We start from the raw sequence: 144,179 nt of genomic DNA on the forward strand, positions 1-144,179 counted from the left end.
TTTACCTGATGGAAAGAGATATCTTATTTTTGCGGTAGACTACTTTTCTAAGTGGATGTATTATAAATTTGTGGATGCCCCAAATTCAGATAATACTATCTCATTTTTAGAAAGAGTGTTTTTGCTGGAAGCGGCCCCTCAGGTGATGGTAACGGATAACGGTACGCATTTTGTATCTGACAAGATGTGTACATTTCTGGAGTTACATGATATCAAACAACTTAAGGTGGCGCTTTATTCCCCTTCCTCCAATGTTTTGGTGGAACGTGGGAATAAGATATTGAAGGAAGGTATTCAAACTGTGATAGCTTCAGGGGTAGATGTGAGTAAATTTCTTGAAAAAAAAAGTTTGGAATTATAATACTTCTTCACATTGTACAACTCAAGTTACACCCTTTGAATTGTTAAGAGGCAGGAAAGAACACTCTTCTTTATTTCCTTCTTGGCTTAGTAAAAAAAATTCTAATCCGAAAGGGTGTGGTTCAGAGGAACTTAATTTTTAGCTAGGCAGAAACAGGAGGTAATGAAGAAAAATTTTGATAGAATGTGAAGGATGTACAAATATTTGTTGGTGACTGGGTTATGATTAAAAAACCTTTTAGAGTTTCCAAGGGAAATTACATTTTTACAAATCCTGTTCAAGTGATTAAAGTTAGTAAAGGTGCAGTGTTCTTGGGGGAGAAGGGATGGTGGAATGTTAGGCAGCTGGTAAAGTTGTCTGAGGATCAAGCTGCTCTTATTTGTAAGAAGAAAAGTAATGTAATCCAAGAAGAATGTGATTGGATGCATTGGTTACAACAGGATGTTAAGGTCAATGCTCATTCTCATGATAATGTGGATACTTTGTCTTATAGTGTTGATAAGGCTTCCATTCCTTCTTGCAGTCGTAGCGGTAGAGTCAGAAAAGCTCCCACAAGATACAGTGAATTTATTTCATATTAATGTTTATTCTTTGTTTTTGTAAAAGGGGGGAGGTGATGTAGTGGTTAAGTAATTGGTATTCAGTATGTATATGTCATGTATTGTAGAAGGTTTCAGAATGTATGTATGTCATGTGTTGTAGAATGTATTCCTTTGATTGTATGGAGTCTTCTGATGTCGGGGGTTTGATGAGCTTCTTCAGTTGCTTGTCGGACTCTGGGCTGATGAGGCACTCCTCCTGTGGTTGGAACGGATATTAAATATATCTTAATCTACACCTTTGGTTCCTTTGGATTATTGCGACCTATTGTCTTCTACAGACAACATTAACGTTTTGAACTAAAAAAATCATCAAAATTCACCAGTTATAGTTAGAAGAGCGAACTATAACTTGAGACCCTGCCATTCATTGCTTATGACCTCACATATTACATCACTCCTGACATGTCTATGACATTGTTGATGACATCTCAAATGGCATGGTGGATCCTTGGGCACCCCAAAAAAAAATTTGGGGCCAATTTCTTGCCCAGGTGTCGTCCCTCACACACTACTCCATCAGTCTCAGGGGTCAGACTCTTTTTACATTTTATTTCCCTCTCTGGGAACTGTGTCCCAATCCACAAAATGGTAGATGCAACTTTTTCCTCAGATTGCTTTAGGCCCATGAGGGCATTGCTAGTGGCACATGGATCCGTGTCTCTAGCTATACGTAAATCTTTTTTCTTTAATAACTCCAAAACTACAGAACAGATTGAAACCAAATTACAAAAACACTCTTTCTGGACCAAGATCTAATTGTTTTGCATAATTTGCTGTAATTCCGTTCAGCGGTTCTGACTGTACTCGTGTCTAAAATCCCTATGGGAAATTGCATAGGGAAAATGTGTTTTGGGACCCCCCTTCCTCTCAGTCCCCACTTGACGAATTACCCTGAAACTTCGAGTCAGCAGCGGGAAATGAGTGGCAAACTAGTTTTGACATTTTCGTGAAGAATCATCGAATTGCGCCAAACTTAATAGCAAAACAAAAAACGCTATTCCTATTGAACTTTTCTATAAGTATCTACCGCCAGCAGAATGGAGATGGATATATATCCATATATGTACACATATATATGTATACACAAATAATATATATATATATATATATATATATATATATATATATACATATATATATATATATATATATATATTACCTACTGGCGGTCGCCAGTAGGTATATATAGTTAGGATTTTTTCCCTATGGGATTTTTGAAAATTCTATGTCTAATAACTTTGGCGTTTGTGGACGGAATTGGCTGAAATTTTCAGGAAAATGGAACATTTTGTTTCTGAGCAGCCCCTGGAAATTTGGGGGGGGTTCGTCAAGGGGGGGCCGAGAAAAAAGGGGGGTCCCAAAACGTGTTTTTCCCATGTTAATTTCCATAGGGCGGTTGGCCTCACTTTTAGGCCGAACGGCTGAATGGATTTGCACGAAACTTGTCAAAATTGTAGGGACTGTTAGCCCGATGTGCCTTTGCTAGGTCTCAATATATGTGCTCCAGTGGATTTTGAGAAATTAACGTTCAAAAAAAGATATATATCTGTAAGCGCGCTCCGGGCAGCGCTCCGGTTCGCGTACTTGACGCGTAACGGAACTTCGCGTAGCGAAGCTGATTGGCTCTCTGGTGTCTGTCAACATTCTAAACAGTCCGGAGCGGCCGCCATCTTGTCTCTCGGTAGGATCGAGAGACAAGAGGAGGCCAAAACAAAGGGGGAAATGACCATAAGGGGGCATAGTAGATCCTCCCTGACCCCCTAGGTTTGATGTGGAGGCTTTAAAAGGGCCCCGCAGTGCAAAAAAAAAAAATGTTTTTTGTTTTTTTGCGTGGGGAGCGCCCGGTCCGCGAACCGGGAAGCGTTCTGGGGAGCGTACTATAAGGAAAAAAGAATGATAGACTTTTAAAATACTGTATGTTAATTGATTGTTGGTTTTGTTGATTATTTTTTAATTTCTTTATTTTTTAAGCAATTATTTATTATTGTGATTGTGTTTCAAAATTTAATAACATTTCTAACATTTCACTGTCTGAAATGTCGTCATTTTCATTGAACATAGCTTGTAATCTCTGAGTGTGTAAAATGTCCTCATTTTGAAGGAGGTCATCTACTGCTTGCACACATTGCAGTAGTTCTTGGTCCCAAGTTTCATCCATAAATTCTATATAATTTGGATCAATTAATTCTTGGCTGCTCTCTTGCAGGACAATTTGAAATGAAACTTTCTGTTCGCCTTCCATGTTGCCTGAAATTTGGATACAAAAAATATATATTAGTAGAGATAGGGCACTGTTGGGATTAATTTTAGATAGGCAGTTTTTATCAGTGAATTTATCTTTGGGCAGTGTATAGTATCAGAGTGGAAGTAGGAATATAAAAAAGTGTATGTGATTTAACGTAAGTAAATTCATAATTATACAAGAGAAACCTAACTCCATCCATAACTATAACAGAGAAGTCTATCTAAATCTATAACTACTACAGAGGGATAGTATATAACTATCAGAAAAAGTTTACCATATTAACTGATAGTGCACAATATACTTCAGTTTTTAAAATAACAACTTACCTTTACAAAGAAGTTGAAGTGATTAGTGAAAATCCAATTGAAATGTACACCAGGAAGTAGTAGTCAAAATGGCTGTGTTTCCTTCTCTTCCTTTATATATATTCAGGTATATAACCAATCAAATGTCAGGTAAAAAAAGTAGAAAATGAAAGTAACATTTTCATTGGTTGTCAATTCCAACACTTCAGATGTGTTTTGTGAAGTAATTTACCTCACGGTATTTAGAGAGGTCTACAGGCTAAATGGCTAAATGGAATTTCAATCAAATTTGTGAAAATGATAGGGATTGGTATGTAGTATGAGCTAATCTATATTTGGTGAAAGTGTCTCCAGTCGTTTTTCTGTAAATTACTTTCCCACCTTTTTTGATGGAGCGCTTCCCGGGGAGCGCCCCGGTACGCGAACTGGCGAGCGCCCCGGTACGCGAACCTGAAGCGTTACGGGAGTCCACCATTTTGTGTTTCGGTCGAATTAAGATACAAGATGGAGGGCAACTAATGTTCAGAATGGGTAGAAGGGGGCACGGTAGACTTATCTTGACCCCCTAGGTTTTCTGAGGGTGGCTGAGGAGGCCCATATGTGCGGAAAAAAAAACATTTTTTTTAAAAATTTCGCGAGGTTAGCTTCCGGTCCGCGTACCGGGTAGCGCCCCGGGGAGCGTACTTTGTTGAAAATTAGTGAAAAAAGTTAGAGTAAAATAATAATTGTGAGTGATCAGATGTAGGGTAGCTCTGAGAAGAGCTTTTGGGTTTATGGTACATTTAGGTACTTATAAGTAGGTACCAATGCACAGTCTTAAATTCAGAATGAAAATTCTGTTGCCCTCATCTGAGAAGTGAACTCCATCTCCTCTGTAGATATCTTGCATGTAGTAACGCAAGTTATTGTTGTACACGGAGCCCATTCCATGGTCTCTCATGTAAGCTGAAACAGATTTGTTTACATGCTTCCTCGACTTCTCAATTTGTGGACAAAATTGGTTCGACCACCTCCATTTCTGTCTTTGGCATATATTTGAATATACCAAGGCAGTCTGAGGAAAAAGTGCCATTAATTGCTCAAAGGTGTCCTTTAAAAGCATTTCCAGACCTACCCCAGTCAAAGTGCCCAAGTCATTACCTCCACAGTGCACAATTAACAGGTCAGGTTTTGGCAAATGCATAAAGGTTTTCACCAATGGTATCAATTGGTGACATTTTAATCCTCTGTGGCCAAACCACTTAATTTCCACATCTTGTAAATTGAGGTTAGGTAAATTTCTGTTATCAGCATACCTCTGAGCCCAGTAGATGTAACTATGTCCAAAAATCCAGACAGAAAACATGGTGAGAGAAGGTTCTGCTGCAGTCAGATGAAGTGTGGCAATGAAATGGCAGTTGAAAAAATAAGAGTTTAAAATGAAAAAAACTGTGGAGTTTCTGTGTTAATGAAGCAGTAACAGTGATTGGTGGATTTTGATTGCTGAAAACAGAAAGTTAGGGTGCATGGATGAGTTCTTTGAAAGATGTATTTTGAATGGTCAAGAAAAAATCATTAAATGAAAGATTGCACTGGATATGCAGGTGCACTGAGAGTTCAGAGTTCAATTGAAACATTGTTGTGTGAACTTGCAAACACCAGAGGTCTTCCAAGAGGTGGTTGCTATGCAAAAAAGGCAGAGAGGGCAGAGGGGGAAGGGTTTTGATTTGAAAAAAGTGAGGGAAGAGTTTTGATTGGGTGACATGAGAGATATGTGTGAAGAATTACAGCATTTCTGTGCTTTTGATAGCTGCAGACTCTGGAGTGCATACCTTTTGCTCTGCTAAAGACAAAGTGGTGTGTTTCTGAGACTGTTTTGAAACTCATAAAGTATTTGCTAAGGTGAGAAAAGATTTATTTAATTTAGATAGAGAATAGTGTGCTTTAAGGAGAAAATTATGAAGAAAGTTGTGTTTTTAAAATGTTGCTTTGCCTCAAGTGTTTTACAAATAGATTTTGTTTCTTTGAGAAATTGTAATTGGAGAAAATGTGAAGTATTAGTACTGACAGGGTGTTTTTGTGCATAGGAGCTGTGCAGTGTTTTCAAATTATGACTTGAAAATCGTTTTTGAGGAAAAGGAATGCTTTTAACATTTATGACAAGGACATAATGGCGTATGCTTCTTTATAAGGCATTTGAGTGTCTCTGATGTTATTTTTCCCATTTTAATGTAAGACCTTTCCCCGTGGTGCAAATTCCTTGTAAATATGCTCCCACCTGTGCTTGGCAAATTTAGATTTTGAATGTTTGAGTTACATAGCCATGTTAAAAGTGACCCTAAAATGCTGCAAAGGCAATCAAAAAACGCTTCCATGTGTCTTAAGGACATTTTCAGTCATTTCCCCATGTGCAGTGTTTTCAAATTATGACTTGAAAATCGTTTTTGAGGTAAAGGAATGCTTTTAACATTTATGACAAGGACATAATGGTGTCTGCTTCTTTATAAGGCATTGGAGTGTCTCTGATGTTATTTTTCCCATTTTAATGTAAGACCTTTCCCCGTGGTGCAAATTCCTTGTAAACATGCTCCCACCTGTGCTTGGCAAATTTAGATTTTGAATGTTTGAGTTACATAGCCATGTTAAAAGTGACCCTAAAATGCTGCAAAGGCAATCCAAAAAAAGTTTACATGTGTCTTAAGGACATTTTAAGTCATTTCCCCATGTGCAGTGTTTTCAAATTATGACTTGAAAATCGTTTTTGAGGTAAAGGAATGCTTTTAACATTTATGACAAGGACATAATGGTGTCTGCTTCTTTATAAGGCATTTGAGTGTCTCTGATGTTATTTTTCCCATTTTAATGTAAGACCTTTCCCTGTGGTGCAAATTCCTTGTAAATATGCTCCCACCTGTGCTTGGCAAATTTACATTTTGATAGTTTGAGTTACATAGCCATGTTAAAAGTGACCCAAAAATGCTGCAAAGGCAATCAAAAAACGCTTTCATGTGTCTTAAGGACATTTTAAGTCATTTCCCTATGTGCAGTGTTTTCAAATTAAGACTTGAAAATCGTTTTTGAGGAAAAGGAATGCTGTTAACATTGATGACAAGGACATAATGGTGTATGCTTCTTTATAAGGCATTTGAGTGTCTCTGATGTTGTTTTTCCATTTTAATGTAAGACCTTTCCCCGTGGTGCAAATTCCTTGTAAATATGCTCCCACCTGTGCTTGGCAAATTTACATTTTGATAGTTTGAGTTACATAGCCATGTTAAAAGTGACCCAAAAATGCTGCAAAGGCAATCAAAAAACGCTTTCATGTGTCTTAAGGACATTTTAAGTCATTTCCCCATGTGCAGTGTTTTCAAATTAAGACTTGAAAATCGTTTTTGAGGAAAAGGAATGCTTTTAACATTTATGACAAGGACATAATGGTGTATGCTTCTTTATAAGGCATTTGAGTGTCTCTGATGTCATTTTTCCATTTTAATGTAAGACCTTTCCCCGTGGTGCAAATTCCTTGTAAATATGCTCTCACCTGTGCTTGGCAAATTTAGATTTTGATTGTTTAAGTTACATAGCCATGTTAAAAGTGACCCAAAAATGCTGCAAAGGCTTTTAAAAAACGCTTTCATGTGTCTTAAGGACATTTTAATTCATTTCCCCATGAATGTAGGTAGGCCTCACCTTAAACAAACCTCTGGATAGGCCACACCTTATCGTCATCCTGAATTAATCATTTAAAATGCTAGGGACAGATTTATGATAGGTGTATGCCTCTTTTGCGCCACTGTGCGTCACTTTTGTGACGCAGTGGCGGTGCAAAAGATTTGCTATGTGGCGACAAAATTACAAATTGATGCATCTAGGCAGATGTGTCATGCTGTAAAAAAACTGTGCCACATGAAACCGATGCAGCAGTGATGCAAAAGATGCACCATGTTGCAAGACAGGCCTCACTTCATCTCCAACAAGATAAGAAGCTTAGGGATAGATTTATGATGACTGGTGCATCCCCAGGGATGTGCCAGTCATCCTGCGCCGCTGTTCCGCCACCCATGGTGCGCTGCATTTACAATGCGGCGCACCATGGGGCAAAAACAGCACAGATGCGTGACGCATCTGTGCCGTAAAGGTGGCGCATTGCTGGAGCTGCATCGCAAGTGCCATGCAGCTCCAGCAAGGCTCAGGGGTGCCCCATCTCCATTTAATCTGCAACCCTGAGTAGGCCTCACCTTAAACAAACCTCTGGATAGGCCACACCTTATCGTCATCCTGAATCAATCATTTAACATGTTAGGGACAGATTTATGATAGCCGTGTGCCTCTTTTGTGCCGCTGTGCGTCACTTTTGTGACGCAGCGGCGGTGCAAAAGATTTGCTATGTGGCGACATATTTAAAAATTGATGCATCTAGGCAGATGTGTCATGCTGTAAAGTCCTGTGCCACATGAAACCTGCGTCAGTTTTCATATAGGTGTTTTGTTGCAAGGTATGCATTAATTTGCAAGAAAGCCCTGTAAAACTAACACAGTGAAATTTAGAAGATTTCACTGACTCAGCTTTATAGCATTGCTGAATCAAATCATTACGCCTGTTTGAAACAGGCATAAGGAGTGATGCACCATGCAATGTGTGGCTTGCTCCTGTGCATTGCAGTAGACATGTTGCGCTTACGACGTGATTCCTGCAATGTGCTGCTTTTGCGGCACAGATGCGTGACGCATCTGTTCTGTTTTCACTCAATGGTGCTCCACATTGTAAATGCGGCACACCATGGGTGGCAGAGCAGCGGTGCACATTAACTGGTGCATCCCTGGGAATGCGTCAGTTAACATAAATCTGCCACTTTACATTTAAGTATGAGCAGGGGACACAGAGTTGGTGAGGCTTATCCAAGGTTAAGAAGAGATGAGTCCTGTTCACTGAAAACTTGGACATAGGCCTTACCTCCTCAGCATCGCTGGTCATGGCTAAATAATAGCTGCAAAATGTTACTCTTGTTAAACAATTTTACTATTATAGTCTCTGAGTTTTGTGCCTTACTCTGCAACATCTCATTGTTGTTCTCTTTCTTTAAAGATAACGACAACATCAACATGAGCGACAATCAGCAATCAGTTGATCTCGACCTCATAAATGAACTCGTAATTGAAACATCAGTGGAAGTAGATCCCTTGGATGATTTAAATCCTGAGGATGAAGAAGAACATGATGAGGATGCAGATTTGTCAGAATTGTATGACATAGGGTGGGAAGCTGACGTGCTTGAGCCTATGGAACTATAAACATTTATTTTAAAAAAATTATAATAAATGAAAAGTAAAAATGTAAACCGTTTCATTTAAAAATAAAGACACCTTCAAAAACAGGTTATGTGTAGTGTCTTCAATAAAATATTAAAATATGCTCATAAAATTAGATCAGATTCACATATAAAACAGCACAGGTAAAATGAATATGAATTCCATTTCTTTTCTGCTATTTCTGTATTCTAAATTTGCCAAGCACTAAAAATGTCAAGTAGTGTGTTAAGTTTTTGATGACTGTTATTGATTTACTGTTTGGTAATAGTGGTTAATAACATTTTTTATTATATTTTACCACAGATTCAACTGCAGATCATTTCAAGATTTCAGCATGCCAACTAAAGAAAGACTTAGAAAGGCTGCAAAACGTCAAAGACAGCAGGTACATGATATAATGCAGCAGTCCTCTAACAAAAAAACGTGTCAAGTCACCAAGAAAGCACCGGGTAAGAGCACAAAAACATTTATAAGAAATATTTGTAGTAAAAAAAATATTACTACAGAAAATGTTTCAGTCCAGAAAAAGAGAAGCATTTTAAACGGAAAGGAAAGGCCAATCAAAAATGTTACTGCTAGAGCAAGAGATAACTCTGTGCATGATAGTAGAAGGAAACAACAGTTTAGGGACATTCGTAAACGAATGTTCCGCAACAGGATAATTGGCAATTTGTTAAAAAATACTAAGAAAGGTCAACAGAAAGTGGTTTTTTATAAGAGAAAAAAAAAAGTTGAGAAAGTTATTGATCAGGCATTTGAAATTAAACGTAAGTTATTTATTTTGATAATCAATAGAATTAGGAAGCTAAACAAGGCAATTTATGATTTCAAAAGAAATAGTAGATGGAAGAGAATAGTTAATCGTAGTAATTTTTGTGAAGTTTTTTCCGGAGAATGGATGCATAGTTCAAGTTGTGAGGCATTTTTTAATGAGGAGAGTTATTTCCAGGATAATGATTTGGTGCATGCAGTTGACACCAGTGGTCGAGCTTATGAAGTGAAAGATGGTTGTCCAGTTGAAAAAGAAAAACTTGTGACAACAGAGACAGAAGAGGTGTTAGGTAATGAGGTTTTAGGAAGACGTCCTAAGGGTCCTGTGTACACCTGGAAGTGTAGTAGTATTTGCAGTGAGCGACAGGATTCCATCAATTTGCTTTGTGATTTTGTACGGACATTTAATAAGAAAAGTTTGAAGCAGAAAATGAAGTTGTTGCAAGAATTAGATCCTTGCAGAGTGAGAGAAGTGACAGGTTTGCATGGTCATTCACTGGCTTGTCTTTCCAGGAGAGTATGCCAGAGTGTTTTTCATCATTTCAGGATGCTAGCAGTGCATCATAATAAAGTGAGGAAATTAGTTAGAATGTTGTATTATGCTAAGAGTCCAGCAATTATGCTTAAACAATTATGCGCTGCTCTTTTGCATGGTTCTGAAATAGATGTGAAGAATATTTGTGCAGAAATTGAGTTTTGTTACTTTGGAAGTAAAGAGGAGAATGTTGAAATTGACCAAGAAGAAGAGGGTAATGTGGAAGATAGTGTACAGGTTTCCAGTACAGATAATTTTCAGAGGGAAATTGCGACGTTTCAGGTGAAATCAAGTGAGAGGCCTAATTTCACTTGTGTGTGTTGTCGACGCACTTATTATAAGAATCAGACTAAGTTAGTGGATTTATATGCAAAAAGTGAAAGGGAAAATAATAGTGAATGGAAGGATTTCACAACATATTTGATGGTAGAACATTTTTTGATTTGGGATCGGATCAACGTGTGTGTACTTATTGTTGTAGCAAATTAAATCAAAACCAGATGCCTGCTAGAGCAGTTCATAATAATCTGGAATTGGTTGAGATTCCTTCTGAATTGAAGGATTTATATACTTATGAATCTATTTTGATTCAAAGTATCCATCCCTTTCAGGCTATTGTAAGAATGGAGCCAAAGACAGGGAAATTGTCTCCATCAGATTTACAGAGAGGATTAAAGGGAAGAGTTGTTTATTTGCCTCTAGATTTGAAGAAAAACATTAACACAATTGGAGTAGAAAAAGTGGAAGAGGACCCTCTGGTTATCTTAGTTAATGGGGTTCCGACAAAGAATAAGAAAAGATGGCAAGATTTAGTGAATGTTAGGAAAGTCAAAAAGGCAACATTGTACTTGAAAAAAAATAATAAGTACTATAAGAATATATATGTTGCAGAAGAGGAAGTAAGTGAGGAAGAGGATAGCGATTTGTGTGCTGGTCAAATTGAGAAAGTAGAACCCTCTACTAGTGAAGAAATATATGAACATTATAGTGTTCATCCTTTGCATTCCAAGGAAGTCATGGGGAATGCTATTGAGTTGTTTCAAATGAAACAAGCCAAAGGGAGTCCCATTAGTGTTTGGGAGGAAAGTTTGGAAGCTCGGTGTTTCCCACAGCTTTTTCCAACAGGTCAGGGAGGAAGATATGATGAGCGACCTCATCAAATTCCTGCTTCTGAATACCGGACTTTGCGATTGTATGCAGGAGATGCTAGGTTTCGACAATGTATTTCCTATTTGTTTCATCTCCTGTTTGAAAGCGATCTGTCTGGACTGTCATATGCAGTGAACCACATCTTGAAAAGTGGTATACACATGCAAAACATCTCGGCAAGTGACTTTATTGATAAAGTCAATGTCCAAGACAGTATTTTGGATTCTCACCTCATTAATCTCATGGCGTGTCAGCGTGGTACTAATGAGTACTGGTACCGTCGTCATGGTGATTTAAAATGTATGCTGAGGAACTTAGGAACTCCCACATGGTTCCTCACTCTGAGCTGTGCCGAGTATGGCTGGGAAGACTTACTTGAATTTCTACGAGAGGCAAATGGAAACATCGAAAACATCGAATTCAAGACACCCGGAGAACTGTGCTCTTTGGATCCAGTCAATGTATGCCGGTACTTCAATCATAGATTTGAAGCTATGATGTCTTTCATCATGAATAAGAAGAATCCACCTCTTGGAGAGGTGTTGGATTTCTTCTGGAGAAAGGAGTACCAAGCAAGAGGTGCTCCTCACATACATATGCTGTTGTGGATCAAGGATGCACCTAAATTTGGAACAGATCCAGAAGACTCAGTGATGAGTTTCATACAACAGTATTCTACGTGTGCTGTTCCAAACGCAAAGGAGAAGAAAAGCCTAAGAGAAAAAGTTCTACGTTTCCAAAGCCATCGTTGTGGAAAGTACTGTCGTCGTAAATTCCGAAACAAGGACAAGTTCTACACCAAATGTCGTTTCGGCTTTCCACGACCGGTGATTTCTAAAGGAAGAGTAAACAGTTTGATGTCTTCGCTGCGACATAATGTGATGAAGAAATCACCTAAAAACACATACAATTTGAAGAGGAACGAAGAGTCCAAGTACATCAACGACTACAACCCGGTGATTTTGTCCATGTGGAATGCTAACATGGATATACAGTTTGTGGCTGATAACTGTATGGCTGTGGCTCGGTATGTGACATCTTACATCACCAAAAAAGAGAAGACAGAATTGAAGGATATGTGGGAGGACATTTCCCATGAAAAGAGCCTCAGTAAGAAGTTGTACAGTTTCAGTCTGAAGATGTTGTCGCATCGAGAAATCGGAGCTTACGAATGTTCTGACCGGTTGTCTTCAGCAAGTCTCTATGCCAAATCTAGGAGTATCGTTTGGGCGAGTCTTGGTCTTGCTGCAACGCGTAATCGAGTTCTGAAACCTGTGCGGGAAATTGAGTATTTGGCGGAAAAGGAGCCAAACAGTACCGACATTTTGAAGAGCAACATGTTGGATACATATTATCCAAATCGAAGCAGTCACCTCGAGAATGTTTGTCTGTATGAGGTTCTTCAAAATTACATATTCAAGAGGAACATCAAAGAAGATACTGAGAAAGGAGTGTATGCTGTAATTGGAAGTGAGGGATGTCTGGTCAAGCAAAGAAAATGCCACTTGGTAAACCATCGAAAATTGAGTGGCGAATCTCCTGAAAAAAAGGAGTTTTTCTATTTAGCACTTTTGCAACTTTTCAAGCCTTGGCGTGCAGAAGAGGAACTGCTTGGAGATTTCCTCTGTTACGAAGACTCTTTCACTGCCGCCAAGGAGACCATAGAATGTCCTGCTTTTCCCAAATATGTAGAAATGTTTTATGAGGAAATCGAGCAGGAAGCAACGATTGCAGCCGAGATTGCCAGAGACAGTTCTCAGGACAGTCAGAGTTCTGCTTCATTGAGTCAGGATCCACTAGGAGGACCTGTTATCGAAAATTAAGCTGCCACTGCTATGAATGAAGTGGAAAGAGCCATGGCACATGCTCAGGAGGATGCGGTTAACTTAGAAGAGTTGGAAAGACAACTCAACGTTGAGCAGAGGAAAATATATGATGAAGTTACCATGCAAATTGATCATGGATTAAGTCATGAGAAGAAAGAGTGCTCATGTACGTCGTTGAAGCCTGTCCGACTCTACGTGAGTGGAGAAGCGGGAACTGGAAAAAGTTTCCTTATTAAAGCAATTTCATGTTATTTGCAGGAAAGGACTGAGTCATCGCTGTCTTGTGTTGTCACCGCTCCAACTGGACTGGCAGCACATAACATTAAAGGGATTACTTTACATCGTTTACTGATGCTGCCAGTGGAGCATGACAACAAATTACAATATCACAAGCTATCTGGAGATGCTTGTTGTGAAGTTTCAAGAATCTTGAGAAAAATGAAGCTTCTTATCATTGACGAAGTAAGCATGGTTTCCAATGTCATGCTTGCCTTTGTGCATTTGAGAATGCAAGAAGTTCTCAAAGCAGAGTATGATGTGTTATTTGGTGGCAAACACATCATTGTTTTCGGAGATCTTCTGCAGCTGACACCAGTGAAAGGGCAACCTGTGTTCAAAATGCTCACGCATGAAGATACCAGGAAGTGCCTAGGGAGCATTGGCAACGTCAATATATGGTTAAACTTCAATTATGCTGAACTGCATGAAAATATGCGTCAGGCGAAGGATGAAGTTTACAAGAATATTCTACAAGATGTTAGAATAGGAAAAGTGACCGAGCATGGGAAAGAAGCTTTACATGCACGATTACTGTCAAATTTATATCCAGAACAAGATGTTGTGCCTGAGAATATTTTTCAGAAAATTACTGAGAAGAAATCTGGAATATGTTTGATGCCAACTCTTGCAGAATGTGCCATCTTCAACAACAAAATGTTGAATTTAGAAAAGCAAGAGATTGTGAAACTGGAAGCTATTGACAGAGTAGAGCATATGGGATCAACAATTATTTTGTCTGAGAATTTGAAATCAAAATTGGATTCATTAGAGAAGACTATATCTAAAACTGCAGGTTTTGAAAAGAGTCTGAATGTGTGCTTGAACTGCCGTATAATTTTAAGAAGGAATTTACATGTTGAAAGAGGTCTGGTAAATGGATCAATGGGTAATGTTGTTGATTTTGTGAAATACAGAAATAGAGATGGAATTGAATTTTTAAAAATTAAATTTGATGGCATTGAGGAAGTACAGCTAATTGGTCGTTGTTCTGCTAGATTTTTGCTTGTAAAAGACTTATATGTTCGCCGTAAGCAGTTTCCTGTTTGCTTGGCATATGCGGTGACAATCCATAAATCGCAAGGTTTAAGTGTAGACAGTGCATTGGTGAATATTGGCAGTTCTGTGTTTAAGGAGGGTATGGCATATGTGGCATTGTCAAGAGTTAGAACTTTATCGGGATTGTACTTGATTGAGTGTGATGTCACAAACATTTGTGCGGATCTAGATTGTGTTAAGGAATACAATAGGTTGAGAAGAGAGTATGCGCCACATTTGCCTCAATATCCTTTGTTTGAGAAACGTGTGGTAGGCCGGAAACGAAGAAATGTGACCAATACTGGGGAGGTTGTAGCAAAAAGACGAAAAGTCGATGAACCTGAAATTATAAGCAGAAACAAAAAGGATTCTGTTGAAGATGTTGTTGGTTTTCAATTTGAAAACACTTCTGGTGTCAACTGCTATGCTAATGTAGTGGTTAATGTTTTGTTTTCTCTAGAAAATGTAAAAGAAGAGATTGTGGTCAATTCTGATCAAAGATTATGCAGTTTGTTAAATTCTGTGTTAGAGAAATGTAGCACTGATAGAACAAAAATAGAAAGTGTGTCTGAAATTCGAAATCTGTTAGACAGATGTTCAGGCCAAACACAATTCTCTCAAAATATTCAGCAAGATTGTCAGGAGTTTTTAATGTATATGCTTGATGTATTGCAAGCTGAAGGTGTAGATGTAGATCACCTGTTTGGGCTTTCTTATCAATGGCAGCATGACTGCGAGAACTGTAGGGTATCAAGTACTACTAGTGTAGACTCAGAAAGATTTATATATTTAACTTTGCCAGACAGTAAATCAGTCTCCTTTAATAAGCTAGTAAAAGCAGCTGATCACAACATGGAATGTAGCCAATGTAAATCTGAAATGATGTCAACATTATTTATACGAACATATGGCCAGTATGTCATTTTAATGTTCCAACGATGTAGGCCTGATGGAACAAAATTGACAACTTTAAAAATGTTGTGGCTTCACAGTTGTCAATATCAGGAAGGACTTTTGTAACTGTAGCAATTATATATCATGACGGTCCTTCAATAACATCAGGACATTACACAGCTTATTTAAAGTCTAGAAATGGCTGGTCATTCTGCAACGATTCTGTTTTAATTTTCACAAAAAAAATGCCGTATGACCTTAAAAATTCTTACCTGGTGTTTTTAAAACCAAAATTTTAGGGAAAGAATCTCGGGATGTGCTCTGAGGAATTTCAAGAAGTTCTAATGGCTCATACACGATTTGGCCTTGAGGATAAGTGTAGTACAGAGACATAACTTCTTACCATAACACTGGACGTCATGGAAAAATAAGTGCACTTTGAATGAGTTCAGAAAAACTATTTCTTTTTATAAGCTAATTCAAGCAGCCAATCAAAACATGGAGTAGAGGGAATGTAAGTCTGCAATGCTGTCTACTGTTTTATATTGCTTTGTGATTAAAAGTGATGTAGAGAATTAAATAATTGTAGTAGTCATAGAGGTAGTGTAAGTCTGCTTCATAGTAAGCAGTATCAGTGTCATAGGAAATGTAGAACATGAGTGAGCAAGAAGGGTAAGATATTAGTAGTCCAGGATTGTGAAAATGATCTTCAACATTTTAATTCTGAAAGTTGCGGAAATACAACATGACGGGATTGGCTTACAAGAATTCCAAGAGTTATAAATGGCTCTGACATGATTTGGCCTTGTGGAAACGTGTGGTAGAGAGCGAGAAGTCATTTATTGTATGTAACATATTTTTCAAAACGATGGAGGTTTTCTTTCAGAAAGTGGCGGGCTGAAAGTAATAACAGCACAACAGAGTGTAAGCTGTTCATAGGACATCCTTCGACGTCATGGAAAGTAAGTTAACTTTAAGGAGTTCTGAATTCTGATTTGTTATGTTGTATGGGTTTTTTAAACACAATCATTTTGATTGTGTTTTTTTTTCCCCGCTGTTATATGATGAATACCTTCAAGTCACTGTTTTTAGTGAAATTTGATACATTCTGAGAACAGCAAAAATAAACCATTTAACATGTATAATTAATTCTGTACTGTTTGCATTTATGATGTACATGTAGAACTGTGTAGGAGGCATGGAGAAGGTGAGGCTTCTGTAAGTGTCAAAGTTGTTGCATACAGTGCTCATATTCTACGTAGTCTTTCATATGATAGACTACATTTCCACAATGAGATACCTAAGCAAAGGAAACACAGGTGATATAATTGTGGAGTGAGCAAAAAAAATTGCAAATTTTTCAATTATATTACCTGTGTTTCCTAACATTACACATCACATTGTGTAGATGAGGTTTAGGCCTGTTCCTGGAGACAGAGGAGGTCTGACATTTGTTCAAGAGTGCAGTGGACATGACTCACTTCGTTGGTAGGCCTGCACATGTATTATCTCCTCTGTATTCTTCAACAAACCTAAATTTCATCTGCAACTCTGAGTAGGACTTACCTGAAACAAATCTGTGGATAGGTTACACCTTATCGGCATCTTGAAACAATCATTTAAAATGTTAGGGTCAGATTTATGATGGCCGTGCGCCTCTTTTGCTCCGCTGTGGGTCACTTTTGTGTAAAAGATGCACCATGTTGCAAGATAGGTTTCAGTTCATCTCCAGCAAGATACCATCAGTTTAAAATGTATATAATTAGCACTGTGTAGGGGGCATGCAGAAGCTGAAGCTTTTGTAAGTGTCAAAGTTGTTGCATGCAGTGCTGCACTTCTGGGTACTGTTTCATATGCTGGACTACATCTGCACTATGAGATACCTAAGCAAAGGCAACACAGGTGATGTGATTGTGAAATGAGGAAAAGAAACTCCACATTTTTCAATTACATCACCTGTGTTTCCTAAGTTTACGAATGACATTGTGCAGATGAAGTTTAGGTCTGTCCACGGACACAGAAGAGGTCTGGCCTTTGTTCAAGAGTGAAGTGGACATGACTTACTTCATTGGTAGGCCTTCACATGTATTATCTCCTCTGTATTCTTCAACAAACATAAATTTGATATGCAATCCTGAGTAGGCCTCACCTTAAACAAACCTCTGGAGAGGCCACACCTTATCGTCATCCTGAATCAATCATTTCAAATGTTAGGGAGAGATTTATGATAGGTGTATGCCTCTTTTGCGCCACTGTGCGTCACTTTTGTGATGCAGCGGCGGTGCAAAAGATTTGCTATGAGGCGACAAAATTACAAATTGATGCATCTAGGCAGATGTGTCATGCTGTAAAAAACCCGTGCCACATGAAACCGATGCAGCAGTGATGCAAAAGATGCACCATGTTGCAAGACAGGCCTGACTTCATCTCCAACAAGATAAGAAGCTAAGTCTTCTGTAAATGTCAAAATTGTTGTATATACTGCTCAACTTCTATGTACTCTTTGATATGCTAGACTCCATCTGCACTATGAGATACCTAACCAAAGGCACCACAGGTGATGTGATTGTGAAATGAGGAAAAGAAACTCCACATTTTTCAATTACATCACCAGTGTTTCCTAAGTTTACGAATGACATTGTGCAGATGAACTTTAGGTCTGTCCACGGACACAGAAGAGGTCTGGCCTTTGTTCAAGAGTGAAGTGGACATGACTTACTTCATTGGTAGGCCTTCACATGTATTATGTCCTCTGTTCTCTTCAACAACTCGAAATTTCATTTGGAACCCTGAGTAGGCCTCACCTCAAACAAACCTCTGGATAGGACACATCTTATTGGCATCCTGAAACAATCATTTAAAATGTTAGTGTCTTGCGACACTTTTGTGAGACAACAGCAGTGCAAAAGATGCACCATGTTTTAAGATAGGCCTCACTTCATCTGCATCAAGATACTGTTAGTTTAAAATGTATATCTTTAGGACTGTGTAGGGGGTCTGGAGAAGCAGAAGCTTCTGTAAGTGTCAAAGTTGTTGAAAAACTGTTTGTCCTTCAATCTTTTCCCTTGTCTTTTCTAATTTTTAAATACATGTTTTAATATTTTTCAAATGTTTGTTCTCTCTTTCACAGATTGAAAGTATAAAAATAAAAAGTGAGTAAGTTAACGACAATTATAAGGTAAATGTTTTGTACTCTTTTCGTTACATTTCTATCACATTCACCTACTATTAGTTCCACAGCTTCATTTCTTTAACCCTCAGTTTCCTGCCTTTGCTACTTTCCTCATTCCTTTCTCTATTACCTACTTACTCAACTCCTTCCACTCTTTTTCTCAGTCCCTCTCTTCTCATAGTTCCTCACTCTTGTTCACTCACTCCGTCTCTATTACTCTTAGTGTCTTTGACTGATCACTCTTTCACTACTTGTTCATAATGCTTTCTCTGTGTAGTTGAAGCACACTAAGGGGCATATTATGAACACAGCCAATAAAATTATTGCTGTTTTTATTGGCAGAAAACTGCTGCAAAAGTGGTTTTAGCGGCAGTTTTCTGCCGCAAAAGCGGCTTTAGCGACACATTTCTGCCGATAAAAGCTGCAAAACTTTTATTGGCTATGTTGATGATATGGCTCTATGTTATTTACATTTCTTTGCTGTTTCAATTAATCTTTTTCTGTTATTTTTTCTTTTCTGTTTTCTGTTTTTTCTCTCTGTTATTCCACATGTTTTAATCTTATTTTGAACATTCACTCACATTCTCCAAGAAACTCTTCTTTGGTATTGTTCTACTCTCTTTTTTTTCTTTCACTTCCTTTTTTATTTTGTTTTTCACAATTATACCCTCTTCCATCTTTTCTTCGGTAAATAGATCTATTAAACAGTATCTCTGGTTTACTCCCTATAGCTGTCTTTCTTTTAACATTACTCTCTGTTTACTTCCCTTATACTAACTCTTCTTTTTTTTTTTTGGTTCGCTCCCGGTTCGCGAACCGGGAAGCTAACGGGGAAGCGAACCAAAAGAAATAGAGCTTGCCAGAGTGCTAAACATTCTAGCAATTTTTTTTGAAAGGGTAGGTAGTTCTGAAAAGAACTTTTTTTTAAATGTTTTTGTTGTTTTATATTTTTTTTTATTTTTCTGAACATTTTTTGTTTTTTTTGTATTTTTTGAACAGTTTTATGGTTTTTTTTTGTTTTTGATGGAGGGGAAACAACAAAAAACAGGCATTGGAAACGGCTCAACAGGAGCAAAAAAAAAAATTACTGTCTGGGGCGTTTAGGGCAATTGTGATTTTCATAAGCTCGGTTGATTAAGGTAATACTCATATTGCCACAAGACAGTAATGCACCACAATACAAGCAGGTAAACTTTATATGGACAAAGTTGTCCTGAATGTTTGGCACGGTTTCCCGTGCCTCTGCTGCTGTCAAAGATATCTGTGATGATGACCTGGCCACAGGAGTTGTTGGGTTGTCCTGCTGGTCACGCATCTCTGCCCGGCTGTAGTTTAATGGATGCCACCTGCTCATATGACGATGCATGGTGTAGTTACCGAAGCTGTATTTTTTTAAGGTGCCTCTAGATAACGTCTCCTTACATATGAGGCAGGTGACATATCTGGCATTTACTTTCTTCTGCCCTTCAGGGATCGAAAAAAACTGCCAAATAAAACTGGTTTTCCGATGAGAAACCCGGGGCTGCTCTTCTAAAAACTGTGGTCCTTCTGTCTCCTCTTCCTCTTGCTCATCCTCTTCCTCCTCTGTGTTGCTGATGAACTGGGGAGGTGGTCCTCTCTTCCCATGAGGAGGTGGTGGTGGTGGTGGGGGTCCACCAGCTGAAGCTACCAATGAAGCCATTGCTGAACTATCAAAAAAGGTCTTCCTCTCACAAAGATGAAAGTCAGAGTGAGGAAAGAAGGAGGGGTTTTCATCATTTGGGAAAAACAATAGTTCTAAACCAATGAAAAGTGTTATTTTTAGGTCACCTGACCTAGCCTTACATCATTATGAAACCAAAAGTGAAATGAACCAATGAAAAGTTTTATTAACAAGTCACATGACCTGTTACGCTTATGTTACGCGCTGCGGAACGCGCCTCGGATCGCTTCCGGGTTGCTGCGCTTCGCGCTCCGGAGCACTTCCGGGTGCGCTAACGCGGCACGTCATAAGACGCATTACGCGGCAACGCGATATGTCGCGCTTTTTGCGACGCGCCCCTGATCGCTTCCGGGGAGCTGCGCTTCGCGTCTCAGTTCGCGTATCGGAGCACTTCCGGGTGCGCTAACGCGGCGCGTCATAAGACGCATTACGCGACAACGTGATACGTCGCGCTTCCGCGACGCGTCACGATGTTGATTTCTAACGCGGCAGTTGCGCAAACGGAACGTTTACCGGTTCGCGGACCGGGTCGCGGCATCAAATTGAGCTAACGGGAAGCTTCCCGGTTCGCGAACCGGGAGCGAAGAAAAAAAAATATTTTAAAAAAAATTATTAATAAACATATAACATATATTTTTGGATTTAAAGAAGAATACATTTTACAGCTACAGATATTAGCTTTTAAAAAACCAATGAAATTCACTGAAAAAACCATAGGTTATAGACCATATATAGTTAGGAATTAGCATTTACAAAACCTTGAAAATTCACTGAAAAAACCATAGGTTATAGACCATATATAGTTAGGAATTAGCATTTCAAAAACCTTATTTTACTCACACAAAACCATTGAAATTCCATATATAGTTAGTTGTACTAACTATATATCGCGCACCCGCAATCCACTGCTGATCATGTTACATATTACATCATTCATGACATGGTCAGTGACATCACTGATGACATCACTGATGACATCTCAAATGACATCACTGATGACATCACTAATGACATCTCAAATGACATCACTGATGACATCACTGATGTCATCTCAAATGACATCACTGATGACATCACTGATGACATCTCAAATGACATCTCAAATGACATCACTAATGACATCACTGATGACATCACTGATGACATCTCAAATGACATCTCAAATGACATCACTTATGACATCACTGATGACATCTCAAATGACATCAATGATGACATCACTGATGACATCTCATTTGACATTACTGATCACATCACTGATGACATCATTCATGTGATATTATGATGAACCTCTTCAGACTCTTATATAATCTTAGATACACTCAGTATAAACATACACTCACAGACTGTCACTCATCCATGGAGTTACTCACACACCTAGTCAGTCATGCAAAGAATCAATCACACCTCCATTTCCTCAACTATACAGTTATACACACCTTACTTATTCAAACATATACTAAAACATATTTACTCACTTATACAATCCTGGATACAAGTTCACAATGATCCATACAGCCACTCACACATTCACTGGCTCTTATGCACAGTTATTTATATATGTCAACTCTCACATGTACTGTATTTTACATATGTACATACTTTGACATGTAACACTGAGATATCCATTCACTCACCAATACACTCATGCACACAGTCAACCGCCCATACAGCTGTTTCCACATGCACTTTTGAACCCATACATCTAGTGAATCAACTGCTCACACATCTATGCAGAGAGTCATACACCTCCCAGCCACCCACACACACACTAAGTCTCCCATACAAATGCTTGGGTAACCAATCAATAACCCATATAGTTAATCATATAGCTACTGATCAACACATGCAGCAGTTTACAGAACAACAGACACAATGATACACAAATTAAGACAGTTTAGTCACTAACCCATGCACTCAGTGAGACACATTTAATCAGTCACTCATACAGTCAGTCATGCCCCTACTAAATCCTTCATCAAGACACTTATACATCCACTCATTCTTCAATATGTAAGACATATTTTAACTTTACAGAAAAATACAGTCACTGGATGTTGTCATCAGTGATGTCATTTGAGATGTCATCAGTGATGTCATCAGTGATGTCATTTGAGATGTCATCAGTGATGTCATCAGTGATGTCACTGACCATGTCATGAATGATGTAATATGTGACATGATCAGCAGTGGATTGCGGGTGCGCGATATATAGTTAGTACAACTAACTATATATGGAATTTCAATGGTTTTGTGTGAGTAAAATAAGGTTTTTTAACTGCTAATTCCTAACTATATATGGTCTATAACCTATGGTTTTTTCAGTGAATATATATATATATATATATACACATCCACATACTATATACAGTTGCTTCTACTGCCCTTCTCTCGCCCGCGGCAGTTGGAGCGTTGTGTTTGTGTATTAACATGAAAAAATGACAGCACAAATTTTTCCCACCTTCCTCTTGTGTGTGGAAAGTTACTGCTGTTGTGGAAAATAATTGTTATTTCGTGTCTCTATTGTAACACGTTCTAGATCAATGAAGTTAGCCACTAAACCTTGCCCATTGTTTGTTTTCCTAGTGTCTCATAACCCTGAATGGTATACCAGAGTCAGTGTGTATACCTAAGTAGTAAAGCTTAGAAGGCAGGCTCTGTGCGAATGTCTTTGTAGGCGTGGGCTGATGGGACCGAATCCTGTCTGACCCTATTGACTGACAAAATACTTTCTAACGCACGTCTTCGTTTCTATCCCCGAGCTTGGAGACCGCCGTCCAGAGACGTGTAGCAGCCAGACCTGAGTGGACGGGTGTCGGAAGAGGTCGCACGCGTGTTCCGACCCGTAAAACTCCTCCCAAACCTCCCACCCCCTCCCAATCCGGACCTCCTTACCTCTGGGACACGCATTGCAATCATGTCACAGGGTGTATGATCTAACAACATTAGTTTGAATCTCTCAGGTACTATACCATCAAAATATGGGACTTGAGCATGAAGATTATACCACTTGGATCTTTAATGATAACAAAGTGCAAGCAAATGCTATTCTTTGTATGTTAGAATGTAGCATAACAAAATGGCCGAACTGCCAAGCCATATCTTCCCTGGACCGGAAACAAGCATCCTGGGACTAGTTTCGGGCTAACAGCCCTCATCAGCCAGGCTAGCTTGAATCCATTGGCAAAGTGAGCAAGGGACCCACGACTGGGCATACCCTTTCAACTTAGGGCGAACAAAGCAAATACAAGGAGATGATGAACGGAGCGCTGAAACTTTTCAAACACTCACCCCCAGTCACAGATCTGGGTTGAATCCATCATCGTTCATTAGCCCACTTCGCCACCCCAGTTCAGACACAGCTATATGCAAATCAGTCTTGACCCTGTGCCTCATGGGAACAGTCCCGCCCGAACTGCCTGTCCGGGCTGGACTGTTCCCATTGGGTGCAGGGGCAAGACTGATTTGCATATGGTTGGGTCCAAATGGAATGGCATGGTGAGCAAAAAAATGATGGATTCAGGCTCAGATCTCTGTACTGGGGTGAAGGTATGACATTGTCCTGCATTCTGTCCATCAGTTGTTCTTTTTGCATTTGTCACCCCGAGTGGGACGGGTATGCACAGACATGGATCCCGGGCTCTCCATGCCACTGGAATCATGCTATCCTGGCTGATGAGGGCTGAAAGCTCGAAACCGGTCCTAGGGTGCTTGTTTCCAGTCCAGGGAGGACCTGGCCTGGCAGTTTGGGCTTGACTGCTCCCATTGAGCACAGGGTCAAGACTGGTTTGCACATGGCTGAGTCCAAACTGGAATGGTATGGTGAGCAATAATACGATGGATTCAGGCCCAGATCTCTGTACTGGGGTGAATGTATAACATTGTTCTGCATGCTGTCCATCAATTGTTCTTTTTGCATAGAACAGAACATGTCATAAGTGATGTCATATGTCGAAAGCTGGCTCTCTATATAGTGAACTGAGAGTCCAGTGGATCCCTTACTGGTATACAGAGGCAAAAGTAGATAAAACGAACGCTCTTTTTGTGGTAGAGTGGGCGAGCAGTTAGGCTTCTCAGAGGGCTGTGCTAAGCATTTGTTGTACTCACAGAGGCAATAAATGACATTCACACTCAAGAATAAATCTGAGACCAATTTATAAAAGTTGTTATATAATTTTTCAAATCAAGAACTTCTTTCTAAGATAAGCACCTTTTAAGTTATGATTTTTCAAAGTTCACAAAATAAATCACTGTCACACACAATTGCGCACAATAGAAGTCAATGGGAGAAAATAAGAAAAATCATATAAAATCACACAAGGTGGCCTCCAGGTTCACCTTCTAAATTTAAGTAAGCAGCAGGAAAGGTCCAGTGTTCCAGTAGATCAAGTGTCCCGGATTCGGCCAGGAGCGGAGAGCTGAAGTAATTGGTAGATGGCACACATGGAAAAGGGGGCAACCTGAAAACACGTTGCACAGAGGGCCTTAAAAGTAAGCCCAAGGTGTCCTAGTCAAGGGAGCAAGTTGCAAAGGCCTACAGACCAGGGGAGCACAGCTGGTTCACCATTATCCAGGCCGGGCGGGCTGGGTGCAGAGCAGATAGAGCAGCCAAGCGTTGCATGTCTAGATGGTCCTCGCAGTCAGGGGCAGGCAGGATGAAGGGACAATTACGGGACAGCTGGACCACTCACAGCATGTGTCTCAGGGATCTTGAAGTCCCTCAAAGGGTGTCTGTGTCCTGGGAAGTTGGAGTCTGAATTTGACTGTTTCTCCTCAGTCTTTAGTGTAAGGAGGTCGGTACGCCAGATATTGGCACAGCTCCGTTAGGTCCTGGTGTCCTCTCACTTGGTGGGGGAACGGATCGGACCCTTTGGAGCTGATGTACCTCTTTTGGCTCAGGTGCTTCGTCAGAGTCGCTTGGGAACAGCACATCGGTAAACAGGGCTTCGCGGTTCCGTGCCTGCAGGCTGCGGGGGAGTAGCTCCTCTACTCGAAAGGAGGTTCTCAGCAATTGGTTGAAGGCTGGTGGTGCTCCGGGGTTCTTGGAGGCCTCACAGTTGCAGGATGAGACAACACACAATGATTGTTGAGTACTAGAAGCAGCTGGCTAGGTTTGGTGCCAATTTTCTGCAGCAGGTCTTCGGTTCTTGGGTCAGCAGCTCATCTTTATCCGTTGCTCTTCTTAGGTCCATCTAATCTAAGTTCAGGGTCTGGTGATGCCACCTAAATATTAAATTTAGGGACGTTAAAGGGACGTTGAAGGGGTGACAGGTAGTAGCCAATGGGCAACCTACATTTAGGGTGTCTACACCCTCTATGTGGCTACTTCCTGTGGCAAGGGGCACTACCCTAGCCCTGATAGCTTGATTTCCTACCATCACAAGATGGAGGAATTGGAAAAGAAGTGTCCACATTGCCTGCCCCACCTTAGTGGTGGTGCTGGCTGAATGTGAGCACACCTCCTAATATAACTAATTTTGCCACCTGTCCCCACAACAAAAGGGGAGCAGGAAAGAGGGGTTGGCATTCCTCACTATTGGGAGATGCCTGGATTGCATTTCAAAGGCAGCATCGCTTTTGAAGCTTTCTGCCCTTGCAGGCCCTCCCGGCCTGGAGGAAGTGTGAAGCACCTCCGCCCAGAGCAGTGGTATTCCTGACCTCAGAGAGCACTGGCTCTCATCCCATGAGGTCAGAAACATGGCTGGTGGCAGGCTGGCTAAGACTAGTCGGAGAACACAACAGTGCTTGGTAGGTATTCTAAAAAGGTCTCCTGTCTGCATTTATTAATAAATCCAACTCTGACATCAGCAAGGATTCATTAAGACAAGATGTTTGGTACCAAACATCTTACAGTACAGTGAAGCCATCATAGAGCTAGGAAACTCATAATGACAAGAATCCAGCCCATATACTCTCTGTGGCTTCTCTGTACACTTACAGTATTCAAGAATAGACTTAGATATTGTACAGTCATATCTGTTCATGCATTTATTCCACATATGGGATATAGTACACCCTGCCTTAGGGTTGCAAGGCCTACAGTGGGGTGACTTACATATACCTCATGCAGTGTATGTGGCCATGGCACACATGGCTTTGTTCCATGTCGACTCTTTGGTTTTCTCTGCACCAAGACACGCAGCAGGCAATGGCAGTGTGCATGATCTTGGCGAGGGGTCCCTAGGTTGCACAATTTGTGCTGCAGGTAATAGACCCATTTCAGTTTCAATGTCCTAGGTACCAAGGGTATCATTTGCAAGGGACTTACAGGTGTTGCTGAAGTTATACCAGTGTTTTTAGGGAAAGAACACTGTTACTGGGTACCTGGATAGCAGGGACCCAGTACACCTCTGTCAATGTTGCATCAAAAAACAGGCAAAAAGTGTGTGGGGAGGTACTTCAACAAAAACCAAGCTTCCTACATAATATGTGAGGTTATAAGCAGTGCGTGCCAAGGGCACATGTTATAGTTAGTGCTGCTAACTATAACTGGTGAATTTCGGTGTTTCTTTTCATTCAAAACATTAATGATGTCATTGACAAACTTACTTGACTATAACTTTACTTTAACCTTTTTTGTGTGAATTGCTAAGGGTTTTTTCAACTGACAACAGATCTTTTCATCCCACCTATCTTTAAAGCACTTTAAGCTTTGGTATTCCAGTGAATAGATATATTACCTATTGGCGGTCGCCAGTAGTTAGTTATAGGCTGAATCTAGTTTCAATAGGAAGAGTGTTTTTAGACTTGGCTATATCTTTGGCGCTGTTTGATGAATCTTCATGAAATGTTCTGAACTAAGTGTGCCAGTGAGTCTTATTGTGCATGGAATGTTTCAGGGTGATCTGTCAAGCGGGGGTCGAGAAAAAGGGGGGGGCAAAAAAGTGCATTTACCATGTTAATTCTCAGACACACACCCAGTCACAGACACACTCAGCCAGTCATGTAACTACTCACAGACCCAATCCGACACTTATGCATCCACTCATAGACCCACAGAGACACTCATACATCCACTCCCAGACCCCACTCAGACACTCACACACCCAAAGTCCCAATGACACTCTTTCACCCTCTTACAGACCCACTCAGAGACTCAAGCAACCACTCATAGCCCCAATCAGACACTCACACAACTACTCAGAGACCCACTTAGGGACTCATACACACACTCACTGACCCACTCAGACACTCACATACCCACTCACAGACCCACTCAAACACTCATGCAACTACTCACAGACCCAATGAGATACTCATGCAACTATTCACAGACCCACTGAGAGACTCATGCACCCACTCATACACTCACGGACCCACTCACAAACCCACTTAGAAACACATACATTCACAGACCAAGAGACTCGTGCACACACTCCCTTACCCACTCAGAGACTCACGCACACAGTCACAGACTGGCTCAGACACTCATGCAATCACTCACAGACTAAGGCACACACACATCCACTCACAGACACACTCAGACTCACACACCTAATCGCAGATCAGCTCAGACACGTATGCACCCAGTCATAGACCCACTCAGACACTCATGCACCCACTCACATACCCACTCATCCACTCAGACACCCAGTCACAGACACACTCAGACACTCATGCAACTGCTCACAGCCCAATCAGACACTCATGCACCCACTCACAGACCCACTTAGTGACTCACACACATACTCACAGACCCATACAGCCACTCATGCACCCATTCACCGACCTGTACAGCCAATCACACACTCACTCACAAAGGTTAGTAAGGAAATAACAAAAAAAATGTAACCTTTGAATTTGACTAAAAAAATATTTTTACAGGGACGTTATAGTTAGGAACTAACATTTAAAAACATAGAAATGTACTGAAAAACCAAAGGTTATAGGTGTGTTGTAGTTAGGCTCAGATTTCACTCATACAAAACTAGTGATATTCAGCAGTTATAGTTACCTGAGCTAACTATAACTTACACCCCCACAATGCAGTGCGTATGACCTCACATATTACATGACTTATGATATGGTCAGTGACATCAATGATGACATCATCCACAGAACCCCTATACAACCTCTTATACGCCCACTCATACAACCAGTCACATAACCATTCACAGAGTGTTAGAAATGGAGATCTCTAGCTGGCAGGTTGTTACCCTGTCCAAGTAGGGAACCTTCTTCCTAGTCAGAATTAGGGAGGTACACTTCTAAAATAACTCCTGCTCACCCCTTGGTAGCTTGGCACGAGCAGTTAGGCTTATCTCAAAGGCAGAGTGTAAAGCATTTGCACATAACAAACAGTATTACAGTGAAAACACTACAAAAGGACACCACACCAGTTTTACAAAAATATCCAATAACTATCTGTGTGTACAAGACCTGAAACTATAAAAATCGGCCATACACTTCTTAGAACTAACAATAAGCAAAAAAATAGACTTAAAATACAGATCCGTGAAGTTGATAGCTTCATCCGGAGCTATCACAGCACCATGAACAACAAATCCAAACAGTTCTGGCATCGTGGGCCAGCAAGGTGTCAGGAAGACCCGAAATACAGTACCTTTAGAAACACAGGGTGTGAGGACCTCGCAGTGAGCTTAAAGGGCCGGCGATGGTTCAGGAGGTCAGTGCAGGAGTCGTTCAACCCTTGAAGTCACACGCGTTGCAGATCGAACTCCGTGCGGTTGAAATCAGGAGCGTCGGTGGGTGTGAGGGCTACGGTGCAAGGTGTAGCGGTGCCCTCAGGACGTGTTGCAGGTAGCAGCTTGGTGACGGCTGTCCAGAAATGTTGGTGAGACCAGGGTTGCGGCACATTGGTAGGTCAAGGCTGCGGTGTGGGTTGGGGCGATGCGGTGCGTCATGTATCTTACGAGCGGTACCCTCAAACTACGCAGCAGGCAGCAGCATCGATGCCAGAGTGGAGCAGTGGCGTCGGGGATACCAGGGCGGCGGTGTGAAGCGATGCAATGCAAAATTCAGTGCCTTTAGGTCACGGTGCAAGCAGTGGCTTGGTGATGGCAGCGTCGCCGGTGAGACCAGGGTTTAGGTGCGAAGTGCGGCAGGGCCCTCTGCGATGCTTTCAGGACATGGAGCCAGCAGCAGCATTGTTGCTTTTTCTTTTGTTGCAGCACAAAACACACAGATCCCAGTGCTGGTAGGAGATGAACTTGAAGTCTTTGCTGTTCCTGAGACTTCTTGAACAGAGGGCAAGCTCTGCCGCAAGGCCTTGGAGAAAGTCATATCAACACAGAAAGGTGCAGGGAAGTATCCTAGTGCCTAGAGGGTTTGAGAGGTAATCTCAACCGGAGTATATCCTCCCTAAGTAGTACACTAGTCACAAAAAAAGTCCAGGACCGTTATGGCCACTTAGGACTGAAACATGTCGGCACCAGGGACTTAGTACGATAATACTCCAACAAGATCCGATTTTTAGATATTTTATTTACCCAGACAGACCCAAGAATAAAGGGAAACCAGGGATCTGCCTGAGGTATTTTATCTGTAAACCCCCTGGTCTATCTAAGAGCTCCCAACACTGTGGTTGAGCCCATCCCGGCTTCTAGGGGTCGGGTGACCCGATGAAGCATGACACCACTAGGGTGTGTGAGGATAATTAAAACAAAACAAGTTTTCCCCACATTCATGGTTGGGTTAGGTACAACCTTTCACTAGAGAGATCTCTCCCCCCCACATCCTTCTTTTGTCCCCTTCCTCGGGCATAGTTAGTAAACAAGCACCACTGACCACTAAGTGGTCAATTGGAGTATTTTTTGTGATTAGTGTACTACTTGGAGAAACTCAAAGAAGTTGCAGAACGTTCAGTCCAGTTCTTTCCCTGCCCAAGACAAAAGCAGCTACTGCAGGCCAACAATTCAAAGCACACGGCAAAGCGGTAGTTCCTCCTCACAGCTTCTCCAGTTCTTCTTCTTTGCAGATGTCTTGATCCAAAAGAATTCTAAAGTCCTGGGGTCAGGGCCCCAATATTTATACCATGTGTACTCTTTGCTCTCTTTGTGGCATGGGTCTCTGAGCACAGTCAAAACCAGTTCTGCCCTCTCTGGCCCAACTTCACTACAGGATGTGGGGACAGCCTTGTGCAGAGGAGACACTTCCTATTAAGGAGCTAGTCAAAACTCATCCCACCACTCTAAATGCAGGTCAGGATTATTCAGGCCAACTATGAGTCGTGGAGTAGTGTTGGCTCACTGGTTAAAGGCGGCAGACCCGGGAGCAGAAGTCGGCCCGGAACCAGGGTTCAATTCCCGACGCGGCAGGGTCGTGGACTTGGGTCAGCGGACTCGATAATTCTCGCTTCGGTGCTTACTCTAATCAGGGGTTCCACTCGGCAACTCTGGGCATTAGCTTGCCTAATCTCCACAACGGCCCCATCAATTCCGGGGATGCCTGGCTCCACCTTGGGGACTCCCAGCAGGGACCATCCCACAGGGAAAGCCAGGACGGGTTCCCCAGAGTTATACAGCGCCAGGAAACCTACGGACGGGTAGCAGTGCGCTTTACAAGCTCAATTACATTTACACATACACATTTACATGAGTCACCCAAGAAAGGCAGGACACACCTCGACCCCTCTTGTGGCTGTCTACAGTGAATGCGCATCTCCAGCCTCTGTCACTCCAAAACCAGACAGTCAATACTCAAACCAGCAGAGGCACACAGAATGGTTGGGCAAGAAAATACCCACTTTCTAAAGTGTCATTTTCACACACTTAATATGAAAACCATCTTTACTAAAAGATTGAGTTTTTAAATCCATTCCTGAGTTCAGGCAAACTAAACTCTATTTCTCTATCTTGTCCCAATGGAAAGTTAGGGTTGTAAGATGTTACAAAGCAACTCCCATCTTAGTCCATGGGACAGATAGCCTGCCAATAGTGAAAAACAAAATTGGCAGTATTTCACTATCAGGCCATGTCACACACACCAGGACATGTCCTACCTTTCAAATACACTGCATCCTGCCCATGGGGATACCTTGGGCCTACCTGAGGGGTGCTTTACATTTAAGGGAAGGTTAAGGCCTGGCAAATGGGGGCACTTGCCAGGTCGACATGGCAGTAAAAACTGCAAGCAGGTACTGCAGTGGCAGGTCTGAGATACCTTTGAAAGGCTACATGTGTGGGTGGCACAATCAGTGCTGCAGGCCCACCAGCAGCATTTGATTTACAGGCCCTGGGCGCACACAGTGCACTACACTAGGGACTTAACAGTAAATCAAATAAACAACATAAAAACAACAATCCATAATAACAATTTACAGTAGGAAAACTTGCACTTTAACACTGTACAGCAGTGAGAAAGTACGCAGAGGCACTAAACCAACAAAACAAAGTCCAACATACCATTGAAAACAGAAGGCCAGAAAGTCAAAAAGCCAGGGGAAACACGGCAAAAGAGGCCATATCTAACACAGACCCATACAAGTACTCATACATCCACCTATTCATCAATAGAGACACTCACAAATCCACTCCCTTAACCTAACTCCCACTCAAAGAGCCACTGAATCACCACACACACTCACATACCCATACAGCCATTGACACACCAACTCACTCACCAATACAGCCACTCAAACCCATACAACTATTAACACACCCACTTATACACCCATTGAGCCACTCACAAACCCACTCACATACCAATATAGCCACTCAGACACACACCCACACACAGATATGCACAACCACTAACATAATATATGTTGAAAGTAGTATCACTCATTAGTGGTACACAGTATACCAATTAAATGTTTGTAGTAGCTTAGTATATATGTTTAACACTCATACATTTTTAGAAAATACACTCAGTGATGTCATGAGTGATGTCACTGACCATGTCATGAGTGATGTAATTTGTGACGTCATCAGCAGTGCATTGCACGCGCAAGTTATAGTGAGTCCAACTAACTATAACGTGGGAATTTCAATGGTTTTATGCGAGTAAAATTTCCACCTAAATATAACTGGTGTGAAACCTATGTTTTTTTCAGTGAATTTAATAGGTTTTTTAAATGCTAATTTCTAACTATAACTGGTGTGAAACCTATGGTTTTTTCAGTGAATATATATATATATATATATATATATATATATATATATATATATATATATATATATATATATATATATATATATATATATATATATATATATATATATATATATAATTTCTATGGCAAAATGAAACCCCTCATTTTGTTCCTTTTCAAATTAAATGTATTAAGTGTTACCACTTTATTCCAATCAAGATGACTTCAGGTGTGCCATACTTTTGTCATAAGTAAGACTGTTAGCGTTCTAGTTGTTCTTTAGAACACTCTGGGACATTCTGTCATTGGGCTATAGTTGGTCTACATCTGGCTGATATTTGGGCTACATTTGGGCACTTTTGTCTCTGGTGGCCATCTTGGGAGACTGCATATCAGAATTTTTTTAATGAAATATAAGAGGATTTGAGAAGTCACTCAAAATGTGCCCTAATTTTTCTTTCTTCAGCACTAATCATAATTTCTATGGCAAAATGAACCCCCTCATTTTGTTCCTTTGAAAATTACATGTTTTAAGTGTTAACACTTTATTCCAATCAAGATGACTTCAGGTGTGCCATACTTTTGTCATAAGTAAGACTGTTAGCGCTCTAGTTGTTCTTTAGAACACTTTGGGACATTCTGTCATTGGGCTATAGTTGGGCTACATCTGGCTGATATTTGGGCTACATTTGTTTTTTTTTGTCTCTGGTGGCCATCTTTGGGCTACATTGGGCTACATTGGGCTGCATTTGGGCTCTAACATATATATAGCCCAATGTAGCCCAATATATATTTTTTCAAAGTTAATTTTCGTAAAAACCACTGGAGCATATATCTTGAGACATAGCAAAGGCACATCGGGGTATCAGTCCCTACAATTTTGCCAAGTTTGGTGGAAATCCAATCAGCCGCCAAAGTTATTCCCAATAGAATGTTTGCGGATTTCCTATGGAAAAAGATCCTAACTATAACTACCTACTGGCGACCGCCAGTAGGTAATATATATATATATATATATATATATATATATATATATATATATATATATATATACACACACACAAATATATATACAGCCTTAACCCGGTCGTGGACTGAAGCCCACCGCTTCAACAGCGTGTCCGTGGCAACATCACAAGGTGCTGCAATCAACGCGACGAATGCAAGCTGGCGCCTTTACAGGAAGGAGCCTGTTTGAAGCTTAGTTGGCAGCTGCAAAGCATGGCAGGTACCTTTAAGAACTATTTGCATTAACATTTAAGGACATTTTGACTTTGGGAAACGCACCCACTGAGGTAGAGACGGTGCGTACTACATTGCCTAGAATGCTGTGAAGCCACGCCCATCGGGGCAGGTGCGATAAATTAGAACAGTATGTGACCAAAATCGCTGTCCCCTGTCTTTCCAAAATGCCACTGAAAAAAGGACTAGGCTCCTGAAACGCATCTGGAACGAAAAGTAATGCTGTTTCCCTGAAGTGTTTCCTGCTGGCAAACTGTCATTAAAATCATTTGAGCTTTACTTACCTCCGTGTGTCTTCACTCTAAAGTGGGTTCCTGTTAGTTTGGATACATATATACGAACTGGTGGATTTGATATGAGCGGCCACGCCTGGGCCGCGGAAAGTGCTCCGCTGTTCTTACAGCCTGGCTGTGACGGTAAACGCTGCAGCATTACGGATGGGAGACTGTGTATGGTGGTTATCACGAGTGGTGAGTTGCAGGTCTGAAGCCACACAGACCCACTTGGGATCAATTTTATCTGGACTACAATGCTGCGCAGCGGCAACTCACTTGAGGAAGCACTAGCACTACAAAGACCACGAAGCCACGGGGTGGCCACGCCCAGTAGGGCGGGAACTTTGAAATAAAAGTAGATGCTTGGAAAATTGCCGTCTTTCACAGCAACCAGCGAGCCTGCAGAACCCATGACTAAGTGCTCTTCAGCACGAAACGCGTCGGGTGTTTGGGACTATTTTGAACTGTTGACTGGCTACTTATCCTGTAACCACGCCACAACCTCCATCAAATAAAACGGTAATCTGAAACTCCTGTGTGGGCCTTTCCATGTTGGGCGAACTGGTGGATTTGATATGAGCGGCCACGCCTGGGCCGCGGAAAGTGCTCCGCTGTTCTTACAGCCTGGCTGTGACGGTAAACGCTGCAGCATTACGGATGGGAGACTGTGTATGGTGGTTATCACGAGTGGTGAGTTGCAGGTCTGAAGCCACACAGACCCACTTGGGATCAATTTTATCTGGACTACAATGCTGCGAAGCGGCAACTCACTTGAGGAAGCACTAGCACTACAAAGACCACGAGGCCACGGGGTGGCCACGCCCAGTAGGGCGGGAACTTTGAAATAAAAGTAGATGCTTGGAAAATTGCCGTCTTTCACAGCAACCAGCGAGCCTGCAGAACCCATGACTAAGTGCTCTTCAGCACGAAACGCGCCGGGTGTTTGGGACTATTTTGAACTGTTGACTGGCTACTTATCCTGTAACCACGCCACAACCTCCATCAAATAAAACGGTAATCTGAAACTCCTGTGTGGGCCTTTCCATGTTGGGCGAACTGGTGGATTTGATATGAGCGGCCACGCCTGGGCCGCGGAAAGTGCTCCGCTGTTCTTACAGCCTGGCTGTGACGGTAAACGCTGCAGCATTACGGATGGGAGACTGTGTATGGTGGTTATCACGAGTGGTGAGTTGCAGGTCTGAAGCCACACAGACCCACTTGGGATCAATTTTATCTGGACTACAATGCTGCGAAGCGGCAACTCACTTGAGGAAGCACTAGCACTACAAAGACCACGAGGCCACGGGGTGGCCACGCCCAGTAGGGCGGGAACTTTGAAATAAAAGTAGATGCTTGGAAAATTGCCGTCTTTCACAGCAACCAGCGAGCCTGCAGAACCCATGACTAAGTGGGAGACTGTGTATGGTGGTTATCACGAGTGGTGAGTTGCAGGTCTGAAGCCACACAGACCCACTTGGGATCAATTTTATCTGGACTACAATGCTGCGCAGCGGCAACTCACTTGAGGAAGCACTAGCACTACAAAGACCACGAAGCCACGGGGTGGCCACGCCCAGTAGGGCGGGAACTTTGAAATAAAAGTAGATGCTTGGAAAATTGCCGTCTTTCACAGCAACCAGCGAGCCTGCAGAACCCATGACTAAGTGCTCTTCAGCACGAAACGCGTCGGGTGTTTGGGACTATTTTGAACTGTTGACTGGCTACTTATCCTGTAACCACGCCACAACCTCCATCAAATAAAACGGTAATCTGAAACTCCTGTGTGGGCCTTTCCATGTTGGGTGAACTGGTGGATTTGATATGAGCGGCCACGCCTGGGCCGCGGAAAGTGCTCCGCTGTTCTTACAGCCTGGCTGTGACGGTAAACGCTGCAGCATTACGGATGGGAGACTGTGTATGGTGGTTATCACGAGTGGTGAGTTGCAGGTCTGAAGCCACACAGACCCACTTGGGATCAATTTTATCTGGACTACAATGCTGCGAAGCGGCAACTCACTTGAGGAAGCACTAGCACTACAAAGACCACGAGGCCACGGGGTGGCCACGCCCAGTAGGGCGGGAACTTTGAAATAAAAGTAGATGCTTGGAAAATTGCCGTCTTTCACAGCAACCAGCGAGCCTGCAGAACCCATGACTAAGTGCTCTTCAGCACGAAACGCGTCGGGTGTTTGGGACTATTTTGAACTGTTGACTGGCTACTTATCCTGTAACCACGCCACAACCTCCATCAAATAAAACGGTAATCTGAAACTCCTGTGTGGGCCTTTCCATGTTGGGCGAACTGGTGGATTTGATATATATATATATATATATATATATATATTTTGAAGCTCTGAAAGCACCAAAGCGTCTATATATATACACATACACACACACACATATGTGAGGAAGATCACATTGACGGTCGAAACGCGTAACCTGGGCCACAAAAAAGCCTACATTTATTGTGAACCTGAGCGTGCTGGAGCCTGTTTTAAGATTGGAAATGGGAAAGTTAATAATGATGTACTATACAATAATGTAATATATATTACCCACTGGCAGTTGCCAGTGGGTAGTTATAGTTAGGTTTGCATTTCCATAGGTAATGTCTTTTTTGGTTTGCCAATGACTTTGGCGCTATTGGACTAATTTTACGATGACTTCCAAAAAGATTCTCTTTTTGACTAGTAGTTCTTCATGGAAAGTTTATGGGTGATCCATCAAGCGGGGGACAACGTGTGCAGGGTCAGTGAGCATCTGATGTTCACTGGGAGCTCGTTCCAGGATTTGGCTGCGATGTGGGAAAAAGCTCTCCCGCCGGTTCTGAACATTCATCTTCAGACTAGCAGCTTTAAACAGGACCTGAAAGTACATCTATTCTAGATGATCAAGATGACCCACGCCAAGAAACCATTAAGTAGGGTACATGTTACAAGTTCCAAAATTAATTTATACACTCATAAAGACTTATCTAAATACCTCATATTTGAGAAAGAATGCTCTTGTTAAAGCATTCTACTGCTCCTTAGCTCAGTGCTACAGCAACCATGTTAAAACATGCATTTGCCCACACAGTATGTCTAACTTATTTTAGATGAGTGTTGCTTATTGTATTACATTGACGGATGCTGCAATTACTTATCTTATTCAGACTGCATGTGTTTAATGGACTTAATAACAGGCGTTAGTGGCAGTATACAGTGCTTGAATCATGGTCCTAGTAAGGACCCTTAGTTCCCTTACACAATGTATGCACGAAAGGGTTTAGTCCCAGGCGTCAGTGACCCCCTTACACAGTGCATGCATAAATTGGTCTTGTAATCAGCTTTCTAAGCCCCACACTGTTCATGCATCAACAGGCCAGATAACACTGGCAACTCACAACCCATGCAACAACCTATCCTCGTAAGGAATCAGTGGCTCCACAGAGCATATATGGACCTATTAAAGAGTGCCTGTGGTCTCACAGAGTATGTGGATCAAACACCTAGTGCGAGGCATCAGTGGGCTCTCAAGGAATGTGCATAGTACTAGTAACGAGCATCCACAACCCTATAAAGCACATCTATCAATAGACCTAGTAATGAATTCCAGACACCCCACACAGTACATGCGTCAATAGGCCTAGCAACAGTGACAATATGTAATCTATGCCACAAAGGGCTTAGTAACAGGCATTAGTGATCCTGTACAGTGCATGCCATAATGGGACGAGTAACTGCTGCCGGTGGCCCCATGGAGGACAAGCATCAATGGGCCAAGTAAATGGCGTCAATGGCCCCTCAAATTGCATGCATCAAACGACTATTTGACATGGGTCAGTGGCCCCATACCTTCCAAGAATGAATGGACTTAGTAAAGAGTAACAACACCACACAGTGCACATAAAATTGAGCCTTCTAACGGAAAACAGAGGCCTCACAGTGTGTATGCATCAGTGGACATATTAATTAGCATCAATGTTCCCCACAGAATTCATGCATCAAAAGGCCTAATAATGAGTTTTAGTGGCCCTACATCGCACTTGAATCAATTGGCTTACTAAGAGGCCTCAATGGCCACAGTGAGGGCTGATGTGAAGAGCCTCAAATTTCCAAAGTATTAACACTTAGGCCTCTATTATGAGTGGGACAGAATATTCTCTGTCATTAATAACTAGCAGCATTGAAATGCCAGTGTTTCCCATAGTGATTCGCTGTGTCTCCGCGTGAAGCCCCACAAATCATTATTTTGACAGGTTTATTAACTCCTGGCACAGGGCCAACAACGGCTCCTCAAAAATGGCGGAGGAGCGTCGCCCCATTGGCTCAACCAGCAGCTGAAAAATAAAATGATATTGCTTTTTTTTTAGCTGCTGGCTTAGCCAGCGTGTGTGGGGATGGGCGGTCCGGGCCATGGGTGGGAGGGAATGATGTGTACTGCTAACTGTGCATGTATGTTTGGCTGGACATCTTAGGGCGGACCAAACAGAAATGCGCAGTTAGGTTTCTCCAAACCAGCTGTAGAGCACAGTAGAGTTGGAGAAAGATCACAGACACCCTGTACTTGAGCGAGCGTTAAACGAGCGTTAAACAAGCCCGCTCACGCCAATTCCTGCGCTGCTCTCATACAGCATGAGAGCAGCACAAGCAAGGATAGCACAGGGAGTCTCTGATGTTGTCCAAGGGGCTGCTGGGACCAGGAAGCTGAGGAGTGAGGTGCAAGAAGAAGCATCAGGTAAGTGTGTTGTTTTATATTTTATTTATGATTGGGGCTGGTGCATCTGGGAATTCTTTACAGTGTTGACTGTCACCCCTACTATTGTAAAATTAAACAAAGTTTATTGATTTAAAAATAAAACAATAAACAGCAGCTGCAAGGATTTGATACAGAGAATGAATAGTGCACATAAAAAGTCAAGCAAGTAATTGAAAATGGCTAGCAAGCATGATCAAACGATAAATAGAATAAAATTGACAAGCAGGCAGATACACCTACTAAACAGATTAAAAACGACAAGCCAGCAAATACATACAGTAAAACGTTTGATAATGTCAAGTAAGCATAAACATCTATCAGAAAGTTTAAAATGCTTTGCAGGCAAGTATATAGAATGGATGCTGAAAACATCTATTGAATACTTTTAAAATGTTTGGCAAGTAAGTACATACAATAGATACAATCTGAGTGCCATATTGCAATAACCCACTAGATCCTTACAGCTTCCAACTAGTAAACAACAACAATGTACTCCCCCTCCTATAGTTACCCCTTGTCAAACTGCCAAACAGTGAACACCATAATGGGCACCGCAGTGGATCCAAATCCCTACCAAACCAATCCATGCAAGATTAATTATTAACCTCCTCTAAGATCTTTCTATTATCATAGTCTCTGTAGTGGTCTTTCCTACTGAAGTCTCCTGCACCTCTGCGCCTATGGCAAAGCAATGTGTGCCTGTGCATTCAAGCCACCTGTAAAAGAGGTGGTCATAGAACGAGTACACCAGCATTTAATCCGAATACTCCTTAATTGTTGAACATTCCAAGAGCATATGCAGAATCCTAGCATGTGTTCCTCACATCTACAATATCATTTAGGCTCCTTTATTTTAGATATTTTATTTGGAGATGGATATAGTCTGAGTACATTAAGCGCTTCCCAACGTTAGTCATCCCTTTCAGTATATAAAACCATGTATTGTCATCCATAGTGATCCCAAGCTCCTTCACCTATTCTTTTTATTTTTAGAGATGATGTGAAGAACTATCCCAAATCAAACTTCATAGAGATAATGAACAGGGACCATCTACACATTTCATAACCATGTGATTTTGCTTCCATCTGACCCTAGGTCTATAGCATTCTTGAACAGTTAACAGTTCAATAATTCAGTCATACTCATAATGAGATCTCTAATCACCGAAATAAATTAAGGGCCTCATTTAGAGTTTGAAAAAAACAGAAAATTATCAATTTTTCTGGAGGAATCTTTAAATGTAGAGTATAATTCACTAGCTTAATTTTCTCCACATTAATAATAGTGGAGAAAATTGTTTTCAAACATTAAATGAGACTCTAAATTCCTTATCCCCCGATACCTTTCTCATCACTTTTCTACTTTTAAGAATACTTTAAAAAAGGGAACCTTAATTCTTCCTAATCTCCTCACCAGCACACAGCAGATTTGTTGCCTCTGAAAATTACATCTTTGTCCTTTCCACCTTCACATAATCTGGTGTTTCTTCAACAACTGAAAGTAACAAACTACCATTTGCTACAATTTATACACTCGGTTATAGCATTTAAAATCCAGAAATGCATTCCCTTCCAATTGTCCAGCTGCCTGAAATCTCACCAGTAATGTATTTGGCTTCTTTTTAACCCTCCACAGAAAAGTAATTAATAACAATTCAAATCATTTGTAGAAGGCTGCTTTTCTGTGAATTATTAGAGTCATTAAATTGAGAGAGAGAAGTAATTTTAATGAGATTCATTTCCCCCCTAAAACAATCGAGAAAACAGCATATGATGACACAGAAGAACAGATAATAACGCTAACAGCAAGCAGTAAAAGAAAATTAAAGTATTCTAATAGCAAGCAGCCAAACAAAATGGAAGCAGGCCAATTAAACAGTATGTTATAATTTATTTAGGTTTTATATAGCGCTGGCTAGACCCGGAGGTATCAGAGCGCTTTACATGAGTATCAGACCATAGTTGCAGGTTACATCGTTACAAAGGTTACAGAGTTATTAGAGCATGGCAACATACTTACAGGTAAGATTGAGACAAACAAAATCAACATATACGTAAGGGAAAAAGCAGGCAAGGGGAGAGATTATGGGGAGGGGGTAGGAGCTGGGGAAGTAGACACAGAATGAAGGAGGGAAAGAGGAGGGGAGGGTGAGTGACACAGCATGGAAAAAGAAGGGGGAGGGTGACGGGGACACAAACCGGTAGACGGGTCAAAGCTGCGTCCAAAGTCCAGTACGCTGCGATCCCAGGGGAAGTGGTATCATTTCCCCATCTCTGTTGCGAGAGGCTCCCTTTACGCAGTGGACTCTCTCAGAGGGGTCTCTGAGACTCAAGACCTACATACTGGATCCTTCCCCAAAAAGGGGAGAGGGAGTGCTTTGGCAAGGGGTGCCATACCATACCTCTACTGCAAGTGGCTCCCTTGTCGCTGTGGACTCACTCAGCGGGTTCGCTGAGACTCCAGAGTATAAATATTGGATCTTTCCCCAACAAGGAGAGAAGGAGTGCTTAGTCAAAGGGCACAAGAGAACAGGGGGCTAGGCGGTGTAGCAGGCAAGGGGAGAGATTATGGGGAGAGGGGATAGGAGCAAAGGAAGTCGACAAAGAAAGAAAGAGTACTAAATGAGAACAAATAAGTTATCGTCCAAGCCACGCCCCCTGTAGTTGAAGACTCTCGCCATTATGGACCTCGGGGGAAGGGGCAGGGACCAGGTTGTGGTCAACCCCCTGGTACTCTGTGCACTCTTTCGATGGTGAAAAACCTTGACAGTCTTTAGGGCTTTAAATAGTTAGTGACCAATTCCTCAAAAAACAAGTCCTCTTGCCTGCCCTTCCGCCCGTTCTGGAACACTAAGAATTCGCACGTTGTTGCCCCTTGAATGCCCCTCATATTCATCCAGTTGAGCAAAGATGTCACAACAGAGTCTTCAGTCGGTGGTTCGCATGAGTCTGGGCTCCAGACTCTTGCCTGATATTGCAGCTCAGGACAGAGCATCTAAGGGTCACCGTTGACATAGAAGACAGACTAAAATGCAACACTGGTAGAAAAAACAAGCCCTGGATCAATGAGCGCAATGATAACAAGTGGAGATCAAAAAGGCATATAACACACAAGTAAGTGTCTTCAGAGTAGGTAGTGTTCCTGGCTGAGCTGCAAAGACTCTGATGTTGAGCAACTTAGATGTATGTATGACCAGCTGAGGAACACTTTCAGTTAATAAAGGTGCATGGTTAAAAGGTGGTTCATTGACAATGGCGAGGGAGTGTGGCCTGACTGAGTATGGAGAATGACGTACCTCGCCAAGTTTCGGACCTTAGAGGCCTATCCATCGCTAACTACTGCATCGGGGCTGGTGCAGTGTATCGTGCCAGACAGCATTACCACCCTGCTACATTTGTGTTCTGCTGGGATGCTGTAGCTACCCCGGGGACTTGCTTAGGTACTGTTGACGGCACCATTACTGGATGACTGGTGTGGAGGTGTAAAGACGCCTCATCTTGAATGCGAACAGGGAGCATCGGCCCTGAGTCAGTGAGTGCTGGCCTGCTGTAGCCGGTCAGGGAATGCTGCCCCAGGAGTCCTGTAGACCCAGCATTCAAGTGCCCTGGACGGCGATAGCTCTCCCACCCCTGGGATATCGGTCTGTGGAGGGGAGCGAGGGGCAGGCCTGGCGGTGACCCTGGCGCCTGATGGGGAGCAGTCGCACCGAGCTGGTGTCCCAGAGCTTTACTTCAACTGTGGCAGTGAGTGCGCCAGCGGGCCCATTATGATGCTGGCCTCACCTTGCGCCGCTTGCTGACTCAGCGGCCTTCAGAAGTAGACTGGTGGCGGTTGCAGCCTTGCAACGACACTGCTGCTGAAAATTCCTGATCACCGTGCCTAAAGCCTCGCGTACCTACGACGGTCCCTGCGGCCCCCGGTGAGGTGGAGACTGAAGCTGCTACAGCACCACTTGGACTCTGCGTCTCTTTGCTGGTCGCTTGCTGCCCTACCCTCCAGGCTGCATTGGCTGGACCGAGAAATCTACAGCTGGGCCCTGGGACGGCGATCCTGAGGGGGTGGCTCAGCGACAGCTCAGGAGAAGCCAGCAGATCACGCTGGAGGCGAGTGTGGTAGGTGAGGAGAGATCGGGTGGTGGTTCTTGGCCCAAGTTGGTGCGCTTCTGCAATCAATACTCCTCGCATTGCCTTCTGGGTGAACCCCAGTGTGCTTTATTATTTGGACAGCCTAATGGAGCTTGACATGGGGACTGTGTCTTAAATCTCAGGAAAGCGACCTCCACCCTAAGACACAAAGACCCTCTGCCACAAGTCAGACAAAAATACTTTTATTTGATTTCGTTAAAAATCATAAAAGAGTGGATAAAGCATATTGGTGCAAAGATGTTAAAAAAATGAGGGTTAAAATGGTACAAAAGATTAAAACACGATGCTGTCATGTACTGAATTGATTCAGAAAAGGGGGTGGTGATGAACAGAGTGCCTGAATTAAGCAGACCACTCTTACCCAGTCCAAAGATCAGGGCTTGATCCATCACCGTTTTTTAGCTCACTGCACCATCCCAGCTCAGAACTTGGCTATATGCAAATTAGTCTGTTCCTGTCCCAGTGCATGATGGGAACTGCGCAAACCAAACTACCAAGCCAATTCTTGTACTGGGAAGGAAACAAGCTTCCGGGGACTGGTTTCTGCCATTTCAGGCGTCGTCGGCCCGGCTTGCTTGAATCCTGATGGTGCAATGAGCAAGGGACTCACATCTGAGTATACCCTTCCACGCTTATGGTGGACAAAATGATTCAGAAAAAGGGGTGGTGATGAACAGAGTGCCTGAATTAAGCAGACCACTCTTGCCCAGTCCAAAGATCAGGGCTTGATCCATCACCGTTTTTTAGCTCACTGCACCATCCCAGCTCAGAACTTGGCTATATGCAAATTAGTCTCTTCCTGTCCCAGTGCATGATGGGAACAGGGCAAACCAAACTACCAAGCCAATTCTTGTACTGGGAAGGAAACAAGCTTCCGGGGACCGGTTTCTGCCATTTCAGGCGTCGTCGGCCCGGCTTGCTTGAATCCTGATGGTGCAATGAGCAAGGGACTCACATCTGAGTATACCCTTCCACGCTTATGGTGGACAAAATGATTCAGAAAAGGGGGTGGTGATGAACAGAGTGCCTGAATTAAGCAGACCACTCTTACCCAGTCCAAAGATCAGGGCTTGATCCATCACCGTTTTTTAGCTCACTGCACCATCCCAGCTCAGAACTTGGCTATATGCAAATTAGTCTGTTCCTGTCCCAGTGCATGATGGGAACAGGGCAAACCAAACTACCAAGCCAATTCTTGTACTGGGAAGGAAACAAGCTTCCGGGCACCGGTTTCTGCCATTTCAGGCGTCGTCGGCCCGGCTTGCTTGAATCCTGATGGTGCAATGAGCAAGGGACTCACATCTGAGTATACCCTTCCACGCTTATGGTGGACAAAATGATTCAGAAAAGGGGGTGGTGATGAACAGAGTGCCTGAATTAAGCAGACCACTCTTACCCAGTCCAAAGATCAGGGCTTGATCCATCACCGTTTTTTAGCTCACTGCACCATCCCAGCTCAGAACTTGGGTATATGCAAATTAGTCTGTTCCTGTCCCAGTGCATGATGGGAACAGGGCAAACCAAACTACCAAGCCAATTCTTGTACTGGGAAGAAAACAAGCTTCCGGGGACCGGTTTCTGCCATTTCAGGCGTCGTCGGCCCGGCTTGCTTGAATCCTGATGGTGCAATGAGCAAGGGACTCACATCTGAGTATACCCTTCCACGCTTATGGTGGACAAAATGATTCAGAAAAGGGGGTGGTGATGAACAGAGTGCCTGAATTAAGCAGACCACTCTTACCCAGTCCAAAGATCAGGGCTTGATCCATCACCGTTTTTTAGCTCACTGCACCATCCCAGCTCAGATATGCAAATTAGTCTGTTCCTGTCCCAGTGCATGATGGGAACAGGGCAAACCAAACTACCAAGCCAATTCTTGTACTGGGAAGGAAACAAGCTTCCGGGCACCGGTTTCTGCCATTTCAGGCGTCGTCGGCCCAGCTTGCTTGAATCCTGATGGTGCAATGAGCAAGGGACTCACATCTGAGTATACCCTTCCACGCTTATGGTGGACAAAATGATTCAGAAAAGGGGGTGGTGATGAACAGAGTGCCTGAATTAAGCAGACCACTCTTACCCAGTCCAAAGATCAGGGCTTGATCCATCACCGTTTTTTAGCTCACTGCACCATCCCAGCTCAGAACTTGGCTATATGCAAATTAGTCTGTTCCTGTCCCACTGCATGATGGGAACAGGGCAAACCAAACTACCAAGCCAATTCTTGTACTGGAAAGGAAACAAGCTTCCGGGGACCGGTTTCTGCCATTTCAGGCATCGTCGGCCCGGCTTGCTTGAATCCTGATGGTGCAATGAGCAAGGGACTCACATCTGAGTATACCCTTCCACGCTTATGGTGGACAAAATGATTCAGAAAAGGGGTGGTGATGAACAGAGTGCCTGAATTAAGCAGACCACTCTTACCCAGTCCAAAGATCAGGGCTTGATCCATCACCGTTTTTTAGCTCACTGCACCATCCCAGCTCAGAACTTGGCTATATGCAAATTAGTCTGTTCCTGTCCCAGTGCATGATGGGAACAGGGAAAACCAAACTACCAAGCCAATTCTTGTACTGGGGAGGAAACAAGCTTCCGGGGACCGGTTTCTGCCATTTCAGGCGTCGTCGGCCCGGCTTCCTTGAATCCTGATGGTGCAATGAGCAAGGGACTCACATCTGAGTATACCCTTCCACGCTTATGGTGGACAAAATGATTCAGAAAAGGGGGTGGTGATGAACAGAGTGCCTGAATTAAGCAGACCACTCTTACCCAGTCCAAAGATCAGGGCTTGATCCATCACCGTTTTTTAGCTCACTGCACCATCCCAGCTCAGAACTTGGCTATATGCAAATTAGTCTGTTCCTGTCCCAGTGCATGATGGGAACAGGGCAAACCAAACTACCAAGCCAATTCTTGTACTGGGAAGGAAACAAGCTTCCGGGGACCGGTTTCTGCCATTTCAGGCGTCGTCGGCCCGGCTTGCTTGAATCCTGATGGTGCAATGAGCAAGGGACTCACATCTGAGTATACCCTTCCACGCTTATGGTGGACAAAATGATTCAGAAAAGGGGGTGGTGATGAACAGAGTGCCTGAATTAAGCAGACCACTCTTACCCAGTCCAAAGATCAGGGCTTGATCCATCACCGTTTTTTTTAGCTCACTGCACCATCCCAGCTCAGAACTTGGCTATATGCAAATTAGTCTGTTCCTGTCCCAGTGCATGATGGGAACAGGGCAAACCAAACTACCAAGCCAATTCTTGTACTGGGAAGGAAACAAGCTTCCGGGGACCGGTTTCTGCCATTTCAGGCGTCGTCGGCCCGGCTTGCTTGAATCCTGATGGTGCAATGAGCAAGGGACTCACATCTGAGTATACCCTTCCACGCTTATGGTGGACAAAATGATTCAGAAAAGGGGGTGGTGATGAACAGAGTGCCTGAATTAAGCAGACCACTCTTACCCAGTCCAAAGATCAGGGCTTGACCCATCACCGTTTTTCAGCTCACTGCACCATCCCAGCTCAGAACTTGGCTATATGCAAATTAGTCTGTTCCTGTCCCAGTGCATGATGGGAACAGGGCAACCCAAACTACCAAGCCAATTCTTGTACTGGAAAGGAAACAAGCTTCCGGGGACCGGTTTCTGCCATTTCAGGCGTCGTCGGCCCGGCTTGCTTAAATCCTGATGGTGCAATGAGCAAGGGACTCACATCTGAGTATACCCTTCCACGCTTATGGTGGACAAAATGATTCAGAAAAGGGGGTGGTGATGAACAGAGTGCCTGAATTAAGCAGACCACTCTTACCCAGTCCAAAGATCAGGGCTTGATCCATCACCGTTTTTTAGCTCACTGCACCATCCCAGCTCAGAACTTGGCTATATGCAAATTAGTCTGTTCCTGTCCCAGTGCATGATGGGAACAGGGCAAACCAAACTACCAAGCCAATTCTTGTACTGGGAAGGAAACAAGCTTCCGGGGACCGGTTTCTGCCATTTCAGGCGTCGTCGGCCCGGCTTGCTTGAATCCTGATGGTGCAATGAGCAAGGGACTCACATCTGAGTATACCCTTCCACGCTTATGGTGGACAAAATGATTCAGAAAAGGGGGTGGTGATGAACAGAGTGCCTGAATTAAGCAGACCACTCTTACCCAGTCCAAAGATCAGGGCTTGACCCATCACCGTTTTTTAGCTCACTGCACCATCCCAGCTCAGAACTTGGCTATATGCAAATTAGTCTGTTCCTGTCCCAGTGCATGATGGGAACAGGGCAAACCAAACTACCAAGCCAATTCTTGTACTGGGAAGGAAACAAGCTTCCGGAGACCGGTTTCTGCCATTTCAGGCGTCGTCGGCCCGGCTTGCTTGAATCCTGATGGTGCAATGAGCAAGGCACTCACATCTGAGTATACCCTTCCACGCTTATGGTGGACAAAATGATTCAGAAAAGGGGGTGGTGATGAACAGAGTGCCTGAATTAAGCAGACCACTCTTACCCAGTCCAAAGATCAGGGCTTGATCCATCACCGTTTTTTAGCTCACTGCTCCATCCCAGCTCAGAACTTGGCTATATGCAAATTAGTCTGTTCCTGTCCCAGTGCATGATGGGAACAGGGCAAACCAAACTACCAAGCCAATTCTTGTACTGGGAAGGAAACAAGCTTCCGGGGACCGGTTTCTGCCATTTCAGGCGTCGTCGGCCCGGCTTGCTTGAATCCTGATGGTGCAATGAGCAAGGGACTCACATCTGAGTATACCCTTCCACGCTTATGGTGGACAAAATGATTCAGAAAAGGGGGTGGTGATGAACAGAGTGCCTGAATTAAGCATACCACTCTTACCCAGTCCAAAGATCAGGGCTTGATCCATCACCGTTTTTTAGCTCACTGCACCATCCCAGCTCAGAACTTGGCTATATGCAAATTAGTCTGTTCCTGTCCCAGTGCATGATGGGAACAGGGAAAACCAAACTACCAAGCCAATTCTTGTACTGGGAAGGAAACAAGCTTCCGGGGACCGGTTTCTGCCATTTCAGGCGTCGTCGGCCCGGCTTGCTTGAATCCTGATGGTGCAATGAGCAAGGGACTCACATCTGAGTATACCCTTCCACGCTTATGGTGGACAAAATGATTCAGAAAAGGGGGTGGTGATGAACAGAGTGCCTGAATTAAGCAGACCACTCTTACCCAGTCCAAAGATCAGGGCTTGATCCATCACCGTTTTTTAGCTCACTGCACCATCCCAGCTCAGAACGTGGCTATGTGCAAATTAGTCTGTTCCTGTCCCAGTGCATGATGGGAACAGGGCAAACCAAACTACCAAGCCAATTCTTGTACTGGGAAGGAAACAAGCTTCCGGGGACCGGTTTCTGCCATTTCAGGCGTCGTCGGCCCGGCTTGCTTGAATCCTGATGGTGCAATGAGCAAGGGACTCACATCTGAGTATACCCTTCCACGCTTATGGTGGACAAAATGATTCAGAAAAGGGGCCAGAAACCGGTCCCCGGTAGCTTGTATCCTTTCTGGTGAAGAATTGGCTTGGTAGTTTGGTCTGCCCTGTTCCCATGATGCACTGGGCCAGGGACAGACTAATTTGCATATAGCCAGGTTCTGAGCTGGGATGGGGCAGTGAGCTAAATAACGGTGATGGATCAAGCCCTGATCTTTGGACTGGGTAAGAGTGGTCTGCTTAATTCAGACACTCTGTTCATCACCACCCCCTTTTCGGAATCGTTTTTGGCCACTATAGGTGTGGCAGGGTATACTCAGAAATGAGTCCCTTGCTCACTGCTCCATCAGGATTCAAGCAAGCCGGGCCGACGAGGCTGAAATGCCAGAAACCGGTCCCCGGTAGCTTGTATCCTTTCTGGTGAAGAATTGGCTTGGTAGTTTGGTCTGCCCTGTTCCCATGATGCACTGGGCCAGGGACAGACTAATTTGCATATAGCCAGGTTCTGAGCTGGGATGGGGCAGTGAGCTAAATAACGGTGATGGATCAAGCCCTGATCTTTGGACTGGGTAAGAGTGGTCTGCTTAATTCAGACACTCTGTTCATCACCACCCTCTTTTCTGAATCGTTTTTGGCCACTATAGGTGTGGCAGGGTATACTCAGACATGAGTCCCTTGCTCACTGGTCCATCAGGATTCAAGCAAGCCGGGCCGACGAGGCTGAAATGCCAGAAACCGGTCCCCGGTAGCTTGTATCCTTTCTGGTGAAGAATTGGCTTGGTAGTTTGGTCTGCCCTGTTCCCATGATGCACTGGGCCAGGGACAGACTAATTTGCATATAGCCAGGTTCTGAGCTGGGATGGGGCAGTGAGCTAAATAACGGTGATGGATCAAGCCCTGATCTTTGGACTGGGTAAGAGTGGTCTGCTTAATTCAGACACTCTGTTCATCACCACCCCCTTTTCTGAATCGTTTTTGGCCACTATAGGTGTGGCAGGGTATACTCAGACATGAGTCCCTTGCTCACTGCTCCATCAGGATTCAAGCAAGCCGGGCCGACGAGGCTGAAATGCCAGAAACCGGTCCCCGGTAGCTTGTATCCTTTCTGGTGAAGAATTGGCTTGGTAGTTTGGTCTGCCCTGTTCCCATGATGCACTGGGCCAGGGACAGACTAATTTGCATATAGCCAGGTTCTGAGCTGGGATGGGGCAGTGAGCTAAATAACGGTGATGGATCAAGCCCTGATCTTTGGACTGGGTAAGAGTGGTCTGCTTAATTCAGACACTCTGTTCATCACCACCCCCTTTTCGGAATCGTTTTTGGCCACTATAGGTGTGGCAGGGTATACTCAGAAATGAGTCCCTTGCTCACTGCTCCATCAGGATTCAAGCAAGCCGGGCCGACGAGGCTGAAATGCCAGAAACCGGTCCCCGGTAGCTTGTATCCTTTCTGGTGAAGAATTGGCTTGGTAGTTTGGTCTGCCCTGTTCCCATGATGCACTGGGCCAGGGACAGACTAATTTGCATATAGCCAGGTTCTGAGCTGGGATGGGGCAGTGAGCTAAATAACGGTGATGGATCAAGCCCTGATCTTTGGACTGGGTAAGAGTGGTCTGCTTAATTCAGACACTCTGTTCATCACCACCCTCTTTTCTGAATCGTTTTTGGCCACTATAGGTGTGGCAGGGTATACTCAGACATGAGTCCCTTGCTCACTGGTCCATCAGGATTCAAGCAAGCCGGGCCGACGAGGCTGAAATGCCAGAAACCGGTCCCCGGTAGCTTGTATCCTTTCTGGTGAAGAATTGGCTTGGTAGTTTGGTCTGCCCTGTTCCCATGATGCACTGGGCCAGGGACAGACTAATTTGCATATAGCCAGGTTCTGAGCTGGGATGGGGCAGTGAGCTAAATAACGGTGATGGATCAAGCCCTGATCTTTGGACTGGGTAAGAGTGGTCTGCTTAATTCAGACACTCTGTTCATCACCACCCCCTTTTCTGAATCGTTTTTGGCCACTATAGGTGTGGCAGGGTATACTCAGACATGAGTCCCTTGCTCACTGCTCCATCAGGATTCAAGCAAGCCGGGCCGACGAGGCTGAAATGCCAGAAACCGGTCCCCGGTAGCTTGTATCCTTTCTGGTGAAGAATTGGCTTGGTAGTTTGGTCTGCCCTGTTCCCATGATGCACTGGGCCAGGGACAGACTAATTTGCATATAGCCAGGTTCTGAGCTGGGATGGGGCAGTGAGCTAAATAACGGTGATGGATCAAGCCCTGATCTTTGGACTGGGTAAGAGTGGTCTGCTTAATTCAGACACTCTGTTCATCACCACCCCCTTTTCTGAATCGTTTTTGGCCACTATAGGTGTGGCAGGGTATACTCAGACATGAGTCCCTTGCTCACTGCTCCATCAGGATTCAAGCAAGCCGGGCCGACGAGGCTGAAATGCCAGAAACCGGTCCCCGGTAGCTTGTATCCTTTCTGGTGAAGAATTGGCTTGGTAGGTTGGTCTGCCCTGTTCCCATGATGCACTGGGCCAGGGACAGACTAATTTGCATATAGCCAGGTTCTGAGCTGGGATGGGGCAGTGAGCTAAATAACGGTGATGGATCAAGCCCTGATCTTTGGACTGGGTAAGAGTGGTCTGCTTAATTCAGACACTGTGTTCATCACCACCCCCTTTTCTGAATCGTTTTTGGCCACTATAGGTGTGGCAGGGTATACTCAGACATGAGTCCCTTGCTCACTGCTCCATCAGGATTCAAGCAAGCCGGGCCGACAAGGCTGAAATGGCAGAAACCGGTCCCCGGTAGCTTGTATCCTTTCTGGTGAAGAATTGGCTTGGTAGTTTGGTCTGCCCTGTTCCCATGATGCACTGGGCCAGGGACAGACTAATTTGCATATAGCCAGGTTCTGAGCTGGGATGGGGCAGTGAGCTAAATAACGGTGATGGATCAAGCCCTGATCTTTGGACTGGGTAAGAGTGGTGTGCTTAATTCAGACACTCTGTTCATCACCACCCCCTTTTCGGAATCGTTTTTGGCCACTATAGGTGTGGCAGGGTATACTCAGACATGAGTCCCTTGCTCACTGCTCCATCAGGATTCAAGCAAGCCGGGCCGACGAGGCTGAAATGCCAGAAACCGGTCCCCGGTAGCTTGTATCCTTTCTGGTGAAGAATTGGCTTGGTAGTTTGGTCTGCCCTGTTCCCATGATGCACTGGGCCAGGGACAGACTAATTTGCATATAGCCAGGTTCTGAGCTGGGATGGGGCAGTGAGCTAAATAACGGTGATGGATCAAGCCCTGATCTTTGGACTGGGTAAGAGTGGTCTGCTTAATTCAGACACTCTGTTCATCACCACCCCCTTTTCTGAATCGTTTTTGGCCACTATAGGTGTGGCAGGGTATACTCAGACATGAGTCCCTTGCTCACTGCTCCATCAGGATTCAAGCAAGCCGGGCCGACGAGGCTGAAATGCCAGAAACCGGTCCCCGGTAGCTTGTATCCTTTCTGGTGAAGAATTGGCTTGGTAGGTTGGTCTGCCCTGTTCCCATGATGCACTGGGCCAGGGACAGACTAATTTGCATATAGCCAGGTTCTGAGCTGGGATGGGGCAGTGAGCTAAATAACGGTGATGGATCAAGCCCTGATCTTTGGACTGGGTAAGAGTGGTCTGCTTAATTCAGACACTGTGTTCATCACCACCCCCTTTTCTGAATCGTTTTTGGCCACTATAGGTGTGGCAGGGTATACTCAGACATGAGTCCCTTGCTCACTGCTCCATCAGGATTCAAGCAAGCCGGGCCGACAAGGCTGAAATGGCAGAAACCGGTCCCCGGTAGCTTGTATCCTTTCTGGTGAAGAATTGGCTTGGTAGTTTGGTCTGCCCTGTTCCCATGATGCACTGGGCCAGGGACAGACTAATTTGCATATAGCCAGGTTCTGAGCTGGGATGGGGCAGTGAGCTAAATAACGGTGATGGATCAAGCCCTGATCTTTGGACTGGGTAAGAGTGGTGTGCTTAATTCAGACACTCTGTTCATCACCACCCCCTTTTCGGAATCGTTTTTGGCCACTATAGGTGTGGCAGGGTATACTCAGACATGAGTCCCTTGCTCACTGCTCCATCAGGATTCAAGCAAGCCGGGCCGACGAGGCTGAAATGCCAGAAACCGGTCCCCGGTAGCTTGTATCCTTTCTGGTGAAGAATTGGCTTGGTAGTTTGGTCTGCCCTGTTCCCATGATGCACTGGGCCAGGGACAGACTAATTTGCATATAGCCAGGTTCTGAGCTGGGATGGGGCAGTGAGCTAAATAACGGTGATGGATCAAGCCCTGATCTTTGGACTGGGTAAGAGTGGTCTGCTTAATTCAGACACTCTGTTCATCACCACCCCCTTTTCTGAATCGTCATGTACTGAATCATCATCAATAGATAGTACAGAAATTATACATTTATAGTCAATGCGATTTTGAGCAGCGCAAGGCAGTACTGTGAGCAAGGAGACGGGAAATAATATCAGTGCAAAAAAAGAAAAAGTTCCAAGCAGTCTTGACGGAGCCGCTCTAGTTCATTCATGTTTGTTATCTAATTCTTTGGCTGCCATTTTCTAGAGCGTGATGGCTTTACAAGATAGTTCGATGGAGCGGCCCTCCAAGGCATTGTGTGACTGCGGCTCTGCATGTCCGTAGCTGTTTTTTTCTCAACTGCTCGCGGAGGACCATTTTCCGAAATTCTAGAAGTATGGGGTAGATGCATAGGAGATGTAAAAGACTCTCTTCTCCTTGTCCGCACAGACGGCATTCTTTTGTTAGCCATACGTGTTTCCATTTTGGGGTTAAATCCTTTGTGAGGAATGACCCCAGCCGTAACAGTGTCAGATAATGCTTTTTATGTTGTGAAAAGTGTGCTAACAGATATGGTTGTGGTTTAAGCGTCTGATAAGATCGAATCACTGCCCAAGCGTGATTTTTCTTTGAGAATGCAGTTTTATCCATTAACTGCGAGATTTGTTTGGTTGCACTGTTTACTGCATTTTTAAAGTCAGAATAAGAATTGTTTGTGTGCCATGCTTCTTCGAGGTGTAGGTCCTTAAGTGATTCTTTTAGAACCGAGGCAATGAAATTATTTAGCCTCGCTTGCTTTTAGATTTCTTCCCAGCAGGAGTGGGATAGTGTGTTATCTTCTGCTTGCCTCATCCGCCAGTAGTATTTGACAACCACCCCTTGTCTGGCTGGTTTCTGGTTTTTAAGCCCGTAGTCCAGTCGTATCTGGGCCTGAGAAATGTGCTTGGGGATTGAGAACAACCTCTTGAAAAAGCTTGATTGGGCTTGGTTTAGGGCGGCTGCATCTTTTGTGTACATTATTTCTGAGCCGTAAGATATTGTTGGTATAAATTTTGCTGCGATTACCTTCAGCAGATGCCCTGTTGAGCAGCCTTTTAGTTTACTATGTAAGGTTTTGAAGGCGTAGAGAAGTTGTTTTGCTTTCATTTTCCCTTGATTCAGCTGTTGTTTAAAGTTGAGGTTTTGTTCAAGTTGAAACCCTAAGTATTTATAAGACTCCACCTGGGATATTGGATTGTCACCTAGGTTCCAGATGAATTTGCCTTTTGACCCTTTTTTATGTTGTTTTGAGAAGCACAGCACCTTAGTTTTCTTGAGATTAAATGTTAATTTGGCTGCAATGGTGTAGGCTCCTAGTTGGGTCATTGATCGCTGCAGGCCTATCGGGGTTTGTGATAGAAGGACGATATCGTCTGCATATTGAAGGCTGGTGATTACTGTTTTGCCCAGTTTTGGGGGTCAGTTTGAACTTGTTGAAGGTGTTTCTCGAGGTCGGCAGTATATATATTGAAGAGACAAGGGGCCAGCACACACCCCTGTTTCAGCCCGTTTTTTGTTTGGATCTTACTTGTTATGCTGCACTCGTCTCCTTTTTTTTATTTGGACCCACGTATCTAAATAAAGGTTGATAATTGCCTCCAGACGTTTTGTTGGTGCCCCCAAGCTATGCATTTTGGCCCATAGCTTTACCCTCTGTACTTTATCGAATGCTGCTTTGAGGTCGATGAAGCAGGCGTAGAGGGAACGGGATTTTGCCATGGCTTGATTGACTAGGAGTGTGACCGAGGAGATGTTAGTGAGGGTGCCCATTCCAGCCCGGAATCCAGTTTGCGTATTTGGCATCAAATTTGTGTGACTCACCCAGTCTTCTAAATCTGCCAGCAGATTTGATGCGTAAATCTTGGCTTCGACGTCGATTAGTGCGATCAATCTGTAATTGGCTGGGTCTGAACGTGAGCCCGATTTATATATGGGATTTAGGATGCTTCCTCTCCAGGAATCTGGAACCGTGCCTGATGTTAGTACGTGTGTGAATAGCGGAGTAAGGATATCGGACCAAAATGAAGGGTCATGCCGGAATAGAGCGTTTGGCAATCCGTTGGGTCCTGGGGCTCCCTCAGGCCTTTTATGATTTTTAGGACCTGCTCTTGTGAAATCTGCGGGGGAGTTCTGGCAGTTCAATCTTGGATCTGTCGTGAGCTATTTCCGCAGTAACGGTTCCGAGATTTGTAGCTCCTGAGGGTGGAGTGTCGTTATATGTTTGATCAATGTGTGCTTTCCAAGTGTCCTCCATTACATCCGAGTTGAAATGTCAGTTCTTGCCGTTTGATAGCTGATTAATTATATCCCAGAAGAGCTTGGAGTCTCTTTGTTTACTAGCGTGGAGGAGTTTTGCCCAGAGATGTTTTCTGAAGTCTTTCTTAGCCACCTTGGAGTCTCTTTTTAGGTCTTTTCTTAATTTTGCTATTAGTGAGAGAATATCCTGAGAGGATTCTGGGCCTCGGGTTCGGAATTGCCTTAGATGTTTATTCAGTTGATTTTTTTGTTTCCTTAGACTATTGGTGAACCACCCTGCCCCTGCTTGTCTACCTGCTTTACGGCCGTTTCCTTGTTTTGAGAATTCTTTGTTTAGATCTTGAGCAAAAGATTCCCAGGCCTTTATACGTGATGGTTCAACTTTGAAACTCTCCAAAAGGACAGTGCATGTGGCCATGATGTCACCAATATTTTCTTTTTTCCAGATTAAACGTTTGTTGGGACATCGCTTTATCTGTTATTGAGTTAGCCATGCTTAAGTGTAGAGTAAAGGTTTGAGGATGGTGGTCCCTTTCTGACCTTTCTTTGATTTCGAAGTTAGAGATGTGTGGGAGAAAGTCTAGGTCTGTTAATGTATAGTCAATGATTGAGCATGTTTTCAGCGTAACCCTGGTATATGCTGGGAGGCTTTTTGATGTTACTCGTCCGGTTAACACACCCAATGATAGTTCTTCCAGCAGGGATGCGCATCTGTTACCGTGTGGATCACGTTGTTTGCTAGGTAGGATATGGCCTGTTGGACTTTCTTTCCTGGGACTTAGTAAATTCATGTTGAAATCTCCTGATAGAATAATATTGGTGTTTGGGTGAGCAAGTTTAAGAGTGTCCAATGTTGCTACTAGGGTATCAATATTTGATCTCTTTTGTTTGGATAATGGATGGATGTAGATGTTCAGTATTAGTAAGCTGAAGAAGTTAGAGGCCGTTAGTTTGATACATAACATCCATGTTGTGTCTAGATCTACTTCCGATGCCTGCCATGAGATGTGGGTCGAGACATAGATTGAAAGGCCTCCTTTAGCTCTTCCGTATTTCGAGTCTTTCTTGGCCGGATTGAGGTATTCTTTATATCCTACTATTGGTGAGAAATTTGTCTGCCATGTCTCTTGAAGGAGGAGTAGATCATGATGTTTGAAAAATCCAATGAAATCCGGATCCGCTAGTATTGAGCTTAGGCCGTTTACATTCCAGGAACAGATGTTACACCCGTTGTCAGTTGTTTTGGCTTTGGTTGAGTTTGTTCATGCCATACATTGGTGGATTCCGGCTGGATTCAGTTTCATTTGCCCGGTGTATTTACCTGCTTCGGGGTGGGCGAAGGTTATGGTAATTTTCCTCCCCACTTGGTTTGTGCCCTTTGTTGGGCTTTGTTGTTCTGGGCCTTTCGCGCCTCTCAACAAGCCCTCTGGTGAATTTAGTTGTTGTAATGTGGTTGTGTAGCAGGGGGGGGGGGACTAGTTTTTTTTAATTCTAATCCCCTATTTGGCAAATGAAACCTGCTACTGCCATATTTGCTCTATGATGGAGTTGTCAGAGAAGGTTGCTGTGTTGATTTCTCGACCAGATGGGTCGGGATTTGGTCTAAATTCTATACTTACAATATTGCCCGTCTTGATATGGCGCAGAGAAGTGCTTTGAGCAGTTTTAATATTACGCTTCTATTGAGGATGTCGTGAGTTCCCCTCAATACGTAATGAGGGATGAAGTGCAGCTTGTTGTTATAGATGTTAATGATGTCGGAAGAGACCAGCTTGGTGTATTGGCTCTTTTTAGTTTGTTTTTCCTCTGTGGGTTGTCCCGGGGTGATCGGGCAAAAGTTCTGAGCATTAGATGCAATATTTTGAGGTGGTATATCGTTGTTCATTGCAGTCGTTGGAGCACCGCTATCCGTATGATTCCTGTATGTTATGTCGAGGGTACTCCCGTCCTTACTGTCTCCCTCATTGGACAAGTTTACATCATTTGAGCTGGTTTTAACGGGTTCTGTCATGTTGCGTCTGAGTGAGGAAAATTGAATTTTGCCTTGTCATATGTGCCTACGTGTTCCCCATCCTATGATATATATACATGATCGATATGCATATATCCCCCTATGATCGATTAAAGACGCAATTATAGTTGTGTCCAACATTAGTATGCCAGTTTCCAGCTCTCGTGAAAGCAACGAGTATTAGGCTTATGTTGCCCATGTTTTACATTATGCACGTTAATTTATTGAATTGTCCCCGTTTCTAGGCCTCAAAAGGGCCCGGACACCAGATCCAAGCTCCAGTCTCCTGAACCCACTCCGAGGAGCGATGCAGCCCCCACCTGCATCCCTGACCCTTCACTTACTTCCTGCCGCGCAGCGCGGTGCCCGGCCTGGCTCTGCCTGCCTGTCTGCCAAGAATATGTTATGTCTCTAGTTATCAGTTCAGCTCTCCGTCTTCACATTCCTAAGCTAACGAACCGCATTAACAGCTTCAGCTATAGTCTAGTCTTTCTGTCTCCATGCAAGAGAATTACTGTATTTATATCCATGGAAGATTCATAGCATACGCAATACACGAAGAATATATGCATGCACCAGTCTTAGTGTCAAGTAGCCTTTGCCCTGATAACTTTTAGATTCTATCAACATGTACTCCAAAACACCAGATACCAGATATGCTATAGGTACATGTCGTCCTGACATCGCAGATTTTCGTCTCCTCTTCTAGTGCAGAAGTCATAGCCCCCAGTTCTCCCCGGTAACACGTCATGGCCCGTTTGCGCGCACCACTAGGTTAAAGGTTCCAGCTGCTCAGGTAGCCCCCTCTATGTATCCACCCATTTATGACACTTCTGTGACGTTCTCATCACATGTCTATGTGCACGCCTTCTTTTCACGCCCATGTGTTCTTATCGTACGCTTGTCACTAGTTACGCCTACTGTATGTAATGTAATTGTGATGTTTTACTATATATACCTTGTACTGTTGATGAAACGTTGCAGCTGCCTCTCTATTTTATTTCAGGCTGTCCCGATCCTGTCCCTTCCCTTATGCCTGAATAAAGCCCGTTCGACTCAGATACATCGGATCTTGCCTCTTATTTATTGAGCTATCTGTTTTATTAATGTATTCAAAAATAGTACCGGTAATTAATTATTTATTTACCACATAATGGCGCCCGAATAGGGACGTGCCCTTTCCCCACGCGCCGGCGATGTAACGCAGGCCCCCTGACCCTTCTACAGCCGTGACGGAACTCTACCGTGCACGTGCAGATATTTCTGCTTCAAGTCTCCCTCAGGCCCACGGAGGAGATGGAAACTGCGGTCCGGCATCCAGACGAGGCGGTGTGGAATGCGGTTCGTCCCGACCAGAGCCCAAGCCGAGAGAGCAAGGTCCGAGGTATCCGGAGGCCCACCTGTTCCTGAAGTCCGAAGTTCGTAGTCCGACGTCGTAGCAGTCCAGTCCAGTCCGAGGCCTTCCAGTTTCTGCTTCCCGGTGAGTACCGTTGCGGGGGAAGTATATAGACAGGATCATTAGTTTGTTCCTGGTCCGATGGGTTTGGGTACACAGATCCAGTCCGAAGTATTCACCTAGGTGGATACGGTATGACGTGTCTCTTTATGAGACCGGTATGTTCTGTACTGTTTTAGCAGTGCATCCAGTAATTCTAGTAAGTCCGTTCTCGAGAAATTCAAGTATTATGTTTTCAGTGTATCAGGTGGTATTCTGTTCGAACTGTTATTAATTTATTTTTTTATGTCGTGGTATGAGTGATTTGTTTGCCATTTCATTACTGTGATTATTGTGTATTGTGTTTAGTACTAGTACGATCCGATCATGCCTCTGTTTTCGAAATTACGTCAGATCAAAACCAGAAAAGGGTTACTCGAAGAATCAGTTCCTGTCCCTCCTAGGGACAGTCCTGGACATTTTATGTATCACAAGCATGGCTTAAATGCCATATTATATCTAGACTTATCGGTGGATTACACCAAACATCTTGAAGAGAAATATAGATGGCCTGTATCAGGTACATGGGATGCCGAGTGCATCATACGAGTAGAAGAAGTATTATGGAAAAAGAAAGCCAGACAGTCCCAGAAAGATGCCATCGAGTTATGGCGCAAAGAATCTCATAGAAGAACCGAAAAAGAATTCAGAAAAGCAGAATTAAGTAGGGAATCCTCAGAAAAAGCCCAAGAAAGGGAATTAATTGAAGAAAGTGAACGAGTTAGAGCAGAACAGTCAGACAGACAGAGAAATGCCCTTATTAAAGGTATGTATCCTCTTCTTGCCGAGGGCTTGCCGAAGGCAACCCCGGAAGCACCCTGTAATCTACCGCCACCATTGGTCCCGATTAAGCTACGTCATAAACCGACCGCAGCTGAAATTTTTCTCTCGTCCTATTTGGACGACACAGTCCCAGAATATGCAAATCGTATTCCGCCGGCTCACGCTCAGCATCCTGTAAATAATGTAATTCCTGTTCCTCCAGCCACTGGTCCCGGGGGTCAAGTTAATGTGCCAGTGCCCCCGGACCAGCCCACATTAGGTGTACCCGTTTTGCCAGTCACTCTACCAGCACGTACAGTATTAACTGACGATTCCAGTTCAGGAGGTGCGGGGGGAGGTGCTCCTATCACCCCGCCTCAAGTAAGACGACTGACGCCGCGAGACGCAGCGTTACAGCGTACGCCAAAGGTGGCTACATACGCAGACCTCAAGAGACTTCTTACCGACTGTATATATGATCCAGTCCCAGGCGAAGATCACATGGTATTATATTCAGTACGTTTAAGACGGGTTGCCAACTTTTTGGTCACCCTGCCCGACATGAAGGATCATCTAGACAGAATATATCGTTTTGTCCGTACAGGAGAGAATCCAGGAAGTATTCACAAACCTATGGCACACAGAAAAGCCGAGATTCAACATATGATTTTACAGTTCTTGATTAACTGTTTAATAAGAGAACAAGATTATCCTGATAAAGACAAAGACGAGATGAAAGGTCTGACTAAGTGGAGTGACAATATAGCCGAGGGAAAACACAAGACACTAGGTAGTATAGAAAGTATGTACAAGAAAATTTGTAAGGAAATTATAAGTATACACCAGAAGGAGGAAGCAAAAAGAGCAACCGAGAAAGAGAATGACTCTTCCAGTGAAGAGGTAGACAGCGAGAATCCCTCCAGAATAGCGTATGTAGGTAGAACTAGACTTTCCGACCGACATTCATGTCTAGATTACAAGAAAGTTTTTCCTCCTCCAGTACCAGAACAGTGTTCTCTTGAACAAATATTCCAGGCCACCGACCAAATTCTGAAATCACGAATAGGTTATAGCGAGCCTAGTACCATGCATGAACATGAACTAGCCCGATCAGCAGTACGATGGACTAGTGATTCTACCACGTTTCCAGATGAAATAGTGGCCCAAATGTTTCTGAAACTGCCCCCAGCCGAGCAGCGTCTGGTGGGTATGTATATGATCCAGCACCTCATTACATTGTATGAGGATCAGCATTCTGATCCAGGTCCTTTACATGATGTGCTGAACGAGTTACTCCAATACAGATGGAAAGGTCTAGGTACCGATTTAATTAGTGTCATACTAGAACAGCGCCACAAATACAGAACGTTCTTGAATCCACATTTTGTTCCTGTTCCACCCCCAGTAAGGAAATCATTCTACATAGATAGACAGAATCCGTTGCGAGAAGTACATCCAGTTAAGGGAGAGGGGGGTGATCTAGAACGAGTATTTGTTTACACCCCTATCACGAAAATAGAACTTCTGGAAATGAAAAAGTTAATACCTTGTCACGATAAAGATCCAGCAGGGTTCCACCGTGAATTAAAGGACATGCTCCGTATGGGAGAATACACGTATCCTGATATCATTAAAATGTTAAAGGTCCTGTTGCCTGCGGGCATATATGAAAAACTTAAAGAAAAAGAATGGGAGGTGGGAGAGAAAAAGATAGATTGGACCGCATTAGAGACTGAAGATAACACACGAGTTCCAGGTACCGGTCTTGGGGATAAAGCTAAAGCATTGCCCGAGTTACTGATACAAGTCTTGCCAAGATTACTAGCCACGAAAAAGGAAGACTGGGATGCCATCTCAGCCTGTAAACAGAAACAAGACGAAGATACTAGTGATTTTTATTCTAGATTTGAGAAATGTTTCATTATTAATAGTGGTCTGAAAACAAGTAGTGAATCTTATCCACATCTTTTTGTTACCAAGCTAGTCGAGAATTCAAGTCCACAAGTTAAAAATCGAGTACTGAAAGTCGAAAGTACCTGGCAAGCTAATACTCCGTCACAAATGCTCCAGATGTTACAGTATCACCAGAACAGAATTAGGGAAGAGCAGGAACATGAAAGAAGACGTATGAAAGACACGAAAATGAAAGTACTAGTTGCACAGTCTGTTCCGCAAGACAGTCAGAAGAGGGGTACGAATCAAGCTAGTCATCCGGCAGCTCCCGTTAAAGGGACATGCAATTACTGTAAACAGCCAGGTCATTATATAAACGAATGTGCAGTTCTGAAACACAACATAGCTACTGGTAAGACAAAAGAGAGACCACGTCCTCCTAGACAAGAACAAGTTTCACAGACTTCCCAGCCACCGCAGAACGCACAACAGACAGTTACAGTACCGCAGCCTATAGCTGCGACACAACACGTTACACAGCAGATGTACCAGTACGCACAGTCAGAGTATCCAGATTATCAGCCGTATTCATGAAACAGCCTAGAGAGGGAGGTTGGCTTGCCTCTCATCGAGATTCCTGTAGATCAAGAGGGTCCCTATGTACATAGTCAAGTATTAGGGAAAGACAGAAAGTTTCTGATTGATACAGGGGCAAGTAGGACTACCATCAGTCATGACGAGGTTCCAGGGGCTCTAGAAATGTTTCCCTTGGATTTTCAGGAAAGCCTATTGTTAATGAAATATCGAAACCAGTTACTCTAGAAGTTGGTCCATTGTCCCGAACTACAGACTTGTTACTAACAAAATCTTGTCCAGAGAACTTACTTGGTATAAAGACTCTGAAAGAATTAGGAGCAGTTATATGCTGCTCCCCAGAAGGAGTACGACTGTTTTTGAGAGATTTTAAAGGTCATTATGTATTACGTGATTTTGATCCTCGATTATTGAATGTACCACAGCATTTATGGGCGCAAGGTCCAACTGATGTAGGCTGTATGCACATTACACCCCATCGTGTTACCCTGAAGAAAGGTGTTGTATTACCACGAATCTGACAGTACAAATTGCCACCTGAGGCTGTAGCAGCCTTATCCAAAATTATTGACGAGCTTATTGCTCAAGGAGTAGTTGTAGAAACTGACTCCAATGTATGTAATTCTCCTATCATTCCGATTCTGAAACGTACTGATCCAAATGCACCTCCAGTTTATCGATTAGTGATTGACCTTCGAGAACTTAATAAATGTATCATACCCCAGTACCCAGTAGTCCCAGATATTTCTTCCCTATTAACTGCTATTGATTCAGAAGCTACGTTCTTCACTGTTATCGATCTCAAGAACGCATTCTTTAGTGTCCCCATTCATCCAGACAGCCAGTTTCTTTTCGGATTCTGTTTAAATGGAAGGAGCTATAAATTTACACGAGCTCCTCAAGGTTTCATAGAAAGTCCTAGTATTTACAGTCAAGCGCTTAAAAGACAACTAGACAATATTCACATGCCAACTGACACTGCTCTGCTCCAGTATGTCGATGATCTATTGATCACAGCCCGTTCTGAACGTGACTGCGAACGTGCGTCACTTACAGTCTTGTATTTCCTGGCCGAGATGGGGCACAAGGTGTCCCCTTCTAAATTGCAATTCTGTGTCCAGCAAGTGGTCTACCTAGGACACTTACTGTCCAAGAGGGGTAGGCAGTTGACACCTGACCGTATCCAGTTAATAGCACATCTTCCACAGCCCAAGACTCAGAAGGAGGTACGAGCTTTTATCGGCCTCACTTCTTATTGCAGACAATGGATTCCTCAGTATGCATTTCTAGCTAAGCCACTGATACAGTTAACGACACAGGAGGCAGCCGTATCGACTGTCCTCCCTTGGACCCAGGAACACACACTTGTTTTCAATGAGTTAAAGAAAGCCTTATGCCAAGCACCTGTTCTAGCAACACCGAATTACAATAAGCTTTTTACACTTTTTGTCACTGAACGTGATGGTACTGCATTATCTGTTCTCACACAAGATCAAGCAGGACAATACAAGCCCTGTGCTTATTTCTCTAGCACATTAGATCCAGTGGCCCAGGCGCTGCCTGCGTGCCTCAAGTCAGTTGCAGCCACAGCTCTAGCTATCAGACAAAGTGATTCCATAGTGTTAGGACATTCCCTGACAGTACAAGTTCCACACTCCGTGGAAGTTCTTTTAAACCAAACACAGACTCAGCACTTGACAATTGCACGCTTAACAGGTTATGAACTGACACTGTTTCAGCCACATATAGAAATCAGACGCTGCAACATTTTAAATCCAGCTACACTGTTACCGTCAGTTACCCCAAATCCTGCCACACATGACTGTGTGGAAGTTGTTAACACCATGACAAAGCCAAGACAAGACTTGACAGACATTGCATTACCTAATCCCGACCTGACACTTTATGTGGATGGTTCATGTATGAGAACAAGTACAGGAGAACTAGTAGCCGCGTATGCAGTGACTACTGAAACAGAAGTTATAGAAACACATCGTATTGACACCCTGTCTGCTCAAGCAGCAGAGCTCGTCGCTCTGACCCAAGCCTGCATACGAGCGAAGAACCTGAAAGTAAACATATACACAGATTCACGTTATGCATTCGGAGTCGTACACGACTTTGGAGTGCTCTGGCAAGAAAGAGGTTTTATGACTTCTCATGGAACCAAGATTCAGCATGGCCCCCTCATTCAAGCTCTGTTAGAAGCAATACATTTACCGACAGCTATCGCTATCATGAAGTGCAAGGCACATACTAAAGTCACTGACATCATTTCCCAGGGTAACGACCTGGCAGATCGAACAGCCAAGCTTACAGCTCAGACTTCAGACATTCCAGTTAACATGACACAGACAGACATTCCCGATCAGACTACTTGTATGACAGTTAAGGACCCTACACAAGATGTACTAGATATACAGTTACATGCTACCCCCGATGAAATCAAGAAATGGTCTGAACAAGGAGGGGTCCAGACAGATCAAGGATGGTTGACGAAGGGAAAAGCCACATGGTTTCTCCCCGACTCTATGGTTCAAGTCATTATTAACACCGCACATAGTCCAGCACACTTAGGAGAAAAGGCCATGTTAGACAGTATTCAGAACCTTTGGTTTAACAAGCATTTACGAGCCGCAGCCAAACAGAAAGTGCGTACCTGCATGATCTGTTGTCAGTTCAATCCAGGTAAAGGTGTCCCGGTGGAACAAGGTGGATTCCATCCTCCGGACCACCCTTTTGAAGTCCTCCAGATGGATTATATTCAGATGGAGCGATGTCGAGGTTTCAAGTATGTCCTCGTAGTTGTATGCGCTTTGTCCAGATGGACAGAAGCATATCCAGTTCCAGATTACACAGCTGCGACCACTGCCAGGCAGTTGGTTCGTGAGTTTTTCCCCCGCTATGGATTGCCTAGGGTCGTGTATTCAGATAACGGTCAGCCATTCTCATCCGAACTCATGAAACAAGTATCCCTTCTGTTAGGGTACCAATGGAAGTTCCATTGTGTACGACATCCTGAAGCAGCTGGTCTTGTAGAGAGACATAATCAGACTCTGAAAATCCGCATTGCTAAAGTATGCGCAGAGAAAGGCGTAGATTGGATAGTAGCACTGCCAGTCGCCCTTTTCTATATGAGAATGGTCGCTCACTCCCGTTCAGGTCTGTCCCCTTTCGAGGTAGTGTTTGGTCGTCCTCCAAACATGTGGGGTACACCTAGACCACGTACAATAACTGATGTTGACAGTAATATGCTGACAGATTACCTGGCCTCCTTGATGTCTGCACTACACTCTTGTCGTTCACAGGTTGCCGCTGCTTTTCCAGACAACACCGAAGTGAAACCGCATGAGGTCATACCAGGTGACCTCGTTTTGATTCGTAATTTTGATCGTTCAAGTCCGCTGGAGCCCCGCTGGAAGGAGCCCCGACTTGTGTTACTGACAACAAGGACCGCCGTGAAGCTGGAAGGCAGGAAGGGGTGGTTGCACTCCAGTCATGTAAAGAGATTCCATGGATTCAAACCAAAGACTGTTTTCAAGGACTGCCCCGTTCTCAAGGACTGCCCAGACACTGAATCTAAACTTCCCCTGTTAGAGAAAACTCCGCAGCAGGAGTATAAAGATAAGCTTCGGTCTAGTAAGTCAGCCAGTTTAATTGTCTAAGTCCCTCTCGGGTGAAACGGTTAGACAGGTTCCTGACATGTATGAGATAGACCCACACAGTGAGAGAGTTAGTCAAAACTCTAAGAGAATACGTTATCAAAAGAATCTTCGAAGTCGATGTATTATTACTCTATCATTAATGCTATTTCTGAGTCTTATGGTTACCTGCATAAGTTATGCCTTACATTTATGTTTTCCTATTTCACATGTACATATGTTTTCTAATGTTACAGTAGAGCACACTTTTAGTGACCTGCCTCCTCACGAGTTATCCTATCGTCTTGCCATGCGAAATAATACGTTTATCCGAATGTTACACTATTCACACCAGACCAGCAATGCCACTAATTGTTGGGTGTGTGGTCGACTCCCCCCTTTCCAGACACCGAAGGGAGTTCTGCCACTCTTTCCCTATCCATTTTCACATAATGGTTCGTGTGGAGCATGGTCCACGTTAACGTCATCCTCAAATGATATGTTTCTCCTGAATCAGACATGTTTCCCAGACAAGGAAGGTCTTTCCCATAGAACAGGGTTAGATCTAGAAAATGAAGTATATGATCTAGGAAATTATTCCTCGAATTTCATGGTCCTGAATGTTCAGTCCGAAACTACTCCAGATTTGCCTGCTATTTCAGTTCTACCCGTTAAAGGTGAATTATGTGTCAGAAAGAATGGTTCCGCACATGTAGGTCATAGTGATTGTACTACTGTGGTCGAGTATAGTGACAGTGGGAAATCTATTTTCAAAGCCTCACGTCATTCCTATTTTGTATGTGGCCAGACCGCATATGTTCGTCTGCCCCTAGATTGGGATGGAACATGTTACATTGCCTTCCTACTGCCACCCGTTTTTCTAGCCCCATCCGATTATCACAGAAACACACATCTAGTATACGTTAGACATAGAAGGGAGACTGAGTCCCCAATTGTCGATCAGACTGAAACTGCCTTAGAACAGTATCAAGACTTCAATAAAGGTTTCTTTTTCTTCATAGGTCCTGTTCAGAATAGTAAGTTAATACGTAGGCTAACCAGAACCCTTGAAGCAGTAGTGAATGAGACTACTTCCGCTCTAGGTAACTTAACTGAAGAGCAATCTGCTATGAGATTTGTCGTGCTCCAAAATCGTCTCGTCCTTGACGTCATACTGGCCGATAGGGGAGGAGCTTGTAGAGTCATCGGATCTAGTTGCTGCATTTTCATTCCTAATAACGCACCGTCTGTTTATTCAGCTATAACCAGACTTCATAAAATTGCCCATCAGTTACACCAGAATCCAGGCACCTGGACATGGTCCGGTTGGCTCTGGAGTATAATATCTGCCTGGGGATGGAAAGTATTGTCATTCCTGGGTATAGCAGTAATGATCATGTTCAGTTGCTGCCTCTGTTTACAATGTGGCCCTGCGATTTGCGGCTTGTGCGCTACCTCTTGTATTCCTAGTCCTAAGTCCCGTTCCAAGACAATTCGAGACGAGCAAATGATGCTCTATGAACAGATAGATGGTATCATGAATATTGATGTTTCCTGATGGAAACGTAGGGCACAAGGAGGGAATGAGGAAAATTGAATTTTGCCTTGTCATATGTGCCTACGTGTTCCCCATCCTATGATATATATACATGATCGATATGCATATATCCCCCTATGATCGATTAAAGACGCAATTATAGTTGTGTCCAACGTTAGTATGCCAGTTTCCAGCTCTCGTGAAAGCAACGAGTATTAGGCTTATGTTGCCCACGTTTTACATTATGCACGTTAATTCATTGAATTGTCCCCGTTTCTAGGCCTCAAAAGGGCCCGGACACCAGATCCAAGCTCCAGTCTCCTGAACCCACTCCGAGGAGCGATGCAGCCCCCACCTGCATCCCTGACCCTTCACTTACTTCCTGCCGCGCAGCGCGGTGCCCGGCCTGGCTCTGCCTGCCTGTCTGCCAAGAATATGTTATGTCTCTAGTTATCAGTTCAGCTCTCCGTCTTCACATTCCTAAGCTAACGAACCGCATAAACAGCTTCAGCTATAGTCTAGTCTTTCTGTCTCCATGCAAGAGAATTACTGTATTTATATCCATGGAAGATTCATAGCATACGCAATACACGAAGAATATATGCATGCACCAGTCTTAGTGTCAAGTAGCCTTTGCCCTGATAACTTTTAGATTCTATCAACATGTACTCCAAAACACCAGATACCAGATATGCTATAGGTACATGTCGTCCTGACATCGCAGATTTTCGTCTCATCTTCTAGTGCAGAAGTCATAGCCCCCAGTTCTCCCCGGTAACACGTCATGGCCCGTTTGCGCGCACCACTAGGTTAAAGGTTCCAGCTGCTCAGGTAGCCCCCTCTATGTATCCACCCATTTATGACACTTCTGTGACGTTCTCATCACATGTCTATGTGCACGCCTTCTTTTCACGCCCATGTGTTCTTATCGTACGCTTGTCACTAGTTACGCCTACTGTATGTAATGTAATTGTGATGTTTTACTATATATACCTTGTACTGTTGATGAAACGTTGCAGCTGCCTCTCTATTTTATTTCAGGCTGTCCCGATCCTGTCCCTTCCCTTATGCCTGAATAAAGCCCGTTCGACTCAGATACATCGGATCTTGCCTCTTATTTATTGAGCTATCTGTTTTATTAATGTATTCAAAAATAGTACCGGTAATTAATTATTTATTTGTTTTTAGGATTTGAGTGGCCTGAGATGTTGTGTGCCGTTTCTCTTCCTTATCAACAGGCTTGAATATACTGTATACGTTTGCTGGCTAAGAATGTTCCATCATAGATTGGTTGTGGATTTTTGAGGTGGTGGGCTTATTGATTGATGTGGTCGTGTCGACCTCGAGGCTTGATTTCTCAATATTTGTGGTTGCTGTGTCATCTTCACTTTGAGTCACGTCTAGCTCCTTCTTGGTGCTAGTTACGTTCGGAGGTGTCCCTGGCGGCCCCCAGTAGTTCGTACATTAAGTTTGGAACTAAGGCTAGTTGGTCTATTATTTGGGTGCAGTGGCAGTGACTCATTAGATAACTTGTTTCTCGATCTTGCTGCACCCTCTTGATCATCTCATTATGGTTTTGCAGTTTTTGTTCCACCCCCTGAACGTAGATAGCTAAAATGTTTAGGAGATCCACTTGGGCATCTAACTTGTCTACATGGAAGATCATGGCTTTGCCTATGGTGTCCAAAGTGTTTAACAGATGGAGCTAGACTGCTGAGGGTGGTGGGCTGACTACCTGTTCCTGTAGTGGTGGGTGCTCCGAAGACGTGAAATCCAGAGGAACCAGAATTTCACTTACTTTCTCCCTTTTTTGCGACTGCGACACCGTGGGAGAATTTTCAAGATTTTTGAAACCAGGAAATGAGTCATCGTGTTGCATAGAAAGCGATGATTTTCTACTGCTTCGATGGACAAAATCCGATGAATGATGTGGCGAGGCAGATTGGTCTTGCTTGTTGGTATTTGCTTTGGCAAGGTCGTCTGTAAGGTTGTCTGTAAGTAAGGCCGGCGGCGGCATGTGTGTATTTCCGAAAGGGCTTAGTATGCCTGTGCTTATCTGGTGTATTGTGATGACTTCTTTGTTGCAGTTATTACCATTGTAGCTGAGTAACGGTTGTTGTTGCCCCTTTGGTTGTAATTCTGGGGTGGTCAGGTGGTGGTGTATTTGTGCTTCGATGGCATTGACTTTGTGGGTTTGACCATTTTCTAAAAGGGGTTTAATTGTTAAAGCTTGGGGGCAGTGGGCTTCGCTTTTTATTGTGTTATCAAGATCTAGTCCAGTTTCCCAATGTTCTACTGTTTCATTGTTGCGACTCTTGATGCGCCTATCCTGAGAGGTATGCATTGTGGCTTCACTTAGGCCGTCATCTATGTCGTTGCTGAGATTGGTGTATTTAGAGTGTTTGAATTGTTTAGGGTTGTTGCGTTCCTGGTTATTCTTGACAGTTTTTGTGGCCACTTTTAGGAAGTCGGTGATCAGTGCCCTTTTGCTACTATTTGGGCATGAGTAGTGCCTAGTAGGTGCTGATGGCGTGTCCTTCTTGCCGCCTTCATGCGTGACTGGCGGGGCAGAGTCTGTGACTTTTTTGCTGATGGTTGACTTTGCGCTAGGGAATCCAGAGGTAGCTGCAATACCCTGTAATACGGCTCCCGACGCGTGCTGCTTGTCACTATTTGTTTGCCTCTGCTCAATAAGAGACGTTCCTCCATGCGCAGTTCCTGATGGGGTGCTGTTATCCTCCATGACCAACGCCATGGGGGCATCCGTTTCAATTTCCAATTCCCATTCACTTTCTTTTTTAGGTTTTTTAGGGTTGGATGATGATTTTTTTTTCCTTTATCTCCTCCCCCCTCGTTCTTCCGGACCTCATGATGGGTTTGTTGCCAACCCACCTTGCAACCTAGTGCTGCTGCAGACGGTTTAGCTAAAGATATGACCGCGAATTTATGGAGATGGAGATGGTCGCTTTTTGGCAGATTCTGTTAAGAAATATGTTTTTCTGTTTGTTTGTTTGTCTTTTTGTTTTATTTGGAGGCTTAGTCTATCTGTGGGAGAGATGGGTGGTGGATTGTGCTGGATTTAAAAGGCGATGGTGCTCAGAGCCTCAGAGCGTCAGGGCGCAGAAATCAGGAAACCTCCGTGCAGCCTTGCAGCCGTACTGCTCTTTGACCCCTCGTTCGTTGACCCCTAGGCTCCTGGGGAGAAGAAGGGTGAGTGATCGGGAGTGAGCGAGCAAGCCCTGGTTCTTATGCTGCTCAAGCTCAAGCTCAGCTTTCCCCCCCTAACCTGCCCGAACTACGAGTTTCCAGCTCCCAGCTTCCGGCACCAGCGCCGTGCGTGCGCGTGTCCGTGAGCGTGGGGCTCCTCCAGTCGGTTCGTCAGTAACAACGTCAGGAACAACGAGGTGAGTCCACCACACACCCTACAGGGTGTATCATGCGACCCGCAAAGGCAAGCACTCACTGTGCCACAATGCTCTGCTGTTGGCTGAGTCGGGGGTCTCCGGGCCCTGTCGCTGCAGCCCTCTGCGAATTGGGTGTTTTGACCACAGCTCCCTGAGTGGGGTGCATCACTCCCTTCTCCTCCCTGGGGACATCTGGATCATAATTATAGAACGCCTGTCACACCTTTCCAGAGGGGCTCTTTCTTTAACGCTTGTAGGACCACACCACCAAGCTCTCTGGCAAGTGCTTCCAACAACACCTCTACGGGACCCTCGTCAATGCTCTATCTCATGCCTCAGCCTTGTTTTGCAACATGCCCCGTCATACTCTTTCCTCTTTGATACTACGCTTGGATCCTTGGCCTGCAGCGGCACAGGCATTTTCCCATATCCCTCGTCCCCTGCAATGCCCCGTGGAAGATTCAATATGGTCATATCTGGTAATGCAGCTAAAGATATATCAGACAACTCCCTTTGGAGTAAAAAGAATATTCCGTCAATGGAGCTCTCTACAGCCGAAGCAGAGTCCTCTTTCAAGGCAACACCTTCTGCACCCCTTATCCAAACTTTCTCCAGGAACTTCGAACAGAGATTGGCTCCCTCAAGTCTGAATTCATGTCCTGCTCCATGAGATTCAGAGGTATGTGGAGGGGCTCAGTGAACGAGTCAATGACGTGGATTGAACACTAGGCTCCCGCACAGAAGACCTCGAGGCCCTGTGGCATCGTATGGCGACCCAGGAAAACCAGCAAATTGACCTCCAGCTAAAGCAAGAGGATACTAAAAACCACAGATGGAAAAAACTATATACACAGCAGCGGTGTCCCGAGTGGCATGGAGGGCTCAGATATTAGGGCCTTTACAGCAGATCTTCTTCCCCAGCACTGGATAGGACACATCGAGTGGCAGCAATCCCAGGTCGTTTGGACATTCCTCCTGATATTCTTAGGTGGGTGCACTACTTTTTAAAGAAAGAGACAATACTGCATGCCTCCCTGAAGATGTCAGTACTGGTATACAAGGGCCACACCATCCAGTTTTTCCAGGACCTTGCACCAACCACCCTACGAAGTCACAGAGAATTCTGGTCAGCCACTAGTAGGCTTTGGCACCTCAACGTCCGTTACTAGTTCGGGCACCCCTTTGCTATTATTATTTTATTGGAGGGCAAAAGCAAGACTATAAGATAACTGAAGGAAGCCCTGAGCCTTTTGAATGGATTGCCAGCTTCTGGGGAGGAGGTGGGGCCTCCACCTTCTCCCAGCTCTCCTATTCAAACAGCGTTCCACCCCACGTGGACTACTGTGGTTCCTAAGAACACTTCTAATCGCAACAGGGATCTTATGTCTCGTGAAGCCAAAAGAGACATTATTCAACATCTTCATAACCTGGAGAAGCCCTCTACCCCTCTTTCTTTGACATCGGAGTCAAACTGAAACTCTGAACCCTTCAAACTCACTGGGGATGGTTGCTGCCTTATGCTATTTCCCCTTTCATTAACAGACTGTGTGCCTGCTAGATCTGTCACTGCTGAGCGGCTCCTTCAATGAGTCTTCCGTGTTCCAGGGTGGGACACCACTGGATCTCATCTGGACTGGGCGATGCATAGCCTGAACTGTTCCTTCTTACTTCCTTTACACCTTCCCTGCGGGCACCGAGCTAGCCTGGGTGACAATATGACAGACTACTGGCTCTGGCAATCATGGGCCCTGGGGTCTGGATGGCCTTGAGAACTGTCCCACAGATCAAGACTTTTGGGGAGTAACATCCCAACATCCCCTGTATGGCCGGCTCAGTTTTGCGTAGGCGATACCTAGTTCTGGCTCGACTGTTTTGGCCCGGTTGGCCTTTGACTCTTGTTCATTTTAACATACATGCTCTTCAAAAACTTTGTAGATGGCCTGGCCCTCCCACTTAATCATTCCCTAATGTCTGCCGGGAAGATGAGCAATCCCGGGGTTGCTTCTTGCTCCCCCTTCCACAATCACTGTCTCGTGCTGCTCCAATGAAACTCTTCATGTCCACTTAATGGGCCTGTTTTTAGTCCACACCTATGACTACTGACTCTCAGGTTAAACTCCTCATCCTCAATGTGTAAGGACTCAACGTAATAAACAAGAGAAAAATGATATGGCGATATCTGCTTCAACAGAATGCTGATGTTATTTTTCGCCACTAGACTCACCTCCTTCGACACAACATTTCTCGCATGGCACACCCTGTGTCCCGCTTCCGCTACTGGGGTATGTCTCAACCAAGACAGCTGGAGGTGTAATGCTCTGTAAGGCCACTTTCTATTCTGGGGTCTTGTGGGTGGTACAGAATGAAGAAGATCACTTTTTGAACCTAACGGTACAACGTGGCCCTCACACCCTCACCTTTGTAGACATCTATGCACCAAATTAGGCCCAAGACGACTATCTCAGGGGCTTTCTCAAAGAGAGTGGGGAGATATGGTTTTTGGGGGAGACTTCAACCTGGTCTGGGACCCTGACCATGACCGTAGCGCCACCTCCTTTCACAGAACGGGTGCTATGGCTGTGGCTCTCAAATGTGACATCACTGATATGGGGTTAGTTGATGTGTGGTGATACCGCCAAACAGACACTCTGGATTTTTCTTTCTTTTCATATGTCCATCAGTCTTATTCACATATTGATTACCTCTTTATGATTCAATCCCTACTATGTGACCTGGATACTGCCCTTATATGAGATATTTTAATATCCGATCATGCACACTTAGAGCTCACTTGTTCTTGGTTAAGGGGGAAGGCTCAGTCTCGCCCGCGATGGCACCTCCCTCTGCAGCTGCTCCACGATCCTGTATATGTTGAGCACGTCACATAAGCAATAGCAAACTACTTTGAACTTAACACACCCTGACATCTCGGCACATACTCTTTGGGACGGATTCAAGGCCACTATTCAAGGAACCATCCCTACAATAACTATTGCCCGGACACAAGAGGCTAGGCTGGTTGAGATGGCCTTGCAGGTAACATTAAAGAGTTGGAACGCCTTAACTACTCTGCCCCATCCCGGTGCAATAAACAGCGTTTAGCATTGTTGAGGGGCCAGCTACCGGTACATCGTACTAACAAAGCGGAGCACAACTTGCTTGCACTTAAACAAAAATACTATGAGGTGGAAATAAAATGGGAACCCTCTTGGAGCAAAAGCTCTGGAAACAATGAACCCACATGCATATTCCTGGGCTTCGTACTGCAGATGATACTTGGGCAACCGCAGAAGTGGCCAAACAGCAGGCGTTCCTTGACTTCTATCATAATCTTTACAATGGCGAAGACGCCTCTCAGGAGGCCATTGACAGTTATCTTCCGGGATATAGGTGGGAAACTCTGGATCAGAGGTGATTAAGACTCCATTCTCTCCTGCGGAGATTCAACTCACTCTGAAGGACCTCCCCCTGGGCAAGATCCCAGGCCTGATGGCCTCCGAGCGTCCTTTTATCATAAATTTCTTCCCCAACTAGAGGAGCATTTACTTGCACAGTTTAACACTTTCTCAGCCACTTCGGGCCTCACTCCCATTATGTCGGAGGCAGAGATTAAGTTGATTCCAAAACTAGGCAAGGATCCCTCCCCTTGTGCCTCTTACTGTCCCATTGAGCTTTTAAAAACAGATGCGAAGCTCTATACAAAAATCCTAGCAAACAGACTGTAACCTTATTTCCCGGTCTTACAGATCCAGACCAGGTCGGTTTTATTCGCAATAGGCAGGGGACGGATAATGTTCCCCGATTGGCCCACCTAGTGGAGAAATCACACCGTCACGCTATCCCGTGCTGCGTTCTCTTGCTTGCTGTGGAGAAGGCATTTGACAGAGTTAGTTCTCCCTTTTTAAAGGCTGTCCTTTGAAAGATAGGACTGAGCCCCTCGATGATCACAAGAATAATGGCCTCCTATACCTCTACTTCTACCAGCACCGCACAACACAGCATAGGATCTGTGTGAACAGAGGCTTGTCCCAGACAGTCCATCTACAGAGGGACATAAGACAGGGCTGCCCCCTATTGACATCCTATTTGCCCTTGTAGTAGAACCACTGGAGGTTGCCATTCAACAGTCAGAGGACACTGTGGGCATACCTTTTGGGAGTGAACACACAAAATCACCTTATACTGACCCTTGCCCAGCCTAAGTCATCCCTCCCGGCATTAGTACAGACACTGACCCCATTTGAAAAAGTTTTGGGCTTCAAAATCAATATGTCTAAATCGCAAGCCTTAAATCTAACCATCCCCTCCACTGACCTATTAGCGATATAGTCTCTCATTCCGGTCCAGTGGGCCTCTCGCTCTATAAGATAACTGGGCCTCAATCTAACACCCTCTTTAGCTACATGGACGACAGCCAACTGGCTGGAATATCGGAAATCTATCCTGGAAGATCTTCGCAGTTGGAAACCACTCCAGGTTTCCTGGCTTGGTCACCTAGAAGCAATAAAGATGTCTCTCCTCCCCAAAATACTCTACCTCTCCAAACCCTGCCCACCCTGGTCTCTCAAGATGATATTATGTGCCTTGAGCGCGATATACGTAACTTCATTTGGAGGGGAGGGAGTCTTTGCTTCTCTAACACTGTACTGATGCTGCCCCAAGATGGGGGGTTTGGGGTGCCCCAACCTCCTTGAATACTAGTGGGTGGTCCTCATACGATATATTTCTGAGTTGGTTGCGAGGGAAAGTGACAAACATTGGTTCCACATAGACCGGGCCATGGCTTGTCAACGCCTTTGGGATCTGGTGGGGCTCGCCAAAAATGCGAATATATTGCCACCCATATGAAAACAGTTTTGTAAATTTGAGATAGGGTGCCTCTGAAATAAAGCCTGATTCACATTCCCCTCACCTAACACTCTTGGTGCAGAACCCAGATTTCGACACAGCTACACTCTTTTCATCATTGGAGGGAAGGGGAATGCTGCACCCTTAGGGATTTGTCTGAGTGCAAATCCTTTAAAACTTTCGACTGATGTCTGAAAGAATTTAGTCTTCCTGCATCTACTAAGCTACAGTATATTCAACTTTGTCACTGTGCCCCCTCCCCACCAAACGCTCAGAAAGACAGGTGCCAGTTCACTGCTTTGGAGACCCTAGATCAGTCTTTTGATGTAACTCGGGGCTAATCTCTCGCACATACATGGTTATCCAGCATTCCACCCCACCCAACCCACATCCTTATCAAACACAATGGCTGTAGATTTTGGTGAAGATATAACCCACAAAGCAGTGGGAACAACTTTGGGGACATATCCCTCGAAATACACAAATGCATAAAAACATGAATCAATGGCTCAATGGTACACACTTATGTGGCAGGTCCTCGACATGGAAATTCTATCTCATAGAATTACCCATACAGAAGGGAAATTCACTAAAATCTGGCAACCTTGCATACTCCACTTTTTAAGACTGGAAAATTCATGTTTCAAGGCCCTTCAGCTTTTTGACTGAGCCTCCATGCCCTGCCCGATTGGCTTGTCACCGCTCCTTGCGTCAAGCCCCTCCCTTAGAAGTCCTCAAGGGATCCCTACCTACAACAGATGGATATCTTTAACCTACAATCTAATGTCTCCTTTCCATGCACTTTATTGTTTTCTTTTTTTTCCTTTTGTTCCTTTTGTTGAATGTCTTTTCCTGACCATGTTGAACAGTTTGTTCACAAGGCCCCTTGGCGATCCGGCAATAAGAACAGAATATAAAACAGCTATTTTATTGCGGGTAGCCTTTGCGGTGCTGTGTAATGGAATACTGCATCCTTGTGTCTAAGGAGTAATGCCGTTTCATGGTAGTACAGTGACTTACTGGGTTTTTCTAGGTATAACTTTTCATCTCTGTCTTTATCTGTGTCTGGCGTTAGCCAGCTGGTATCTTTAGTGCGAGTGAAAACTGCTAGAAGCCACTTGTGTTTACATTTCAGCCTCTAGTGTACATTGTTTAAAACAACCCCTCAACAATATAGGTTCTCAAAATGGTGACGTCCAAAGAAACAATCACATAATAATGTCAGTAAGTCTACTACCATAGGTCTACTCAAAATCTACTCACTGATATACGGGGGGTCTATTCCATATCAGCTGCCCGATGCGACGTGTTCCGTGCTGTTGGCCTGGCGGGCCTCATTACGGCAAACTCGCTGGATGCGTAAGCTGACCCAATGTACACCCCTCTGGCAGGGAACTTGCCTCCAAGAGGTTAGTGGGCTGCAAGGGTTTAAATCGTGGAACCTTATTGGAATCTCACACTTGGGGATGTCTGGGCTAAGGCCACATGCATACATTTCAGGACCTCCAGTCCCTCTATTACCTTCACCCATCCCAATTCTATAAATACCTACAGTAGCGGCCTGCCCTCCACACACATATCACAGACGATACTTGGCTCCCGGGGGAATAGCCCTCCCAATGCGCAGACTATGTTGTGTGACTTGGGCAAAGGAGGTATCTCCCACATTTACCGCACTTTGGTCAACAACACCCCCACCTCACTGGACAAGTTAAGGGACCAATGGTTGGAGTGGGTGGGTCACCTTTGATGAGGTAGACTGGCGTGACGCCCTCATGGCGCCCAAGACAATCACCGCATCGGCCAAACTTAGACTGATCCAGCTATACTGCTTGCACGCTTCCTAGCTCACTCCCTTGCGCCTCCACTGGGCAGGCCTATGCCCGGATGCGCCCTGTGCAACATGGGGCCATGCCCAAAATGACTTTTTCCATATGGCCTGGTCATGCCCCCACCTGGCACGATTCTGGGGAGCTATTGAGGAGGAGCTCACGAGGTCCTGGGTTAGGCAGTTCCCCATGATCCACGTCATTCTCTTTTGTGGACCACAGATAGGCTGGATGGGTCCAGAAACGAAAGACTATTTTTTTAACACAGCCATGATTGTAGCTAAACATGACATATTGGCGGCATGGAAATGTCTGGACCCACCTGAACCTGGGAAGTGGCGAAGGGGAGTGGACTGGTGCACGACCCAAGAAATAACCCTGTGCGTGGCACAAGGATGTCCCAATAAGTACTGTAGGGTGTGGGGAAAATGGCTGGGTACTGTGGAATGATTGAAATACTTTGCTCAATTACTGTGCCTGTGTATACCTTCTGGGGTCGGGAATCGTGGGATGTTATGCTCCTGTAAATGTCAATGATTCACTGTCTTCCGTGTCTATTGCTGATTTGTTCGTTACTTTTCAAAACAATAACATTGAGTATCAAAAAAAAAAAGTCTATCACCAATAAACCACTAGTGCTCGGGGACAGTAATCCTCTGTCAGTATCCAAGAACAAAAGATGAATCTTCTCATGGAGAGTATTGCTGCGGAATGAAGTATGGTACAGTAGGGTGGGTTTGAGAGGCAGATGCTACTCTGCTAAGATATTTTAAGGCCTCCAACTGTTCTGCTGTCCAATGTATTGCTGAAGCCCTTGACTTTGTAGGCATGTTGACTCATTTATCTAACAACAAGATGTATAATGGTTAGCCCTAATCCCCCTGCATAACCTGGACTAAAACATGTGTGAATGAAAAGTGGTGTAATGTGGGTACGGATTCTTGTATCATTAGTTGTCCAATAATTACATCAATTAATCACTGGAGCTGTATACACAATTTCTGAAAAATAATTTTGACCTTTTTAACTGAACCTATAATAGTTCACTACTGGAGTAGGTACTTGGTTATACAAATGTGTTGGGCTTTAGTGTTTCCTAGTTGCGAAACTCCTTAGGCTCTGGGCCAGACTACTCAGCGGCGAGCAGCAGAGCAGAACATTGGTGTGATTCCTAAGCCAGACATTCGTCTAACTCAATGCCTAAGCTGCTTATGCAATGTTAGTGCTTGTTGGACCCATTAATATAGATACTTGAGGGCTTTCACTGTTTCTAGCCCTGCTTGACATCAAATTATGATCAAATTTAGGAAAGACAAGATCTGTAAGTGCTAATAAAACATGTTTAATGGTGTTAATTTTTTTTGTCTACATCACTGTTTTCTATGATCTCCACATTCTATTGTACCAATTCCATGGAACTATAATCTTTAACACATCTACTTATTTTGTACCAACTCACTTATAAAGCTATATATTTTGACTTGTGAACTGACAGGCAACATCTGGCCTAACCCATATATTTGCCAGAGAACAGAGTGGGCTAAAAAGAGGAAAACAGACAGAGAGACTGTCAAAGGGTTCTAACGCTGTACTTTTTTTGCCTCATTTAAATACTTCTCCATTACTACGTCTACATTGTTATAACTCATGCATTTGTCTGAAATTGGAGGATTTAGTGCTAACCCCATGGCTCTCCTAACTTTGGGAATACACTAAGCTGGGTGATGTACATCTGTGTACATCTGTAAGAGACAAGTATGAGATTATTCGACAAATTATTTAAGCAAAAACGGAGCACTCCTCAACAGAAATTTCTTTCCTCACAGCTCATAGTTGTTCCTTCATTCTGGACAGTTAACATTGAAAAGCGGCTGCGGATGAGTACTGATGGCAAAGCAAAAGATTCGCTTTCAATTCACCATCACAACGCTTTTATGATGGACATAAACAACATGAAATACACAAAAGGTTATGGGACGGTGCTCACTGGCAACTCTCAGGGTAGCTCTCCAACCCATTGTTCTTTTGCTCACAATGCCACCTTAGCTTGGATCCAGCCATATGCTAATCAGGCTTGACCCTCTTCCTCATGGGACCAGTCCAGCCCGAACTGCCAAGCCAGGTCCTCTCTGGACCAGAACACAAGCCACCCCAGGACCGGTTTTGCCCTAGTTATGGGCTTGTCAGCTGGGTATAGCTTGGTTCCAGAGACACAGTGAGCAAGGGACGCACGTCTGGGCATACCCATGCCACTTAGGGCAGTAAATGAAACACACACAAGGTGATGAGAGGCTGTTTGGAATAAGTCTAACCACTGGCAATCGCTCTGGCTAGCATTCCAACCTATCGTTCTTTTGATCACCATGCCAGCTCAGTTTAGACCAAGCTATTGGTGAGGTGGACCAACAAGACTATACTCGGCAAAGATTTCCTTACTAGATTCTTAATTCCTAGTCTACATTCATATCACAAGTGGCCAAAGATAGACAGATTTATTGGAATTCTTCTTTATTAAAATTCATGAATGCACGCCTACATAGGGCGAAACATGTGTTGGCTAATTCTGAAGATGTTTCCTTTGGTTAACTTCTTCCGCATACAAGAATAAGAAGAAAAATGAAGCCTTCTATTGTGAAACAAATTTAAAGGAATATATTAATTTCTAATTGCACCTTATTATCCTGGAATCTCTAATTTGTTTAATTTACTTGAAGAAACTTTATGAATCTTTGGAAGGAAACACTCTTTGTTGACATTTGAACTTGGTCACTTACCAGGCCATCGTTCCATTGCGGTAGGCCTGAACTTGTGACTTTGTCCCAGTCCGGTGCAACGAGATAACTGCTGTTGGAGCTTTGTGCTGTTGGGCTCTATTTTTCCTAGACACTTTCAAACTCAATAACTCCGGCTCTACTGCTTGAATTTAATTTGCTTTGGTGTCACTTTATTTATTCAAATGTACTCTATTGTTCTAAATTGGTGTGGGATTTTTCTTGTGTTGTTTTCACTTTTTCACTGTTTCTGTGCAGCATATGTACTTTACACATTGCCTCCAAGTTAAGCCTGACTCCTTTTTGTGCCCTGCTACCCAGGTTTAAGCACTAGTTAATTTAGTTACTTTTTGTTGTTCACCCTACCAGGGATCGTGGCTGTTGCTATATATAAAGGGCGAAAAATGTGTTGGCTGAATCTGAGGACATTTCCTTTAGATAAATCCTTCTTCTGCATACAAGAATAAGAAGACAAATAGAGCATCCTATTGTGAAAGCAACTTTAATGAAATATATTAATTTCTAATTGCACCTTATTATACTGGAATCTCTACTGTGTTTAATTTACTTGAATGAACTTTATGAATCTTATGGAGAACACACTGATTATTATAGATATTTAAAATAATAAGGGGGTGTAGTTGGCCCAACCCTCACATGAGAGGAACATTTTCCTCCTCACCTGAACTCAAATATTTCAATAGGGTTATTAATCGGCTAGCCATGATTGTGATGGGCCTCTAAACGAAACTCATAAGGGACCTAGTTTGCCCTACTGGAAGGTGTACCTGGTTGTACTTGGGTTGGAGATGCGAGTTTCTTCATCTTGCCGCATTGGTTCGGGAGAGGCCACTAATCAGGAGCTGTGATGTAAGGGCAAGTGGCAGTTTTGAGGGAACCCTCCGTTAGACAAGGAAGAGTACACTCTTGTGCTAGCCGGGGGTTCACAACCTGGGGAGTACTTCTTGGGGATCAGAACTCACTCCAGCAGAGCCCAGCAGCAGGGTTCATGCAGGTCCAGTTGAGCCCGATCAGCTAAGCAGATGCAGGTCAGGTTGCTGAAGCTTCTTTTGTCCCTGTAGCTCATACAGGAGGCAAGCTAACTAGTCCTCGGAGTCACTCTAGTAGTCCTGGTCAGAAGGGAACAAGCCCAATCTTCCTTCCCCAATCAGTCCTTCTAGCAGCAGGCCTGCAGGCAGTCCTATCAGTAGGGCAGGCCTTCTGAGTCTTCCACTCAAGTGGCTCTGGGGGTCCAATATTTATACCTGGTGTTAGCCTGGGGGCTGGGATATCCTATCCTCACATCTGGTTATGGAAAGTTAATCCCTTTCACCTGTCAAGGCTCCACACTGTTTGATGTGACAAAAGACAAGATAGGCTTGGTGTCAGATTCCTTTGTGGGTGCAGGGTACAGTCTCTCCCAGTGATTCTGCCGAGGCTGCCCCAAAATGTCCGGAAGCAATACACAAACCCTAACAGCAGAGTCATTCAGTCATATGACACAGGACACTGCCAGAGGGTTGGGACAAGAACATGGCAACTTTCTAAAAGTAAAAGATTTAAATCAGAGTGCACTCCTTCCTTTTAATGTAAACCAAATCTCCAAGCATATCTTGACTTGCGTGCGCATCATTCTTAGTGACCCATCCCCGGTCACTCTTTCAAAATGAAAACTCGAAAGGCACGTACCTGACGCACCAAGCTGCGCACTGCTTTAAATGGGATCTTTTCCCTTCCAATACATCGTTTTCAACCTTAGTTTATCAAAACTTGACCTTTTATTCCTTGTTTTAATCCATCTTTTTCATGACAATACCACGGAGACATTAAGGACATTATGGGGCTCAGTGGGAGTGTGGGATATATTGGTTGACATATGAGAAGAGGGTGGTAAGCGAGTGTTTGATTCGGACAGAGGTATGGATCGTAGTGTGAATGAGATTTGGGAAGGTGTGATTGTTTTGGTTCAGGGAAGGGCATTATGGGTGCTGTAGTATTTAGAATGGTTTTTGATTGGATCAGGTGGTTGGATGGTTATTGAGGACACGTGGGTGTGAGCCCTGGTTTTTTAATGGTTTGCTTGTGAGGGTTATTGAGCAGATTGAGTGAGCGGGTGAAGAGGTTATCGGCTGATTGTATAGTACGGGCTTGTGTTTATGAGGTAAGAAGGAAGCCTAGATTAGAGAGTTGATTATGTCATCTGGATAATGGTTTTAATAGTTGCGGGTGGGTACTTGTAGGTTAGGAGGGGAGAGCACAACATTTTGGTAGAATTTCACAAAGGGGGTGGGAGGATTGTATGTTTTAGTGGTTTTGTGGGAATTTTGTTTTTGCTTAAATAGTACATTTAATTTGAGCAATCGTTATAGCTGTTCTTGTTGTATTTGTTTCAGAAACCCCTGACGAAGAGCCTTTGGCTCGAAATGCATTAGGTAGCATTTACATGGCCTACGCTGGTGTTTATTAACTCACGTGCCGTTGTTTAAAAGCCTGGAATGGAAAGCAGCTGCATTTGAAAATGTGCAATAAACATCTATTTGGAATTTTGCTGTCTCCGTGGTAGTGTCATGAAAAAGATGGATTAAAACAAGGAATAAAAGGACAAGTTTTGATAAACTAAGGTTGAAAACGATGTATTGGAAGGGAAATGATCCCATTTAAAGCAGTGCGCCAGCTTGGTGCGTCAGTAACGTGCCTTTCGTTTTTTAACTTTCTAAAAGTGGCATTTTCAGAATTGGGACAGAAAATCTGACTTTACCATTGAAGAGGATTTTAAATTACAATTCATGTGAATGTAAACAGCATATCTCTATCTGCTCCCAATCCAGAGTTACCACTGATTAAATGTAATATAGTAACCCGGTGTTAGTCAATGGGAGACAGGCCTTACCACACTTTAGGAAATTTTCAATGCCAGGACATGTAAAACTTAAGTACACAAGTGCTCCTTTTTAAATACCATAAACCCTACCTTATAAGCTGTTCGGGCCTAGTGCAGGTGTGTCATATAAGTGTTATAAAAGGCAGGTTTAGGCCTGGCAGAAGTTTATTTTGACAGGTCTAAATGGTAGTTTGAACTGCACTACAGGCTGCAGTGGCAGGCCTGAGAGATGTTTTAAAGGGCTACTGTAGTGGGTGGCACACTGAGTGCTGCAGGCCCACTAGTAACATTTAATTTACAGACCCCGGGTACATGTTGTACACTATACTAGGGACTTAGATTTGGTGTAGGTCAATTTTACCATGTTTTAGGGAGATGGCACAAGCACTTTAGCACTGGTTAGAAGTGATAAGGAGCAAAGAGTCTTAAAGTCAACAAAAAATTATTTAGCAAAATTGGCGTGGTGACGGCAGAACGTTTGGGGACCGCCATCCAAGGGTACCAGGTCTACCAGTCATTAAATATGATATTGAAGCTTTAAGAGACCTTTTAGTAATACATTTCACCATTTTAACAAGCCATGGTCCTACTCAAGAGTCACAGCTTGTTGGGTGCGTTTGTAAGAGGGATAGTCTTGCACTCGCAACTGTACATTGCAAAAAAGCAGTCAGATTCCAGAGCCGGCTGTGAAAGTAGTGTCCTGATATGCTCAAACCCATCAGAGTATGCCATATACATTGCCCGCCTCCAATGGCACATCACTGAAATACACGTTTTCTCTGAAATGGCAAGAAGGCACCACCGTGTTCATGGTTTCCTATGATCAAGGCCACTACTTGGGGTAAATACTTCCCAGAGAGGAGAAAAAAGACTAATGAACAATCCCAAATGAAGACAGAGGCCAAAAAGAGGGAGGGACAGGGGAGATGGGCATACCTTTTCTTATTCCCTATATAACCTCAAGGAATACCAGGGAACACCCGGAGGAACTGGCATGCTAACAGACACAGAATAAAGGAGTTTCGAATAATTGCCCACTTCAGCTTGTGATAGACTGTTGTCCCTCTATCAGAATTAGGATGACAGGAGATATGTGGGATATGGAGGGATAACATCAGGTCTGGAAAAAAGTGTATCTCATTCATGGAATAAAACTTCATTCTACTTACTGACTCTTCGGTCAGAATGAATTCTTCCTGTTTCTGACTCTGTAGGTTCATCATGGAGTGAGAATGCTTATTTAGATGTAAAGCACATAGGTGCTGCATCATACCAGTAGTTCCAAGTGAGTAGAAGCCACGGTGTCCTCAACAGCACTTGGTCACACAATGTGCATGTCAACTTATGTGTGTTGCAAAGTCATCCTGTGCCCTGGGCACCCCCATATTTTGCTGACTGGTACTGGAGGTAACTGACTCTGACTGTCCCTGGGCTCTGCCAAACCAGGCCCAGTGCTATGTTGAAAACCCACTTAGAATACAGTGAAAACACATACATACACTAGGGTACACTATGGGCTAGGGTACCCTTATGATGTGCATGACCTTCCCTATAAGGTCCTGGTACATAATAGGTGTTGGGGTATAAAAACTACCTTCAAGTCCCTAGTATACAACAGAGCATGGCTATTTAGAAGCCAGTAGCCCTTTCTGCACGTGCATGTGTGCAGTGCTGAGGCTTGAGACCAGTTTAAAAGCAGCCCTGTGTTGCAGGACTGCTATTAAAATTTAAATTGTGCTCAACTCAACTTTGGTGTTTGGAGCACTTAAAAAGAGATAACCTACACATTTTGCATATTAGGTACCCCCAGGGTCTACCCTAGGTGTCCCAGGGGTTGGGGAATCAGGTACTTATAAGGGGAACCCTACGAAAGAGGTTTAATATGCTTTGGGCATAGTGAAATAATAAATTTCACTTCACTCATTGTAGTAAAGTGCTTCCAAAAGTCGAGTTTTGTGCTAGGAGTACTGTGGAGTGGGGATTTACATAATTTTTGTATATTCAGAACCTATAACATCTCCTGTAGGTGTGCCAGAGGTGGGGTCCTGTACTTATAAGCAGGGTCCTTATAAAGGCATTTTTATAGATACTTGAGAATTGGATGTTTCATTTTCCCCATAGTAGATACCCAGCCACATATGTTAACATTGCAATAAGTTATTAATTAATAACTACGGCAAGGGACTACAGAAAATATAATTAAAGGACTTAGGAAAATGGCATTGATAAATCCAACAATATACTATAGTTGAATTTATCCTAAAATGTACGGAAATAATTTATAAGACGTTCTTGTCTGTAAGCCACAATTAAGCCTTCCAGTGGTCAGCCCTGAGTGGTCAGCGTAGAGTGGATTAGCCAGGCTGCTTTCATGCAGTGATAAATGGCACCTGGGTGAACAGCCATTGTGGGAGGAGAGGATTTTGCTGCATAGGAAAGCCATAGCAAGGGGGAGGGGGTTGTAAACCATGAGTGTCATAGGCCCAGTAGGACAGGCAGAGAAAGTACGGTCCATCTATGTCCACCCCCTATGAACCCAGCCATATATCAGGCTTAAGGAAGGAATGTGCAGGTGCCAGGGGGAGGGAGGCTATGGAGATGAGCCACCCTGAAGGTTGGTTTAGCCAGCTCTTGCCTCTCTGCTGAGACTTCAGCCATATTGAATTTTGGAGAAATAGTGCTTTCTGGAAGACCATTGTGTCACCCTTTGGAGGAAATGGTCATGCTCTGAGGTGTTGCCCTGGATCTCATTGGACAGGGATGCCCTTCTATTTTACCTCAGAGAACACTGAATATATATATATGAGAAGAGCAGAGCCTTTCAGATCTTCTGCCTGAAACAAGAGGAAGAAGGGTCCATGCTAAGAAGTTTGATTTGTACCTATCTTGCCCTGCACTGTGACTGACTGCGCCTGCTGCAAAATCTGGGACTACAGCCCTGTGCACCTAACTTGTTTCAAAAGGACTAAAGAGTGGAATCCTTGCAAGCTACAGGATAACAGAGCTCACCTGGACCATCACCACCAAGAATATCCAGCCTGAAGTGACTCCAGTGGATTTGTAAGGGCTATGTCACAGTGGATTGTGGGAATCGAAGTCCCAAACTTTCAATGACCATTCTTGGATCTTCCAGTCCCTTGGAATAAGTTTTGGACACTTTGAGACCCTCAAAGTAACTTCTTGAAGAAGTTCCAGAAGTTTGGAGCAACTTTGGAAAAAAGATCCATAAAGGGACCACCTTAACCTGGACAGCCAAGTCAGCGACCCTTAACCGTGCGCCGGCCTCCAGGTTCGTCCCACTGAAAAACACTGAAGGTCTCGAAACCCAAGCCGGCAAACTCTCACCAAATGCGGCCTGGTGAAGAGTATCGACGAATCCCGCAAGAAAAAGATCCATAAAAGTTTCTAAGTCTGAAGGTAGAAGAGTTGACCGAGACCAACTACAGAGTTCTGACTTCCATAGGTTTGACCGGGAGCTCATCGCAAGGCAAGTCGGCGAACCCTCACTGAATCCATACTGGTGGTGAGCTTCGAGGCACCCTGGGAGAAAAATGCTCCAGAAAAGTTTCTAAGCCAGAAGGTAAAAACATTGAAAGGGACCTACCACAAGGGGTAGCCGTGCAAGGCTACATCACGGCCGGCCTGAAACTTTGACTGTGTCCAAGTCTACTGTGGCTAGATGTCCCAATAGGCGCCAAAGGGTTCTATGTGCCACATAGTGCTAAATCTTTAAAAGTTCATATCTCCGGTTCTCTATATTGGATTTTTTTTTCTCGTTTTGCTGTCATTTCACAGATACAAATATTTCCAATTTTTATAAATTGTTGTTGGATTTTTATTGTGTGTTGTATCTTACTAAATTGGTGTTTTTAAATGCTTTATATACCTGTCTCTGAATTTAAGACTGCCTGCTCGCAGCCAAGCTACCAAGGGTTGACTATGGGATAATTTTCTGAGACCTATTCTGATCCCTAGACTGTGTTAGTGGCCTTATTGCCGGTGGTAGATATATATTCACCACTACTAATAAACCACTTTCCAACAATGTGCATTCACTTTCTTTTCTCACCTTGGGTGGGTGACGAATTTCTAAGTGAATGACTTTTTGACTGGCTTTTCTAGCGCTTTAGAATTTGGAGAAATTTCAACATTGTCTTCCTCTGTCATTGGGGAGACTGTGAGTTGCTCCTTGTTCCCTCTTCAATCTGGGTACTGACTTCTTTGGAGAGCTTCCTTTCTAGTGGAAAAGTAGATGTGATGAAAACGTTCTGCTCTGCACGAAGTGGAAGTCAGAAGAATCAGTAACCGAGGGTGGGCCTCTTTTTTCTAGAGGTAATGGACCTGAGTTTGTTTGTTTTTTTAAGTTGCCACAGTGCAGTTATGCTTCAGCCACTTTCCATTGAACAATTTTTGATTTGCTTATACCTTTGGCCTTGTGAGAGAGATAAACAGATATATATTACCCAGTGGCGATTGCCACTGGGTAGTTATATTTAGGATTGCTTTTCCATAGACAAGATGTTTTTTGTTTTGCTAATACTTTTATACTGTTGACAGATCTTGACAAAATAAAACAAAAAAGCAAATTCACCTTAACCCTTTCGGTGCTCATGACGGAATGGTTCCGTCATGAGCACCAGTGCTTGTGTGTTCATGACGGAACCATTTTGTCATGTACACAAGCACACTGAATCCATCTGCTGTACACAGCAGAGGGATTTTCTTTTTTTTGGACTCGGGAGGTGGGGAAGGGCTTCCCCAACCTCCGGAGGCATTTTGTTTTCTTCACTGTAATGACAATTGCGCGCATGGCGAGCTGACGTCATTACATTGAAATTGGAACTGAAACTTAGTTTCAGTTTCACTGTTTCGGTGCTTGTGGAGCTGTCTCAGCCTGCTGAGCACCAACACACACAGGAGAGGTATCATTGGAAAGGGGAGAATCTTCCCTGGTGGATCCCTGCTTGGGGATCGCCCCAGGAAGGTGGTCCCCAAGCAGGGATCCACCCCCTAGGCACCAGGGACAGCCCCTTGGGCAAGGGTCTTTGCTCCCCCCATTGCTAATGGGCATATTCAGTCTTTCTGTACCCCCTGGGGGGCAGATGGGGCAGTACCCCGAATACCCCCCCCTGACCCACCAGGGGGGGCAGAAAGCACCCCAGACACCAGGGATACTTTTTTTAAAGTTCAGGGGTTGGGGCTGCCCAGAATGGGCATGCCGATGATCCTCCCCAAAATGCCAAAGTCTTTCTGCCCCCTAAGAGGCAGATGGGGTAAATGACCCCTGATCTGCCCCCTGGGGGTATAAAGCGCACCAGCGATACGTTTTTTTTTTTATACGTAGGGGTGGGGGTTGCTCAGAATTGGCATGCCAATGCTCCAAATCCCAAAAAATTGCACGCTTTCTGTCTCCCCCGGAGGCGGATGGTGGCCCCGGAAGTCCACTAGGCAACAGGTATTTTATTTCAAAGGTCAGGGGTGAGACTGCCCAGAAGGGGCATGCCCCCATCCATCCCTCCAAAAAAATGCAACAGTTTTTCTGCCACCCCAGGAGGAAATGGGGCAATAGCCCCATATCTGACCTCTGGGAGGGGCAGAAAGCTCACTAGGCACCAAGGATTTTTTTTTTTTATACATAGGGGTGGGGGTTGCCCAGAATGGGTATGCAAATGCCCCCACTCTAAAACTAAATTGCCACAGTCTTTCTGCCCTCTTCACCGGGAGACAGATAGGGGCAAAAGACCCTTATCTACCAGCCCCCTAAGCAGCAGGGATTTTTTTTTAAAGTTCAGGAGTTTAGGCTGCTAGGAATGGGGATTGCCAATCCCCCACACCCTCCAAAAATGCCACAGTCTCTCTGCAGCCCCCAGGGTGCATATGGGAGTAAAAGCGACTGATCAGCCCTCCCCACCCCCACAGAAGGCAGAAAGCTCACTAGGCACCAGGGATTAATATTTTTTTATACATATGGGTGGGGGCTGCCCAGAATGGGCATGACAATGCCCCCACCCTACACAAAAATTGCCACAGTCTTTCTGCCTCCCCAGGAGGCAGATGGGGGCAATAGCCCCTGTTCTGCCCCCACCCACTGAGGTACTGGGTTTTTAAGAACCGGTACCGAACCGGTAACCCAGCGGTGCCAGGGGATCAACACACCAGAGACCTCGGGTTCTCCTGAGTCAGACCTACAGAAACTTCAGAGTCTTCCAGGTGAAGTCAAAGATTCGTTTATTGGCTGCAACCAAGGTGACAGGGTCCTAGAAGTACGATACAAGTATATTCAGGAGACTGCACACTTTCACAAGGTTAGGTTTCTCTTCTTATACACAATTTTCACCCTTGGGCAAAACATTCCTTGGATTCGCGGTATTTCATTTATGGTTACTGATTACAAAAGAAAAGCAGAGTCATGATGGCATGTACATATTTCACGTCGTGCTGCTCATAACAAATCATCCGACAAGGCCCAACATTTCATCAGATATCGCTGGACCCCTAATAAAAACGGTCACCTCCCCATCATAAAATAAGTGAGGAAAAGGAGTGGAGAAAGATGTGAGCGAGATATGGCAGGTGTGCGCGCTGAAATGGCTTTATGGCCGGTTGGGCCTAGATGCTATCTTGCTCGGCCACTGGGAGGGAACTGACCTAACGAGCTCGGCCTGGGGCAATGGTTCTAACTTGTACTGGGGTCAGGAAGAAGTCGATTAAGGAGTATGTGTCCTCGTGGAATCAAATTCAACTGGATTAAGGCCGATGTGAGGGCAACATGCAGCTAAGGGTTTAGAAGGTAAATGACGATTTCGAGGTGAAATCGTCACCCGAATATGCCGAAAAATACATGTACTTGATGTACTCGTCATTCTCGGTCTTTTGATACCAAATTCGTCCTATTTCGACGAAGTTTTAATTCTCGAGTCCGGTACTATTACGGATCCATATTTTTCAGAACCACAGACCCTCCTTTTGCCCTTACATAGGCAATTAATCTAACCTCATGTTAATCTGAGTCCAGATCTATATTCCTAAAGTCATTGAGATGTTGCTGCAACATCATTCTAGTGCTGAGTTCATGTCTTGACACAGGCTTCCTTACACATGATGTAGCACAGAGGCCACATATTGCAGGAGCACACTGTATACATAGACAGAACAGGAAAAGAATGGCTAAGACCATCCCAATGACCATCAGAATTTTCCATCCACAGGCAGATATCAATCCCCAGAACCATCCCATTAATGACCAATCTCCTTTATCCACATGAATATATTCGGAAATCTTATGTAGTTTGGAGATGGCCCCGTACACTGTTGGAGCATTATCTGGAATGAAAATGCAACAACTGGACTGGATCAATTTGCATACCCCACCCCGGTCCGCAAGTATTACATCCAAAGCGACCCGGTTCTGAAGGGTCATCAGTCGATCCGACTGGAGCTCAGCAGTCAGGTTACTAAGGTCACCAGCAGTTTCAATCACGGTGGATTCAACTACCCTTGTCAATTGCCTTATGTTTCTGCTGTTAACCATGGCTCCCCAGAACGGCAGAACACCCATTGCAAAGTCACCAAATTCTTGACCCGCAGTGTCTTCTTTACTCAAAACACCTCGAACTACCCTTGTCCGATGGTAATCCGCCGCTGCTGTGTAGGTGGGAGGTAACAGGAATGAAACAAAACATGAGCCCGAGAAGTCAGGGGGCAACCATGTATAGGCTCTATCATGGCAGATAAAATAAGTACCCTTTGCGGCTAAAAAGGCAGGGGAAGTCTGAGATCCAAAAACGTACGTTTCTGTGCAGACACTCTTCCCTAGCTGAGCTCTGGGATTCCTACCAATACCTTGCAGACACAGGTGACCTTGATGGGGTACGATCCAGATAGGGGACGATCTCTTGGCTTGCTGTTTCTCACTTAATGTAGTGCCATATCCGGTCACATTCCAACCTACATATGCAAGTATCTCGTCATCCGGGGTATCTTCGTAAGAAGTTACTTCCTTGATCATGTCAACTATACCCTTGACTAGGGCGCTAGTCTTGAGGTTGTCTTTTACAGAACGTAGGGGTTGGATTTCTCGTGCATATATGAACATTGTCCTATATGCCCATACTGACCCATTGTGACTAAATGGCAGGACCAAATAGGGGATACCTCTATCCGTGGTGTGGGGCATGAGACCACACACCCAACAGTTGGTTGTGTTCATTACAAGTTGGTGTTGGTGTAATAGCTGAACGAAGGAGTTATTAATGAACTCTAATCTCCTATTTGATTCGTGGTCAGGCAAAGGGAGGAAAGAATGAGAGGAAACAGTAGGGGGAGGTATGGGTGATGTAGTGGGCGTGAATGTCACATGAAAAGAGAATAGAACATAGCTTATTAAAAACACCATTACGCTAAATAGCATAAAAATACACATTATTATAAAAATTTTCTTTCTCATTGCTTTCAAAAGTCTCTGCTTAAAGTTCATTTGTTTGGCAGTTCTCTCCACATCAGGAAACTCCATCCTCTCTAAGGTGCTGCCCGCGGCGGTAGGTTGTTTCTGCTAAGGGATGCTTCCGTCAGTCTAGGGTGGCTCCCTTCGACCAACTGGAACCAGCAACCTATTGTTGTCAGTTGCACCCAAAAGTCTTTAATCAACCGCGACCCTAGCAGCGGAACCCGGATGGCGGTTCGAAAAAACACAAAAATAAGCAAGTTACCTAGATGGGAGAATCTGTACTTTCAAAAATAGCATTTTGGAAAAAAACTTATTTTTTTATTAGTCCACAGGTTTTTCTCTCGGATCATAAAATAAATCACTTTTACTTTAGTCTGTTTTTCTCGGTCGTAAATTATAGCGTCTTTTCCCGATTATTGTCTGGTCCGGAAATAGTAGCTCAGGTTCCACAGAGTTCAATTGTTCTGATGGCGGCGTAGTTTCTTGAAAAATGTTCTCACTGTCACAATCACGTTTAGCTTCCTTTACATGTTCATTAGTTGTGCGCTCTGAGTCAGTGCCTCCTGTCCGGACCCATTGGTCATGTGGCAGAGGGAAGGGTATCTTCTTACAATGGATCCCGTGGACCCAATTGGCCTTCCCCTCCACTTTAACGGTCGACCTTGTAGACAGGAGGGCGAGGTGAGGTCCGGTCCATCTGGGCTGGTCGTTTCTTGTCCTCTGGAAATTCTTGACCAACACCCAGGAGCCAGGGTCAATGGAGTGACCTGGTGTCTCAGAGATCGGAGGCAAGGTGTTGTGGACCTGTTGATATAAAACACGCAATTTAGCCGTCAATTCATACAGATAGTCGAGCAAAATGGGGTGTTGCAGCTCGCTAAACTTCGTGGGCCTAGGCACTCCCCATATGTTGGCTGGCCGACCAAAGATTATTTCATAGGGGCTGAGTTTCATTCGCAAATGCACAGTCATTCTGGTGGATAGGAGTGCTAAGGGTAGAGCGTCAGGCCATTTAAGACCTGTGCTCGCTTGGATTTTGGCCAATTTAAGTTTAAGCGTGCCATTGTAACATTCCACTAATCCAGCTGATTGGGGGTGATTTGCAGCGTGGAACTTCTGACCAATGCCTAGCCCTTCACACACTCGTTTCATCACACAACCCACAAATTCACTTCCGTTGTCCGACCAGACCATTCTAGGCATTCCGAATCTGGGGAAGAACTCTTTCACAAGGGCTTTGGCTGTGGACAAGGCGGTATTGTCCCTTAGGGGATAGGCTTCTACCCACCTTGAGAAGGCACAAACAACCACGAGCACATATTTTAAGTTGTTGCACCTCTCCATGTGTATGAAATCTAGCTGCAAAACCTCGAACGGGTACGTAGGAGGTGCAAAATGACCAGCTGGAGTTGGGGTTCCCCTACCAGGATTGTGCTTCAGGCATACCATGCAATTCTTGACGACATTCTCTGCACACTTGGGAATCCCTGAATTCTTCCACACTGGGGCCAACAACTCGCAAATCCCTTTCGCGCTGATATGGGCCATCCCATGAGCCATTGTAACCACTGCAGGCACATATGCATCGGGTAATAACCATCTCTGTTGCTCTGTCGATTCAATCCAACAACCATTTGCATCCATTCTCCCTGTACTTTCTCTCCACATGCTTAACTCTTTCTCCGTGGCCTCAGCTTGGATGGACTTCACACTTTCTATCGTGTCTTCACATATTCCAACATCACCAGTCCATCTTTCTGGGCTCGCAACATACATTCGGCTCATCATATTCTTTGCCGTTTCCTTAGCAGTTTCATCAGCAAATGCATTTCCACGACCAACATCATCAATCACTTTCTTGTGAGCACTACATTTCACGATCGCTACTTTCAGGGGCAACGTCAGTGATTCAAGAAGCTCATTCACCAACTGACCATGCTGAATCTTAGCTCCATGCGAAGTCAGGAACCCACGTTCTCTCCACAATCGTCCAAAACTGTGAGCCACTCCAAAAGCATACTGACTGTCGGTATAGACAGTCACTCTCATTCCTTTGGATAACACACATGCTCTCGTTAATGCCACGAGTTCAGCGGCTTGAGCTGAACCGTGTGGTATTCGCGCAGTTTCAACGATTGTGTGCAAAGTTGTGACAGCATATGCTGTAGTCACATTACCATTTGGGAGTTTAAAACAGTAACCATCCACCCATAATGTACCATCACATTCGGCGAGAGGAGTATCGAATAGGTCAACTCTCCCTTTCGTCTCTTCCTCCGTTCTGAGGAAACAATCGTGCTGTTCTGAAGCATCCGATTCCTCAGCAATTGGTAACAAGGTGGCTATGTTCAGGGTACTGCATCTTTTGATGTGCACATGGCTTGCTAGTAGCGTCAATTCATAACTGGACAGTCGAGCACTAGTTAAGTGCTGTGTCTTGGTCCTATTTAACAATGTGTCTACTGCATGCGGGACCATCACGATTAGTGTATTATTCATTACTAGACCTGCAGACTGTCGAATAGAAACAGCTGCTGCTGCTGTGGCCTTTAGACAACTTGGCAATGCTCGTGCTACCGGATCCAAAGTTGACGAAAAATAGGCGCATGGCCGTTGTCTATCTCCGTATAACTGAGTCAGCACGGACAATGCACAACCCTCCTTCTCGTGGACATATAATGTGAAAGGTTTACTGTAGTTGGGGTTACCTAACACAGGGGCCGAACATAATGCTGTGCGTAATTCAAGAAAACTTTTCTGACACTCATCAGACCAAGGAATGGGATTGGGTGTATTTGTACACGTTAGTGCCAATAAGGGTTTGGCTAATAACGAAAAATTTGGAATCCACTGTCTACAGTACGATGTAATGCCCAAGAAAGCGCGTACTTCTCTCTGCGTTCTTGGCACATTTAATTTTGCTATTGCCTGAATTCTTTCTGGGGTCAGTTTCCTTCCCTCCTTCGATAAGAGATGACCCAAGTAGGTCACTTCTTGTCGGCAATATTGGAGCTTGGAAAGTGACACCTTGTGATGTAGATCACATAGATGACGCAGTAGTGCCAACGTGGCCATTTTACATATTTTCTCAGTATCCGCGGCTATGAGCAAATCGTCCACGTACTGTACGAGAGTGGAACCTTTGGGCAAAACCATTGCGTCAAGCTGACTTTTCAGAGCTTGACTGTATATTGAGGGGCTTTCACAGTAGCCTTGAGGAGCGCGTTTAAAGCGGAAACTGCGACCACCTACGCTAAAGGAAAAAATATCCCTGCTTTCCTCAGCAATCGGGATACTGAAGAAAGCATTCTTCAGGTCAATCACGAAAACCAGGATGCAGAGGCTGGAATCATAGTCAATAATGTTGTAATGTCGGGGACAACTGGGAATTGTGGCACCACTATCTTATTTACTTCCCTAAGATCAATCACGAATCTATACACAGGTGGCTGAGAATGGTCAGTTCGTTTAAAAACAGGCAGAACAGGACTATTGCAAACATTGCCTCGTGTTTCTTCAATTACGTTTTTCTCAATTAACTCGTAAACAATCGCTAGCAAAGCTTTTTCGCCCTCATTGGATATTCTGTATTGGGGAACTCGTGGCATTTTGACATTCGACTTTAATGTTACAACATATGGTGGAATTTCTAAAAGACCTACATCATTCGGACCAGTAGCCCAAAGAATATCCGGAAGGAGTGCCAATTCTGCTGGAAGCGTATTTCTCGACAAATACATGGGAGAAACCACTTTCTTGCCTAAAGTCAGTTGTACTCCTGAGGGAGAACAGTACAAAGTCGCATACAATCTTTTTAGCAAATCTAATCCTAGCAAATTTTCACCACAACCTGTTGTCAAAATAAGGGGTGCTTCGAATTCACAAGGACCAACAGAAAGAGATAAAGGGTCAGAAATCGGATTTCTAACCGGGGCGCCAGAAAAACCTACGGAAACGTTCATCTCGCCAGACAAAGGTGCGCCAGGGAGTTTGGAGTGCATAATAGAACTCTTTGTAGCACCAGTATCCAACAGAAAAGGTTCTGACACACCCGATGTAATCACCTCAACGTAAGGTCCACTCTGATCTACTGGAACTGAAACAACTCCCTCTCCTTGTCTTAGGCTGTCCTAGCAATCATTACTCTCCCACTGCTCATTTTCTGTGTAATACTCGTCAACGTAGTATTGAGCTGTCCTGTCAGATACGTTATTTTGCTGGTCAAACCTGTTCATAGAGTTTTGTGGTGGAAGGGGACGTGCGTCCTGAGGGGCGTTTCCACGCCCTCTACCTCTAGGCGCTTGCTGACTACCACGACCTCTTACGCCAGAAATTCCATTCGCACGTTGTGGTAGGGCAGGACAGTCATATTTGTAATGACCCTCTTGTTTGCAGTATAAACACTGGTTGGGACCTACGCGGTTTTGATTGTAATCGAATCTCTGCAAGTTTCTCTGAGGCTGCTGAAAAGTGTTCTGGTAGTTATTCTGACCATTATTATGTTTATTACCACCACCACGTGGCGGATAGGCTTGCTGCAGCAAAACCTTCGTTTTGAGTTCTCTAGTTTTCTTTTCTACTTTATCTTTCTCATCCTTGTCTCTATTCTCGTAGTACTGTGCGGTAGCTAATATCTGGGCTGAAGATGAGACTGCCCAAGAACTTTCCGAATCTTTCAATTTCCTACACAAGTCTGGAAGTAGATTGTGCACAAATTTATCGACAAACAATCTCTGACCACCTTCTGTGGTCATATCTTGACCGCTGTGGTCAATGAATGTTTCTTCAAATCTGGTGAAGAAATCTGAAACAGTTTCTTCTTTCTTTTGCTTGCATGCAGATAACTTATCCCAATTTACGCGTATTGCAGGCATTATCGTTTTCATGTAATCTACTATTCTACCAGGTAGTTCCGCTATCAGAGGCTCAGGCTTGGCACCACCAACTTGTCGTGCATCTGCAGCAGTAATATTAGCCCACGTGTCACCTAATTCCTGGTCATGATCTACATGACGAATTTTTCCCCATAAAGGCTGTGGAACAACGTTCCCGAATAACATATCGATATCGGCCAAATTCATTATACATGACCCAGCAGTTTGCGACAATTCTTTATAGTACCCTGCAGGATTTTTACGCGGATCTGGTAGTGTTTGTTTGAGTGCTAAAACTTCTGCTCGCTTCCATGGGACATGTACCCACACACGGTGGAAGTGGGGCAGGACAGGTGGGACAGCTGTCGCGTCACCCTCTCTCCATTGTGGGGGAACTTCTCTCATAGGGTATTGTCGTGCCTTTTTCCTACTAGATGCACTGGATTCCGATGGTGACCCAGAACTACTTCCCTTACTTCGATATGATAATAGCATTTCAACTGCTTTTTCTACATCGGGACCTACAATCATACCCAGACTAAACTTAAACCTTATACGACACATTTCTTGTGGGAGGCAATCCTGATCATTGTCTTCTAAATCCTCGCAAAGAAAAACACACATCTGTTCGAACACATATCTCTGTGTCGCTGTTTCCCATTGAGGAAAAACTTCCATGACAGACTGTAAATCATATTTTGCAGTGTCCATGACCCATTTCCGAGCTAAACTATTCAGGGAATCTCTCTCTTGATAATCGGGCAGTTGACTTCGCAACTGTCTTCTTCCTATGTTAGGGGTCGTAGCAGGCGACCCGAAAAGCGGTAAAAGAAGATTAGTAACAGTGCTGGCCATTTTCTGCCGAAGGGAAGGTGAAACGGAAGAACAAACAGATGAAAGAACGGGGTGAGATGAGGCGGGTGCAGAGATGGCAGAAGAGGTATGAGGAATAATAGATGTGGTACTAGGCAAAATCATAGAAGGGGCATTAGGAGTTGTAGAAAGTACAGTAGGCAAAATCGTAGAAGACATAGATGAAGCAGAAGTGGTCGGTGGGCCTGGAGGAGGCTGCACCGAAGAAGTAGGAGCCAGCTGAAGAACAGCTGGTGGGTGCTGTGGAAGAGCCAGAGGCGCAGCTTGTGCAACAAAAGGTTGCGGGGGTGCTGTAGCATTCTGCGCATAGGGGGGTGGCGAAGTTAACAATTGCGACATTAATTGGTCTTTTTCACGCTCTTTTGCTGTCCCTTGCTGAAGAGACGGCAAAACTGGATAGCACTTATCTATTGCAATTTTACGTTGCCTGTGCAATTGCTCATTTATCTGCTCTTCCTCATTATCTTTAAACTGCACGGCAGCTTGCATTACTGAAAGTCCCCCTTCTTTCTTATTTTTCTTAGCTAATTTAATTTCTTTTTGTTTGGCTTCTTTGCGCCATATGCTGAAAGAATCAAACATCGCCGGCCGGGCTTTCTTTTTGAAGAGCTTAACTTCAAGGTTGTCTAAAATTTCAGAATCAAAGCTACCATATTGGGGCCATTTTAAAACACCATCTTTCCTAGTGTATTTAATCCATACCTCGTTGTAAACGATGGGGCCTACCCCATGTTTAACGTACAGCTCGTAAGTCGGAGTTCCAACTGGAGGAACCGGACACGAGTCCTCCAATCGGGAGTCCCTATTATTACTACCAAGACAAAACCAATTCCCGAGTCTAAGACTAGGCATCCTCACTCTCTAGTCTAGTTCCAAAACTTCAAAGGATTTATCGATTACGATATTTCTCGTGAATACACGAGTCCTTCGGTTATGGTGCTTGCAAGAACCAATAAAAACCTTTATGTATCTCCAAGATACCACAAAGTAAGTCCAACTAAGGACTGGGAGACGCTCCACTTATACTTAACTGAAAATATCGATGGCTTCACCAGAAGACTCGTCTCAGCGTTTCGCTCTACCGAAAATTTCAAGAGTCCAACATCAGGGCGATAGCCAGGGCAGCAGTCCTTGTAGCCGTCGGGAAGCGGGGAACCTCGTAGTAAAGACCTTCGGACCACGTCGACATGCAGGGGTCGATGAGGTGGTGGGCCCTCCTCCGGAATTTTCACACGAAGCTCCTCACGATCTTCAGGCTTGATTGGTCCCACTGGAATCGCCCCAAACGCTGGCCGCCAAATGAGGTACTGGGTTTTTAAGAACCGGTACCGAACCGGTAACCCAGCGGTGCCAGGGGATCAACACACCAGAGACCTCGGGTTCTCCTGAGTCAGACCTACAGAAACTTCAGAGTCTTCCAGGTGAAGTCAAAGATTCGTTTATTGGCTGCAACCAAGGTGACAGGGTCCTAGAAGTACGATACAAGTATATTCAGGAGACTGCACACTTTCACAAGGTTAGGTTTCTCTTCTTATACACAATTTTCACCCTTGGGCAAAACATTCCTTGGATTCGCGGTATTTCATTTATGGTTACTGATTACAAAAGAAAAGCAGAGTCATGATGGCATGTACATATTTCACGTCGTGCTGCTCATAACAAATCATCCGACAAGGCCCAACATTTCATCAGATATCGCTGGACCCCTAATAAAAACGGTCACCTCCCCATCATAAAATAAGTGAGGAAAAGGAGTGGAGAAAGATGTGAGCGAGATATGGCAGGTGTGCGCGCTGAAATGGCTTTATGGCCGGTTGGGCCTAGATGCTATCTTGCTCGGCCACTGGGAGGGAACTGACCTAACGAGCTCGGCCTGGGGCAATGGTTCTAACTTGTACTGGGGTCAGGAAGAAGTCGATTAAGGAGTATGTGTCCTCGTGGAATCAAATTCAACTGGATTAAGGCCGATGTAGAGGGCAACATGCAGCTAAGGGTTTAGAAGGTAAATGACAATTTCGAGGTGAAATCGTAAACCCGAATATGCCGAAAAATACATGTACTTGATGTACTCGTCATTCTCGGTCTTTTGATACCAAATAAATAATTTATAAGACTTTCTTGTCTGTAAGCCACAATTAAGCCTTCCAGTGGTCAGCCCTGAGTGGTCAGCGTAGAGTGGATTAGCCAGGCTGCTTTCATGCAGTGATAAATGGCACCTGGGTGAACAGCCATTGTGGGAGGAGAGGATTTTGCTGCATAGGAAAGCCATAGCAAGGGGGAGGGGGTTGTAAACCATGAGTGTCATAGGCCCAGTAGGACAGGCAGAGAAAGTACGGTCCATCTATGTCCACCCCCTATGAACCCAGCCATATATCAGGCTTAAGGAAGGAATGTGCAGGTGCCAGGGGGAGGGAGGCTATGGAGATGAGCCACCCTGAAGGTTGGTTTAGCCAGCTCTTGCCTCTCTGCTGAGACTTCAGCCATATTGAATTTTGGAGAAATAGTGCTTTCTGGAAGACCATTGTGTCACCCTTTGGAGGAAATGGTCATGCTCTGAGGTGTTGCCCTGGATCTCATTGGACAGGGATGCCCTTCTATTTTACCTCAGAGAACACTGAATATATATATATGAGAAGAGCAGAGCCTTTCAGATCTTCTGCCTGAAACAAGAGGAAGAAGGGTCCATGCTAAGAAGTTTGATTTGTACCTATCTTGCCCTGCACTGTGACTGACTGCGCCTGCTGCAAAATCTGGGACTACAGCCCTGTGCACCTAACTTGTTTCAAAAGGACTAAAGAGTGGAATCCTTGCAAGCTACAGGATAACAGAGCTCACCTGGACCATCACCACCAAGAATATCCAGCCTGAAGTGACTCCAGTGGATTTGTAAGGGCTATGTCACAGTGGATTGTGGGAATCGAAGTCCCAAACTTTCAATGACCATTCTTGGATCTTCCAGTCCCTTGGAATAAGTTTTGGACACTTTGAGACCCTCAAAGTAACTTCTTGAAGAAGTTCCAGAAGTTTGGAGCAACTTTGGAAAAAAGATCCATAAAGGGACCACCTTGACCTGGACAGCCAAGTCAGCGACCCTTAACCGTGCGCCGGCCTCCAGGTTCGTCCCACTGAAAAACACTGAAGGTCTCGAAACCCAAGCCGGCAAACTCTCACCAAATGCGGCCTGGTGAAGAGTATCGACGAATCCCGCAAGAAAAAGATCCATAAAAGTTTCTAAGTCTGAAGGTAGAAGAGTTGACCGAGACCAACTACAGAGTTCTGACTTCCATAGGTTTGACCGGGAGCTCATCGCAAGGCAAGTCGGCGAACCCTCACTGAATCCATACTGGTGGTGAGCTTCGAGGCACCCTGGGAGAAAAATGCTCCAGAAAAGTTTCTAAGCCAGAAGGTAAAAACATTGAAAGGGACCTACCACAAGGGGTAGCCGTGCAAGGCTACATCACGGCCGGCCTGAAACTTTGACTGTGTCCAAGTCTACTGTGGCTAGATGTCCCAATAGGCGCCAAAGGGTTCTATGTGCCACATAGTGCTAAATCTTTAAAAGTTCATATCTCCGGTTCTCTATATTGGATTTTTTTTTCTCGTTTTGCTGTCATTTCACAGATACAAATATTTCCAATTTTTATAAATTGTTGTTGGATTTTTATTGTGTGTTGTATCTTACTAAATTGGTGTTTTTAAATGCTTTATATACCTGTCTCTGAATTTAAGACTGCCTGCTCGCAGCCAAGCTACCAAGGGTTGACTATGGGATAATTTTCTGAGACCTATTCTGATCCCTAGACTGTGTTAGTGGCCTTATTGCCGGTGGTAGATATATATTCACCACTACTAATAAACCACTTTCCAACAATGTGCATTCACTTTCTTTTCTCACCTTGGGTGGGTGACGAATTTCTAAGTGAATGACTTTTCGACTGGCTTTTCTAGCGCTTTAGAATTTGGAGAAATTTCAACATTGTCTTCCTCTGTCATTGGGGAGACTGTGAGTTGCTCCTTGTTCCCTCTTCAATCTGGGTACTGACTTCTTTGGAGAGCTTCCTTTCTAGTGGAAAAGTAGATGTGATGAAAACGTTCTGCTCTGCACGAAGTGGAAGTCAGAAGAATCAGTAACCGAGGGTGGGCCTCTTTTTTCTAGAGGTAATGGACCTGAGTTTGTTTGTTTTTTTAAGTTGCCACAGTGCAGTTATGCTTCAGCCACTTTCCATTGAACAATTTTTGATTTGCTTATACCTTTGGCCTTGTGAGAGAGATAAACAGATATATATTACCCAGTGGCGATTGCCACTGGGTAGTTATATTTAGGATTGCTTTTCCATAGACAAGATGTTTTTTGTTTTGCTAATACTTTTATACTGTTGACAGATCTTGACAAAATAAAACAAAAAAGCAAATTCACCTTAACCCTTTCGGTGCTCATGACGGAATGGTTCCGTCATGAGCACCAGTGCTTGTGTGTTCATGACGGAACCATTTTGTCATGTACACAAGCACACTGAATCCATCTGCTGTACACAGCAGAGGGATTTTCTTTTTTTTGGACTCGGGAGGTGGGGAAGGGCTTCCCCAACCTCCGGAGGCATTTTGTTTTCTTCACTGTAATGACAATTGCGTGCATGGCGAGCTGACGTCATTACATTGAAATTGGAACTGAAACTTAGTTTCAGTTTCACTGTTTCGGTGCTTGTGGAGCTGTCTCAGCCTGCTGAGCACCAACACACACAGGAGAGGTATCATTGGAAAGGGGAGAATCTTCCCTAGTGGATCCCTGCTTGGGGATCGCCCCAGGAAGGTGGTCCCCAAGCAGGGATCCACCCCCTAGGCACCAGGGACAGCCCCTTGGGCAAGGGTCTTTGCTCCCCCCATTGCTAATGGGCATATTCAGTCTTTCTGTACCCCCTGGGGGGCAGATGGGGCAGTACCCCGAATACCCCCCCCTGACCCCCCAGGGGGGGCAGAAAGCACCCCAGACACCAGGGATACTTTTTTTAAAGTTCAGGGGTTGGGGCTGCCCAGAATGGGCATGCCGATGATCCTCCCCAAAATGCCAAAGTCTTTCTGCCCCCTAAGAGGCAGATGGGGTAAATGACCCCTGATCTGCCCCCTGGGGGTATAAAGCGCACCAGCGATACGTTTTTTTTTATACGTAGGGGTGGGGGTTGCTCAGAATTGGCATGCCAATGCTCCAAATCCCAAAAAATTGCACGCTTTCTGTCTCCCCCGGAGGCGGATGGTGGCCCCGGAAGTCCACTAGGCAACAGGTATTTGATTTCAAAGGTCAGGGGTGAGACTGCCCAGAAGGGGCATGCCCCCCATCCATCCCTCCAAAAAAATGCAACAGTTTTTCTGCCACCCCAGGAGGAAATGGGGCAATAGCCCCATATCTGACCTCTGGGAGGGGCAGAAAGCTCACTAGGCACCAAGGATTATTAATTTTTTTATACATAGGGGTGGGGGTTGCCCAGAATGGGTATGCAAATGCCCCCACTCTAAAACTAAATTGCCACAGTCTTTCTGCCCTCTTCACCGGGAGACAGATAGGGGCAAAAGACCCTTATCTACCAGCCCCCTAAGCAGCAGGGATTTTTTTTTAAAGTTCAGGAGTTTAGGCTGCTAGGAATGGGGATTGCCAATCCCCCACACCCTCCAAAAATGCCACAGTCTCTCTGCAGCCCCCAGGGTGCATATGGGAGTAAAAGCGACTGATCAGCCCTCCCCACCCCCACAGAAGGCAGAAAGCTCACTAGGCACCAGGGATTAATATTTTTTTTATACATATGGGTGGGGGCTGCCCAGAATGGGCATGACAATGCCCCCACCCTACACAAAAATTGCCACAGTCTTTCTGCCTCCCCAGGCGGCAGATGGGGGCAATAGCCCCTGTTCTGCCCCCACCCACTAGGTGCCAGGGATTATGCTGGTTTTTTTTTATATGTGGGGGGGCTGTCCAGAATGGGCATGCCAATGCCCCCACCCAACTCCCCCCCCAAATGGCCACAGTCGTTCTGCCCCCCCTTGCAAAGCCCACTAGGCGCTGACCTTTTTTTTATATGTGCCTAGTGCAGCCGGCACCTAGGGAAACCTGCCAAACCTTTACAGTTTTGACCTCAAACTTTGTCCCCAAAAAAACCCTCAAATTTCTATGATGGAAAGTTCTGGAATCTGCAGAGAGCCACACACTTCCACCCACCCAGAATCCCTTGCAAACCTCAAACTTGGTCAAAAGAAACACATTTTCCTCATATTTCTGTGATGGAAAGTTTTAGAATCTGCGGGCAGCCACAACCTTCCACCCACACATCATTCACGCAAGTCTCCCCATAAAAATGGCACCTCACTTGTGTGGTTAGGCCTAGTGCCCGCGACAGGAAATGGCCCAAAATTAACTGTGGAGACTTTAAAATTATTGATCACAAAAAGACTTGGTTTTGCGAGGGAGTGACCTGCGTTTTTGGTCCCAGGCTCGGTGGGCATCTAGGGAAACCTACCAAACCTAGACATTTCTAAAAACTAGACACCCTGAAGAGTGCGGGGAGATGTGGCTTTTGTGGATCCTCCAACATTTTTCTACCCAGAATCCCCTGCAAATTTTATGTCAGTGGTTATTGGAAACTAATTTGGTCTGTTCACAGCATAAGCACCATGTTGTGTCGGCTAGAGGGCCACCTAGATGTCTCCCAAGCCGCCCATGCCACACTTTCCGTCACTGGCTTTCGAAGGAGAGTTGTATGGTATAATCACAAAACTAAATGAGAGCCGTCCGGTGTTGTAATAAATAATGAGAATAATGGAAATTCAGGGGGGTCTGCTGGTGCAGTCGGGATTGTGGCACATATTGTGTTATGTAGCCGGTGTAATATGAATCCATCCATGTATGTCATACTAGGGATGTGACCGTTTGCGTTTCATTGTTTGCAAAAAGGTCACCTATTCGGAACAACCAGATAGGGTGCATTTAGTAAGAGCCTCCGTAGGGATATCAGCAAGGGGGATATGTGGGGAGTATAAATGATCGTAACTTATATAACACTGAAATTTAGCCCAGGCCCAGCGGCAGTGGGGAGCATTTGTATTTCGGATGTATTTCTAGGTAGGCCCTAGGGCAGTATTGTGGAGAGTAGGTATGGGTGGGCCTGTGACCATTCCGGTTTCAGAAACTTTAGGCGTGCATCAGGATGGAACCAGTGGTATGCAAAGTGTGCCTGTGCTACCAAACACTAGAGATAAAAATCAGGGACACAAAAAGTTCTGCGTTCATATGGTAAGGTCAAGGTTTGACTCTGGGCTGCCTCCCGGCCCATATTAAACGTGTTAGAATGCTTCACAGGGTGTCATAAAAGGCAGTGGTAAAACCTATGGGGATGTTGAGGAATAAATATATGAAGCAAGGCTCTAGCACCATTTTTAGGTCGAGTGTGACAGCGCTGCGAGCCATGCTTTATTGGAGTAACTACTTGAAGCCCCGCCCACTCTCTGCCCATATTTGTCATTGGCTTGTGTAATTGTCCTTTGTAAATGCTTGCTTCTGATTCGTTCTGAGGCTTGTTAGTCCCTTCTTAGTACTGTCTTGTCTTTATTTGTAACCTCCCATGAGGACTGGCCCTTTTACTTCAGTTGCTACACGGTACATCTTCTTTAGACTGTAAGCACTATTTCCTTTAATGAGTTTCTCTTACTGTAGGAGGTCTCTCATGCACAGTTGTGACCACCGGCTTGTTTAACTCATTGCAAAGGGGAGTTCTTCAGGGGCCATGGCAGACAGAAGGAGGCAACTAGTCAAAGGTGTGTGATGTAAATTCCGCTAGATCTGGCGTGTTTATTTTCTGAATGAAAATCTATGTTAAACATGAATATGCTTTAGGTTTGCTCCTCCGCTCACTTGCTGAAACCATGACTTCAACAAAGGGCTCTTACCATCTTTTCTCCATTTGTTCCTCTGTGAAATGAATCCAAAAAAGAAAAACTCTTTGGGTGCAAATGTTTCTTTGGACATACTCGCAAAAACGACTGGAAGATATTGGATCGCGTTACTGAGCAGTTCTCCAGTTCCAAAGTGGCAGCTCGCTGCGCTTTGCTCCTCGTCTCAGATTACCAGTAGGGGGGTTGTGCTTCTACCCCAGCTTAACGATGCTCTTGCTCATTTGCTTTTCTCCCCATGCCCGCCACATTGCTCTATTGCTTGTATCCCTATGCCCTCCGTACCCCTTCCCTAATGTGCCATTATTTTTGCTTCCCCTATCCTGCACCCTCAGTTTTCCTTCCCCACACCCTACACATCTGTGTTCCTTCTGCTACCTTCTGTTTGCAACCCCCCTCCCACACACACTTTTAAATAAGCATTTGGAATGCAATAGGTCTTGCATTGACGAGAGCTTGACCAATTGGCATTGTAAATGACAATAATTATTTATGTTTTAAAAAACAAAACATAAATAAAAGGCGTCATTTACAATGCTAAAATCTCACACTTGCGTAAATGCTAGATCTATTGCATTGCAGATGCTTGTTATAATTGCTATTCTGCCTGCCATGGATAATGGAAGTTTAATCCAATGTTGCACTTGAGTTGTCAAATTGTCTATTGCAGGGCCATTGCTCAGGCGTATATCCTCAGAGCTTTGACGATGGAGGAAAATACCAAGGTACATGTGTGGGTCCACACACCATTTTAAGGGAAATTCCAAGGGGCAAGTAGTTGTAGCAATAGTTAAGGGAAAAATTTCCAATTTGTTCCAACTAATTGCCAGACTAGAGCATGTTCCTAAGCGGACTATCTGAGGGAACAAGGGTGGTGGGTTGGTCTCCAGGTCTCTGACAGATAGCATTTTCATCTGCATCGAGGGAGGGCAAAAGGGGCCCTCGGTGGAAATGGAGAACTCACATCAAATGGCGTTCCTGGAAATATCGAACAAGGGGGTCCATAGCGATTATAAATAAGTGAGGAGGTAGCGGGCATCCCTGTTTTGTACCACAGGTTAATAGGAATTGGTCAGTTAATATGCCATTTATTTTTAAGCGGGCCAATGGGGTTGTATAGAGGAGGCGGACGAGTGCACAAAAGCCTTTTGGAACTCAGAGTTTTTCCAATGCGGCAAATAGGAAAGGCCATTCTAACTAATCAAACGGGTTTTCAACATCGAGTAAGACCGCTACTGCTGGGAGCTCTGGATTGATTTGATTGAGAACAGCAAATATAGTTAAAAAATGTATTGATTTGGAACGGTTATGGATGAACCCTGATTGCAATGGGGAAATTATTTTATCTATTAGTAAAGAGAGGCAGGTAGCAAGAATATTGGCTATAATTTTATTGTCATAATTCAGAAGGGACAATAGCCTACAAGAGGTGCATTTGCTTGAGGGTTTGCCCGGCTGGAGTAGTAAGGTAATGACAGCTTTGCGCAGTGTCCGGGGAGGCTACCGCATGTAAGGGATTCCACATAGACTTCAAATTGGTGTGGGGCAAGTATTGATTTGTAGGCCGTATAAAAAACTCTGGTACAACCAGTGAGGCTCGGGGCACGAGTGCCATTCCTCGTCAGTGGCCTGAGTTATCTCTTCACACGTAATAGGTGAAGCGTGGAACTGCTGCTGTCCAGTATCTGGCCCAAGTTATCTCTTCACATATAATAGAGGAAGCGAGGAACTGCTGCTGTCTAGTATCTAGCCACACCATGGCTATGTCAGCCAGGTATTTGCAATAATTTCTGTAGCAGCTCCACATCTTGCTGTGTATAACGGAGTGTACACATTAAGAAAGGGTCAACTATAGTGTCCTTGTTGGTGACAATGAGGCCATCATCAAGGTGGATTTGTGTGATTAATGAAGACTGGTACGGAGGGTGTAATAATCCGGCCAGCGTGCAATCCGGCCTCTTCCCTTCTCCATAGGGACAAGCACATGCGTATTTACCTACATAATTGACTTCTCGTAGTGCTAATTCCTGAAATTCCTGCAATAGGGAAGCGCGTTGACATGATAATGATGGGGAGTCATTGGCCAACACTTGTATGTCTAGGTCTTTCAATGCTTGCTGAATGGTTACTAGCTTGCTGCGTATGGAGCATAATACTCATGAATGCTTGGGGTTGCATACCCCTCGGATATATGATTTGAAAGCATTCCAAAATGTGAAATAGTGTTGTAAAGTGCCAATATTGAGTTAGAAGTATTCAACTATTGCATCTCGTACTTCGGAGCAGAATACATCATCTAGCAGGGCATTCGAAGGAAAGCACCATGGCGCTCATGGGAGTGTAGCTTCGGGTATATGTAAGTTAAGGAGCACCGGAGAGTCATCCGATAGGTTCCTGGGGAGGTGTTCGATGTCAGTAAGTGCTAGTGTTAGGTTTAGTGTGAGATACCATTGATTAATACATGACCAGGATCCATGTGAAGCAGAGTAGAAGGTGTAACTTCAGGTAGATAAATACCAGGCGTCTGTCAATAGAAAAGATTGAGTAAAAGTGGAAAATACTGGGGAAGAGTGGGGTATGGTGATTAGTCCAGAGCCAGCCGTCTCTATGGGGGGGAGGGGTCCATAGTTAGATTATAATCTCCTCTCATGAGCACTGTGTGAGCTTGCATTTGATTAAAATGTGCAGATATATCATTAAAAGAAATTCAGGGCGTCTTCATTTGGGCACATATATGTTAACCAGGAGGAGGGGTACAGCAGACAGAGTGCTGGATATCAAAAGGTAGCGACCCATTGGATCCGCTACTATTTCACTAGGTGTGAAAGGGATCGCTTTGTGTATTAGTATGCATACACCTGTGAAATATGTGCTGTAGTTTGCAAAAAAAACAATTCTCGCCCCAGTTGGTGACAAAGTGGGGAGTAATGCCTGGAGATTTGGGTTTCCAGTGGGTAGGCTAGCTGTATGCCATGCCTAGTCAGGTAGGACAGGACTTGACGTCCCTTTCGTGGATTAGATAAACCACGGACATTCCATGTTATACATTTCAGCTGCATATTATTGAGGTTAATAGTGGGTGCAAGCATTTAGAAGGGTATAGAATACAGGAAAATTATTTGGTTGTAGGGGTACTATATGGCATAGCTATTATTGTGTGTTCATTCCCTTGCTTAAAATTCAACTTAACAATATCAAAATACAATAGAACAAATCCTAAACAACCCCACCCACATCAGATAGCTAATAACCTGCTTCGAGTGAAACCCATCAATAATTGAATCAAACAATACCAAACATAAGCGGGTGAAATCTTCCTTGGGGGGGAGAAAACGCTCTAGGGAGAGCACCTATGAATCATAAATGAAGATAATTAGTAATTAGGCGTTGCAAGAAGTAGAGACCGTGTCTGTCAGGGATGAAGACAGCGCCATAACGACAAGTTGTGCACTGGCTTATTCCAGCTTCTGATCCGGCATCGTATGGACAATTATGCATATGAACCGGGTCGGAAAAGAATGGCAAGCAGGGTGAGTTCCAGTTGATTAGATCAACAAAGTATGGAACGGGGAGCCATCGGGTCCGTCGTCACTTGGTGGGCTTCATGCACCATGGCGCTGTTTGCAAAGGTTTATGGCCTCCATGGGAGTGTCGAAGATGTGGGTTTTGCCATCTAGCTGGATTCTTAGTAGCGCAGAGTATAGCATGGAATACCTTGTTGATCTTTTGGAGAAGGCGTTTAGCGTCTGTGAACTTGTGGCGCGCCTCCAGCACTATGGGAGTGAAATCGCGATAGAAGGAAAGTGTCATACCTTGATATTGCAGTGGCGCACGCTCCTGAGCGAGTCGCAGGGACTGTGTCGTGGTTTTGATAATTGAGAATCCTGGCGATTATCAAACAGGAGGGTGCTCCTGTGCCAGTCGCGGGCCAAGAGTTCTGTGGGCTCTTTGGATTGTAAGTGTGGGAGAAAAAGCTTCCCTAAGTAGTTCTATAAGTAGGGTTTCCACGTAGGAGCTGATGCGGCCGGTGTTGGTGGATTCTGCGACTCCCGCTATGCTTGCTATTTCTGCCTGACCTTGCCTCCAAGTCCTCCGCTTTCGCAGGCGTTTAAGTAGTCTCTCAAGTTTATCCATACAGTTAACAGAGGAGTCACCCACGTCTTCGAGATCCGAGACGCGCTGTTCAGCAGCAGAGATGCACATTTCATGTTGTTCCGATCTCGTGTATGCTCTCAAGCCGAGCTGTTATCGCATCTAATTGGTTGCCAACTGATTTAAACCCTGCACGTAGCTCCGATAGTTTAACCGCCGTGCCTTCGGAGGCAGGGGATTCAGGTTCCGGTGTATCTGATGTTGCACCACGCGGACCCTCATCCTCTCCACACCAAGGGGTCTTGGTCGCATCAAACGAGAGTAGGTGTTGACAGGGGGTCAGAGCGCCAAATTGTGTGGAGAGGTAGGAGAGTATCTAGGATCGTGTCTATTGGTGAAGCCAAGGAGGCAGGCAACTATCAAGGTAAATACATGCATCCCGAATTCGACCTGACCTATAACATCCAAGTGGGTCAACCGGCCGGTGGGCACACCATTAACACCAAGGGCCATATGTATCATCAACCTGATTTGCGATTCTAAAATAGAGATTTTTAAGAAATCGCTATTTGAGAATCGCAAATAGGTATGTATGTACAAAATCGCATTTTTTTTCCGATTTCTAAAAATTCCTTAATTGCGATTAGCAAATTGCAAATCGCAATTAAGGAATACTTTCCCATTCATTTCTATGGGCCAGGAGGCCCACAGGAATGAATGGGAAGTTATTCTCAATTTGCGATTCACAATTTTCTAATCGCAAATTGAGAATAATTTCAAGGGTGGAGGGGTGTCCAGAGGACACCCTGTTGCACCCTTGAAATATGCATGGGTGCACATGTGGCGCACAAACATGCCGTAAGGGCATGTATGTGCGTCACATGGCACTTTGAAAAATGCAAAAATTTGCATTTTTCAAGGAATTCACAACTTACCACCAACTAGAAGTTGGTGGTAATTTGCGATTCCTTAAGGACATTTTGCAAAAATGTTTTGCTTCATACATTGCATTTAAGGAATCGCAAAATTTGCGATTCCTTAAATGCAATTGCAAAATAAGGAATCGTAAATTTTGCGATTCCTTGTTTTGCACCAGATTTTGCTTTATACATATCATTTAGCAAATTCGCATTCGCAAAGGCTTTGCGAATGTGAATTTGCTTGATACATATGGCTCCAAAGGTATTCAAAGTTGGTATCACCACTAGAAGCGCATGAGCATCATGGAACCCCAAACGTTGGTGAGTAATATCCGATAACGTCCAGTAAGTCAACCGGTCATACTAAGTGATTCAGTCACTGGGTCTGCGCAAGGCCAGATGTGGTTATTCCCAGTTGTGGCAAGAATAAGCACAGGCTCATAAAAATACAAAGCTTGCAGCCAAGTGTTTCAGACAGCCGGTGCTATTCATGTCTCGAGAGCTTTTATTAGTTCACCACCTCCCCGCATGCAGCAGTGCAGCCTCAAAACCTCTAGGTAATACGGAGTACTATAGTCGACCACGGTTGCACAACAGAAAGTGCAGGCAGCAAAGTAATGCGGGTGTTTTCTGGCCGATTGCCGCAACCCTGCGACGCCCAGGCCACACGGGCCTTGATTTTTGGCAGAGCGGTCAGGCACGGCCCCGCCAGCAGGCCACGACCCGTCGTCACAGGGCCTCCGTGGGCCATGCCAGGCTACAGACGAAAGACTGGTGTTCAGGAGCAGCAGGGAGCTGCTGCGCAATCAGATGAGGAAGATCAGGAGCCACTCAACATGCCCGTATGAGGCAACTGGGGCAGGCTTGACATGTCGTTGTGCAAAAAAGTAGTGGCGCGGTCTCCGGAGCTTCAGGCTCAAGCGGCCATCTTTGTCCTCAGCCAGGCCACGCCCCTAAAAAGATAGAGCATTCTGATTGGCCTAGGGAGTTTTTCGCCCCCTTGGGCCAATTCTCTCCTACAGGAGTGAGGCTCCCACAGGAGCGAGTGCAACGGCTGGTTGCCAGCAACGTGAGAAGAATGTTGCTGGTAGCCATTACAGCGGTACAAAAGGGGGTGGTGATGGACGGAGCATCTGAATCAAACACTCACACCCAGTCAAAAGATCTGGGTTTAATCCATCACCGTTCTTTAGCCCACTCTGCCACCCCAGTTCAGACATGGCTATATGCAAATCAGTCTGACCCTGTGCCTCATGGGAACAGTCCAACCCGAACTGCCAAGCCATGTCTTCCCTGGACCGGAAACAAGCTTCCGAGGACCGGTTTCTGGCATTCCAGCCGTCTTCAGCCCGGCTTGCTTGAATCCAGTGGCAAAGTGAGCAAGGGACTCACGTCTGAGCATACCCTGCAGCCCTTACAGGGCTTGGGACTTTTTCCCCTATCCTTACATTTTTAATACTAATAAAAAAAAATCTAAAAACCATTAAGGGGGCAGGGTAAGAATGTAAATGTAAATGTATTTGAGCTTGTAAAGCGCACTGCTACCCGTCCATAGGTCTCCTGGAGCTGTATAACTCTGGGGAACCCGTCCTGGCTTTCCCTGGGGATGGTCCCTGCTGGGAGTCCCCAAGGTGGAGCCAGGCATCCCCGGAATTGATGGGGCCGTTGTGGAGATTAGGCAAGCTAATGCCCAGAGTTGCCGAGTGGAACCCCTGATTAGAGTAAGCACCGAAGCGAGAATTATCGAGTCCGCTGACCAAGGTCCACGACCCTGCCGCGTCGGGAATTGAACCCTGGTCCCGGGGCGACTTCTGCTCTCGGGTCTGCCGCCTCTAACCAGTGAGCCACACCAATCCACAAGAATATTTTGCCACCACCCCTCCTAGGCCCTGTGAGGGGGGCCCAGAGGAACCATCCTGGGGCCCAAAATTCAAAATAATTCAGCAATTTTTATCCGACCACGTGCAATTGCAGGAAAAACTTTGATGGCCACCATTTTTTTAAATGTAAATATGGTGAGGTTGGCATCAGTAGGACCCCTCTCTCCAGGCCATTTTGTGCCTCACACCCCCCCCCCTCCCCCGGCAGTGTATTTATTGATTGGGGCTATTATTGATGGGGTTAAGACACGCAGCCCCCTCCCAGACGGTCACATTGAGACTGGGTGAGGAGTCACACAGCCCCTCTCCCCAAGCTTTAAAAAGGCCCAGGGGACCACATTCCCCAGGGCTGTGACATAAATTAAAAGGGAGAGAGTCCATGCAGCCTCTTTTGGAGCCTTTAAAGGCCCCGGGGAGTCCACCCACGGGACAGTGTCCCTGCCCGCACTAGCGCTGGCAGGAAAACTTTTTTCTTTCCGTCTGGGGAGAGCATTTTCAAATCTCCTGCCAAACAGGAGGAAACACTAAGTCTGCTCCCTACTGGCTGAAACTTTAAAAGGCTGCTGCAGGTTGGGAGCAGACTTCTGTTCCGTTTCCCTGCCCACACTGACGCAGGTAAGGAAACAGAACACACATTGCTACTGTACCGTGTGGGGCTTCCCCTCTGTCCCCAGTGTGCTTGGTGGGTACCCAAGGTGGGCACCATGACACCCACCTATTGAAAAATGCAGGCCCCGGGAGATGAGGTACCTGGGGCCAAAATAGGCTCAGGGAGGGGACTATATGACCTATATATATATATATATAGCCAGCCTTGGGGATGGAGTTCCCCTGGCCTAATATGGCTGAGGGAGGGGGGGGGGGGCAAACAGCCACCTCCCCCTTTTTTATATTTGGCTTGAGAATGGGGTCCTGAGGGCCTATTAGGATTCAGGGACGTGGCCCCCTTACCTTTTTTACAAAATATATATTTGGCCCCAGGGGTGGGGTCCTCGGGACTGATGCAGCTTGGGAAGAGGGGGCAGTGCATCCCCTTTTAAACATAAATGACTCTGTAGGATGGGGTCCCCGGGTCTAATAATGCTTGGTGGGGAGGGCACATGGCCCTGGGAAATAGGGTCCCCTGGCCTTTTAAGGCTTGGGGGGGGGGGGGGGGAGGAACCACACACCACCCCTCCCTGGTTTTTCGAAACCAGCCCTCTGGGATGTAGTCCCAGGGACCTATTATGGGTCGGGGAGGGCTACACACACCCCTCAACTTAATATAGGTTTTGGCCTCAGAGGATGAGGTCCCCGGTGCCCGAAGGCCAACCCTATACTGCACACACCAAAGGCTTGCGTGGAACAAGGTTGGCACAGGTCCATGTGGCAGGCAAAGCGATGTGGTCAAGCCGCCACTGCACGCAACCATAGGCTGTGAGCAGCGTGGGGTTGGCTGCCTGCGAGCAGTTGAAAGCAGGACCTGGTTGTAAGACAGGCCCTACAACTAACCCACATCAAGCCATGCACATCATGGAGTTGATTGCCTCCAGGTGGCTGTCTGTGGGGAGTTGAACGTAGGCCCAGGCTGTAACCCCTTGCAGCACACAACAAAAGGCTGTGCGCAGACTGGAGTTTGCTGCCTCTGGACAGTTTGGCCACAGCACCTGGCCTGTTGCCAACCACCTGCTGTGCACAGCCATGCGGCTGGCTGCCGGAAGAGGTGGGGGGTTTGACACAGGCCAGGACCTTCTGCCAACCTCCAACCCCCACCAACACACAGGCAGAGGTAACGCACGGCAGGGAGTTGGTGTTAGGTATCAGCTATTTTGTCATTACTTTCAGACCTCTAATGTCATGCTAGTTTATAGATCACTGTGTACAAAAGAAACTTGGATGATGTAATCAGAGGTCATAAACTGTCATAGAACATGTCGTAAGTGAGGTAAAATGTGAAGTCATAATCAGTGTATAGGTGGGTCACAAGTTCTAGTTAGCCCTGCTAACCAGAACTGATGATTTCAGTTTGTTTTAGTTCAAAACGTTAATGTTGTCGATGAGATAGCCACATTACTATAATGTCACTTTAACCTTTTTTCCAGCAAATCTATATATAGGTTTACAAAAAGTTGATGGGTGAGCTTCACAGCTCCTGAATCCTATCCATTCTGGCAAGTACTTTTATTATTTGGAATGGGTGTGCAACTCAGTGTATTTCAGATGGGAGAAGTGTTCTATCATAACATAACTTTTCTTCACTTAAATCTATTGAAGTGATCCACATTATGCTACTTTGCCCACAGTACAAATCATGGGAAAAAAGATATATGAAAACCTTATTTACCGAAACATTTAATGCATTGCTATCTCAGCATTTATTTTTTATTATTATAATGAGGCTACTATCCTACAAGGGAGCCACTGAAGTGGTCTTGTTAATGCTTGCAAGACAGTTTTGATGGTTTTTCTTAATATCCACCTGAACATTTTAATACTATACTTAAACGTATACTTTTTTACTACATAAAGCTTATTTAGGTTTGTTTAGAATTATATTTGTAACAATAAGTATTATTAGTGGAAATTAATGTAACCGGTCCCATAATCTGGAGGAATTTCTTCTGGTCGTGCATTGACAACTTTCGCCTTGCCTTGTTCAATAGACGAAGCCGCTATTAGCCTAGGAGCCCTCGCCTGGTCGATAGTTAGGATTTGCAGCTTTTATCTGGCTAACAGCGACCAGTTTCTCTTATGCTTTTACAGTTTTATATAACGCAAACTCGACCCGAAGGTTTAAATAACACAAGTACACATTCATGTTTTTTAGGCACTTGGTGATTAACAGATTTATTTGCCCAGGATCACGGGATGTTGAGCCGAAGCAGAGACTCGTACCTGGTCCTCCAGTTCCAAAGTCGGCAATTCTTGATGTAACACCACATCCTCTCTCCTTAGTTAGATACTGCAGCTCTGACTTACTTGTGCTTTACTGTCTCACATAGACGTGTCTGGCTCGGTTAGGTATCTGAAGGTCTCCCCTTGAACAGACTCTGTAACTCTCCATGGCTAAGCATGTTTTAATTAGAAGCCGGGTGCCAGCTCTTGCGTTACATGCATAAATAGCATAGCTCTGTAGACAAACAAATGAAAAGAAAACAAATTAAGTTGGTTAATTTACGCCACGCTCATTCAGACTAGGGCGGTTGAAACAAAGCGTCTTAAAACGATAGAGAAGTCCGAGTTGGCGGAGACGGTCTCGGAGCCATCGGAAGCAACGGAGGGAAGGGTGGACGCTGTTCCAGAGGAGTCCAGCAGCTGCAGCTGTGTTTGAGAGATCACCATCGGCAGTCAGACTTCCTCCAAGAAGTGGTGGCTGGGTCCTCTAGCAGGCCAGAAAGCAGCGCACACTTGCAGAGGTGACCTTAAGATCTGAGGACGCTGCGCTGGCCCGTGCCGACGTGATTTGTGACAGTGCAGTTCACACAGAGCTCACTCTCAAACTTAATATTGGCGTCGACCAGTGCTTAATTTGTGCCAGTTCTTTCCGGTACTCCGTACCGGCACTTATTTCAGAGGGCCGGGACTATAAATCTCTTCTCCCACGGTCAGAATTCTAAATAACTATTCAAAATAAATATGGCTGCATGATATGTTTTCACAGCCTGCCCATCTCTGATTCTGGCATGATGCATGTGGATTGTGCATCAGTGTTACTTTTAGGGACTGTGTGCCTTTCTTGGCTCAGACAGAGACCCTTCAATTGTTGCCCGTACTGATCACAGGCGTCGAGGCGAGTTTTGCGTTGTGCAGTCTCAAAGAGCGCACAAGGAGATTGATCTGTGTGACGCTGTGGTCGAACTGCGGAAAATATTGAGTTCGACAATATTTCCACTTTCCCGATCAGGATGTACTCCAGGCTTCCCAGGCCACTAAATCAAGGGAAAGTCTGCTAATGGTGCACAGCCTACCTCCTTGTCAAAGATGGGGTTTTCGCTGCCTCAGATGGAGTTCTGTTTGTGTCTGTCTTTTGCCCTCATCTCGTAAAGGAGTTTAGAGCTCCGGTTTGGAAATCGTCAGGGTTTTTGTTTATGCAGTGCTTCATTTTGGTCATTAACGAGTTTCTAAGCAATCCTTTAGCACTTGAGTGGCAAACTGATGCCGGGAGATGACGAAAATGGTTATGACCAGATGATAGAGGCAAGTTAGGAATGCCCAGTGGCATTAAAGTCTGTGGTGGGCGCTGGGCGTACTCACTTGCCTGACACACTGCGCTCGTGGTGACCTTACACTACAGGCTGCATCCCTGCACCACTGTGCTAAGAATGCCTACTTCTGCATGTGACTGTAACATGTGCCATGGTACTTCAGTGTTGTGACTGTAACTTGTGCCAGGGCACTTCAGTGCTCAAAAGCAGCCTCGCTGGCAAACGGCACTTTACCAAACACACACACACACTTTTAAGGAAATTAACTAAATTCATCAACAACATTGCAATCTGTGTAGATGTATTCTTCTATTGAGCACAAGAATAAAAAAGATAGCAGACAAAACGTGCGCCTTGGGAGCAAAATAATAGTTCCTATGCGCTACACAAACCCTCATAATTCAATACACAAATGGCAAACACTCATAAATTCACTACGAAATACACAAAAACGTCTGTAGCGAGGACTGTTTAATCACCTATGGACATTACAGAGCCTGGACACTTTGGATGTTTGAAGGACCAGACATGCATACAAAACCAAAAAGTAAACTGCTTTTATGCGCTTAACTGAATGATTTGCTTTTGTTACATATAGTGCTTATCGCTCTACCCAGCTTTTGTTTCTATACACTGTACATAGCAGCACATTAAGAAGCTCGGGCCATGAAAGCACTTTGCCCAGGAACACACATTTTTGTAAACACAGAAAGGCGGAATTGGAAGTCGGGTTTGCTTGATTCCCTGCTGATAATTCTCTCATGTTTTACTGCTTGCGGCTGCCTCCTAAGAAAAAGTTTGAGCACCGGTACTTATTTATTTTTTTACAAATTAAGCACTGGCGTCAACAAGGGAACCAGAAGTTCAGACTAACAACCAACCATACGAGACAGCCGAAACCAGTAGTTAGGTGAACACTAGGTCATCACGAAAACAAAAGCCAAGAAGGTCGGGGCGTCTCTTGGTACGCGAGAACACGTCTGGAAGGCACCGTTATCATTACAAAGAGGCTACAAACACTCCGTCGTTCGACGAATATTGTATACCCGCTTAGAAAAAAAACCAGACACACAATATTGTTAGGATTCGAAATTTAGCTGTTTACCCAAGAAGGTGGGGGTGGAATCCACAGTTTAGCCAGTTTATCTGAACAAAGTTCCACATCCTCGGTTGTATCCCTCAAACCATTCTTCGTACGCGAATAACAACCACATTGGGAAGGTTGGTTTTCCAAGGCTTTCCAGGCTTAAAACTTTAAAGTCCACAATAGTATGCTAAGTTTAACATCTCATTTCCCGGAGGTCAAGACAAGACTGCAAGCGTACAGTCAATGTTAAAAGTATGTCAACATCCCGGCCCCTCCAAGAGAAGCACGCTCGGCTTTGAAAACGTCTGGATGAAACTGCTGCATAAACGACCGGACTCCTCCGCTATTCCAAGAGACTTGACCAGAGAAAGGTTATACTTTGCCACCTCCTGCCAAAGACACGCACACTCAGTTTGCCGTGCTGGTTTCATCCTTTGTTTTTGAGAAACGACGCGACGTCATCCCGCTCCGCCCACAACAGGCTCTTCTGAGGAAGGTCACAGAGTTCACCGTTTTAACGCTTTAAACTAGAACGCGCTTCTGTTCAGCAGCCATGTTGTAACCAGGCAATGGCTGCCCTTGCTTTTAGAGTTCAGAATCCGGACACTGTGCCTGACTATAATAAGGCCGCCTCCATGATCCCCGGACGACCGGACCGCTGTCAAGAAACTGCTTCCTGTGCCCGGTCCTTTCCTTCAGTGACGCCGAAAAAACACCTCACTGTTACACAGACACACACTCTCTGTAACACACATACAACTATTTTAATTTCTCCCTTAACACAATACACGATGTTTGCCAATTATTTAATTTAATGCGATTTTATATAGCGCGAACATTACCCAAAAGTGTCAGAGCGCTTTACAAAAGAACCAGTTGCGTTAAATAAGGATTTAGGATTACATGAGTTGCATGAGAGCTACAAACAGAAAAACATTGCTAATGTACAAGGTGTAAAGTCACTCAAGGAAGAGATAAACACAGGAAAAAAGTGCACATGTACAAGTTGTAAAGTCACTCAAGGAAGAGATACAAACAGAAAAACTCTAAAATCACATAGGAATGGTAGTAAGTACAAAGGTCTACTACATATACTAGTGGTTAGAGTTCTATATATACAAATGGTAAATTCACACAGGATTACATTTTAACAGCAATTAGGCTTGGACAATTATATAATACATATTTACATGTATGGGGTATGGATTTTGCGAATACGGCTAAAAGTCATGTTTGCGCTGCGACTGTTTCGAGCAATCTTCGCAGCGCAGAAGCAATCATGGAATGCTTCACGGATGCAGCTAAGTCTCTCCATGTTAGATGTTTCCATTTTAATTTGCCTAGGACCTTTATTTTTTAATAATTATTTAGCTGTTTTATTTGTTTGCTGTAGAGAGACAGCTGGGATGCACTCTGGGCTGTGCAGACCCCCAAAGGTTATCCAAGGACACCCCTCGTTAGCATGGGTTCCTTCTGAGGTCCTTCTGGTCACAGCTGACGTCAGACCGTGACCTCTGACCCCAGCCTGCAGTCGGATGCCTCCAGGAGGCCGCGCTTTGTATGCTGAGGTTTTAGCTTACGATACCTAAAATGTTAAAAGAAGATACAAGTTCTAGAATGACACGTTGTGCAATGCTCCCAGCACACTTATAACGAATTTGCAAGCTCAATACAGACCAGCACATCCAGTTGGGAGCTCACAAACCCGTAGCCCAGGGCTTTAAGTAGGATGAAAAACTGAGAACTGGGGGGGTTTCTCAAAGGGGTGTGGTCAATCTAATGAAGGGCGTGGCTTAAAACACGTAAGCTAAAAATCTGCTTAGCATAGTATTCCGCCCGACTTGTATTTTGCTGCTTCTGTCATTGCATCCAGATATATGGCACAGCAAGTAACATCATACCTACAAGTCAGGACTATTGGCTTTGTCAATGGTTATTTGTTGCATAAGATAAATAAGCAGCAACTATGGCTTGTTATATAGAATATTGAAAAAGCTTCCCCTCTAAGCCCCGGTGACACCACAGCAATGTTGCTGCTCTGGAGTTTCAAAAAGAGAATCGAAAATCCAGAGAGAAAATGACTCTCTTTAAAGGATTTCCTTTCCCCTACAACGCTCACCTGGCTTGACGTCATGCCGTAACTTCTCCACTAGTGAGAAGTGAGTATGCGCACATCGATGTGCCATCTGCCACTGCAGTCTGGAGAAAAACGGACCGCCTGGGCCATGGCACAAAACAGAGCCTGATAGAGACCCGTTTCGAGCCCCCCTTAAACAACTGCCTGAGCACCGGTGAGACCCAGCCCACTTAAAGCCCTGCCTCTACACCTTTATAGTAAACTGTGCTATCCTGCACAGCCTGCACCCCTGTGGCATATCTGGATGGGGCAAACTGGAAAAAACTGCAATGTTGATACCAACAGTTTTTGGGGGAGGACAAGCGGGAGTTTTATATAGCGCAAGCTCGACCAGAAGGTTTTGAAATGCTTTACATGAGCACCAGTTACATTACACAACAACATATTATTTTTTTCTCTGGCATTCTGCTACAAGCTCTGTTCCCTGTTTCTCCACTCTGTAGGAGAAGTCTTTGGACACTACAAATGTACTCAACACAGGTAGTGATGGAGACTTTGATAGTGTCATTGCTGTTCTAATTATATTCTTTGATCCTCCAATGAACCTGGATTTTGCACTCTTCAACTCAGACAAGCTCACAAATGTGAGAATAAAATCATTAATGTGTTCTGGGTGCAACTGTGAGAGTGAGCAAGTACCTTAACGGACGTTGCCCCCCAAAAAGATGTGAGAGAAATGACAATCCAGGGGTGTAGCTCAGCTGCTCTCAAGCGTCACATATTTCGGAAATCAGGCATGATGCACAACAAAATTGTCATCATTACCAGGGAATGTGTCTAAGCAACTGCGTGATAGTGTATATTTAGCTTTAGTTATTAGTTATATATTTCTTTAGAATCTTCTGGGATGACTAGGACTACTGCATCCCAATGTTCTATGTTTTTCATTGGGTGATGTTTAAAAGAGACTAAAGATTCCAAAATGTTGATGATAGAGCTGTTACGTGAGTGTACCAATAAACCACTGCTGATGTTCACTCTTGAAGTTATTGTCAGTCTCTTTACAAAATTTTTAGGACGATTACGTTTATAAAGGCGGAGCACTCACCAGCAATATCCTGCAAAGAAATGGGGGCAGATTGTGTAAAAGCAGCTTTGAAGCTGATCGTTGGAAAAGACAGAAGGGTGCAGATCGTCGTGGCGCGCTTTAGAGGCCGATCGTGCAGAGGTAAAGACCCTCCTCAAGAAGCTCTCCTCAGACCAGATGGACCTCAAGAACTACCAACCCATATCTCTCCTCCCCTTCGAAGCCAAGGTCATGGAGAAGATCGTCAAAAACCAGATCACCAACATCATAGAAGCCAACTCGATCCTCGACTCTACTCAATCCGGATTCCACAGCACCCATAGCACCAAGACCATCCTCCTGGCCACCACGGACGACATCCACACCCTCCTCAACCAGGGCCACACAGCAGCCCTCATCCTACTAGACCTATCAGCAGCCTTCAACACCGTCTCCCACTGTACATTAACCACCAGACTCCATGACGTCGGCATCCGGGGAACCGCCCTCGACTGGATCCGCTCCTTACTCACAGACCAAACACAAAGAATCAGACTCCCACCCTTCCTCTCCAAACCCACAGAGATCAGCTGCAGAGTACCCCAAGGATCCTCACTCAACCCCACGCTCTTCATCATCTACATAGTCCCTTTTGCCGCCATCATCAGAAAACACGGACTCAGCATAGTATCCTACCTAAAAACCCGACATGACCAGACACAGCTTCCAGGAAGGTATGAAAGACGTCGCCTCCTGGATGAGAAACAGCTGCCTAAAGCTCAACTCAGAGAAAATGCAAGTCCTCGTACTCCTCCTCAGATCCACCTCCTCAGCATGGGACAACACCTGGTGGCCCACCACCCTCGTCGAACCCATCACACCCACAGACCACGCTCGCAAATTTGGCATCATACTCGACTCCGCCTTTCAACATGCACCGACAGATAAACGCAGTATCCTCCACATGCTTCAACATCCTCCGCATCCTCCACAAGACCTTCAAATGGATCCCCACCGAATCCACAAGGATCGTAACCCACACACTCATAACCAGCAGACTGGAGTACGGAAACGCCCTCTATGCCGGAATAAACAAATGTCTACTCCTCAAAATCCTGACAATCCAGAATGCCGCAGCTAGACTTGTTCTCGGCATACCACAACAACACCACATCACCCAACACCTATGAGAACTCCACTGGCTCCCAGTAGAAAAGAAAGTGACCTTCAAGCTCCTCACCCACGCCTAAAAATCCCTCCACAACATGGGACCCCAATACCTAAACAAAAGAATCTCCTTCTACGCACCCAAGAGAAGCCTCCTATCCGCCGACCTTGCTCTAGCCAAAATCCCATGCATCAATAGAACCAGAGCAGGGGGGTGATCCTTCTCCTACATTGCAGCCAAGACCTGGAACGAACTCCCTCTAAGCAACAGGTAAACCACCACACTAGAAGCTTTTAGGAAGAGCCTCAAGACCTGGCTCTTCGGATGTGGCAAAACTGGACAAAACCCCCCACACCTCTTCCCCCAGCGCCTTGAGACCCTCGCGGGTGAGTAGTGCGCTTCACAAATCCCTGATTGATTGAATGATCGTTCGAAGAGAGAGCGTGAGCATGAGCGGGATGCTGTTCAGTGTATGAGTGAGGCTCAAAGTATTTTTAATATTGTAGAGAGACCCGCTGCGGAGGTATCATGCATGCGCATACCATTTGTTCTTGGACCGCCATGCATTTCATGACATTGATTTATGCATCACACTCCGGTGGTCACCTTAGGTGTCCTTTCAGCACATATTTATACAGTTGATATATTTTCCAGCTTGTGGTCAACATCAATAGTGAAGTTATTTCTTGAATAACACTTTATTACATTGCTAACATTGCTTCGAAGTATTGAAAACCTGCTTTACTGCATTGAGCTGTGTGAGTTTAATTTTTTATGTTGCTACACAATTGACACATTCTCTTCAAGGGTGATTAGCACACCACTTGTTGATATAACACCGGAGGCAAGTTTGTCAGCGTTGCATGTTTATCATTTTAGTTGGCGATTACCATACTGTTTCACAACGGTGATTGGCACAGCATTACTGCCATACTGTTTCACAACAGTGATTGGCACATCATTACTGCTGTGACATTTTTTAACTGTAGTTAACAGCTAGTTCATCAGTGCCACACTGTTCTCAACAGTGAATGCCATACCTTCTAATTTCAATGGTGATTGGCACAACTTGTGTTGCTGCATCATATGTCTTACGCATGGTAATCCCCTGCCACCATTTTTAAATCCTTCAAAAGTACTGACTCTGAAGTGGGAAAAATTATTGTGTATTTTAGAAATGATATGATAGCAATTGATGGTGATTCTTTCGAATGACATCGAAAAAAGCTTTATTGCTTAGTTTAATAGGTATTCAAGCAGAAGAAATGTTTGATCATTTACCACCAAAGTTACCAGCACAGGGTACGGATGGTAGAGATTATGATTCTTTTTCAGAGGTGGTAAACAGACTTAAGAAAAGATTTTCAGAGGAACCTCATATTGTGATGGAGAGGTATACACTTTTCACGAGGCATCAACTTCTAGATGAGTCTGTTGATTCATATGTGACAGCTTTAAGAGTGTTGGTGAGAAATTATGCATTTGCAGTAACAGTAGACACTTATATTAGGGATCAGTGTATTATACATTGTTCCAATAAAAAACAGGAACAGTTACTTACATAGCACAATCCCACGTTACAGGAGGCAATAGATATGGCTAAAAGTGCAAAATGCAATTTAAATCCTTTAAAGCTATCAATGTTGATGGCATTATCATGGAAGAGACAGCAATATATTGCAATGAAAATCCTAAAAATTATAATGCAAAAGGTAAATTTAGTAATACTGTGAGAAAGTGCACGGTTAGCCCCCAACTTTGTGCCTGGAAAATGATGTAGTTTCAATTGAAAGTGCACAGGGTCCCTACCAACCAGGTCCCCTGTGCCAGAGTTCCTTACCTAAAACAGTACCACGATTGGCACAACTTCAGACCCTCCGTAAGTCCCCAGTAAATGGTACCCCTGGCCCTTAGGGCATCGTGGCTGAAGAGGGGACCCCTCACCAACGCCATTCAAACTGTCACTGCAGCCTGCATGCCGTAGTGCAGAGAAAACGACAAAGTCGACATAGTACACTGCCTGTGTGCTATGTCAAGCACCACTGCCTAAACTATAGGTAACAGTATAATCAACAAGGGAACCCGTCTAGGTAGCTGAGGACCTCGGGTAATTAGTAATTTTGTCAATAACAAAGGTCCTAAGCTTATCAAATAAATTAATAAGTGGCAAACATAGACTTAAATAAGAACTATAGCTCTTTTTTTCTCCAATGTCCAGCCGGACAGGGAAATATTTATTTTCAAAATTTAAACAAGGATTCACGAATACGTGAGACACGACATAGATAAAAAAACTGGGCACAAGCCTGTACCAAGTAAGGGAGGGAGAACAATACAGGGAAAAAAATGAGGGAAAGATATGGAAAAGTTTAACAGGCAAAGGAAGTGGAGCAAAAGGCGGCTTACAATACAATGCAATCTTGTGTAAGCACAAACCAACAGTTACTGCAATAAATATGTACAATTGAGAACTGCAGTACTGTTAAAACAGTCTACAGTACAAGCTTAGGACCTTTGTTCGTGACAAAATAAACTATAGGTAATTCACCTCTCTAGCAGGCCTTACACACCCTAAATCAGGGTGCACTATATCTCAGGTGAAGACATATCTGCATGAGCAGATATGTCCCTACAATATTTAAGTCTATTCTTAATATTGTAAGTGCCAGGGATGCCATAGAGAGACAAATCGAGTTCCCCAGCACCACGATGGCTTCACACTAGTGTTTGGTACCAAACAACTCCTCCTAATAAACCCATACTGATGCCAGTGTTCGATTTATTAGAACATGTACCCAGGAGGCATTTCAGAGGTGCCCCCTGAAAACCTACCAAACCTGGGGGCTCATTAGGATGGCGGACGGAAGAGCCACCGCTGTAATATAGTTGACAGTCTAGTAGTTGGGATGGGAGGAGCTAGATGGGCTGAGGGGAAGAGGAGGAGTCAGAACAGGATGAGGGCAGTTAGAGTAGGGACAGGGTAGAGACAAGTAGCTGTTAATAAAGCTCCATTAATTAAGAACCTGTGTCTGTGGTTCTTTGTAGCAGGATGCTACAACTGGCGACGAGGGTGGGATAGAGCAAGCCCCACTGTGTGCAGAGTCTCACAAGGACGCCCTGTCCCGAGCAGCTTCAAAAACGCAAAAATGCTGCTGAATGGAGCCACGCAGCCGCCTGAAGGACGAGGCCAGCAGCTGTCAAGATTGCCCTTCAAAGTCTGTGAGGGAGCAGAGGGGCCGAAGAAACGAGCGCTGAACCGCTCGAGAGCCAAGCAGTCGATCGCGTTGAAACGCGTCGCACGCTGGAAGCGTGTGCCCTGGGTGAGTGGCCCGTGTGCAGAGATCGGGAGCCCACTCCGACCCTGTACTGTGCCCAGGAAGGAAGAAGAAGTGCCCCAGAGCCGTGGACGGCGTCCACGACGTGCCGCCAGCAAGCGCTGCTAAGAGCGCTGCAATTTGAGCCCGGACGCTGTCGGAGATCGGGAAAACCTCACGCCCGATGCGTGAGGTTTGGCATGCTGTCGGCGTAAGAGAGCGGGAACTGCGAAGGTGAGCTGGGAGCCCACCCCAATCTCACCTGATGACTGCTATGGCCTAAAGAGAGTGAATCCTGGGGTGGACTGCCCCCGCGAAGGTCCACTGCCAAGCGCTGCTGAGCGCGGTAAAATTGGAGCCCGGCGTCGGAAAACCTCACGCCGGATGCGTGGGATTTGGCACGCCGCCGCCGAAGGACCCTGCAAAGTAAGGCGGGAGCCCACCCCAACCTCACCTGACTGTAGCCTTGACCAGAGGGAGCCAAATCCGGAGCATGCTGACCCTGGGAGCAACTGCTGGTGAGTCCTGTGTGAAGAATCGGGTCGAATGAAGAGAGAGAAAGTAGTGCCTGCAGATAACCACGGAGGCCATCTTTGAGACAGGCAACTTTTGGGACATCCTCCCTGTGCAAACTGTGGGCGGCCATTTTGAGGTCAGGCGAGCTGAGTTTAACAACAAGCATTGGCGAACATAACAGAAACAAGCATTGGCGAAGACCAAAACAAGCATTGGCGAAGACCAAACAAGCATTGGCGAAGACCAAACAAGCATTGGCGAAGACCAAACAAGCATTGGCGAAGACCAAACAAGCACTGGCGAAGACCAAACAAGCATTGGCGAAGGCCAAACAAGTACTGTCAAGAGCCAACAGACAAGCCGTGGCGAGTAGAAACCAACAAGCAGTGGCGAAAGCAAATAAACAAGCATTGGTACATGCAAGTCAACAAGCCTTGGTATGTGCAAATAAACATGCACTGGTAAATGCCAAGAAATAGGCATTGGTAAGGCAAATACTTAAGCGTGAATAACGGCGCGTGAACAACAATGAACACGTTTTGGCAACCAAGACAGAAGAAGCACGAGCAACCACAAGAGTGACTTACCGAACATGCATTGACAAAACAAACGGTCAGCGCGGGTGGAAACGCGAACATTGAGAAACGCAAGCGAATGCGCAGTGGCGTATGTAATGAAGTAACGCGTGTCTATAAAATAAAAGAGGCACAAGCGAACACAAGGACCAAGCAAAGACAATAGCACAATGGAGCAAGCATAAGCAAATGCAAGAGACAGATAAAGACGGCACTAAACACAAACCAAAGAGCGCCGAAGAGAGAAGAACTGCTGGGCAGAACTGCAGAAGACCCAGAGGAGGGCAGTCCTACAGAGGACCCCGGAGAGAGTAGAACCATCCAAGTTCATTCACCGGCGCATACTGTGATGGTTACAAAGACTATCAATTTCTAAGCAAACGACCAGACCAAAGACCTTAACCAGACTCTCCCTCTCTCATGGCGGGAAGAGACGTAGCACAGCGGGTCACTCCAGACATTGAAGTACCGCTCCCAGCGGTGCAGACTGATGAGTGGATCTCGGATCTCAAACGACACTGGTGGCTCGAAGCTTTGGAAGATTTCTTAAAAGCCAATGGTGAACAAAGAGAGAGAAAATGTCTGATACTACTCCTCCATCTGGTGGGTCCTGAGGGCCGCTGCCCAATCAGGACATTTTCCAAAGAGGAGACAGACATCTATAAAAGACTCCAAAGGGAGCTCTGTGCCCATCTCAACGCACAGACAGATGTGGATCAGAATCGCATAGTTTTCAATACAGCACGGCAGGAACCAGGCGAACCGTTGCCAAACTTCATCACTCGGTTACAAAGTCTGGTACGAGGCTGCCACTTCAACACTTTTACAAATGAGGATGCGGTTCGACTTCGGATCGTTGAAGGTTGCACAAACCCTGATACCAAGCGCAAGATCCTGCAAGGGCATTGGTCGTTAAAGGAAATCATCAAGAAGGCCGAAATTGGAATGCAGATAAAAGCAAGAGACGGATTCAAGGACGTGCACCTGAGAGCAAACCATCAAGATACCTGGGAAGATAGAACTCAGAAAACAAACAAAACTGAAAGGACAGAGAGGGAAGGCAGACCAGCAAAAAGACAACGAGAAAGATACAGCGACATAGAAAGTGACAAGGATTACTCAGAGTCAGACTCCTCAGCGTCCGACTACTCAAAGTCAACCAAGAATTACTCCGAGTCAGATGACTCAGAGTCAACCATCCAAAAGACAATTCCAAAGAGTTATTCACCCCTCAAGAGTTCCTCAAGGAGTCATTCAAAGTATGAGACACTGTACTCTGATGAGGAAAGAGCGTCAAGTGGGACAGATCGCACTCCTGGACAAGAGGACGTCCTGCACAACAAGTGGGAGAGAAAGACAAACCCTAGAAGAAGGGGTCGCACTGGTCAACACCTGAAGTCGGCGCAGGAACATCAGTCGTCAAGCAGTGAAGACGAGTCCAAGGAAACATCTGGCAGGAGACCACATCAACCCCAGATCAGAGGTGTTAGAGCATCAAACAAGCGTGAAGGAGAAACAGGTCGCACAAGACGGACTGATCCTCCACAGCAACGAACCAGAAAAGATCCATGCACTTTTGGCTCCCGCGACAACGAAGAAACGGAGAGGAAATCGTTAACTTCAGGCGAGAAGGACAAAGAGGCAACAGCTTGGGATCAAGCACAAGGAACAAGCACGGGGTCATCAAACAAACCCCCAAATGAGACAACATTGCAGATGCTCCCACAAAGGCACACGGAGAAGCATCTCAAAGACAATTCAAAGGGAAAGAGCAATTTGTCACTGACTACGGAATTCAAAAATCCATTACCCAAGACAGTTTCAAAGAAATGTTTGAGAAGGAATGGGAAGAAGGATCTCTCTGATGCGGAGCGCACATCCATCCAATCCTGGAAGTTGACAAAAGACGTCTCTGACCCAGAAAGCACTTCTATGGCCAGGAACTCCTCTGGTTCAGAGAGCGCGTCTGTCCGATCCTTTAAAAGGGGTATGGCCCAGACCTCCTCTGATTCAGAGAGCGCATCTGCCCGATCCTGGAAGTCGACCAAAGACTTCTATGACCCAGAGAACATGTCTGTCCAATCCCGTGAGTCGACCAAGTCATGGTCCCGACAACAGACATGGCGTCAACCACCCGAACGCACCATGGAACCAAAGGACATCCTTCCCGTCAAGAGCAACATGTCACACACTAAGGTCTCTGAATACTCAGTCACTCCACCGGACAACCTGTCATGTCAGTCACAAGTATATCCAGACACAGATCAGACACCGTCACCCCTGAAGGGGTCCGCAAGGCTGACTCACAGGACCTACAAAAGGAAAACAGAGACAGTGGACCTTAGTTACCGGATGGGAAAGGACCAGCCAGTCACTCCGCAAGGAAAGCCGGACGTGTCAGGAGAGAGGGATCATCAGATGAGAGAAAAACATGCCTATGCACAGAAGCCGGACGTGTCAGTAGAGAAATATCATCAGATGAGAGAGAAACATGCCTATGCACCGATAGCTCACGAGCTCGCCAGACAACCCGAGGCCGTGGATGAGTTATCGAACCAAACCAAGACCGTCTCATCAGATAGCACCGTACTGTCTGGCATACATGACCCTGAATTGGAGGGCAGTGTTGCTCTCGACCGGACTAGCCAAAAGGAAGTAAGGGTAGATGCGGCGAATGAGTTACCGAACCAAACCAAGACAGTCTCATCAGGTAACACCGTACTGTCTGGTATACATGACTCTGAATTTGAGGGCAGTGCTGCCCTCGGCCGGACAAGACAAAGGGAAGCAAAAGTAGATGCGGGTGCTCGAAAGAGGACCGGAACATTATCCCCTCGTGAAAGAGATCGAGCATCTGAACCAACCGTAGTTACACCACCGGAAGGAAACAGGAGGACTGCGGACCGTCAGAGTAAACAGTTTACACGCAACGTGGTCAAGAATGCCTTGATCAAGACAACAGAAAGATTGACCAAAGCCAAGCCCACCACTGATTCGACACTACTGAAGCTTGAAAAACAGGCCGTCCGCCGACCCGTGTGGTGGATTGAAGAATTGCGAACACTGAAGACATTAAGCTCATTTTGTTAAGAAAGGGGGAGATGTAATATAGTTGACAGTCTAGTAGTTGGGATGGGAGGAGCTAGATGGGCTGAGGGGAAGAGGAGGAGTCAGAACAGGATGAGGGCAGTTAGAGTAGGGACAGGGTAGAGACAAGTAGCTGTTAATAAAGCTCCATTAATTAAGAACCTGTGTCTGTGGTTCTTTGTAGCAGGATGCCACAACCGCGGCCCTGGAGTACGCGGAAAATGCCTTTTCCGGGTCCGCCTGCCGCGGACACTCCGTCCGCCATATCAGGATAGGAAAACGTGTCAAATTTCCGTCCGCGACTGTTGAGGGTCAGCAAAAATGGTCAGGCGATTTAGTCGATGTTTCTTAAGTAATTTTGCCCAGCGTTAAACGCCTCTAATACCTTATGAAGATTTATCAAATAAAGAGGCAGGCGCTGGGAACAGGAAGACAGGAAACACGTTTTATTCCGACGGAGCAGAACACATCAGATCGGACAACAAGGTATCGTCTCGAGGTGCTCTCTGAAAGCCTCTCTGAGGCCTGATCTTTTATACACTGGTTTATGAATGAGACCGTTCTTTATTACAATAAAGACATTGTGAAGTAGTGAAGGATGACATCCCCTGTACCCCCCCCCCAGTTCCGGCTTATTCCAACACGTGGCTACAGTAGAGGTTCTCACCCCCCATACAATAAGAGGAGGCTATCACGCAGCTGAGTTTTCCGCCGATTCCTTTGGAATGTGTGCGCCTGATCGAATCCCAAGGGGTGGGGAGGCCATGATCAATAGTAGCTTCTTTGAAAAGGGTCGAGTGCATACAGTAGTGGGCAATAAACTGTATCCTCAGGCCTAGGGATGACCAGCGGTCCGTACAGACAATCGGGCTCAGAGGAAGGGGTCATCAAAGGAGAGGTATTTATGAAAGAAAGGGTCAGTGTGGATAATCACGCGTTGAGGGAGGATTTATCGACTGAGGGGCATTCATGGAAGGAAAGGAGGTGTTGGTCAGGCGCGGGGTGTGATTCTCAGAGACAGAGTCATGTGGAAGGAGAGGTCATGACTTGTACATGTGAGAGCGGAGGCAGCCAGGGTGCATGGGGGAGGCTTGCAGGGTCAGGGAAGTGTGCTGGTGACCGATCGTGAACAGGGAGACCATGGTACCTAAAATGGTTGTCGTGTATGCTCATACGTGAGTCTGAGGAATGGACAAGATGGCGCAGATGATGTTCAGCTCATAAACTAAAATTCCACAGTCCTCCCTTTTAACATGTCTCGCCAGTTTGTCAATTCGGATCTATCCCCATAAGACCACGTATCTCTATCTCATAGAGGGGACTCATGTGCTCAGGTCTGAAGTCCAAAGTCTTAGGGCACATACAGTTAGAAATGAGCGAACACAAAGGTGGCAGACATTGAATACCTAAACAGCACCCACACAGTACCACGATTGGTATCAATATAAACGTAAACAATCTCCATCCCCAGAACTTCAAAGTGTCCCAAAACCAGCCTCCAAGCGACCAGCCTTCTTGTTCTTGGTGAACCTCTGAGGATAGTCTGTGGAGGTGTTCAATTGCTTTGTAGACTGAAGGCGAGTTATCTGGCACGTAGGTACAACAGCTGGAGCCGATGATGCGGCATGCTCCTCCACGGTCGGCCAGAATCACATCCAGGACAAGGCGGTTTTGGAGAGCCACCAGGCGGACTGCCTGAAGCTCAGCCGTGTTGTTAGCGAGGATGCCAGCCGTGATGTTGATGGTTGTTTCTACTGCTTGAGTCAGATGTCGGATAGCGCGGCTGTTTGCCATTGGTCCCCACAGAGGAACAAGTCCCTTTGCTGCATCCAGGAACTGTGCTCCGGTGGAGTCGGCTTGTTCAATGTCTCCGGCGCGCTTTTGCCGGTGATGGTAGGCTGAGGCCACATACGTGGGAGGAAGAATGAAGGCGATGTAGCAAGTACCCCTCCAACCTTTTGGGAGCCAGGTGTAAGCTTTGGTGCCACAAACAAAGTACATATTCAGAGAAGCAACAAAGGAAGGAGGATAAACTGAGACCAATGTTCTGGTGATGCGGCAGGAACTGTGACCCACCAGCTGCGTTCCTTGGCCTTCGAGGCATACGAGTCCTGTAACATTGATGACAGACAGGGCCACGGTCAGGGTGGCAGCCGTTTGCTTCCGCAGGTGGGAGAAGGTGGGTCTGGCTGGATTGTGGAGCACTTGCATTTCGACTCTTTCTTTGGCAGGGATGTTCGTAAGGAAGGCGGAACCTGAGGCCGCAGGACAAATGGGGGCACACGTTTTTCCTGTTTTGTTCAGCCAGAACCCATAGTAGAAGTGTGACACTGTCTGACCAGAAGCGGCGTTGTCCTTGTGGCTCTCCTGCAAGAGGATCAACCAGGCGAGGCAGGAGCCATGAACTGAGAAAGGAGAAGGAATGAAAGGTATGGAATGTTCAGTGGCATGCGGGAGCAACCCGCAGATCCAGCAGTTCGTGGCATTGGTAGCAAGGTTGTGCTGGTGCAGCAGTTGCACGAAGGAATTGTTCCAGAACTCCCTACGCCTCTCTCGGAGCTGAGGCGAAAGGGAAATCAAGTGATGCTCTTTCATGGTGGTTGGCTGTACAGTGGCTAGCAACATCTGATGGGCGGGTGTGCTGTCCTCCAAGATCCAGAAGGAAGTCATGAGGAGGAGGCAAAAGAGGAAAAGGATGAAGTAGGCGATTGTCTTTGATTTGTGCAAATTGTCACTCTTTGGGTTCCTGTAGTGGGTATTCCCGGTTGCGTCCATCATCTTCTTGTCTGGCGCTTCCATCATCTTCTTGTCTGGCGCTTCCATCATCTTCATCTTCAAGGTGCTCGGTAGTGGGCAGAACCACAGACTTTGTTTAGTTTCTCTCCGGGTGACCCTTGGTTGTTTTAGGCCACCGTTCTGAGATTTTAACTTAGTCCGTGGTCTACTTAGCCGAAGCTCCCCCCTTTCGACGCAGGAAATACCCTTCCCGGGATGGCACAGTGGGATCAGAGTGCTTTGCAAGTTCAAGTGCCTCGGTATCGGGATAGCAGTTCAGTGATGGTCGGTCTTTGTCCAGGAGCTCTTCTTGGGTGTCGGCGTTTTCTGTCGTGGCCAGGGTCGAGGAGACCTTCTTGCAGTGATGGCCGTGCAGCCAGTGCTTCTTCCCCTCTACTCGAAGAGCCGTCCGAGTGGTGATCAGTACTTGCCAGGGGCCCGTCCACCGGGGTTCCAGACTCTTTGCCCGTTGGAAATTTCAGATTAAAACATAATCTCCCGGTTGGATATCGTGACCGGGACCCCTGGAAGCATCGGGGATAGCCTGCTGCACCTGTTGATGAATGACAGACAACGTTTTAGTCAATTTGCACAAATAATCTGACAGCAGGACATCGGGGACGTCGTGAATGGAGGTTGGTTTGGGGGCAGTCCAGAGGTTCATTGGTCGCCCAAACACCACCTCGTAGGGGGTCAAGTGGTGCCTAGTGGGAGTGGAGCGCATCGATAGCAATGCCAGTGGAAGGGCATCTGGCCACTTAAGTCCTGTGGTGGCCACTATTTTTGACAGTTTCAGTTTCAGTGTAGCATTGTGTCGCTCAACCAGGCCAGCGGATTGGGGGTGGAAGACCGCATGAAACCTTTGTTTTACCCCCAGCCCCTTCAGGATTAGTTGGATAACTTCAGCTATGAAGTGGGGGCCATTGTCGCTCCATAAAATTCGGCAAAGGCCGTAGCGAGGGAAAAACTCTTTCAGTAGTACTTTGGCAGTAGTCATGGCAGTGTTATCACGGGTTGGATAGGCTTCCACCCATTTGCTGAAGGCACATACAATGACTAGTACATACTTCAAGCCTTGGCATCTTTCCAGCTGGATGTAATCCATCTGAAGGACTTCAAAGGGGTGGTCGGGGGTCCCAAACCCTCCCCGGGGTACCACAGTTCCTTTCCCGGGATTGTGTTGTAGGCAGATAAGGCACTGCTGGACCAGGCGTTTGGCTGAGTCGGGGATTTTGCCGTTGTGCCAGACTTTGGAAATGAGTTCAATCATGGGGGCGGAACCTATGTGTGCAGGGGAGTGTGCCATAGTCAGTATGGGGATCAAGTATGAGTCAGGCAGCAACCATTTGTTTGTGTCCTTTGTCCGCCAGCAGCCTTCGTCGTCCTTTAAACCCACCCGTGCCCACTCAGTCAGTTCGTGAGGTGTGCTGGCCGACTGGATGTCCTTAATCGTTTCCCTAGCGTCAGTCCATTTTTCTGCTTGTGACCTGGTCACATACAGGCGTGTCGTCGTCCTATTTTCAGCTGTGGTTCGGGCAGTGATGTCGGCCAGTGCGTTTCCCTGTCCAACTAAGTCCGTCACCTTCTTGTGTGCCTGGCATTTGATCACTGCTAATCGTTCGGGGAGGAGAACTGCTTCAATCAGGGCGGAGACTAGATCTCCGTGGAGAATGGGTGTACCGTGGGACGTCAGGAATCCCCTTTCCCTCCATAAGAGCCCAAAATGATGAACCACCCCGAAGGCATACTGGCTGTCCGTGTAAATGTTCGCCGTGGTTCCCGCTGCTATGATGCATGCTCGTGTGAGGGCAATTAGCTCTGCTGCCTGTGCGGATCGTTGCGTGATACGGGCTGTTTCAACTACTGTTCGGACTGTCGTCACCGCATAGGCAGCTGAGGTGGTGCCGTCTGGGAGTTTGATACAAGAACCGTCTACCCATCGTTCTCCATCAGGGTCTGTAAAAGCAGTGTCTCTAAGGTCAATTCTACTTCTGGTCTGTTCGTCTGTGAGGGTCACACAGTCGTGTATAGGGGGCACATCGGGGTCATTTTCAGGCAAGGGCAACAGTGTGGCAGGATTCAAAGTCGTGCATCTCTTCAGAGTGATGTGGGGTGCAAGTAGAGTCAATTCGTACCCCGTCAGTCGTGCACTAGTCAGGTGTTGGGTCTTGGTCTGGTTCAAAAGGGTGTCAACTGCGTGGGGTACTAACACCGTGAGAGAGTTTGAAAGTACAATTCCCTCACTCTGACGGATAGAGACAGCTGCGGCGGCTACTGCTCGAAGGCAGGCAGGTAAAGCTCTGGCGACTGGGTCAAGAGTGGCAGAGAAGTAGGCACAAGGGCGTTGTTTGGCGCCGATGGGCTGAGTTAGAACAGACAATGCGCATCCTTCCCTTTCGTGCGTGAAGAGGGAGAAGGGCTTGGAGTAATCTGGTGTTCCTAGGACGGGTGCCGAGCAAAGGGCATCCCGCAACTCCTTAAAAGATGCTTGGCATTCGGGGGTCCAAGGAAGTGGGAAGGGTACATCTTTGGCCAACAGGGAAAGTAGGGGGTTTATAATGAGACTGAAATTTGGTAACCATTGTCGGCAAAAAGAGGTAAGGCCTACCAATGAACGGACTTGCTTCTGTGTTTTTGGGATGGGGGTGTCTAGGATGGTTTGGATTCGGTCGGGCGTAAGTTTCCTCCCTTCTTTGGACAGGAGATGACCTAGGTATGTCACTTGAGGTTGACAGAACTGCAGTTTCTTCTTGGAGACTTTGTGGCCATTCTCCGCAAGAAAGTGCAAGAGTTGGATGGTGGCTGTGATTGCAAGAGGAGTGGTGTCGGCCGCCAAGAGGATATCATCGACATATTGGATCAACACCACTCCATCTGGTAGCTGGATGGCGTCCAGCTGTCTTTTGAGGGCCTGGCTGTAAATTCTGGGACTTTCAGTGTAGCCCTGAGGAGCTCTACAAAATCGGTACGAACGGTTTCTTAATGTGAAGCCGAAGAGATAACGGCTGTCTGGATGGATGGGGATAGAGAAAAAGGCATTTTTGAGATCAATAACGGTGAAGGTGGTGGCAGTGGACGGGATGAGGGTCAGAATGGTGGCGATGTCTGAGACTACGGGGTACTGTGGTACCACCACTTTGTTGACTTCTCGCAGGTCGATGATAAAGCGGTACGCTTTCTCATCTCCCTCACCTTGCTTCTTAACAATGGGTAGGATAGGGCTGTTGCAAACATTACTAACCACTTCCTCTACCACTCCTGCATCTAACAAGGACTGAATAATCGCTACCAATGCCTTCTCGCCTTCGGGCGATATCCGGTATTGTGGGAGTTTCGGGAGCATTGCGTCTGGTCGAACAGTTATGTGCACAGGGTCGATCATCATTCGTCCTACATCCGAATCGTTTCTGGCCCATAGATACGGGGGTAGGGTGTCGAGCAAGGTTAGGTCAGCATCAGTGATAGAGTACATATGTCGTGCGGGGCAGGATCTGGACATGCTCGGGTTGTCGTACAGGATGACTCGGACTCCATCTGGGGAACATCTAATAGTAGCTCGGAAATGTTTTAGCAAGTCAATACCCATAATGGCGTCAGGGGAGTTGGAGGAAAGCAGAAATGTTGTGTCCGTGGGATTGTTTCCTAGGTCAAAGGAGATAGGTACAGACAGGGGATTTGTGGAGGGCGTTCCATCGAAACCTATCGATGTAATGTGTGAGCTAGACAAGGGTGCCCTTGGAATCAGTCGCTTTGATAATACACTACGTGTCGCTCCAGTGTCTACCAAGAATGGAGACTTTGTACCCAGGACCTTAGCGGTGACGTAAGGACCTTGATGGTCAACACAGAGCTCGACTGGATCCCTCCCTTGCCCCTGGCAGTCCTATGCAGAGTCGTGGGCATTGTTGCAATCAGACTGTTGGCACTGATTCTGTCGGGGGCGGTCAAATGTGTTCGGTCTGCCAGGCCTGTCATTGCTGATGTCGTGGGTGTGCCCTCGTCCCTGCCCTCTAGTCCTGGGGGCATTTGCCATATCGCTTGTCTCGTTATTCTTAATTGTTTCTCGGAGGACCGGGCACTGAGACTTCCAGTGGCCAAATCCTTTGCAAAACGCACACTGGTTCTCATCGAGGTCTGTTCGTGGAGCGCCGGGTGTGGGTGTGCGCTCTCTAGGGCGTGGATTTCTAGGGGCATTCGACTGGTAGTTTCCCCTATACTGTTCCCTTCCTCTAGTCACTCCCTGCAGTTGAGCAATCATCACTCGTTCTTTTAAGTCCTTTTTCTTTCTCTCAGTCGCCCTCTCGTTCTCGTTCTTTTGGTGTTCGTAATACTGAGCCATCTGAAGGATAGCTGCAGGTTTGGAGGCCCCCCAACTACTCTCGCTTGTCTGTAACTTCTGGGAGACCTCTTGTAATAGCCCTTTTACGTAGTTTTGCACGAATAGGTGTTGTCCGGTTGCGGTGGTCATGTCTTGGCCACTGTAGTCGGAGAACACTGTCTCAAATCGGGAGAAATATTCTGATACGTCTTCCTGGGGTTTCTGGCGGCAAGCCGTGACTATTGACCAGTCTACCTTTTTCTTTGGGATCAATGTCTTTAGCTTCTGCACTATTTTGTCCGGGAGTTCCAGTATGTCTTTTACAGGTTTCCTACCGGGCTCTCGCTGCCTATCTAGTTCACTGAGTTGATTCCAAGTATGTCCGAACAGATCTGTGTGGTTGGCCTTCCGGATTTGCTTCCACACGTCAGCCGGCAGACATAACCCAAAAAACAAAACAAATCAATGTCCGCTAGAGTCATTATGGTTGAGCCCAAGGCTGTATTTAGTTCGGTATAAAATGCTGTCGGGTTCTTTCTTAAATCGGGCAGGGTTTGCCTAAAGGTTAAAATATCTTGTCGATCCCATGGTTGATAAACCCAGTTGTACACAACCCTCCCTTTCGCATCTGCGTGGTTAATATCGTCGTTTGTTCCCTGACCTCTTGGGGGAACCCAGTAGGGGGCGGCTTCTCTGATAGGCATCATAGTGTTGGCTACTTCTAATGGGGGCTCAGCCGTTTCAGAGACTGTGATCTTAACCTCTGGTTTCTGTTCAGTGAGGTGGCGGAAGACTTCAAGTATTTGCATGAAGAGGTCCGTCACATCACTTTCAGTCCCATCTCCGACATCGATCTTCCTATATAGAGCCGTCAGGTTAGCAGGACCCTTATTCTGATACCTATCCTCATATGCGTTCAGGGTGTGGTAGCTGAACCGTAAAATAAAATGCCGTCTGTGGCTACCGGTATGTGAATTGTGCATATTCATCGCATATTCTTCGCTCTCTTTCCGTTCTACCAGTGTCTTTGCTATCTTATCAATCCCATCCCGCTCATCTTTGCTCAACCTATTTGGTCTTGTCGTTAGCTGCTTGCTAGTCTCGTGTTCATCTGATGTTCCCGATGTGGCTGGTGCGAAGGCCGTAAGAGCCGGGGCACTAGCGCTAGGGTCACCCTCGCCCGCCCTCAGGACTGGTAGGTGTTGTGCCAGTGGCTGGCAGGGGGCATAAGGAGGGGGCATGTAGATGATCGGAGGACCTAGCAGTAACTCGTCATTTGCCCGTTGTTTGGAGGGCATTTCTGGGTAGAGCGCAGAGGGGGTCCTAACAAGGCATTGGCCTGTTGACCCTGATTCTTGCAATTGTCTCACTTCCTCTCTCCTTTTTATCTCTTCATCTAGTTCCTTCGCTGCCAGGTGGGCTGCCTTTTGCAATTCTTTCCCTATTTTTGTTTCTTCTCTTTTCCTTCGTTGCTCTGCTTCTTTGCGCCACATGCCGATACTATTGAGCATAGTGGGTGTTGCCTTATTTATTCTAACAGCTGCTTCTAGCGCTTTTATTTTATGATCATCAAAAGAACCTATCAGTGGCCACTGACTTTCGGGGTCCCTTTTCGTATATTTATGCCATAACTTACTATAAGCTATAGCGACTAGTCCTTGTTTAGTGAACATGTCCTTATTAGGGGTGCCTTCCAATGGAGCTGGATGGTTCATCTCTAATAAGCGGTCCGGGTTGATCCAACTACTGACCAATGGGGAGAAGATAGGCATGACGGGTTACAACGGGGACAAAAGTCTGCACTACCTATCCTTCACTACTTCGCGAAGACTAGACAGAATATTTTTATTCTGCAGTATTCGCAAATAGGGAATACCCAAAGAGAGAACCAATATCGAACAATTAATGTTCGTTCAATCAAACAATCAGTGGCGAGGAAAAAAATAGGCGCGGCGGGTTACAACGGGGGCAAAAGTCTGCACTACCTATTCTTCACTATCTGCAAAGGAGGACAGAATACTTTTTACCCTTCCCCGTTTGTAGACAGAGAATTCTCGAGAAAAACAATCCTCGAACAAACAATGTTCGGGCAAACAATCAATCAGTGGGGGAGAAAAGATAGGCACGACGGATTACAACGGGGGCAAAAGCCTGCGTTACCTACCCCTCGCTGCATGCAAAGGAAGAGAGAATATTTTTATCCCTCTCAGTTTGCAGACAGAGAATCTCCAAGAGAACCAACAATTCGGAGAGTAATACTAGTATTTTCAATCAATCAATCAAAATATTTCTTAGTTTGTCGTGTTACACAACCTTACCCGGACCGTATGGACAGTTTCTCGTCTTCCGCTTCCAGCGCCCGATCGTCCTCCACTCTCTGTTACTACCGTGGCACTCCTGATGGTTCCCAGTCAGGACCGAAGATCACTCGGGGAGAGGTCTGCTCGGAACCAGTGAAGTTCAGATGATCGGCTGTCAGACGAGGGTCTATCGGACAGGAGCTCTTCCGATCGTTGCAGTCGTTCACTCTGTCGTTGGGACCTCTCCCACCGGATCCACGTGTCGCTGATGGGCCCCACACGTTGGGACGCCAATTGTTGAGGGTCAGCAAAAATGGTCAGGCGATTTAGTCGATGTTTCTTAAGTAATTTTGCCCGGCGTTAAACGCCTCTAATACCTTATGAAGATTTATCAAATAAAGAGGCAGGCGCTGGAGACAGGAAGACAGGAAACACGTTTTATTCCGACGGAGCAGAACACATCAGATCGGACAACAAGGTATCGTCTCGAGGTGCTCTCTGAAAGCCTCTCTGAGGCCTGATCTTTTATACACTGGTTTATGAATGAGACCGTTCTTTATTACAATAAAGACATTGTGAAGTAGTGAAGGATGACATCCCCGGTACACCCCCCCCCACCAGTTCCGGCTTATTCCAACACGTGGCTACAGTAGAGGTTCTCACCCCCCATACAATAAGAGGAGGCTATCACGCAGCTGAGTGTTCCGCCGATTCCTTTGGAATGTGTGCGCCTGATCGAATCCCAAGGGGTGGGGAGGCCATGATCAATAGTAGCTTCTTTGAAAAGGGTCGAGTGCATACAGTAGTGGGCAATAAACTGTATCCTCAGGCCTAGGGATGACCAGCGGTCCGTACAGACAATCGGGCTCAGAGGAAGGGGTCATCAAAGGAGAGGTATTTATGAAAGAAAGGGTCAGTGTGGATAATCACGCGTTGAGGGAGGATTTATCGACTGAGGGGCATTCATGGAAGGAAAGGAGGTGTTGGTCAGGCGCGGGGTGTGATTCTCAGAGACAGAGTCATGTGGAAGGAGAGGTCATGACTTGTACATGTGAGAGCGGAGGCAGCCAGGGTGCATGGGGGAGGCTTGCAGGGTCAGGGAAGTGTGCTGGTGACCGATCGTGAACAGGGAGACCATGGTACCTAAAATGGTTGTCGTGTATGCTCATACGTGAGTCTGAGGAATGGACAAGATGGCGCAGATGATGTTCAGCTCATAAACTAAAATTCCACACGACGGAAAAGCACGCACCGCCGCCAAACTACACACGACCACACGGCGGACGGAACACATCCGGAGGCTCCGCCGTACGTACTGACGTCTAAGACCGTCCCCCAAATCAAGATGGCGGAAAATACACATAAAACCGCTGCGGAAAAAGAACCTGTCTGAACACGGCGGATTCCCCACAGCGAAGAAAAGATACATAGCAGAGAGACCCACCACAAGCTGCTCGCCACCATGGACCCAGCGCTACACGCTTTCCCGATGCTCTTCGCGATCCACCACGTCCTAGTCTTGGCCCACCATCGACGCCGGCGCAGGTAAGGCACAAACCATTGGCTGCATGGAGGGGAATACCTGCAAGGGTCGTGACGTAGGGAGGGGGAGTGTCATGTTACCGAAACCACTGATGAGAAGCAAATAGAAATACACATTTGTAGTACGCTAACATGAATGAAAACGACAAACCACGAGACATGATAGACTACCTTTATTCCACATAATAGGGGTATAATCACAGTGTATGCGTGAGCATGGGCAAAGTGGGCACCAGAGCAGGTACATCAGAGGCAGCACATCAGAGGGCAGAATGCAGTATCAGAACATCAACAGGGCATTGTGGAGTACAGAGCAGGTACATCAGAGGCAGCACATCAGAGGGCAGAATGCAGTATCAGAACATCAACAGGGCATTGTGGAGTACAGAGCAGGTACATCAGAGGCAGCACATCAGAGGGCAGAATGCAGTATCAGAACATCAACAGGGCATTGTGGAGTACAGAGCAGGTACATCAGAGGCAGCACATCAGAGGGCAGAATGCAGTATCAGAACATCAACAGGGCATTGTGGAGTACAGAGCAGCTACATCAGAGGCAGCACGTGAGAGTGCAGAATGCAGTATCAGAACATCAACAGGGCATTGTGCCCAACAGAGCAGGTACATCAGAGGCAGCACATCAGAGGGCAGAATGCAGTATCAGAACATCAACAGGGCATTGTGGAGAACAGAGCAGGTACATCAGAGGCAGCACATCAGAGGGCAGAATGCAGTATCAGAGCATCAACAGGGCATTGTGCCCAACAGAGCAGGTACATCAGAGGCAGCACATCAGAGGGCAGAATTCAGTATCAGAACATCAACAGGGCATTGTGGAGAACAGAGCAGGTACATCAGAGGCAGCACATCAGAGGGCAGAATGCAGTATCAGAGCATCAACAGGGCATTGTGCCCAACAGAGCAGGTACATCGAGGCAGCACATCAGAGGGCAGAATGCAGTATCAGAGCATCAACAGGGCATTGTGGAGTACAGAGCAGGTACATCAGAGGCAGCACGTGAAAGGGGCCAAGTGCATCAACAGTCCATAGCACTGAACATGTCCATCAGAGGCAGCACGTGAGAGGGGCCAAGTGCATCAACAGTCCATAGCACTGAACATGTCCATCAGAGGCAGCACGTGAGAGGGGCCAAGTGCATCAACAGTCCATAGCACTGAACATGTCCATCAGAGGCAGCACATCAGAGTGCAGAATGCAGTATCAGAACATCAACAGGGCATTGTGGAGTATAGAGCAGGTACATCAGAGGCAGCACATCAGAGGGCAGAATGCAGTATCAGAACATCAACAGGGCATTGTGGAGTACAGAGCAGCGACATCAGAGGCAGCACATCAGAGGGCAGAATGCAGTATCAGAGCATCAACAGGGCATTGTGGAGTACAGAGCAGGTACATGAGAGGCAGCACGTGAGAGGGGCCAAGTGCATCAACAGTCCATAGCACTGAACATGTCCATCAGAGGCAGCACGTGAGAGGGGCCAAGTGCATCAACAGTCCATAGCACTGAACATGTCCATCAGAGGCAGCACATGAGAGGGGCCAAGTGCATCAACAGTCCATAGCACTGAACATGTCCATCAGATGCAGCACGTGAGAGGGGCCAAGTGCATCAACAGTCCATAGCACTAAACATGTCCATCAGAGGCAGCACATCAGAGTGCAGAATGCAGGATCAGAACATCAACAGGGCATTGTGGAGTACAGAGCAGGTACATCAGAGGCAGCACATCAGAGGGCAGAATGCAGTATCAGAACATCAACAGGGCATTGTGGAGTACAGAGCAGCGACATCAGAGGCAGCACATCAGAGGGCAGAATGCAGTATCAGAACATCAACAGGGCATTGTGGAGTACAGAGCAGCGACATCAGAGGCAGCACAAGTACGTGTCCCAACCAAACCGTCCCAGGGACCACAAGAGTGCAACGCAGTTCTCAATGGACAATGGACACACCGTGTGAAATAACATGTGAGTGAAGTGATCAGCACCTCACATCACAGAATCAGGTGGACTGCGTGAACTACCTGCCTCGGACACACTGCCAGCACCAGCAACAGGAGTGTGAGACACAGCCACAGCCCGAGTGACACATACATGGGCCACAGACCCAGACACACTGCCAGCACCAGCAACAGGAATGTGAGACACAGCCACAGCCCGAGTGACAGACACATGGGCCACGGACCCAGACACACTGCCAGCACCAGCAACAGGAGTGTGAGACACAGCCACAGCCCGAGTGACAGACACATGGGCCACAGACCCAGACACACTGCCAGCACCAGCAACAGGAATGTGAGACACAGCCACAGATGTAGTCACTGACACTTGAGCCACTGACCCAGACAGACTACCAGCACCAGAAACAGGAGTGTGCAACACAGCCACAGATCTACTCACTGACACGTGAGCCATAGACCCAGATACACTGCCAGGACCTGCAACAGGAGAGGGCACAACTGAGACTGTGCCACAACATGATGCATGACAGCAAACAACAGACACAGTGCCACTATCTGATACATGAGAGTCAACTGCACCTGCGCCACTGGGACCACTGAAATGATGAGCCACAGGGCTGTATGGGCCAGGAGGCAGGGTGGCCCTGGGAGCTGGGGATAGCTGACCTTGAGCGACATCGGGGTGGGCAGGTGTCAATGGTGTGTGTCTGCGTTTCTTAGGGATGTGTGAGTGCACCCTGGACAGGACAGGACTGGCAAGTGGTGGTGACTCTAAACAAATATCACCCACCATAGGTGGAGCATCTGCAGCCGGGGATCGGGTTTCTGGGGACGTGCTGGAGCCTGCTTGTCGTTTGCTGTGTGCCTGCCGTCTGGACTCAGAATCATGTGTAATGGGGGATGCAACAACAGGGGACTCCCTCCTCTGCTTCTGACTGGGCTGGATGGGAGTGGAGGTATGGGGGGACTCCGCCGCGGAGACATCTGTGTGGCGTTCAGTCGAAAACATCAGCCTCAGTGCAGCCAGGGGTGAAGTATGCCTGTCCTTGATTGCGCCATTGTCCATGGTAGAAGCCTTGTCCGTAGGATGTGCCTTATCCTTAGGTGGAGTGTTGTCTCTGGATTTTGCCTGTGCCCTGGTCGGCGCCCTGTTCCTGCCAGCAGACTTGTCGTCTGTGGTGTACCTGTCTCCAGTAGACACCTGCTCTCTGTGTGTGTCCCTGGCCTTGGGAGATGGATCTTGCTCTGTTGTGTGCCTGTCCATGGGAGTCTCCCTGCTCTTAGGAGGTGCCTTTGTCTTTTGACTGTCCCTGTCCTTGGGAGGGTCCCTTTCCTCTGTTGTGGGCCTGCCCTTGGGAGTCTCCCTGCTCTTAGGAGGTGCCTTTGTCTTTTGACTGTCCTTGTCCTTGGGAGGGTCCCTTACCTCTGTTGTGGGCCTGCCCTTGGGAGTCTCCCTGCTCTTAGGAGGTGCCTTTGTCTTTTGACTGTCCTTGTCCTTGGGAGGGTCCCTTTCCTCTGTTGTGGGCCTGCCCTTGGGAGTCTCCCTGCTCTTAGGAGGTGCCTTTGTCTTTGGACTGTCCTTGTCCTTGGGAGGGTCCCTTTCCTCTGTTGTGGGCCTGCCCTTGGGAGTCTCCCTGCTCTTAGGAGGTGCCTTTGTCTTTTGACTGTCCTTGTCCGTGTCCTTGGGAGGGTCCCTTTCCTCTGTTGTGGGCCTGCCCTTGGGAGTCTCCCTGCTCTTAGGAGGTGCCTTTGTCTTTTGACTGTCCTTGTGCGTGTCCTTGGGAGGGTCCCTTTCCTCTGTTGTGGGCCTGCCCTTGGGAGTCTCCCTGCTCTTAGGAGGTGCCTTTGTCTTTTGACTGTCCTTGTCCGTGTCCTTGGGAGGGTCCCTTTCCTCTGTTGTGGGCCTGCCCTTGGGAGTCTCCCTGCTCTTAGGAGGTGCCTTTGTCTTTTGAGTGGCCTTGTCCAAGGGACTGTCCATGGACTTGTGAGTATCCCTTGCCTTGGGAGTACCTTTTGTGTTGAATGCCTGTGCAGCTCCTGAAGGCATGTCCCCCAACAACACTTGTGGATCCTGTGTGTGTACTCCAGTGTATCTGACGTTGTCGTCGTGAACAGATTTTGCTGACCTAGGGGATGGGGTCTGTGCCCTGCGTGCCCTGACGTGCTGTCTGACGCTGCTTCTAGTGCAATAACCTGTATTTGAGTCCTGCTCAGAATAATCACTACCCCCTGAGACATCCAGTGGTGTAGATGGGGAAACAGAAGTAGCACCCTGTCCATGCGACTGTACTATTGCAGACGACACACTGCTACCCAATGACTGCACTGTCCCGTGTAGACCAGCAAGATCGCCATGCATCCCTTCCATGAATGCCACCACCTGCCCCAACTTCCTATCATGGTCATGGAAAGCATTTGTCATATTAGTCTGCCCCACACACAGCTGTCGCAGCAGATCAACGGCCTCAGCACACAGTGCATTTTGGCTCACCGTGGCAGGGGCAGCGGTGCCTGCACCGAACGCCACTCTGCTCCCCCTACTCCTGCGGGCACGAACAGTACATGGTGCAGTTGGCAGAAGTGTGGGCCCTGTGTGCTGTGTTCCGACAGAAGGTGATGATTGCCCACTCCCAGTCTGTGACAACAGTGCAGGCTCACCAAGATTTTCCGAAGATGAGGACGATGGTGTCTCCACATGCGAGTCCTCAGGGACGGTCCTGTCCCCCTCTCCGGCGCTGCCCTCCTCTGTGTCAGTCTGCGTGTGTGCGAAGTCTGACCCGGACTCATTTCCTC

The sequence above is a fragment of the Lissotriton helveticus genome, chromosome 2_1 (genome assembly GCF_964261635.1).
Source record: "Lissotriton helveticus chromosome 2_1, aLisHel1.1, whole genome shotgun sequence".
Taxonomy (NCBI): Eukaryota; Metazoa; Chordata; class Amphibia; order Caudata; family Salamandridae; genus Lissotriton; species Lissotriton helveticus.